This window comes from Panthera tigris, chromosome E1, assembly GCF_018350195.1.
Source record: "Panthera tigris isolate Pti1 chromosome E1, P.tigris_Pti1_mat1.1, whole genome shotgun sequence".
In the NCBI taxonomy this organism is placed as follows: Eukaryota; Metazoa; Chordata; class Mammalia; order Carnivora; family Felidae; genus Panthera; species Panthera tigris.
The window spans coordinates 40,304,166-40,417,215 of record NC_056673.1 but is presented as its reverse complement, the minus strand read 5'-3'; the positions used below and the strand labels follow the sequence as shown (position 1 = coordinate 40,417,215).

Sequence of the window (113,050 nt, the reverse complement as noted above, 5' to 3'; positions counted from 1 at the left end):
TTATCTCTGTCACACACACACACACTTCCTCACCCTCAGTCTCTCATTTCTGTGTCTCTAATTGTGAGACGTCTTTCAGGTTCATCTCTGCCTCTGAGTCGGGTTTGTGCCTCTGAGATCTCTGTCTTCCTCTCACGAGGCGTCCCAGAGGGACAGAACAGCCAAGTGTCTCTGAGTGTGTAGAAGAAGGTGACAAAGCATGGCGGGGGAGTGGGGGCGGGGGTGTGTGTGCTGCTATGGCTTCTGGGTTGCTCCTCTGCCAGGCGAGGAGCGGGGAGAGTAGGATCAGGTTCGGGAGAGGACGGACATCAGCCTACCTCCCCCACGTCTTCTGTCAAGAACTTCAGAACTTGGGGGGCTTTGGCTCCAGACTCCTTCTTCAGCCACCAGGCCCAGGGTCACGGACTGGGAACAGGGCTGGGGCTTCAGAGTGACAAAGAGGAGAACCCCTTGTCTGTCCGGTTGATCTGATTGACCCGGAGCCGAAGGAAGGGTGTTGGGGCTTTGGAGTCCCCGCTCCGCAGAGGCGCTGACCAGAGTGGGGCTGGACTTGATGCTTTTCTTTCCCTCGAAGCAGCCAAGCCCCACGCACCCACCCCAGGCCCCCCGCTTCCTGCTCCAAACCACCGGCTACTCCCCACCCTGTTCCAGAGGTTTCCGCTGACTGCCCCAGGGCGAGGGGCCTGCCCAAACAGCCTCCCTGCTCTCTCCTCGGGCATCCCCACCTCAGTGGGCCTCTCCTCGCCACTGCCCTGGCCTCTCGCACAGGAGCGGCTGTGTTGGCTGTTTGTTTATTTGACTAAGGTTTCCTTGGGTGGAGTGAGGGCCGAATCCACAGATACTTCTCCCCAGTTCAGATGCCGAGGCAAGAGGCCAGACTGCCCTCCCCCAGGTCCCACTCGCCTCTTCTCTATCCTCAGGCCCCAGACTTTTCTATCCTCCTGTCTCGGTCTGTGATTCCTCCATCCGAGGCTGGCTATCCCCCTCTCACTGGACGGGGAAGTTGGGGAGGTGTGAGCCACACCCCTCACCACCCCTATCCCTCACTGAGGGGAGGGTATTGGGAACTGGATCCCTTGGGTTCTCCGGGGGATTCCCAAAGAGGAGCACATGGGGTATGGTCTTCAGAGGGTGGGAGAAGGTCTTACCCCCCCCCCCCCCCCCCGCCTAGCCGCTCTCACAGCTGAGGCTTGAGCCAGAGCTAGCGTGAGTCTTCAGCAGAGAAATGATGCTCTAATGGGCTCAGGGCCTCCCAAGACCTGTCCCAGAATGACCTCCCTGGGATGCTGAGGTCCATTCCTGGATTGTGGTACCGACCCATACATAGAACTGCATCATCCTGCCCTCTGAGCACCTGGAGAGGTAACGAAATCCCCACTGAAGTGGAGTCTGGACTCGAACCCAGGACTCCTCACTCCCCAGCCTGCACCAGAGCTGCCCGTTGGGCAAAAAGAACCCACTTCTCCCTGCATTTGAGCCTCCCCCACATCTCCTCTGTCTTCACTGGCCTGCAATGGAGACTCCTGGTCTCCACCCGTGTCTCCTCTCCGGTTGGGAGGGGATTATAAGGGCAGGTAGCATTCTTGTGACCTCGTTCTGAGATCGGCTGCCCTAGTTAGCAGCTTCCTGAGGGGAGAGGGACAGGAGAAGCTTTTAGACATGGTTTCAACCATCTGGGTGCTAATTGGGAACGCGACTGTTCCTAGGTTGAGGCTGGGACAGCTATTCCGGGGCTTCAGGATGAGGGGTGGAGGTGGAAAGGCCAGAGGGGACATCAGGAAGTTTCCCCAAATAGCCCGGCCCACAGCCAAAAGTGGGAGCGGGGTTAGGGAGGGGGGCAGCTGGCCAGCTGGCACAGGGACCTGGGCCTTGGGAAGCTGAACAAGGAGCATGAATGAAGCAGGTCTGGTATTGTTTTCTTCTCTCTCCTGCTAACAGGCTCCTCTGGAATTTGGTGTCAGGAGTAAGAGGGCCAGGTGGGGGTGGGGGGGTGGGGGGGTGGGGGGGGAGGGGGGGTGGGGGGGGAGGGGGGTGGGGATAAAGGTAGAACGGAAGGATATGTCTCTGCCCTGCCCTTTTCCCTTCCAGGGGCCCTTGGAAGCTCCAACCCATTCCCCTGCCCCTCACCCTAGTGATACTGTTTTATCCATTCATTCAACAAATATTTACTGAGCGCCTACTATGTGTTAGACTTGCTAGGCTTGCCCTGGGGATTCCAAGGGGGAATAGGACAGGGCGAAGTTGCCCTGGGAATTCAAGGTGGGGGGATAAGACAGGGCGAAGAGTGAGTGCCAGGAGGCAGGAAGGAAATCTGACTTAAGGAGGGCAGTGAGGGAAGGCATCTCCAGGAGCTGTTATTTCAGCATCAGCCACAAGTAGGGGAGGTAGGAGCTGGGAGGAAAAGAGTGTTCCAGGCAGAAAGAATGGGTTTTGAGAATATGCTCTGCTCTGAAGGAGGACCTTGCTGTGCTCTGGGGAGAGAAAGAGCCCAGTGTGGCTGGAGTTCTCATGAGCGGTGTAGGGAGTGGTAAGAAAACATCGGAGGGGCACAGGATCTTTTGACCTGGACATTTTGACCCCAGGATGTTTTGAATGCAAACATTGTAAACCCAAACATACCAGCACTGAAGACGTTTTTAGCAAGTGGTTTCCAGTTTGAACTCTTCATCCGATTTAATTTCTTGATCAGATTTTTCAATTTTTCCTCTATGGTATACAGTTAAACACATTTCCATTTTTTTCCGTTCCATTTTAATTTTACTGGAATTATTTTCATTGGCATCAATGCTGTATAAATTTTGCTGCCGAGATTTGATCCATCAGTCGATGTGGCATCAGTCAAAGGCTCCTGACTTTAGTCTCAGCCATTGTGTGACTGGGTAAACTCATCCGATTTGGGAAGGTTGAAATTTTAAACAAGATTTGTGGTCAAGACTGGATTCTTCTGTCCCTTTTAGCCAATAAAGAGTGTTTTTGTATCTGATTCTAGCCACTATCGGTGTTAGCTCTACCGGTAATATTCTTAGGCAGAGACTTGTATTTATATCTCCATTAATCTGTGGGAGGAAGCCAGTGGAAAGGCAGGTTGGAAGAGGAAAAGGGTTTGGGGGAGGTGGGCGGAGGCCAGATCTTCCAGGCTACGATAGGAATTCTCTAAGGTGAGGGAGAAGCCTTTGGAGATTTGGGGCAGGAGAGGGATGTGATCGGATTTGCCTTTTTGCAAGGCTCCTTCTGGGACGTGGGGAACAAACTGGGAAGGTGAGAGATGGAGAAGTGGAGGCAGGGAGGCCAGTGAGGAGGTTGTCATGCCAGTCCAGGTGGTAAAGAGAAGCAAGCAGATTGAAGAAAGATTTAGGGAGATAGAAAGGGTAACCAGAGTAACCTCCATGTCATGCCCCACCCCCTCAGCTCCTGCCTGTCCCTTCCTCTGGGGCCCCAGACACCTTAGAGTCTGGTGACTTGGAATTTGCACAGGGTGGAGACCAAGAATGGGGGTGTTTTCCTTGGGGCTGCCTCCCAGTCTGCCTCCTGGCTGAATGCAGCCCACGGAGGGTCAGGGATGCCCTGCCGCGGTTGAGATGGGGGGCTGGAAGGGGTGGGGGATGACCCTCAGATCCGCCCAGCCAGAGCACGTGGCTGGAGCGGCCAGGGTGACCGCAGACCTGGCGGCGAAACAGACCAACACACAGAGCGCTTGTCTGGCTGTTGCTCTGAGCTCAGGGTGTGGCCCTGGGCAGGGGTACAAAGGGGCCTCTGTCAGTGCAGGGCACAGAGCCCACCTGGGCCAGGGCAGGCGCCTGAGGAGTGAGGGAGGTGGGCCCAGGGGTGCCGGGAGAGACCAGACTTGAAGTACCACGGTCCCGAGGCTTGGGTGTCATCTGCTACCGTCCCTTTCTCTCCTGGGCTTCAGTCTCCTCGCCTGTAAAATGGGATCTTAATCCCTGCCTTCCAGACCTGGTGCATTGTCAGGACCCACTTTGCTGACGGACGAAAGCATGGCCTTCAGAGAATCATGTATTTTTAAACATTATTTAACAAACACACACAGTGGTTACCATGTGCCTGTTTGCTGAACACTTTATGACCATTGGCTCATTTAATCCCATAATGACCCTCTAGGAGAGGTACTATTTATTCTTATTTTGCAGATGGGGAAACCAAGGCACAGACCGAGGTCACACAGGAAGTGGCAGAGGTGGGATTTAACCCAGGCATTATGGCTACACTATGTTGCTTCCCAAAAGGAAGGGGTGGGCATCATGCCAGGCGCCTGGAGTAGGGTGACCCTGATTCTTCAGCAGGGATAGGGGTATATTCTGGCACACCTTAGCCTTGGGGAGCACAACTGGGCCATGTCTCCCATCTCAGGGCCTGGCCCATAGGGCAGGCCTGAGGGTGAAATAGGAGAGAGAGAAGTCAGACTCCACAAGAGGAATCCGGGATCAGAGACCCAGGAGAAGGAGCGGAGCACGAATCTCTCAGGGCGGGTCACAACTTTCCCACCTGTGGCTCAGTTGTGGGGGCAAGTGCGCCCAGCAGAGGCTGGGGTAGATTTGGTACTCCTTCAGCTAAGACGAGGCATACCCTGTGGGATGCCAGGCTCAGCGCCATGTGGTTGGAGAAGCCAGCCCTACCCCTGAGAGCCCAGGGTCTGGCCGGGCATGAAGCATGGACAGAATGGCACAGGGGCTTGGGCCCAGGGGCCGAGCGAGGGTAGTAGGGAAACAGACCCCACGCCCATAGCGGTGGGGACCTTCAGGCTTCATGATAAGCCTAGGAACATGCCCGGGACTTGCCTGTTTGAGAAAGGAGGCACTTCTCAGGTTGAGGGCAGAGATGGGGCAGTGGGAACCAATGTGGCAGGTGGTCCTGTGTGGGCGTGGCTGGGGTCCGTGGTGGGGGGCGCTCCGTGCCAAGCTCTGACCTGAGACTTACTCTCCTAGACACCTCGCTAGACCTGTCTGCTCTTCACAATTACCTGGGTGCTTGTTAGAAAGGCAGATGCTGGGCCTTAGCCCGGCCCCTAAATCTGAACCCCTAAGGTTGTGGCCCAGCCCGCAATGCCGGACAAGCTCCCCAGGTGATACTCACATGGACAGGCACTTGGGGAAAGTGCAGGGCAAGGGGATCTCACTTTTGGCTGTACATCAGGATCACCTGGGCAGAAATTAAATCAAATCCTGTTGCCTCAGCGCCACCCCAGCCCCATCCGGTCAGAATCCCTGGGGAGGGGCCCAGCCATCCGAAGTTTTCAAAGCTGCCCAGGTGATTCCAGTGAGCAGCTACAGTCGCGGACCCTCAGGCAGGCCTGTCCCTCAAGTCAGCCAGGTCTAGGCTGAGCTGTCCCCTCCTGAGAGAGGCTTATTCCTGGCCACTCATCCTCCCTGACCTGTGTGGTTAGCTACTTAGTGGCTGTGACCATTGTCCCTGGCTGGCAAGCTCCATGAGGGCTCCTCAGGACTGTTGTTCCGTGCTGGGTCCCCTGGGCAAGGAATGGAGGGAGGGCCTGGCATATAGTAGGTGTCCGACAAATGTTTCCTTAGTGAGTTCATTGAGCCCCAACTCTGTGCTGGGCACAAAGGGAGGCGTTCTCCTTACATTATCTCTTAACTGTCCCAACAATCGCATGAGGTAGATACCGTTGGGCCCATTTTACAGATCAGAGAGGTGAAGCCACTTGCCCAAAGTCTGACGACTCCAGAGCCTGGTCTCTGTCCCGGGTCCCACGATGCCCCCTCCCCCTCCCCGGCTAAGGTCACTGAGCAGCCCTGCTATAGGAAGCGAGACAGAGGATCTGGAGGGGGGCATGGGGCATGTTGACAAAGCCCATCCCAGGAGCATTCTTGGAACCTCTCAGCTGGTTTTGAAAGGCCTCCTTCATGGCCTGCAACGGCCATGTGGTTCCACCCACCAACCAGCCAGTTTGAGAGGAGGACTCCTTGATGTGGTCGGGACTTCTCCCTGGCCAGCAAGGTGGACCGTGACCACCCCACCATCTCCCTCAGCCACAGTGGGCTTGGAGGCTCTCCCTCCCTCCTGCTCAGGGTGACCCTGGAATCTCAGGGCCATTTTCAGCTTCTCCCTGCCTCCATCCTTCTGGATTCGGCTTCTTATACTGAGGAAGGGGAAGGGCCCCAAGGTCTGGTGGGGTGGGCTGGGGTGGGAGGATTCTGTTGAACAAACTAACTAAATAAGAGCATCAGGAAATGAAGGGTGGGTCGGGAAAATCCAAAGATCTTAATTTCTGCAGGGTTGATCCTGGCTGGTAGTCAGGGCCTTTCCCGGCCTGCTCTGAATGCAGCTCTTTAAGTAAGAGGGAAGGTAGCCAAGGTCCCGGTGAGACCCCGGGGCCTTCAGCCTTTCCCTTCCCTCCCATGGGGCAGCATGGGGAAGTCCCCCCAGTAGGCTGACTGCCTTCTTGATTGCTGCTATCGAAGTTAATATTCTGGGGAGGGGGCCACCCTGCTGTGGGCACCCCAGTTCCCAGCTTCCTCTCCTCCAGCTCCAGCCTCTCCTATACAACCCAGGCAGCTTTGCCAAGCTGGGTGAGGAGGTTGAAATAATTTCCGTTGCGTTGGCAACAAACACAAGCTGGATACAGCTTTGGACTGGGAAAGACTGGGGATGGGCTGCCAGCCTTGCGAGGGAAGGTGATGGGCAGGAGGGGAGGGGGTCGGTCTGGACACGGGGATGGGCACCCTGGGTGGGAGGGGGCATCGTGGGTGACATTTTGGGGGTTCCCCCCAGGCCCATTTGTCTCCCCTCTCTTCTTGTCCCACTGGTTTCCAATGCACAGCCGTGAGGAAGTTCTTTCTGCAGCCTTGTCACCGTCCCTCCCGCGGTAACTAACAATGCCATCCTTCACAGCGCAATGGCTCTTTCCAGCTTGCAGGGAATTGTCCATATGTTATCTTATTTAATCTTCTCAGCTGTCAGCCTCGGGTCGGGGGAGTTAGTAGTAGTTACTGTTACTGCTGTCCCCATTTCACAGATGAGGATACTGAGGTGTGGAGCAAAGGGGCGTGTCCCCAGTCACAGGATAGTAAGTGGCAAAGTTGTAATAAGTGCTGATCCCAAGTCTCTTGGGCTCCCCTGAGGCCCTGCAAACGACTCCCACAGACAAGGCTCATCCCTTTCCCCTGGCTCCTCCCCCTGCCATCTCTCCACGACTCAGGAGCAGCCCAGGCCTGGAGAGGTCATTCTGTCCATCCCCCTGCCTCTAGCCCAGTGCAGTGGAGCCACCAAGTGGCCAGCATCTGCAGCCATGATCCAAGAGAGGATGATGGTGGCAGTTGGGGTAGTCAAGGGTGTCAGCTGCTGCTTCTTTTTGAGCAAAGACTTTTAAAGTTTAATGTGATAATCTCATCCTGATCACTGCAAACTGAGGCCCTCATGCTCGTCCAAGAATCCATCACCGGCCTCATCCCATGAGCAGGAAGGCTACACTGGGCCCTCCCGCCTCCCCACCCCCACCCTGATGCGTGCCGAGGTGGACTGAGGCTTTCGGCTTGGTTTTAGTGGAAAGAAGGTGGTTCTAGATCACGGTAAGGATAATTTGGGTCTCCCTACCTCAAGACCGGGACAAGTGGACCCCACTTCCTCCCTTTTACATGTGCGAAGTTAGTGTTCTAGGAAAGTAAGAAGGGCTGCTGGAGAATCTGGGTGGGAGACCCGTCAGAGGGCAGAGAAAACCCCGGCCAGGGACGCCGGAAGTCAACACTGCCCCCCACTCCATTTTACTGGCTGGGAAACCGAGGCCTGTTGCTACTGCCTCTACATCACGCCTGCCCAGAAGTAAACCAATTAACACCGTGTCTGGTTCTGTGTTCCCAGCGCCTGTCTCATTATTTGGGGATTTATGTCTCGGTCACCGTGAAGGACAACCGTCCCAGTTTCCACTGGGGGGAGCCTGGCCAGCCCTGGAGCTCAGCAGGGCTGGAGGTGGTGCCATCCTGCTTGGGGCAGGATGGGGATTTAATTTCAGGGGGATTTGCAACCAGTGGGGAGCCGCCCTGGGCACATGGTGGCTCTGGGCTATTTTAGGAGGCAAAAGGCTGGCCCCATTGGGGGAGGGATCATGGCGAACTTGTTCAAGCCATTAGTGATTCTGTCCTTTTGGTGGGCATAGAAAGGACCTGTGGTGGAGGAGACAGGCCCACCTGAGGGTAAGGCTTCTCTCACCCTCCTGGAACCCGGGGACCCAGAATTACTCTGCACACCCCAACCTAGTTGGGGCCATGATCAGAATAGAAGCCTGAGCCCTTTTGCTATGGGCTTTGCTTTAGCTGGAGCTCTGGATATTATTCACTAGTAGGAATGATTAGCATAGCCATCTCATAATTTACTGGTAGAGATTAAATTTATTGAGCACTCAGGGAAGGCCCCGTGGGGCTGGGAAAAAGACTCAGCCTTTAAGGCAGGCACAACCAGGCTCCTGTCCTATATAGGCTGCTTCCAAGCTGGTACCATGGGTTACGTAAGTCCCTTCCCCCTCTGAGCCCACTGCCCTGTCTCTCAAGCGGGGACCATAACACCTCATTAATGATACTCATATCATTAATTGGACACATATTACATCAGGCACTCTGCAGGGATGATCTCACATCACCCTGTGTGTTGTTATGTATTAATGGCCCTGTTTTACAGATAAGGAAACCGAAGCTCAGAGAGGGAAAGTAACTTGCCCAAGCCCACACAGCCAGAGTAAGGAACCCACTCCGTTTCTGGTGCTCACAGTGAGGGGCGGTTCTTTCCTCAAGTCCAGCAATAAGTATTGGTTGCCTTTGGTGGGCTAAGCATTGCTCTAGGGCTGGACATTCTTCACAGACAAGACAGAGGGAGAGGAGATAACAGGATGAGACTGGGCTGCCCTGAGAATTGAGTGGCCCAACTAGAGACTAAGCAGCTTTATTTAGACTAAGGGTCATTTTCTGGCCAGGGGAAGGCAATACCCAGGGCCTGAATCCCTCCTTGGATGAGTGGTAAGTGGGCAAGGGAGCACGGCCTGGCCCCTCCAGCCCTCATGAAAATGCTTTCCATGCTTCCTTCCTCCTCACCCCACAGGTGAGGTTACAGGAAAAGTCACCAGCATATTGAGATAAGGCCTTTAGAGCCACCACGACATGGAGCAAAGAGAGCCTAGACCTTGGAGTCAACCAGATGGGTTCCAACTCTACCCCTTTCTAGCTGTGTGACCTTGAGCAGGTGAACTAACCTCTCAGAGCCTCCCTGTCCTTATCTTCAAAGGGAGAAGAGGAACACTCCTCGGGGCTAGGGGAGGGATAAAGGTGTGGGAAGAATACAGAATACAGAAGGGCCTCAACTAATGGCAATGTTTTTGTCTGTGTGTGGGGTTGGAGTTTAGGGGCATGTTATTCCCAGGTGTCTAGGTGAAGCCACGTCTTTGCGGTGGCACTAAGCTGGCACCTGTGTTCCTGCTGAATGATTTCAACAGGCTGGGCAGAAACGGAGCGCCAGTAAGCCTAAGCATAAGGCCTGGTGCTCCCAGTTCAAGAAATCACTCTCTTGGTGACGAGATGGGGTGGCTGAACTTGCCAGCATATCATGTGAAATAGCCCTGGCGGGGGGGGAGTTCGTGGACCCTCAGTTCTGTATAGAGCTGACTCGAGAGTGCAGAAAAGTTAAGGACTGGGCAGCATTAGGAGAAAACAGGGTTGAGGATCAGGGGAGTGATTCTCTCTTTTTCTGTCCTAAAAGAGGACATCGAAAGCCTAAATTAGCTTAGAGGGATGTGACTAGGATAATAAAGCCCCTGGAAACAAATGTTTATTAAGTTGCTTAGTTCAGCTCAGTTGGTCACCATGCAAGGTATTGGGTGGAAGAAAATAAATAAAAGCCTGGAACTACCCCACTTGGTGCAGAGGGGTGGCTGGGGCAGGATTTGGGGAAGACACGTCAATACAGTGTGATAAACACCGTGTTAGGGACCAATACAAGGTGTCCAGGAAGAACATAGGAGGGGCTTCCTGGAGGAGGTGGCCATGTCAGGGGAAGAATAGTTGGAGAAGAGACCCCTTAGGATGAAGCTGCCAGCCATGTTGAGCTGGCTGTGGAAGGTGGTGTGCATTCCTTCGGCACCACCGAGGAGCAGATCTAGGGCCTGTGCATGAGCGTGAGCGTTACAGGGAAACAGCTTCCAGGCCTCCATACTTCTGTCACTGAGAACCCTCCAACAATGGAATAGGCCGTCTTGTAAGGCAGTGAGCTCCCTGCCATTGGCATGTGTGAGCAGAGGCCGGAGGGTAACTCTGGCAAGTTACAAAAGGGACAGGATGACCTCTCAGACCCCTTCCAAATCTGAGCAACTGTGATTCTCCGTGGACAGACACAGGATGTGGACTGGGACGGACAGAGGTGTGACTGGATCAAGTGAGAGGGCGGGTGTGCTGCCGGATGGGCTTTTTTTTTTATAATAGCCGCTTTATTAAGATATAATTCACACAGCATCCACTTCACCCAGCTGAGGTGTGCAACGCACTGCGGATTTGCTTGTAGAGTGGACATGAACTCATGCATAACTGTCTACCCGGCGTCTGTTTGCTAAGCATCCAACTTTGTGCTGGTGCCTCAGGCACCTGGGAAATAAAGACTGTGTCCTCACAGAGGAGACAGGTAAGTGTCCAAGCAAAAGAATGACATCTTGGGAGATGTGCCAAGAGGGAAATAAAGCAGGGGTTGGAGCAAAGAATAATGGCGCTAGGGCAACGGGGCCTGGGGAGGCGGCATTGGGGCTGAGGCCTGAGCGACAAGGAAACAACCCTGCGGAGGTCAGGGGAGAGTCCAGGCCGAGGGAGCAGCAGGAGCAAAGGCCTCAAGACAGGAGTGAGTTGGTGGGTGTGAGGCCCAGCAAGCAGTTCTGGGAAACTGAGTGGCTGCCAGGTGCCCTGCCCCAGTGGGCGGGGTATGGCCAGGGCTCCTCATGGTGGGACCTCCTCTCTCCAGGCCTGGTCCACAGGAGGCCTGCCCTACCCCAACCAAGGGTGAGCAACATTGACACCTCTTCTTTGGATACAAGAACCATTTCTGTCTCCTTCCTCTGAGACTAATTTTCTGACCCTGTTACTGCCTCCCCATTAACAGCACTCTCCAGAAGTCCTGCCTCCAGCCCCTGCCCTCCTCTGCTTGGCTTCATGCTCCTGCACTGTGCCCCCACTCTGGGCCAGACACCATGCACTGACTCCCTGGGAGAAATCAGAAAAGACCCCCAGGTGTGTGTGTGTGTGTGTGTGTGTGTGTGTGTGTGTACACACACACACACACACACACACACACACACACACACGGGTGAAATTTCCTCCCCCTGCCCCAGACCCCCAGAGGGGGATCCTAGGAGCAGTCTGGAGTCTCCCACTTGGTGCTCACTTCCTGTGTGACTTTGGGCCAGTTAACATCCCAATCTTTTCGGTTTCCTGGTCTGTAAAATGGGGATCAAACCAATTCAGGCAGAGTGGTTATGAGGATTGAATGCGATCCCTCCTGGCATCCAGTGGGTGCTCCCTGAATGTCAGCTTCCTCCTTCTCTCTGAGCTGTCCCCCAAAAGAGGGGCAATTTGCAGGGGGTGGGGAGATCACAGCAGAGCAGTGGGACGTGGCCACTTTGGGGTTCCCTTCCTGGAGCTCTAGGACCCCTCAGACGCTGAGGGGCATTCTGTGCCTAGCAGGCCAGGGGTAGTAGGGAGGATACTCACCAAAGGGCCCAGCCCTTTTGCAGGGAGCATCGCTTGGTCCCCCCTCGCCTTTCTTCCCGGGAAGAGCCGCCGCGCAACTCCTTTCCGGGGTCTCTCCTGCGCTCCGCTCGGAGCGGCGCGGCTCCTGGCACCTGCTCCGCACGGGCCGGCGGGGGGCGGGCTCGGGAGACCGGCGGCTGCCCCGGGACTCGCAGGCCGGGACTCCTCCGCCACGCACCTCCAGGAGCCGGGAATCCGGATCGCCCTGGGTGGCGGGTGGCCGTGGGCCGCTAGATGCAGCCCCGCTCGGGTCCGCAGCGCCCTTCAGGTAGGCGCCGGCGCTGGGCAGGGGCCCGCACTCCTGGCTCCGTCCCCATCCCGGACCGAGAGCCGCTGGGGCTGAGCGCCTGAGGGGGCCCGCGCGCGCCAAGGTGGGGGTGTAGGGCTGCGGGCAGCGGCAAGGACCCTGCCCCACCTTGGCGGGGGTGGGTGCAGCGGGGCGGGGGGGGGGGCAGGCAAAAAACGGCAGCTTAGCCAAACACGGACGCTGGGAGGGGGGCAAGAGTGATGGCAAGAAGGACTTCCAGTTTCCCCTAGGGGGAGGGAGGCTGGGAGCCACAGAGCAGAGAGGGTGAGACTCCCACCCTAAGGAGGGGACCATTGTCTGGAGACAGGGAGCTGGACAAAATCATTCCCCTTTTCCTAAGGAGTTTAGAGAGAACCCCAAAATCACCCCACCCTTATCAGCCCCTGGGATAGAATAGAATGGAGGGAGTAGGGGAGGGGAGGTCTCCTGCTATCTTCTGAGGGGTGCAGAGAGCACACTCACCACCCCTCTCCACTCTCATGATCCCCAGTCATTGGAGGCCTTTCTGTCCTCCCTTCCCCTCTCAAGCCCAATGCCTCATTTTCAGCAATGGGCATAGGTTGGGCCCTCCTGGCTGGCCTCCCACCCACAACTCTCAAACAGTCTGGGGACTCCCAGCCATCCTCCCTCCAGCTCCCTCTGGCTCCCAGGACAAACCCCCCAGCCCTAGTTTGGGAGTGCTGATGGTGGGGCCATCACCGGCAGGGAACGAGGTTTGGGGGAGCTACCGCTCGGCCTGGACGGGGAGAACAGGCTGTGGACAAGGAGGCCAGTGCACCAAGATCCTGGACGCTGGTGCTAAGAGAGGGGGGAGGGGGCATAGGGGATCTCCTGCACAACAAGTCAGGTTTCCCAGGCCTTGCCCGGCAGTGGAGGCTAGGAAAAGGGGTGCTGAGGCTAATATTCCCTTCCTTACCACCCCCACCATCACAATCTTAGAAGCAGCTGCTGTGTGGCCACTGTGGCCCCTGCAAAGAGAGATGCAGGTTAGATAGCAAGAAGAACTTCCTTCCTGAGGGTGGCTTGAGGGTCTTTTGAGGGAGTATCGCTGCCCAGAACAGGCAGCCCCTGCCTTTGGGGGTGTCAGGATGGCAGGAGGCCCCCCTGGGACACCCGGCCAATAGGGGGTGAGGACCGGGCAGACTGGGGGAGGGGAAGTGGTGGGAGACGGTGACCTCATCTCTGGACCATGGCTCTCCCTCTCCTCTCGTGCCCTCTCTCTCCTTTCCTTGGGGCTGAGTGTTGACTTTCAGCACCTCTTAGTCAGTTCACTCTTGAAATCCCCAGCACCCGGCACCCCCAGGAGAAGGTGATGGGCTTCCTCTGTCACCACTTTGAATGGGAAGACAGACATGGACACTTTGGTTTGCCTCATGGAAACCCCCCACCTGGCCCCTGACATCTGGAACAGCTGTTGCCCAATCCCAGGGCCTCCTGCGCCTCTCAGGCCACCCTACTCTTCTAGGTGTGGGCCTCTGGCTCCTCTGGGGTGTGACCCTGGGGTGACGCCAGCTCTCTGAGTCCACAGGATGGCTGGGGTGGTTGCCACCCTGTGGTGGCCATGCACTGAAGTGGCTTATTCCCCCTTGCTCACCCTAGACAGGTGTCAGCCTTGGGAGAGGGGAGGTAGGGTATTGAGGGGGGCAGCTGGGCCCAGGAAGGCTCACACTCTTCTAGGCCAAGAACAGACAAGACCTCTCTTCTTCCAGACACTTCTCTCTGCAGCTGGGTCGGTGGGTGGGGCAGGTTCCCCAACCCCTGCTGGTGATCCTGTGAGCGACTGGGATGGGGGCTGTTAGGGTACACCCCCTGCTCCCGCATTGTAAATGGGAGAGAACTCGTCCTACTCACCTGCCTCTCTCTTTGACTCTGAGCCTCAGCTTCCCCATTTGTAAAGCCTCACGGGGTTGTTGTGAGGGTTAACGGAGAGGGTGTTCGTACAGTGGCCCAGAGGGCAGTGGGCACTCACCGCGGGCAGTTCTTTCCCCGTACCCACCTGCCTTTCTCTGGTGACAGAAACAGATACAACCCGGCCTTCTCTTTACCCCCTGCTTCAGAGACAGCTGCTAGGTGCTTCAGTGGCGACACTGCCTGCAAAGGACCTAAGAGATTAGCCCAGCCCAATCCTCCCTCTCCAAAGACAGAAAACTGAAGCCCAGAGGGACGGGGACTAGCCTGAGCTTGGCCAGCCAGCCAGGCTCCCGCTCAGAGGCAGGGCCTGGGACCTGGCTGGGAAAGGTGGGAGGGCAGATGTTGGCAGACCCGGGGGGAAAATACCAGAGTGTAATTGGGCTCATTAAGGGTTTAGTGAGGGAGCCCTTCATGCCCTGCCAAAGGCTGGGGACAGGCCTAGAACCTTCCTCTCCCGTTAACCCTCTGGCAAAAGCAGCTCTTTCCTGAGGACCCCCTTCCCCAGGCTGCATCTGAAACAACTCCCTTCTCTGTACCTTATAGCTTCCAAGGTCCCTTTCCTTCCAGCCCTCTGTGGGTGGGCAGGCCAAGAGCTCTGCCTCACTGCAGTGCCTGAGGGCCCCACTGAAAGCCAAGTCCCAAGTCCATTCATCACTCAGCAAGAGAGTGGTGGAGAAGGAGCCCTGGGGTCCTGCCTGACTGTTCCCTCCACTCCCCACCCCCTCCAGCTCCGTATGGATGGACAGACACACAGACAGACAGACAGCAACCCTGGCCCCATCAGCTCTCCAGCTCTGGTGTGAGCCTGCCTTTAAGAGGGTGGCCCCCTCCACCGTCCAGCACCCCCGCCCCACCCCCCTGCATTAGCCCTTAACTATTTCTCAGGGAAGGTGGGAGCAGGGAGCTTTACCCCCTTCCTGTGCAAATCAGACAGACAGACACCTGAGTACATGCATACACTTTTTCTCTGCTTTCACTTGGTCTTTTTCAGAACTCTGTTCAGGTTCAGTTCTCCTCGTTTCTTCACATCCCCCTCTCCCAGCCTCTCTGACTCTGGCCCCTTCCTGCCAGGGTGTGGCACCTCCCTGTCTGGCCCTCCAGCCTGTTAGGGGCTGGGCACCCCCAGGTGTCCCCAGGAGTCCTTCCCAGAATTTGTAACCATCCCCTGCCCCACCCAGAAGTTCAAAAGAGGGCTTGGCAGGCCTTAAGGACAGGTGGGATAGGGCAGTGGCTGAGGACTTGGGCTCCACGGTCAGACAAGTGTAGGTTCTGGTCTGGCTGTGAAACTTCTCAATGCCTGTTCTCGAATCCATAAAGTGGGATAATAGGTTAATAATAGTGCCCAACTCATGGGGTTGTTGTGAAGCTTAAAAGAGATCCTATGTGTAAAGCACCTGGCACATAGTAAGCTCTCAATAAACAGGGCTGTAATTATAAAGAGGTGGCCTGGGTAGCTGGGTAAAGGGGGAGGCAAGGAAACTTCTAGAAACAGCTCTTCGCTGTCTTTTCATGTACTTTATTTTTTAATTATTATTTTTAAAATGTTTACTTATTTTTGAGAGAGAGAGCACGCGCGCGTGCGCGCGCAAGTGGGGGAGGGGCAGAGAAAGAAAGAGACACACAGAATCTGAAGCAGGCTCCAGGCTCTGAGCTGTCAGCACAAAGCCCAACGTGGGGCTTGAACCCACAAGCCGTGAGATCATGACCTGAGCCAAAGTCGGATGACTGAGACACCCAGATGCCCCTGTCTTTTCATGTACTTTAAAAAAAGTCCAGTCCCCTACCGTGGGACTCAGTTTTCCTCTTCTGTTAAAGAGAACGTGTGAACCAGGTCCTGTCCAAGTGTAGGTCCAGCTAGGGTGAGTCGTGCTGCTTCTTTATAGGGGCCAGGGCAGGGGGTGCTGGCCTGGGGTTAGACCGATGTGTACATGCCCTAAAAAATGCCCACCCCTCCACATTTTCTGGCTGGGAGTCAGAGCTTGGCTGGAGCAGGGTGGCTCCTGAAGGGACAGCTGGGAAGGCTGGGTCAAGCAGGGCAGGCCGCAGCAGGCCAGCAGCCTGGCCGGGGGAACACAATTAGCCCCGGAATCCAGGCAGGCCCTGTGAGCCCAGAGGCTGTATATCACAGGGGTTTAATCAGCCCCATGGCAGATATTTGTCTGCTCTCGTGGCCCGTGTCCTCGGCCCGCCTGTCATAAATTGCTCCGAGATTTCAAAAACCCCCTGTCTCCTCGCTGGTGGGTAGGCCGTGCTCCTAGGCGTGGCCAGGAAAATCTCATTCCCCTGAAGCCTCTTCCCCCCCTTGGCAGGTTGGACCCCCGCCCCCCCCCCCCCCACACCTGCAAAACACTTGCATCTTGTACTCTCTTCCTGCTCCTTCCTCCTGCTGGGAGGTGGGGGGAGAGACTTGGGCAGGCAGCCACATAACCCTGATGACCTCCACCTAGAGGTGAGAGAGAGCCGAATGTAGGTGGGGGCTCAGTGCTGCATAAGAGGGGGGTCAGTCACAGGGTGAGGGGAGTAACCTTCCAGTGTGCCCTCTGTGGGCAGAACTGTGCCCCGGACCCCAGACAGTGCACAGGAGGTTTGGTGTGGTTCAGGGTGGGGAGGCAGCCTGGTTCCCCTCAAAAGTGTGGAGGAGTGGGGTCCTCCCTGCGGGGAGGGGTATGGAGTTCCATCTCTTAGCTTCCAGCTAGATGTTCGCTGCGCCGCCTGGAGCCTGTCACCGGTACTGCACCCCAGCCACCCCACCAGGCTTCTGGGACGGCTGCCTTGAAACCACAAGGCACCTACCAAAGCCCAAGAGTCAGACCTTCCCTGGATTCGTTTTCTAGGGCTACTGCAACAAAGTACCACACACCAGGTGGCCCAAACAACAGCAATGCATGGCCTCACGGTCCTGGAAGCTAGAGGTCCAAAGTCACGAGGTCATCAGTGTTGGTTCCTTCCGAGGGCGGTGAGGAAGTCACAGGTCCCTGACCTCAGGGATTCTCTGGCCCCACGAGGAAGGCTCAGGCCCTGTCCTCAGGAAGCCCCCAGAATGCAGCACAGGCGGAGAGCACGCACACTGATCCAGGAAGGAAGTGAAAATTAACACAGCTCGGTGTGAGAAAGGGGGTCGACCACCCCAGAATAGAGCCAGTGAGAGGCTGAGGAGTCAGGCAAGAAAATTTCAGAGAAGTGAGCTGGAAAGGGAAGACTGTGGGTGACAGATGAGGGGCATGGAGGGGTAGGGTATGTGTCTGCAAGAGAGGGGGGAGGGAGGGAGGGAGGAGAAGCTGTGTTCAGCAGACGCAGGCAGTAGGGCCCAGGTCGCTACTGAAAATATCAACTGTTGCCACAGCCCTGGGTCGCCAACACAGCAAGGGACATCTGGAGCCACGTGGGGCCGGGGTGGGGATGGCTTCACACACTGTCAACGTTTGTGAATGTCACCCGGCCGGGCACTGGACACAGGGAGGTAGGGTTTCTGCAGTCACCCCTCTGGCTAGCGGCCGCAGCAAAAGCGCCACATGCCTGCCTGCATCAGGACTGTCAGCGCCTGCTGTGGGGCCCAGAATAGGGCCCTGGCTTCCACGAACGTGACTCCCCTAACCTCACTGCCGCCTGCCCCTCGGTGCCTGCCCAGTCTGGTCTCCAGTTCTTCCTCTCTGAGCTTTGCCCAGCGGCCGAGTCCCCAGCTGTCAGCCTCTTGGTGTGTAGGCATTTGTGACACTCTTCCAGACAGTCCTGTATTTTTTTTTTAATTTTTTTAATGTTTATTTTTTGAGACACACACACACACACACACACACACACACACACGGTATGAGTGGGGGAGGGGCAGAGAGACAGAGAGAGAGGGAGACAGGATCCGTAGCAGGCTCCAGGCTCCAAGCTGTCAGCACAGAGCCCCACGCGGGGCTCAAACTCACAAACCGTGAGATCGTGACCTGAGCCAAAGTTGGTCGCTTAACCAACTGAGCCGCCCAGGAGCCCCAATATTCCTGTATTTTAACGCCGCTTTGGTTGAAATGGACCCCGTTATGCTCCCTTTTGCCACCCTTGGGTTGGGGGTGCCCCAAAGCTGGGGAGTTTCATCTGGGACACGGGACTCAGGTATCTCCTGAGTCTTGAACCCCTCTTGCTCCTTCTCTGTATTCACAACACCCAGCCTTGGTTCACTTGTCTCCCTCTCTATCTGCTCAGGTATGAAGCGGCCACTGAGCCCATCTCCCCCGGGTGAGAAGGAGCCGCCCACATCTGGAGCTACTGAGTGCCCCCCTCGGCCCCCAGAACTGCCTAAGCCCAAGCGGGAAAGAAAACGGCCATCCTACACGCTCTGTGATGTCTGCAACATCCAGCTGAACTCAGCAGCCCAGGCCCAGGTGCACTGCGGGGGGCGCGCCCACCAGAGGCGGCTTCGGCAGCTCAGCTTGGGAAAGACCCCTGCCGGGCCAGGTCAGTGTCGAGGGGCGCCGCTCCCACAGGCTTGGTCTGGGCTCCATGAGCGGCACTGGGTCTGTGGCCTCTCTCTGTGGGGTCTTGGGTCTGGGATCCCCTCAAGGGGGTCTCAGGGTCTGAAGTCCCCCTGATACCGTAGAGTTTTATTTTGCATCTGGACAACCCTCTTTGGGGTCTTTCAGGATCTTGAGGGTCTTTAGGGCTGAAGACTTCTCTTGAGGTCTTTTTGGGATCTGGGAGCTCTCCCTGGGGAGACTTCTGGGGCAGGACCCCTAAGCAGCATTTCTCCAATCTGGAGCCCTCTGGCAGGGATAGGCTATCTGACAAGGGTCTCACCTGTGGGGTGTCCTGGGATCCTGAAGGCCGGGTTCAGCAAGCTGTGGAACACTCCAGCTGAGGGACAGGCAGGGGAAGCCTCTCTTCCTTTGGCCGCTGGACTCCTGGCCGGGATTTCTGCCTCTCCCTGGCTGGGGTGACTTTGCAGAGGTTTGGCTCTAAGCACTGAAGGGGCCGCTGGCTACAAGACAGATTTCTGGGGGAAATGGGTGAATGCATTCGTGAGGGTGATTCCAGCTGACAGGCACATAGGGGCCGTGGGGGAAGCAAGGAGAGGCAGGCTGCTGGCTGACAGGGAGAAAAGGTTCAGAACCAGGCCCAGTGTGGGAGGTCGGAAGGGCCAGAACTTCAGCCTGGTTCCTGGGGGCAGCACCAGAAACCTACTTTGCAGCCCAGGTAGGCAGCTTTGCCAGAGGGCTATAACAAGTCTGCCTGTTCTTATATTTTTATTTATTCCTTTTAATTTTAGAGAGAAAGAGCACAAGCTGGGGAGAGGGGCAGAGGGAGAGTGAGGGAGAATTTTAAGCAGACTCCACACTCATTGTGGAGCCTGACACGGGACTCGATCTCATGACCATGAGATCATGACCTAAGCGGAAATCAAGAGTCACCCAGGTGCCCCAAGGCCGCCCGTTCTTTTGGTGAATAGTCATGGGTCACCCATTGTGTTCCCTGCACTGTGCTGGGGACTGGAGACAAATCCTGGTCCTACCCCCTCACCATCCTGCGCCAGGATTGAGTCCGTCTTTTGGTCTGAGACAGACACAAAAAGAGCAGCTGAGTGTTGTGGGTGCCACATGTGGGTACAAAAGAGAGAGGGTAGTTATACCTGGGGACACCAGGAAAGGCCTCCTGAAGGAAGGGGGATGTGCTGAACTCTGGAATAGGCGCATGGGAAGAAGGGACATTGCAGGCGGAGGTCACTGCGTAAAGCAAAGGCAGGGAATGGTCTGATGGCTGGTAACTGCTGTCCACCTGAGCACTAGGGGCTGGACGCCAACGCTGTGACTCTGAGTAAGAGTGTATCTGACTGTATGGATGTTTCCGGAGTGTGTGTGTGTGTCTATATACGTCTGAGTTCAAAAGCCACTCACTGATTCATTAGGTTTTTATGGAAACCTATGTGCAACCTGCTGTTCAGAGGATTCATAGTTGTACTTCTTATCCAGCTGTACTGAAACATTATTGACACGGAACATATGTAAGCTTAAGGCGTACAATGTGATGACTTCATGCATATATATATATTATAAAACAATTACACATATACACGATAAGGTTAATACCTCCATCCCCTCGCATCTTTATGATTGTGCATGTGTTGATAACCTTTTTTAATGTTTATTTTTGCGAGAGAGAGTGTGTGAGCAGAGGAGGGACAGAGAGAGAGGGAGACAGAGGATACAAAGTGGGCTCCACACTGATAGCACAGAGTCCGATGTGGGGCTCGAACTCATGAACTGTGAGATCATGACCTGAGCCGAAGTTGGACATTTAACCAGCCGAGCCACCCAGGAGTCTCTGTGTTGATAATATTTAATATCTTCTCTCAACTTAAGTATCTAGTGCAGTGTTTTTAATTATAGTCACCATGCAGTGCATTAGATCCCCAGATCTTATCTGAAAGCTGGGAATTTGTACCCTTTGCCCAACATCTCCCCATTTTTCTGACCCACCAGCCCCTCGAAACCACCATTGTAATTTCTATTCTATGAGACTGGCTTTTTAATTTTTTTAAGTAATTTATTTATTTTGAGAGAGAGAGAGAGGGTGCACAGGGGAAGGGCAGAGAGAGAGAGAGAGAGAGAGAGAGCGCGCGCAAGAATCCCAAGCAGGCTTCATGCTATCAGCATGGAGCCCGATGCAGGGCTCGAACCCACGAACTGTGAGATCATGACCCGACCCGAGATCAAGATTCAGATGCTTAACTGACTGAGCCACCTGGATTCAGTCTAAAGACTCGCTTTTTTAGATTCTGCATGTAATTGAGGACATACAGTGTGTGTCTGGGAATTCATATTTTTCAAAGGTGGCATACCTACCTGTCAAAAAAGAGTTGTCTGAATACACACGCAGACAAGTTTGTCCAAGATAATAACAGTCTTCACAGAGGTGGGTATATGGTGCTTGGAGAAGTGAGTCACTGTCCCTCCAGTCATCTGTCTCTGCTAGCCCGTGCCGGGACTCTGCACAGAGACGTGCTTGGTGCCTGCCAACCCTTTGCATCTTTATGATTGCATATGTGTTGATAACATACACGGTCAGGCACACACACAGTCTAGAGGGGGAGACAGCCATGGGGCCAGACCTTTCTAACCGTCTTGTTGAGGGAGTGAGCAGCACTGTGGGAGCATGCGACAGGGATGGCCGTGCCTCGGGCAGGGATGAAGGGTCCTCAGATTTCCAGGAACCCTGGAATTTAGGGGCTCCAGCCAAGAACCTGCTCTCCATTGGCCTCATTGTTTCTGAGTCTACTCCAGGCCGTGACCCCCCAACACCCACCCACTCCTGTGGATCTCTCCTGTCTCCTCGTCTCTCTGAGGGCTGGGGTGGGAGAGGCAGGCCCCCGTAAAAGGATGCCAGCAACTGCCCTGCAGTGAGGGGTGGGGGTAAGAAGACCTCAGGCACGCGGAAGGCCTTTCCCAGCCCTTGGCGGGGACTGGGCCAGAGCAGAGAGCCCTTCGGGTGCAGCTCCGGAAAAACAGAGTCACACCTCAACTTTCAAGAGGCTCCAGGCAAAGTATAAGGAGCCTTTAACACACTGCTTTGTTCCTAGACACGTGAGGTCTCAGACCTGCGGCAGCCAGGAGGACCACGCTTCCCTGGCAGGATGCTGAAGGTGTGGGGGTGGGACAGCCGCTCTGGGAGGCCTCCTGGAGCTGTCACTTTGATTAGGGGTCTGTGGGGCTGGCGGCCTGCACAGCGACAGGCAGCGAGGCAGGGACCCTCTCCTGCTCATGTGCCCGAGGCCATCCTTGCAAAGGGGAGGCAGGGACTCTTCCCTCTCTGAGCCTCCTTCCCCATGCTTGGGTCAGAGGCCTCCTGACTCTGCCACACCTAGGTGAGCCAAGAACTCTTGGGAGAGGGCACAGGATGAGGAAGTGGCAGGTACCCCACACTCCCCCAATTCCCCTCTCCAGATACCTCTGCAACTTCCCCTGCCCATGCTCCGCCCCATCTGTCTCCCACACAGTGCGCCCTTTCATTCTTCAGGAATGTGTCTTGAGCCATCTCTCCCCAGCTCCTTGTGCTGCCTCCCACAGGGTGGGGAGTGTGGGCACCAGGCACCTCCACCCCAATAAGGCTGAACTCAGTGACCCTACTGACCATCTCACACACACACACACACACACGCGCACACACACACACACACACACACACACGCGCGCGCGCCTCTAAACAATGTTAGGTGGTTCCTGAACATCCACAGAAAGGGTTGCCGGCTCAATCCTCTTAGCTCCAACCTCTAGTGTGGATGTTGGACTGGCACAGGGAACACGTAAGCATCTACTTAGGACCTGAGCTGTTTGGAAAGCACTGCCACGTGCAGCAAGGCATTCCCTTCTCACCCAGCCAAGCCAGGAGTAGATGATGGCATTCAGCCCTCACTTTATTTATCTGTTTGTTTATTTGAGAGAGAGCACGAGTAGGGGATGGGCAGAGGAAGAGAGAATCTTAAGCAGGATCCACGCTCAGCACAGAGCCTGACACGGGGCTCGATCCTACAACCCTGGGATCATGACCTGAGCCAAAACCGAGGGTCAGACGCTCAACCAACTGAGCCACCCAGGTGCCCCAGTCCTCACTCTACATTGGATATTGGAGCTTAGGGTGTTTAAGCAACATACCCAGCTGGGTTCAGATCCTAGCCTGTCTGACCCACCCACCCCACCCACTTTGCTGCTGAGGAGAGCAGCACTTATTAAAAGATACTGGGCCTAGGGGCACCTGGGTGGCTCAGTCGGTTAAGCGTCCGACTTCAGCTCAGGTCATGATCTCAGTTCGTGGGTTTGAGCCCCGTGTCGGGCTCTGTGCTGACAGTTCAGAGCCTGGAGCCTGTTTCAGATTCTGTGTCTCCCTCTCTCTCTGCCCCTCCCCTGTTCACGCTCTTGTCTCTGTCTCAAAAATAAACAAACATTTAAAAAAAATTAGAAACAAGTAAAAACAAAAGATATTGGGCCTTAATATTTTAGGAATGAGGAGAAGGGATGTCCAGAGAAGGTGGACTGGCTCCCAGATGACTCCACGGTGCTTAAAACCCGTGGCCTCTCCTCTGCCCTGTGCCTTGGTATCCTCCACTGAAAAATGGGGAGATGCCAGCCAACTCCTCCTTGGCCTCGCCCAGCTGGGGAAGGGAGGGGAGCCTCCCAAGGCCAATCCATCCCTCCCTTCTCTTGGCAGGACTGACCCAGCCATACAATTCAGGGCCCACCCCCAGGTCCACCGTGAGGACTGCAATATGACACCAGAGCAGAGAGAAGGGGATTTCAGAAATCACTTAAGTTCCAGACAGGCCAGGGGGGCCTTGAGTGGGGAGTGCAGGGTAGACACTAAGGGGGACAGGAGAACAAGAGATGAACTCAGACTATAATGGATTTCAGGGCATAGACGTGTGTCTTTGGGGGCAGGGAGGGATCAGAGTGGCAGGCGGAGGCTGTCCCCTGCCCTGCACCCTGAGACCTCCCCCAGCTCCTGCTCTAATCAGACCTTCCATCTCTTCTCCGATTCTTTGCACAAGCATCTTGCTGCATTCGGAGTCTCAGAGATCAAAGACCTTGAACTCAGGTCACGCCTGAGTCGCCGGCTTGATGAGCTCCGCACCCCCCATTCCCCGCAGATGGATTAATTTCAGTCCCATCAGGAAGCCCCGGAAGCCCTCCAGCCTGTGCCCCCATCGCTTCAGTATCTCCCTGGGCTGCCGATTCCTCCTCAGTGCCCCCAACCCATCCCGAGGCCTTTGGGTACATGTTTCAGAGAAACTGTGCTCCCCCAAGGCCACTGGGAAGTTCTTCTTGCAGTCTAACCACTACCTCCTGCTGCTGTTCTTCTTAAATGGCAGGTGATAGAAGTGCCCCTTGCTGTCCCTGGACAGCCATCACATCCCCCTCCCCCAGGTGTGAACCTGACCATCGGACACTACCTCCCTCCCCCTCCCCCCCAGGGACCACCAGGAAATGCAAGGTTGTCTGGTTGGAGAATTAGGGGGCTTAGCTCAGATCCCTGCCCTCAAGAAGACAAAGATTCTGTCTGTGTCTGGGTGGGTTAATTAGCTCTGGGCTTGAGTTTCCTTCCGCTCCCCAAACAAGCAACTCCTTCCCCCTAGAGCCTCTTCCTAACAAACCTGTTTTCGGGAGCTGCTGCCGCCAACCCCTCCCCAGACCCTTTGCCGGCTGTACTGGCTGCTCCAGAGATTACAGGTTATTGTCTGGCGGAGACAGGACGCTGAGGGGGTGGGGGGCTAGTGCTGGGACTGGGCTTGGAATGCCAGACTGGATCCAGCTGTGGGGTTGGCTGCCTTCTCTCCCCCATTCCGCCCCCTCCCAGCCACCAGGTGCTCAGGTGAGTAGAGAGCTGGCCCTCAGTCAGGAAGAGGAGGGGGAGGAGGGAGCAAATGCAGAGACAGAGACTGAGGGGTAGGGAAGGGTATGGGCAGGGGAGGGGTGTCAGAAGTTCTAGCTGATCAGATGACCATGCCCCACCCCACCTGGCATTGCCCAGGGAGCAGGTCCAATGGTCCAGGTACTGGACTAAGAGGGGCAAGCCGCCTGCGCTCCCTTCCCCCACCTCCATGGCCAATGCTCTGGGATGAGATCGGGCCTCAGTTTCCCCTTCAGCAAAAGGAGGAGAATGTAAGGGGACGGTGGGGAGAGGATGAGTGAGGCTGGACAGGAGAATGGGGGCTCCTGTAGCAGCAAGCCCTGAGGCAAGGCTTCAAAGTCCAGCAAGAACTTTCTGGCAGGCTGAGAAGTGGCTGGCAGAATCTCCTGGGCTGTATGGGCAGGGTCAACTCTGTCCCTTGTCCCCACATTTGCCCCATATCCCACCGTGGGGGCAGGAAGTGTCCTGTGCTTTCCACCCTGGTCAGGATGGGAGAAACTAGGGAACAGGCAGCTCCTTCCAGGCAAAGGGAGAAAGGGCCCTGCACCCACTGCTTTCCAGCGGCAACAGGAGTCCCTCCCTCCGCCCTCCCCTCCTGTCCCGCACATCCCCACCCCTTCCCTCTGTCACTCTCTGGCTGGTTTCATTTGCTCCTCAGACGGCGCGCTCTGCGGTGCCTCCGAAGGCAGAAAATGCTCTTGGGTGAGTGCTGAGGATGCCGGAGCGTGGGGAGGGCCTCAGACAAGGGTGGGTCTCTCCTCTATCTGCCCTATCCTCTTCCTGCTACTGCTGGCCCCCAAAAGTTGACTGTCGAAAGATTCTGGGAGCCGGTTGACTCTTGGTACCTTTTCCCAGGTCCAGGGCTGGACCGGGGGTGGGGGGCATTCTGGCTGGGAACAAGGGCGGGGGGGGGGGGGTGGTGGGCAGGGCCAGCTCGGAAACTGGAGGTGCACCCTGCAGGAGGGAGGTGAGCGACACTTTGGGGCAGATGCATGTTCAGGGAGCCTGTGCCAGAGGTTTCTTGTATCAAATCATACCTTCTGCTGCCTCCAAGGGGCTGCCAGGGGCCTCCAAGGAGGGTTGTGTGTGTGCTGGGGGTGGGGAGGGGTGTTGAAAAGAGAGTTATTAATTCAGCAGAGAGAGAGAAGTGGACAGAGAGACAGGCAGAAATCTGAGTGGCTCCTAAATGAGGTCCAGCCACCATGCTGGGGTCACTGTGCTGCCCCCCACCTTTATCTATGGTCTCCTAGCTCACCTCTCCACACAGGGGTTGTCTGGCACACTGAGGGAGGCAGCCAGTATGTTTTAAGGGGTATTTTGGGGAACCCCTTCCACGGGGGCAAGGGCTGGAGGCTGTGGGGCTGGGGCAGAGCTCTTGTGACTGGTCTTGGGGTCTTCCTCCAGCCTGGGGAGAGGGGAAAGTCTGGAACATCAACACGTCCCATCCCAGGTGCTGGGTGACCCGGAAGTGGCTGGGGGCTCTAGAGAATGTGGCTGGGGTGGGAATCCTAAGCATACAGGGGAGTGGGCAGGCAGGAGATGTTGGATCAACCCTCCCTCCCCTCCCCCCCTTCCCTGCCTTTGACTCTCTCTCCCTCCCATTTTCTTCACAGAGTTTTTGGTTTCATCTATGATAGGAAGGGTAGCTTCACTATTTGAGGGTGTGTGTGTGTGTGTGTGTGTGTGTGTGTGTGTGTGTGTGTGTACCGCCTCAGGGAGGACCCTCTCATCTGCCCCTATGAATTGTGGTGAGGCGAGAGAGAGAGAATCTGAGTTTGGCTACATGAGCTTGTGTCCATGTCTGATGCATTTAATTTTGTAAGGGAGGGTGTGCGCCAGGCACCTACCTCTGGGTAAATGTGTCTGTATATGGATCTTCGTATATACGTATCTCTTTGTAATGATACCTGCCGCTGCCTGCCTGTGGTTTCGTAGTATGTGCATATCCCTTAGTAGGGGTCTGGGTGTCCTCGTATGTCTGTCTCTCTGGGTATATGCGGTCTGAGTGTGTCTTTGTTGATCTTGCCTGTCTGTGTACGTGCATGCTTGTGCGTGGCCTCTGGGTCCGCCTTTGCCCCCAGCCAGCATGGGTATCTGGCCATCTCTGCGTGGTGCCACCTCTGTACGGGCACACCTCAGTGTGCCAAGATGGACTCATCACGAGGAGATGTGTGTAAGTGTGTGCGTGGTGTTTGTGCCTATTGCCATCTCTGTGGGCGCCCACGGATCTCAGGGTGTGAGTCCCTGTGCTCTTCTGTGTATCTTTCCAAGTGATGGCAAAACAGCAGGATGTGGTTTGCCCAGACCTTCTCCCTTGGATGGCAGCCAGAATGATGTTATTTCATAAGACACCTGCTCTGTGCCTCTGCCTCGGCCTCAGGGGGACCCCTAGGGGTGGCCTCTTCTCTGCCACTCAGTTTGTTTGTATTTGACCAGAGCAATAACCCACCCTCTTGAGGCAGCCGTCCAATGAGCCGTGGGTCCCAGCCGTGGACCTCTGGCTAGGGTTGGGAGGAGAGGGGCTTAGCGAGGGTGTTCTGCTGCAAAAGACCATCACAGACGACCTCCCCTCCCCCTCGCACACACATATCTGACCCTATCGTGGGTGCCAGGCTGTGTGGTGCTATCCTGGGGCAGGCTTGGGGTCTGCAGTGTCTCCCTTCATTTGAGCGTACCCACAGCCAGGCGGTCACGTGTGTGTGCATGTGACATGACTCATGCATCATCCCAGCGGCCCTGGGGGCCAGGGTTCACTGTGAATGTCAGCAGCAGACGGTGGGTGGCACAGAGGAGCGATGTGGGAAGGGTGCTGGGGGAGTACCCAGACGCCACCGGAGAGGTCCTGACCTCAAATCAACGTGTGCCCTAGGCCTTGTGTGGGAGAAAAGTGTACCCAGTTGGGAGGAGGGGCTGGAAGGCATTTCTGGGTGACTGTGTTGACTGGAGGGAGAGACTAAATCACCAAGTGCCCTGGCACCCCTTCTTCAAATCGCCTCCACACCTAGTTCCTTTGTTCCTCAGACCCATTCCTGTCCTGCCCTTTCCTCCTCACCCAGCCATAATTCCCGCTTCACAGATGAGGAAACAGGCTCATAGACTAAGTGTACAGCCCAAGGCCTCAGAGTTCAATGTCTCTGGAACTCCAGTGCAGGCCTCTGGACTGCAGGTCTGGGAGGGGTGGTCTGCCACAATTCCACATTCCTCCACCTTCTCCTCCCCTCCCCTGGGAACCCACATAAGGGTGAGGGGCTTCTGTGCATCCGAGAATTCTAGGAAGAGGCCCCTCCTCTCTCCACCAGCCCTCCCCTTCTGGCATCCCCATTACAAATAACTCATTAGATTAAAGATTGAGCTCCCAGCTCCAACACCTCCGGAGGTTCCCCACGAGGCCTGAAGGTCAAAATCCCCAGTATTCACTGCAGAGCCTTGGAGCCTTCCAGCCGCAGGCACCGCCCCCTCCCCTCCATACCTCCACTCTGCCCTGACTTCGTGAACCTGCCCTGCACTTTCAGCTTGGGCCAGGCCCACCCACTGCCTGGGATGCCCCTGTCCTGGTGAAACTTCACTTTTCCTGCAGTGAAACCTGATAGACTCTCCCCCGCAGACCTACGGCTTTCCACGCGCTCCTGTGTGATCCCAAAGCATTTTGCTGGTGCCTCCCTAGCGCCCTGTTTGGCTCTCGCCTGTGAGCTCCTCTAAGAACTGACCGGTGCACGTGATGAATGAATGACTCTGTCCCTCCCGCTGGCGGGACACCTTTCCTGAGGTCTCGCCTCCGTCGCTCCGGCTGCAGCGCCCGCAGCGGAGGAGGTCGAGCGCGCGCTGGGCGACAGCCGGGGCAGGTGAGCCCCGGGGCGCCGCCACCCGGCCCGCCACCCCGGCCCTCGCCGGCTGCTGGCGCCTCTTCGCCCCGGTTACCGCTAGTGGCTGCTGTCGCTCAGTGGAGCCCAAGGAGACCGCGGCCAGAGCGTCCACCGCGCAAGATGGTGGCTCCCGAGTCTCCGTGAGTGTGTGCGGCGGGCACGGTGGCCGGGCCGGGCGGGGCGCCCCCTCCAGGAGCTTCGCGGCAGGGGGCGGGAGACGGGTGGGGGCCCTGCGGGCGGGGCAGCAGGAGAGGGAGGGGTGGGGGAGAGGCGGGGGGGGGGGGAGGGGAACTCCCCCACCACGCGCCCCCCAGAGGAAGTTCCCCAGCCCTCCGTGTCCGGCCCAGGGCGAGCAGAGAGCCCCTACCTCGCCTGTCCTCCGCCTTGAGCGTGGACCTTCCTAGGGGCTCCCGAAGGGAAGGGGCCCAGAGGGGACTAGGGAGGAGGCTGGGGACTGCCATCCTGGGGCCAGGTGAGCACCGTGTTTGAGGCTGACCTGTCAGGGTGGAATGGGGACTGCAGAACAACACACAGTCACCCCAGGGGCCCCACAAGTTGTGCCAGCTCACGTCCAGGTGGCCAGGGCGTGGAGAGAGAGGTGTGAGGGACCTGGGTCTGACAGGTGCACACCCCTGGTCAGCTTTGGTCATATAGTCACATTTGATTTACACTCCACCCCATCCAGCCTGGTTCCTTCAGGTTGAGGTAGGGAGGGGAATGCCAATGCTTTGGCTGGGTTGCTCTGGAGCAGCACTGTCCAGTAGAACTTTCTGGGATGAAGTAAATGTTCTCTGTCTGGGCCATTTAATACGATAGCCAGTAGCCACGTGTGGCTATTGAGAACTTGAAATGTGGCTAGTGAGAGTGAGGAATTGAATTCTAAAATGTTTATCTAATTCTGATGAACAGCCACATGTGACTATTGCTACCATATCTGACAGCAGTTTCGGAATCCATCTTCCCATGCTTCCTCCCTACCAATCTTTTGTTCCTTTATCAAAAACATCCCAGGTCCCCTAGTAACTTTATCCCTCTGCAGAATGGGACAGGATAGCCAGTTTCTAGGTATATGGAAGGGACTTGACAAACTTTGGAAGGGTACCACCTTGGACTTGCACCTCTTCCCCATTCTAAGATCCCTTGGGTGGTAGGCTGGATAGGGTCACACAGAATCATGGGATCTTAGGAGGAAGAGAGGTCAAAGGCAGCTGTTTTAGCCACCCAAGAGGTACCCAAGGCTTCACTCCATTGTTCTCTCTGCCCGAAAGCTGGTGCTTCCTTACTCATTCACTCCCGAAATTTTGTGGAGCACCTGCTGGGTGCCAGGCAGTGCTCCCTTCTCTGGGGTCCAGATGTGAACAAGTTGGTTATGTTTCCTGCCCTCAGGAAGCCTGCTTTCTTGAGAGAGAGGGAGACAGAGGGTGGGGGTGGGGGGAGGATGCCAAGCAACAGAAATGCAGAGAAAATAAGCAGATTTGTAAACTGTGGGGAGTACAATAGAGGAAACAAACAGGAAACAGCAACAGAAAAGAAGGGGACCTCCTGGGAAGGGATAGAGAAGTCTCCTGGGAAGAGGCGACAACTAAACTAAGACCAGAGAGGAAGTGAAACAGGCAAAGTATTGAGAAGGGAGGATAGAAACATTCTGGAAGAAGGTACAGCATGCGCAAAGGCCCTGGGGATGGGAACCTGGCACTCTGGAGGAACTGAGGGATGTAGCTGGAAGGGAAGAGAGGCACAAGTGGCCACCAGAGAGGTCAGCAATGCCTGGACATTTGGCAGACCTCGAAAGGGATCCTGGCATTGGCCTCAGAGAGCAAGAGGTCATAGAGGGGTTTTAGGCAGTATGTTTTAAAAAGCCCCCTCCAGCTGCTATAGGTCCAGGTGGCTCAGAGAGGGTTAAGAGTGGGTGGAAACCCAGAGTGCCGTCAGGAAGTGACTGCTGTAGTCCAGGCAGGAGATGCAGGTGCCCTGGATGAGGCTGGTGGCAGCGGAGAGAAGAGACAAGTGAGAAGCTGATTGTGGAGGTGGAAGTGACAGCACCTGTGGATAGACTGGGTCCAGGATGTGGAAGAGAGCAGGGGCTGGAGGGGCAGGTTTCTGGCCACAGCACCCGGGTAGGAGAGCAGGTATTTCCTGAGCTGGGCTGACTGGGAGAGGAGCATATTTGTAGGGACAGATCGACAATTCCATCTAGACGAGCCAGGAACGTGGTTTGATGGAGAGGTATGGCACCCAGAGGAATGGCTCAGGCTAGGCTTGTTTATTTCAGGGTGACTGGCAAGGGTGGTTCTGAACTTTTTGGATGGTTTTAGGTTAGGAAGAGGAGGAGGAAGTGTCATCAGAAGTGGAGGAGTGCCGATGGGGGAAAGGAAACCCAGGGGACATAGAGTCTTGGGAGCCAAGAGAAAAGCATGTTTCAAGGAGGGTAGGGTGAGCAGTCTAGGGGGAGAGAACTGATGAATTTCACCACACGTAGCAACAGAGAGCACCTTCCCTTGCACTGAACAGGCTACCCCTGGGATTCTGCTCATCTGCCCTTGTACTTACCCATGAAATGCTAGGTTCCATTGCAGGGTGCTGGGTATATCTGGAGGACAAGACAGTCACCGCTTTCTTGGAGCCCAGAATCATCTAACCCATAGCCTCAGACACATGAGGTTCCTTCATAGGGCCCAAGTAAATCCTTTTAGTCTTTTAAACAACAAACTTGTGCTGAAAGGCATCTGGATGCCCAGCCGTGCATGCCCAGGGACTTAGGAATCCCAAACTGAACAAATGTGATCTTAGCCTTCTGGGAACCAAGTGCAGAGATACACAGAGAGTCCCTGAGTTTACCATATTGTATCACCAAGACCCATGCGCAGAGAATTATGGGAAGCTACAGGATAGGCACCAGCCCCGGCTGGGGGCGGGGGAGGGCAGGGTGGCAGAGGGGATGCAGAACTGCTCTCCAGGAATGAATGGAGATTAGCCAGGGAATGGGGAGGGATAGGAAACTCCAGGCACAGAGGATGGAGGCAGGAGCAAAGTAACAGCTGGGTGTGTGGGGGGAATGGTAAGCCTTTGGAGCTGCTGGCCGAGCAGACGGGAGCGGAGGGAGGCTGGGGAGGGCCCCGCTGGCTCATGGTGAGGTGTGTAGACTCAGGCAACCATTTAGGACGCCACTGAAGAGGTGGAAGCGAGAGAGGGATCTGTGTCTGAGCTCGCCCTCTGGCTGCTGGGCAAGGGACGAATCTGGGGGCATGCCTGCAGAGGTGGAGGCAGATGACACCAGAGTCTCAGCATGGCCTTTGGGGTCAGGAGGACTTAGATTCTTTTTGTTTGTTTGTTTGCTTTTAGAGTTACTTTATTATTTTTTTTAATTTAATTTTTTATTTTTTAAAATGTACATCCAAATTAGCATCTAGTGCAACAGTGATTTCAGGAGTAGACTCCTTAGTGCCCCTGACCCATTTAGCCCATCCCCCCTCCCACCACCCCTCCAGTAACCCTCAGTTTGTTCTCCATATTTATGAGTCTCTTCTGTTTTGTCCCCCTCCCTGTTTTTATAAGGAGGGCTTAGATTCTAACTCTGCCTCAGCCTTACTCTAACTTACTGCTCGTGGAACCCTGGGCAAATCACCTGAAGTCCCCAGCCTCGGTTTCCTCCTCTTCAAAATGAGGATGATACCACCCTCAGAGTACTTCAAAGAGGAATCTTGGCTTTCTCATGGAGTCACTGTAAAGTCCTTAGCACAAGGCCCGATGAAGTTCACATTTGACAAATGGTAGTTACTGCTGTTGTTATTAGTAGGCATGGAGAGGTGGGGACAGGGTCGAAGGACAGTTAGGAAGTTGGCTGGTTTTGGCCGCTGGCTGGACGTGGCCTTCTGGTCCTGAACGGCTCACCTGTCATCGTGCCTGGGGCGGTGGAAGCATGAGCGAGGTACAGGCAAGCAGCTAGCTCCTTTGGTCTGGGGTCTGGCCCCCACTTCTGGGCTTCCCTTCCCAGAACCCCACTATCAGGGAGTGTGTGTAAGTGTGAGTGCGCCCATGTGAACGTTCAGGGAAGGGAGGTCCAGTGAAAACAAAGGACATTCCTTGGTGCTGTGACTCCGGGAGCTCAGCTTTGTGCTAACTTCATTCTGATGAAATAAGCGATGGTGGACCGGAGAGACTGGCCAGCCTCTTGAGTGAGGAGTCAAGGTCTGAGTTTGAGTTCTGGCTCAGTCACGAATTATTCATGGGCCCTGAGAACCGCTGTCACCTGGACTCAGTGCCCTCACCTATAAAATGTGGTTGCATAGATGATGCCAATCTTTTCAGAGCTGCGTTCTGACATGTTCCAGCAGTCAAAGTTAGTGCCTTGTCCTGGATGGAGGGAGACACTCAGAGTGGGCTGGGGACCCCCAAACCTCCCCCACTTTGGATAACATTCTATGGCCCTTTGCATGACCCCACCCATTCCCAATAGCCCTTCCCCACTAGGTGCAGTCCACCCGTCAGCTGGGGAGTGCTCTGTGGGCAGCATGAACCCACCGCGGACCCCCTAACGCCTCTCCCTTGTCTCTTTCATCTCCAGTCTCCCACCGGCAGAGCAGGAATAACCATTCCCAGCTAAGTTAGATGGATGGTCCCCATTAGCCTGGCGCGCTGCTCCCCTCCTCCCCCCACAATTTCCATTGTCAAGGGAGGTGCTGCCGTGTGTGGGGGGAGCCTGGGGGACCAGAGCATTTGGGTGGGGTCGGGGGTGCCCTGCCCCTTGAGCAGGAATGGTACCCCCGGGGAAGAAACCAGCCGGAGAGGCCTCCAACTCCAACAAAAAATGCAAGCGTTACTTTAATGAGCACTGGAAAGAGGAGTTCCCCTGGCTGGACTTCGACTACGAGCGGAAGCTGATGTTTTGTCTCGAGTGCCGCCAGGCCCTGGTGCGGAACAAGCACGGCAAAGCCGAGAACGCCTTCACCGTGGGCACCGACAACTTCCAGCGCCACGCCCTGCTGCGCCACGTGACCTCGGGGGCCCACCGCCAGGCTCTGGCTGTCAACCGGGGCCAGCCCACTTTTGAGGGCCAAGCTGAGGGAGGAGGGGCCTACCCAGACCTGGCCACCACCCCCACCTCCACGGGCGTCAAGGTGGAGGTGGACCCGGCCAAAGTGGCGGTGCTGACCACGGTGTACTGCATGGCCAAGGAGGACGTGCCCGATGACCGCTGCTCTGCCCTGCTTGAGCTGCAGAGGTTCAACCTGTGCCAGGCGCTGCTGGGCACGGAGCATGGCGATTACTACAGCCCCAGGAGGGTGAGGGACATGCAGGTGGGTGGCAGCCAGAGGTGTGGGGGAGGGCTCGAGGAGGGAGGACATGGAGCTGTCTGGGCACAGCGCCAGCATGCCAGGCCCCCGGGCAACAGCCAGAACGCTTCATTCATACCTTCACCCAGCAGAACCTTTCACTGAGGCGTATCATGTGCCAGGCCCTGGGCCAGCTGCTGGGGGCACAGCTTGGAAGAGGCCAGACCAGGCCCTGTCCTCAGGGGCACAGAGGTTTTCCCTCGCTGTCTAGGCCAGAGGTTGCAAGCCTGGAGCCTCGATCGGCCCACAGATACATTTTGTTGATTTTCACAGTGCTTTTGGAAAACCTAAGTTAATTTCCAAGTTAAAAAAAAAAAAAGAAAAAGTGAGAGATTACACATAAAAATGTGGATTTGTGACTTCTGAAAAGCTAGGTCCCTATGCTCTCAGGGCATGAAGAGCAGACCCGGGGCTTCTCCATTCCCTTTGGTGTATCCCTGGCCCACTTCAAGCCCAGTACCACCCATGTGGCCCCAGGGGGCATGCAAGCTGCAGCTCTGTCCTAGGTACCAGTTGTGTGAGTCCTAGGGGCTGGGGTGAGGGTGGGAGAGTTCGATCTCATCCTACAGAGTGATCGATGACAGACAGACAAACGGAGCACACAGTTGGGGTTCTATGTAACTGGGAGGGAACATCTCTATCAGTTAATCCCTGAGCAGCAGAGTGGAGGGAGACTCCCAGGAATAAGGTGGGCTAGGGCAATGCCATAAAAGCACACATAAAATGCTATGGAATCTTTATGGTTCCTAAAGCATTTTTACACTTACAAGCACAGCAACATTTGTAATTGCCGACAACCCTTTTTTTTTAATTATTCATTTTTGAGGGAAAGAGAGAGCATGAGCAGGGGAGGGGCGGAGAGAGTGGGAGACACAGAATCTGGAGTAGGCTCCAGGCTCTGAGCTATCAGCACAGAACCTGACGCGGGGTTCGAACTAGCAAACCAGGAGATCATGGCCTGAGCCAAAGTCGGACGCCTAACTGACTGAGCCACCCAGGTGCCCCAATTGATAGCAACCTTTTAAGAGCTTAGAGGCAGGCAGTGGCCTGATTTCAGAACTGAGGAAACTGAGGCTCAGAGAGGTGAAATAACTTGCCCAAGATCACACAGCCAGTAAGATGCAAAGCTAGGATTGGTCTGTCTGCCCCCAAGGTCTGTGCCCTTTCTTTCCCCAGTACTGCTGCCTCCCCCTTGCAGGAGGAGCCTAACTCTGTCCCTTCCTTTCTCTCCCTGGCTGTCCCAGGTGGCCATTGCCAGTGTCTTGCACACAGAGGCCTGCCAGCGCCTGAAGGCATCCCCATATGTGGGGCTGGTGTTGGACGAGACCAGGGACTGGCCCGAGTCCCACAGTCTGGCCTTGTTTGCCACTTCGGTGTCCCCCTGTGATGGCCAGCCTGCTACCACCTTCCTGGGCAGTGTGGAGCTACAGGAGGGTGAGGCCACCGCTGGCCAACTCCTGGACATCCTGCAGGCCTTCGGCGTGTCTGCAGCCAAGCTGGCCTGGCTCAGCTCGAGCCTCCCCAGTGACCGCCTTGGGCGTGTGGGCCCACAACTCCGGGCCGCCTGCCCGCTGCTCACCGAACTACACTGCCTCCCTGGCCGGACAGATCCCGAGCCCCCTGCCTACCTAAGCGAATATGAAAGTGTGCTGGATGCCCTATTCCGCCTCCACGGTGGCCCCAGTTCTCACATGGTCCCTGAGCTGCGGGCAGCACTGGACCTTGCAGCTATTGACTTGGCAGGACCGCGGCCAGTGCCCTGGGCCTCCTTGCTGCCTATCGTGGAAGCAGTGGCTGAGGCTTGGCCTTGCCTGGTGCCCACACTGGAGGCCTCTGCTCCAGCCTCCCCTACAGCCAGGGCACTGGCCCTCGCCCTGCGCCAGTTCACCTTCGTGGCCTTCACCCACCTGCTGCTGGACACTCTGCCATCCATGCAGAAGCTCACCCTTGTCCTGCAGCCTGAAGAGCCAGACTTGGCCTTGTTGCAACCCCTGGTGATGGCAGCCGCGGCCTCCCTCCAAGCCCTGCGCAGCTCGGGTGGGGCGCGCCTCCAGGGCTTCCTGCAGGAACTGGCGTCCTCCAGCTCTGACTTGGGCGGTGGGCGCTGCACCTACCGCGGCGTGGAGCTGGTCGGCTACTCCGAGGCTGCGGTGCGGGGCTTGCAGCGGCTGCGGGGGGCCTTCCTAGACTCCATGCGGCGGGGGCTGCGGGACTCCTACCCCGGGCCCTCGCTGGACGCCGTGGCCGCCTTCGCGGCGATCTTCGACTCGCGCGGCTACCCGCAGGCACCCGAGGAGCTGGGCGCGCACGGCGAGGGGGCACTGCGGGTGCTGCTGCGCGCCTTCGCCCCCGCCGTGGTGCGCCAGAGGGCGCTGGGCGACTTCGCGCTCTTCAAGCGCGTGGTGTGCAGCCTCGGGCGGCTGGGCCCGCGGGCCTTGTGCGCCAAGCTGGCCTGCGCGCGCTCCGAGCTGCACGAGCTCTTCCCGGACTTCGCCGCCCTTGCCGCCCTGGCCTTGGCGCTGCCCGCGGGCGCCGGCCTCCTGGACAAGGTGGGCCGCAGCCGGGAGCTGCGGTGGTGGGGGCAGAGCGGGGCAGGGGAAGGCCGGGGCGGCCCGGCGGTGAAGATCGCAGTGGATGGGCCCCCGCTGCACGAGTTTGACTTTGCACTGGCCGTGGAGTTCTTGGAGAGTGGGTGGGCGGAGGGGCTCCTGGGGTCACAGCTCACATGAGGGCGGCCCCCTTCCCTCCGCCCAGACAGCCTGGGGCCCTGAGCACTCTAGGGGCCAAGACAGACTCTAGGTGACGGTGCTGCACCCAAGCTGACCCCCTAACTGTGGCCTTCCAACCACCTGCCCCGTGCTTCCTCCGCTCCACGCTGAGTACTAACCCAGCCCCGTGGGCTGTGGAGGAAGGGCTGTGTGGAGGGGGTCCTGGGCAAGCCCACGGAGATGCTGGGTTTGGGGACACCCTCAGTATCACTCCTGCCCTTGCCAGAGTTTGGGGAGGAGTAGCTCACCATTTTCCCTCTGGACCCAGCCCAGGTTTGGGCCATAGAAAAGCTGAGGAGTCTTGGTTGGAGGGAGAAAGGAAGACTGGGTCTGAGGGATTGAGGGAAAGAGGAATGGGTCCTTGGCTGTTAGCTCCCCACCTGGCAGCATCTCTTCTCTTCAGATAGGACTAGACGGCAGATGACTTCCTTGGTGTCGACACAGCACAGCACCCTCTCTGTGCACAAGCTACCAGTTCAAGGGAGGTGGGGGTGGTGCCCTACCTCCCCCACCCACCGGTAGGCTGCCTGTATGTGGCTGTGTATATAGATATACACATCTACAAATGTAAAATAAATCTATCCTATCTTGCATATCGTTAACACACAAAAAATCGAAAAGGACTTCTTCCGGCTTTGCAATGACAGAGTCCAGAAAAGTTTCAACGGACTGCATTTATTTCTAATGTTTTTCTTCCTCAAAGTCTGGTTGCTCCCCAAAGTTCTGAGCCTTCCCCCGCCCTTGCCTCAGACCTTTAAGACCAAAGACTGTAAAACCACAGGGCTGGAAGGGCCAACTCTGAGGACCAGCCTCGGGCCACACCCAGGAGCTGGAGGGCTTTTTGCCTCCTGGGAGAAGGAGTTGGGGCCTCACCAGAGCTGGGGGGGGGGGGGAGGGGGAGGAGGACACATCCCTTCAGATTCCAATGGGTTTCCCATCCCCTCTGTCAGCCTTGCTGTGACTGTGTGGGCATTAGTGAGAGGGGTTTGGGTTTAACTTGCAATAAACTGGAAACCCAGTGCATCTCGCAGTCTCCATGGTGCTGTGTGTGTGTCAGGACTCCTCTGGCCTGGGATTCATTGGGGTACTTCTGCTACCTCTATAGGGGATGGGAGGGGCATCCTCCTGGACTGGGAACCACAAACTGTGGGCTTCTGCTCCCCCGGTTGTGGAGAGGAGAGGCACAGAAATGGGCGGTAATTGCCCTGGGGTTAGCCAGTGCTACTTTGTGAAGAGGGAGACAGGAGTTTCTGCCCCAGCTCCACACCCGAGAAGCCCATCAGCCTCTTTTTCTGGCTGTGGAGGTAGATGTGAGCCCCGTGGCTCCCCATTTCAGACCCTGCCCTTCTTCCTCCTGCAGCAGGCCCGGCCTCCAGCGCCCCCAGCCCCCTGCTGGCCTCCCTGCCCCTGCCTGCCAGGCCTCTGCAGCCCCCGCTGGACTTCAAGCACTTGCTCGCCTTCCACTTCAATGGCGCCACCCCGCTCAGTCTCACCCCCAACTTCAGCACGGTACGGGCTCGGCTGGCGGGTGGGGGCATGCGGCCAAGCTTGGGGTGGGCAGGGAAGGTGGGCTCAGAGGGGCTGGCTCTCAGAAGCTGGGTATAAGTAGAAACGACATCCCCAAGAGTGACTAGGTGCCCCCCAAACGGGGACCCCCGGCCCAGCTTTTCCTTAGGCCAGGGAATGAGGATGGTTCCAGTAACACCTGCTGGGCCTGTCGTCTGTAGGTTTTACTTGAATTTTTGTATAGGGACATCTATGGGTGATCTGTGTACGTCTGTGTGCATTTGGGGTATGCCCTTCTATTTTAGTTTATGTGTCTGTGGGTCTTTGTGTGTTCCTTGTGGTTGTGAGTGTGTGTGTGTGTGTGTGTGTGTTTGTAAACATCTCTTTGTGCCTGGGTCCTTGTATGTAATTAACGTGTATGCCTGTGTATCTGAGAGATATTTTTGTGTCTTTGTGTCAACTCTGTATGTGTTTGATATGTGTGACCTCTGAGTGTGTGTGTGTTTGTGTGGTTTGGGTAATTGTGTGTCTATGCAAGTGTGCCATTCGGTATGCATGTGAGTGTGTATCTTTCTGCATGGCTCTGTGATTTGTAACTGCCTGTAGGCTTATGTGCTATGTGTGTGTATACCAGTCTGTGTATTTCCATGTGTGCGTGTGTGTGAATGAAAGTGTAGGGAGCATGAATTTTACTTCACTCCATGAGTGATAAGGAGTAACTCCCTGCTTTCTTTAATTCTGGAAAATCAAATGTAATCATCAAGGAGCCCACCCTACCTGACAAGATGGCGGGAAATTCAGTCTCAGTCACCCTTTGGAGCCCCTTTCCAACCTCCAAGGTCACACAGAGATCTGAAGGAGCCTGAGTCCTTTGGGGAGGGTCCCCTGTTCTTCAGTCCCCTCTGTCACTTGCTGACACACTCACTGTTCATGCACACAGTCCCTTGGGAGTGGGTAAAGCTTCTGTCGCCCTTCTCGCTGGGGGCCCTGCTGGCCATTCTCCTGTCCTCTGCCTGCCCCCAGCCCTCGGTGCTGTTAGGTGAGGGTTAGAACCTCTTTCTGTTCCCAGGAAAGTTTCTGAAGGCATGCTTTTTTCTCAAAGCCTCTGTTCTCTTCTCTCAGGAAGGTTGAGAAAGTTCCTCTTGATAAGCAAGCTGAGACCACTTCTGCTGTTGGTCCAACAAGCCAGGCCCTGAGAAAAGGGAACAGGAAGGCTTGGTTTGATAGAAGAGAAAAAAAAATAGTTAAAATAAGGAAAAGGGAAAAAGAAACCACATAAATTAATGTTCCAAAGAAATGATCCTGCTGCTCGGGGAAACTTCTGGCCTCCATGTGCTGCCGCCTGTCCTTTCCCGGCCCCCCACCTGCCCCAGCCCTGCTCTCACTCCCCTTCTCAGGCCCTGTGACAGTGGCAGAGCTGATGAGATCAGCCTTCTCTGTCCCAGCCCATGGGCCCAGCGCAAAGCTGGGTTGTGGGACAGGATTTCCAACAGAAGACCCTTTGTCCCTTCCCTGCTTCTCCCTGCCTCTAACTCTGTCCCAATAGTTGTGATTCTTGTGAATGAGGAAAACAACAACAACAACAAACCAGAGACCAGAGGGGCTGCAAGAGATGCCAAGGTGATCACCAGGACATGGTTCTGTTTCTCCCGATCATGGAGGCCACCCTGGCCATCCCACTGCCTCCAAGCAGAAACCCGGGGAAGAGATTGTTTGTGTGTCTCCTATCCACAAGGATGGGAAAGTTCTTCCTACGGCCTGATTCCTGCCCTCCCCAATAGTCTCTAGTTTTTGGCATTTTGCACTGCCCCCTCCCCCCACCAATCCGACCCCAGAGTTATTGTGCCCTCCCACCCCCTTCACAGATGGACCCAATCCAGAAAGCTGTCATCAGCCACACGTTTGGGGTCCCCTCCCCTCTGAAGAAGAAGCTCTTCATTTCCTGTAACATCTGTCACCTGAGGTTCAACTCAGCGGTGAGAGGGAGTAGTGGAAACAGATTGGGGAGGAGGCTGGGCAGGGAGGGGGCTGGACAGTGGCTTCCGGGGTCTTTCCTGGAGGAATAAGGCCGGCAAAGGGACTGGGGTCCATATTTTCTGTCCCTGGGTGCAGAAAAGGCACTCCTGGTCCTTTACCCATCCCACCCTCTCCTCTCCCCAAATTCCTCTGCCTCTTCCCTCCCTCTCTAGTGGTCCTGGGACTCCATTTCCCTCCCGCTTCTCTCCTGTGTCCTGGATCCTTCTGCAAGAGAGAAGACTGACCTTTCCTGCTCTGGGTCCCAAGGGACACCATCAGCTCCTAGTCTGGAGCTGAGTTCTTAAAGCATCTGACAGTTAACGTGTTGAACGTTTTCATGCCCATCATCTTAATTAGTTCTCATGACACCTTGTTAGATGGATAGAGGCCCTGTTATCATCCCCACTTTTCAGATGAGGAAAATGAGCCTCAGAGACGTTAAGTGACTTGTCTGAGGTCACACAGCTGGTGAGTAGCAGAGCTGAGATTTGAGCCCAGGCCTGGCTGACCCCAAGGCCCACATACTTTCCACCACAGCCTCCCCTAGATAGTAGAGAAGCCTCATTCTGGCCTCCCAGGGAAGATTTACCTTCTATCTGGACAACTGTGGGGCTTGGAGAGATCTGCTCTGGTGAAAGGGTCTAGGGAGGGGCCATGGGGGCCTGTCTTTCCTATACTTGGGAGCAACAAGCAGGGACCCCTAGGTGAAGGGGGGAGGACACGAACAGGCCAGATTCAGGGGTTTCCTCCAGGCTTTCAGGTTATATGAACCTTATAAGAGATGGACAGAAAGACCTCGCTCTGAGGGAAGGACCATGTCTTCTCCATGCTGGGCTCCTGGCACAGAGCCTGGCAAAGAGCGAACGCTCAACAACTATTTGCTGAAAAACTGAACAAAGAGATGAATGTTCTGGGGTGCACATACCCGAAGCATGAGGACTGCTCTATTTTTTCCATTTGTGCATTTATGAACCTGGTAACTAACATCGTTGAGCACGTGCCATATGTACTAGGCCCCTGTCATTCATGTTCTCTTTTTAATTCTCACAACCCTTCAAGGTCAGTATTGTCATCACAAAGTTTACAAGTCAGCAAAATGAGGCTCAGAGAAGTGAGGCGATTTGCCCAGGGATGCACAGCTCATCAAGTGGCTGAGACAGAATTTGAAGCCAGAGGCTGCTTGCCTGGAGGCTCATGTATGAGAATGAGTTCTGTAAACCTCAAGGCCACACAAATGCTGTGATGACAAGGATTCACCTCTTGTCTGGCCAGAGCCCTGTCCCCTCTGACCTGCCCCCTGCCCCTCGCCAGCTCATGGATGGGGCATGTGGACTCAGCAAAAAATGGTGACCCCAAGTCCTCCCCTCCCCAGAACCAAGCTGAAGCACATTACAAAGGCCACAAACATGCCAGAAAACTCAAGGCTGTCGAAGCCGCCAAGAGCAAGCAGAGGCCACAAACCCTGGCCCGGGATGGGGTGCTGGTGTCCCCCACCCTGACTCCAGCCAGTGGATCCCCTGGAGAGCCGCACAGCAAAGGTCAGTCCTGAACTCTTCTCCCCTCTCCCCAATCAAATCTGGTTTCTGGTGAGGGGTTGGGAGATTTCTGCATATTATTATTACTTTTAAAACGTTTATTCATTTTTTTGAGACACATGTGCGCGCGCGCGCGCGCGCACACACACACACACACACACACACACACACACACAGAGTTGAGTGGGGGAGGGGCAGAAAGAGAAGGAGACACAGAACCTGAAGCAGGCTTCAGGCTCTGAGCTGTCAGCACAGAGCCCGATGTGGGGCTTGAAGTCACGAACTGTGAGATCATGGCCTGAGCCGAAGTCGAACACTTAACTGACTGAGCCACCCAGGCGCCTCTGCATATTGTTATTATTTTTGCGTGTGTTGGGGTATTCCATACATACAGAAAAAGGCACACATCACAAGTGTTGAGCTCGAGGAATTTTCCCAGTCTGACTATACCAAGATCAAGAAACAAGCACCCAGAAGCCCTCCTTGGTCCCCTCCGGGTTACCACCTTGTTGTAGTAGCTTCCTAGGCTACCATAATCAATGACTGCAAACTCAGTGGCTCAAGTCAGAAGTTTGAAATCCAAGTGTTGATGGAGTTGATTCCTTCATGGGGGCTCAGATGGAGAGTCTGTCCCATGCCTGTCTTCTAGCTTCTGGCACTTGCTGCCAAGCCGTGGCGTTCCTTGGCTTGTAGATGCATCCCTCCAATCTCTGCCTGTGTCTTCATGTCACATTCTCCCTGTGTCTCTGTGTCTCCATGTGGTCTTCTTTATAAGGACAACGGTCATTGGATTGGGGCACACCCCAGTCCACTGTGATCTCAACTACTTAACATCTGCACAGACCCTGGTTCCAAAGATCACATTCTGGGGTTTCATGCAGATGTGAATTTTGGGGTGATGCTATTCAACCACTTGAATTCAACCACCCTCCCCCAGGTGATCCTGACTTTTGTTGCCATCGATCCGTTGCACCTGGTTTTGGTGAATCCTATCGCATGGAACTTTTGTGCCTGGCCTCTTCCGTGTTGTTGCATACAGCTGTGGTTTGTCCTTTTTATTGCTGTGTAGTGCTCCATTTAATGACCGTACAACGCTGTCTTTTTTTTTTTTTTTTTAAGTTTTTTTGTTTTGAGGGGAGCCTGGCTGGCTCAGTCAGTTAAGCGTCTGACTTCGGCTCAGGTCACGATCTCAAGGTTCATGGGTTTGAGCCCTGCATTGGGCTTTGTGCTGACAGCTCAGAGCCTGGAGCCTGCTTCGGACTCTGTGTCTCCCTCTCTCTCTACCCCTCCCCCCACTCATGCTCTCTCTCTCTCTCTCTCTCTTTTTCAAAAATAAACATTAAAGAAATTTTATTTTATTTTTTTAATTTTTTTTAACATTTATTTATTTTTGAGACAGAGAGAGACAGAGCATGAATGGGGGAAGGTCAGAGAGAGAGGGAGACACAGAATCCGAAACAGGCTCCAGGCTCCGAGCGGTCAGCACAGAGCCCGACGCAGGGCTTGAATTCCTGGACCGTGAGATCATGACCTGAGCTGAAGTCGGACGCTTAACCGACTGAGCCACCCAGGCGCCCCTAAAGAAATTTTAAAACTATATATTTTTGTTTTTAAAGTAATCTCCATACCCAGCATGGGACTTGAACTCACAACCCCGAGATCAATAGTCGCCTGCTCTACTGACTGAGCCAGCCAGGTTCCCCTCTCTTTTTTTGTTTAAATCTATTCTCCTGTTGATGGATTTTTGGACAGTTTCCAGTTTTATGCTATTACGAATAGTGCTCTATGAATATAACAGCACATCTTATCGGCAACTTCTGCTTATTTAACAGTTAGCAAAGAACTGTAAAGTATCGGGGCTGTGAGGGCTATCTGAGACCACTCTGTCCAACTCTACATTTTCAGATGGGGAAGCTGAGGCCTAAAGAGGCCCAAATCTGCCCAGTGAGTTGGTGGGAGAGTGGAGTCTGGAACCCACTGCTGGTCATCCCGACACCAGGGATGCTTCCACTCTGCCATGCCACCCCCAATATGTCACTACTTAAAATCATGGCCTCCAGATGATTCTAACCCGATGCGTTCCATCTCCCCAGCCGTTCCTGCAGCCCCACCCCCTGGCCCCCAACTCCAGCCACCGCTGACTCTGGACCCCACGCCGAGGGAGCCGGCTCACTCAGATCTCTTGGATGCTGCCTCCCCTTCCTCTTCTTCCTCCTGCCCACCCTGCTCTCCAGAGCCTGGGAGAGAGGCACCAGGGCCTGAGCCTGCAGTGGCTGCTGTGGGAAACGGTGTGAACGGGGAGGGCAGGAGCGAGAAGGGACGCCTCTATTGCCCCACGTGCAAGGTGACAGTGAACTCCGCCTCCCAGCTTCAGGCTCACAACACAGGTCAGTGCCGTGCCCCTCTCCCTCCCCCACCACCCTCACCGCCCCCCCCCCCCCCAGTCCAGGGAGGAGTGGGGCAGGGAGACCCCCTCCACAGCTGCAGGCAGGCTGGAGTTTCTGGGCGCTTTGCCCAAGGGCTTCATGACAGAGCTGTTGTGTTCAGCTGTGATTGGGTGGTCATTTGGGGTCCTCCCACTAATGCTTGAGGCGGGAGAATTGGGAAGAGAAGTCTGTGGTAGCAGGAACTGAAGGGTCGCTGGGAGAAGGCAGGAAGCTCCTCCTCCATCTATCTTAGACCCAGAAGGAAAGCACTGAGATGGGAGCAAAGGGAAGCCACAAGGCTCCCCTGCAGGGAGGCGTTCTGGGGAGGCCGGGGGTGGGGGGGACAAGAGAAGCTGGGAGGCCCCGGCGGAGGTGGGGAAGAGAACGCTCAGGCGGCTGGAGGGGAGAGCGTGTGCAGGCGGCTTAAGGGGGCAGCCAGCCTGACCTGGTTCAGAGGCATCTCCCCTGCCCTGGAGCCCTTCTTGGGTGCTGACGGGCTGGGGCTGTTGTTCCTTCTCTCTCAGGAGCCAAGCACCGGTGGATGGTGGAAGGTCAGCGAGGTGCTCCTCGAAGGGGCCGGGGCCGCCCTGTGCCCCGGGGAGGTGGACACAAGGCCAAGAGAGTGGCAGGGGGCCAGGGCGGCCGACAGGGGCCCAGCCCCCCCTTTCACTGTGCCCTGTGTCAGCTCCAGGTCAATTCAGAGACCCAACTCAAGCAGGTGGGAGAAACCAGAGCAGGACTGAGGGGTGGGACCGGTCCCAGGTGACAGGAGGGAGCCAGGGAGGAAGAAGAGGGAGGCTGGAGGGGCAGTGGGCTCCTGGAGGGGCCAAGGCTGGGTCTCACCTCCCCTTCCCACGGTGATACCCAGTAGGTGTGCATCCGACGTGTGACTCATGGGTGAGGAAGGGTTAGCTAGTGGAGGATGATAGTCATCTAGGGGTCCTTGGGCTTCCTTATCCTGTTGCCAGTTTGTCTGTCTGTCCATTAGCACCTGAGCAGCAGGAGGCACAAAGACCGCCTGGCTGGGAAGCCCCCCAAGCCCTCCAGCCAGCACAGCAAGCTGCAGAAACATGCAGCGCTGGCTGTGAGTATCCTCAAGGTATCTGTCTCCCGGCGACAGGGCTGGGCCCTGGGTCAAGAGGGGAGAGGATGGGCCAGAAGGGCAAGCTGGGGGGGACTGGTGGGGTGGGGCAGGAAGGAAGCCACCCCCCCTTTAAGGCTGCCTGGGCAGAGAGTCGGGCTGGGGTTTTGGACCATCTTGGGATCTGCCCAGTGGAATTTCCGGGGAGGTGGGCCGAGGATAGTAATCTCTGGGTCAAGAGCGAGGAGTGGGCGTGCATCTCCTAGAGACCATCTCTGCCCCCACCCCCCATAGCCTCCTTCCTCTGGGCAGGAAGACAGGTGCTGGAGAAAGCCCTTTGAAATGATGTTTTGGGGGTGGGAAGGGTTTAGGTTTGGAACCCTAAAAGGCACGTCTTTCCTGCAACAGAACGCCCAAGGATGGGGCCCCGGGAGGGCTGGGATTTTCCTGGGTCAGACTGTGTCCATTCTCTCTCTCCTCTGCAGTCGAAGCTAGCCTTGCAGAAGCAACTCACCAAGACACTTGCAGCCCGCTTCCTGCCCAGCCCGATCCCCGCCGCTGCCGCAGCCATCTGTGCGCTGCCAGGGCCCCTGGCCCTCAGGCCTGCCCCCACAGCAGCCACCACCCTCTTCCCAGCTCCCATCCTGGGCCCGGCTCTGTTTCGCACCCCAGCAGGAGCCGTCCGCCCTGCCACAGGGCCCATCGTTTTTTGCCCCCTACTAGGCTTCCTGGGGAGGCCGGTGCTTGGCACCCAGCAGTCGCTGTCCTTGCCTCCTCTTCCCGAGATGCCTCAGTTTCCTCCATCCCCTAGGAGACTGCCATTTACAGCCAAAGCTTCCTGCCCAATCTAGGAAGAGCTGGGCTAGTTTTAAGGGCAGCTGCCCTTTGCCCAGTCTGGACTACGGATTCAACTACAACCCTCCTGGCCCAGGACCTTCCAACCCTCCTCTCCCCAGCCTCCTCAGGCTGGCACTGGGCTCCCCTGCATTGCCCAGCCTGATTTACGGGGAGCAAACTGAGAAATCCCAAAGATCTATGCAAAATCCTAGCCCCAGCCCCATGGTGCTCTCATTTCCCCCAGCTGAGACCTAGAACCCCATGGTCAGAGGTCCTAGGAATCTTAACTTTGAGCCTGGCAAGGAGTCTAGAGAAGAGGCCCTCTCCATTCACTGGACTCTCTGGAGAATCACTGGAGGTGGCAGATGGGGTCTCAAGCTGGACAGGGTTCAAGGCTATCTGGACAAGGTGACCCTGGGGGAGTGGAAGAAGACTGTGGAGGAGAAAGGGGGGGCAGGGAGCAAAGCCAGGGTGGGGCTGGGGCCGAGAGATTTTGGGGTTCCTCTGCTGTGATCAGACAGGGCTGGGAGAGGGGTAGGGGAGGGTGATTTTCTGGCTGGGCCCAGTTTTAACAGAGGTCATCAATCCCACACAAGCTCTCTCCTCAGCCTTTCATTGATTTCTCCTGAACCCCAGCTGGGGGTGGAGGGTGGTGGTGGGCATTGGATCTCTCCAGACTATGGACCCAGCTAACACCAACCCCCCCCCCCCAGGGCTCCCAAAAGAAGAGCTTTCCCCTCAGGCTCCTCACCCCAAACCGGTCCCCAGCACTAAATCCAGCTTCCCCTCCTCCCAAGCAGAATCCTGCCCCCTCACTGTGAAGCTGAGTGTTGGGATCCAGGCTGACACACTCAAGACCCATTTTCATGCTGTCAAAGTTAATGTCACAACCTCCATCCCACCCCCCAGCACTGCTCTGTCACCCCACAATATGGGACTTTGCCAGTATCCACCTGTATCTTTTCCTTTTTTAGATATTTCCAATGGGAGGACAAGAAGGGGGGAGGGGAGGGGAACCTTTTGATAACAGTTGTGGTTTTATTGTGTCCAATGCATCAATAAATGAATTCAAGCCCGAGCCTGTAGATGCCCTAATTCGACTCACCCAGCCCTGCCCTATTCACCTCTCCCATCCCGGGGAGAAGGGGTGTGGACTAGAGGTCACCTGGCTCTGGCTCTGGTGTCTCATCTCTGCTGGGTGTGCACATTAGAAGCATGAAGTGGACACGGGAAGTCGTGGGTTACAAGCTCACTTGATAGCATGTTGAAAGTGTAACCACCCTTCTGAGCCCCGACAGATCTGTCAGCTCCTGAGAAGCTGCTACTGGTTTGCCTTGTTCTATTCAGGCATCTGAGGTAAGGAAGGGCTAGAGGAGCACCTTGTCCAGCCTTCACCATGGCAGCAGGCATATAAACACAGGTAATTTATAAATAGGAGTCCAGCTATCAGCTGAAAACAACCACAGGAAGGGGTGAAGGCCAGGCCCCACCGGGTGTGAGGTGGGCTGATCGGGCACTGGGCGGGCGGCCGCTCTGGCAGCTAGAGGCAGTGCACGCCTGCCCCCTGGTGGTTGGGGGAGAGCAGTGTCTCAGCCTCCAGGGCCAGTGGGCATAGCACCTTGAAGAGGGAGAAGCAAAGGGTACAGTAAGAGCCAGCCCCAAGCCACAGGTATTATAAAATCAGAGGGCTGGAGAGGATCCAGAAGATCATCTAAGCAACTCCCGTCACCTTACAGATGAGAAAACTGAAACCCAGAGAGAGGAAAGGACTTGCAGGGTCCCAAAGCCAGCTGGTGAAGCCCAGCCATCCTTCCTTTCCACCTCAGCCAATAAGGGCCATGTGCTCCCTGAGCAGGAAGAAGAAGCAAAACAATTGGGGGGTGGGGTGGGGGGGGGGGGGGAGTTAAAGCAGAAAATTACACTTCCCAGGAGGCTGGCTTCTTCCAGCCAAGGAGAGGACAGGAGAAAGGTGAGGGGGTCAGAGTTGGACACCAGCATGCACACACATGCACTTGTGCACACGTCTACACGCACGTACATAATACCTGGACGCCCTTCCTCTGGAGTCCAGTCTGGTGCCATGAGTATGAGTGTGTGTGTGTGTGTGTGTGTGTGTCTGTCACTGGCAGAAAGCTCACAGGTGGGGGACCCCTGTGACAGGAACCAGAGCCTAGACTGGGCACTTGTGCATGGCAGCTCAGCTTCCCGTCCAGGGCAGGTGGAAGGGGACACTGACCACAACTGCCCCAGGTCATGGAGGGCAGGTATGATGAGAGCTGGTGGGGAGGGAGGCTTTGGGGGGCACTAACCTAGATTATCTCCACTTCCCAAGGCTGGGAGGGAGCAAAAGCAACCTGAGCCTGGGACAGCCCAGCTGCCTGGCCTGGGAAGGACAGCTTGTCTAACCCCACCCCTGGATATATCTCCCAGAGCCCCAGAAGCTGGAAGGAGGCTGGGAAAGTGGAGGAAGGATGACAGGTCTTCAGCCATCCAAGGAACCGCTGCCCTTGTTCTTGCGGCTGAGGGGGAAAGCAGACTTGCTCTGGGGCTGGGTCATCTTGCTGGCCAGGTAGACGAAGGGCTCCAGCAGAGAGCGGCGGTCAGCCACAGATACCTCCCACAGCTTCACCTTCTCGGACTTGGCCCAGTGCTGAGCCACGTCTGGGTCTACACGCCGCTGCTCCTGTAGGTCACACTTGTTGCCAAGGACCACGATGGTGACCTGGGGAAGAGGGACAGAGTAGAGGCCTGAGGATGTACCATGGGCCTCAGAGTTGGGTGTGAGGGTTGGCAATGACCTAGAAGTCCTAACAGAAGAAAAAGTCTCAATAGCTAACGTTTTGCCTCTTCTTATATAGGAAACAATGACTGGGGAGAGGGAGATGGTTGCTTTTTATTCTCCTTCCTCTGTTTAAGTTCTACTCTCCATCTGGCCCTCCCTCCAGGAGTTCTCTTATAAGCCCTGTGTCACCCGTGCCTGCTCATTACGAGCAATCAGTCTGTTTCTGGCTAAACAACTGGTGAGGGAACATTCCCCAAACACCTGCAGCTTAAAGGGGGATTTGGGAACAGAAGGATAAGAGCAAAGAACCATCATAAAGAAAGATCAGTGGGGGCTCCCAAAGTTAGGTCAGAAACCTCTAAAACTAAAGGAAAGCCTCTTTGGTTGAGCTGCCTCAACATACAGCCACCTGTAGGGGTGAAGACACCCTCCAGTGGCCTCTATCCCCCCTCTAGCTCCTACCCTACCTCCTGGGATAGGAATGAAAAATAGCCATGCCAGGCTCCCCAGAGCCAGCCCAGGGCCCACTCTTTCTCCTAACCCCACCCGTGGATATGTCTTTCAGAGCCCCAGAAGCTGGAATGAGGCTGGAAAGGTGGAGAAGGGATCCCCACACACACCTCCTTCTTGTCCTTGGATTTGTCGATCTCCTTCTTGAGCAGCTCTACACGCTGAAAGGACTCTCGGCTATCCGTGCTGTAGACCAGGACATAGCCGTCAGTGCAGGAGAAGCAGTGCCGGGGTAGCTCGGCCCCATCCCGGAGCCCCCGGGTGTCGTAGAAACGCACCTGCTCCCGCACCCCCCGGTCGGTCTCAATGGAGCCCACGTAGATGTCTTCCTGTGTCTCAATCATCTCAGAACCTGGGGCAAAATGAGGAAAAAACTTGTTTGTAGAAAGAAGGAAGATGGGAAACGTGGGTGACTGAGTATATCCTAACAGGCCAATCAGCCAGGGAAAGAAAGGAATGTGGGGCTGGGGACAGAGGGCCAGGGACTGACAGGCAAGACTAGATGACTTGGGGAACAGCATGGATCTCATGCTAACGCCATACTAAGCAAAAGCGTGACCTGAGAGCTTTTCCTTGCTATCTCAAATATTGGGTTTCCTCTTTCCAGATTTCAATATGCTGGGGTTAAGGTCGTTAAGTAGATTTCACTCTTTGGGGGTACAATAACCAGCAGCAGCAGCTTTTAGCCTTTTCATGTTATGATCACATCCTACTTATTCTTCCACCATGTCCCTACCCCCAACAACACTCACCTACTACATGGTTCCCATATAGAAGCTGCTCCAGGATTGAAGTTTTGCCCACAGATGCTTGACCACACACGACCACCTTGCAGCTCTTCCCCATGCTTAGCCTTCTGCCTTGAAGAACAGAAGCACACTGGGTGAGGTGGGATGAAAACAGAGGGCAGATCTCCTATAACTGAGAGCCAGGTTCTGAACCTCAGAACTTCAGGGATTCAGCACTGTCTGTCCCCTACTGTGGTCAGGGTGTATTGGAGTGATGTGTCTCTGTCCGCTACTGGACAGTGGGCTGTACTTTACTCATCTTTGTCATCCCAAGCACCTGATCAGTAACTGGCTCAGAGCAGGTTTTCAGTAATTGTTGCCATAAAGGGGGAAGAGAGTCTTTGGTTTAAAGGAACCACTGGCCGGGTTCCTTTCTGTGCACAGGATGTGGAAGACCAGTAGCTGGAGGGAGCTCCACTCAGCTTCCTGTCTTGAGCCATGCCTCCATGGAGAAATAAACAAGAATGCTATATTGTGTGGATTGGTCTTAAGCCGCTCTTCGTCTGTAGAGCGAGCTAATAAGAATGGGATTTTGCTTTCCTGTATGATTTATCTGGACAATTAATTCCCTCTAATTCCCAGTCAAGTCCATGGCTAAGATGAAGAACATCACACAAGAAAGAGTGAAAGAATCTAAGGGGAAAAGGAGAAAATCTGTGATGCCCTTGAACTCATAAGCCAAAATGAGGCTCAGACACAGAAACCTCCCGGACAGAGATCTCGTCGAAGGCATTCCAAACACAAGCTTCCCAGAAGAAACCCCAGACAAGGATTGCCATAGCAGATACAGAGGGCACTCCCAAGAGGTGTCTTAAACAGAGACCTCTCGAGTAAACTCCCGATACAGACCCCCTCCCCGCTCGGGGCCCAAATAGTGGGCCCCACAATGAAAGGATACCCCAAGTGAGACTGCTAGAGGGGCTTCCGCCACCGATTTACCCCCGAGGGGGCCCCTAGAGGGAATCGGAGGCAGAGACCCGCCACCTAAAGCGGCCCGGATGCGGTGACCGACCCTGGCCTGCCACCTCCGTACCTCCCGGAGCCCTCGCAGCACCCCGGCTGGGCCCCTCCAGGCGCGCCGGGACTAGGGGAGGGGCAGCACAGCCACAAGCACTCCGCTTTTCCTCCCGGGTCGTTCCAGGCTCCGTCTGGCCCCGCCCCCCAGCTTCCGTCCTTCAGGACCAATTCCGGCTGCAGCTTGCAGGAGCCGGGCACACAGCGCCCCCAGAGGCAGGAGGGGAGAATGACGGGGAGAAAGCCGGCACCAGGGCTGGCCGCACACGCGAGCACAAGGTTCTAGGCAACTTGGACACAGGGGGCTGGTGTCTCTAATGCCCAAATGTTCTTTCTCTAAAGGCTACCATAGTGCAGTAACGCTTCATTTATTCAATCGTTTATTAGTCAGATGTCTTCTGAGCAGCTACTCTGTGCCAGGTATAAAACCACATGCTGAGAAAAAATGTAATTAGACAAGGTAGCTGCTGCTCATGAGAACGTCACCGTCTAGAGGAGCTAGATATCTACAGGGCAGCATGGTAAAAACTATTTTGGAGGTGCTATGGGAGCATAGCAAAAAACATTGGACTTCAGGGACAGTGGGCATCACAGAAAACTTCCTGGAGGAGGTTATGCCTGTTTTGAGATTTTAAGGGTCTGGGAGGAAAGAGTGGAGGAAACATGGCAAAAGTCATGGCATTTTTCTGGAACTACAAGTGTTTTGGTTCAATGTTGTTGGTGGAAAGGAGGCAAATAATCGAAGACCTTGTGTGTTAGGTCAAAGAGTTCAAACTGTATCCTAACAGCAGTGGAAAGCCATTGATAGGTTTTATGCCAGTGAAGTGACATGATCATTTTTGCTTTTAGGAAGGTCATTGGCAGAAGAGTAAAGAATGGAGATGAGACAAGGGCCAGTTAGGAGACTATGGTAGTATTCCAAGTTTTAAAAATAAAAATGAGGAGAGCCTGATTTGGTATGGAATGGAGACAGATAGATTTGGAAGACATTTGGTAGGAAAATCAACAAGATTTGGTGATAAATTGGGAGTCAGGAGTGAGAAAGGGGGCGTTCATGATGTCTCCTATCTTTCTAATTCGGTGGCCAATTGGTGAACCCACTTGACAAGATAAGGAATTCAGGAAAAGAGAAATAAGTAAAGCATTTGTTGTTGTTGTTGAGGAATGAGAGAATGACAAATTTGACTTAAATATAAATGTCTCCAGGATTTGTGAAACATACAAGACATCCAGTAGATAATTGGATATATTGATCTAGAACTCACAAGTGAGAGGTCTAGGTTGGAAATACCGACAAAGTTGAGGGTCATCTACAGCTCAAATGAAAGCTATGGGAGCAAATGAATTGGCTTAGATGCAAAGAACACACAGTGGGAAGATGGTCCACAGACAGGTTGGCTTCCTGCATTAGACCATAGATTGTGACCCATTGGCAGGCAGGGCAGGTGGTCTGTGAGTATCCGCCCAATCTAGCACACTCCCCAAGTAGGCCATTTGGAGAGACTAGTGAATGATTGGCTGGCTGAATGACTTCTCTTCCCACCCACTGAGCCTCTCCCAACCTTCTCTAGCCAGTGGTGGGTGTGGTTTCTGCTCCCTTAGCACTGCCATAGGCAGAGGCCTTTCAAGAAGCCTACTGAGGATGACACTATTTTACTGGAGGAAAGGAGTAGATCCTTTCCAAATTCACTTGTCCCCTTCTTTAGTTCTCAATTAAAAAGTTTTAACCTCAAACTCCTCCAATTTAATTTAACCTCAGAAAACCCCGGTTTTATTCAAACCCACGAATACTATTGGTTCGAGTTCCCAGTCCAGACTGCATTCGGCAAAACAAGCGTGCTGAGCAGGGTGTTTCCATAAAGGATGAGTACTGGGGACACTATGGAGCAGGGACCTCACCCTGAGAGCTGCCTTATAAACTCCAGGGCAGGGTCTGGGGCGCCGTGCCACCCTTCCTAGGCTTAATGCTGAGATGGCACTCCCAGGCAGCTGACATGAAAGCAGCCTCATTAAAGGGTCAGCGTCATTAGGGTGATGAACCAGTTGTTGCTTGGAGATCCAGTGGGGATGAAAGGCGCGGGGTGAAGACGCCCTGCGTTCCCCTGGCTTGGTTGGGCAGGGCTTCCAAGGGCCGATGAAAGCTAGGGGAACTGGGCTCAAAGTGTCTCTTCTTGCCTTTCCCGGTAGGAAGCTGTGAACACACTCCAAGGTCAGGAAGGTAGTAGTGGGGCTCTTTCCCTCCAGAGTCCTGGGTCACCGAGTCCCCAACCCAACCCAGACTCTCCTGAACCTTACTGGAGACTCTCTAGGATTGGAAGTTGCTATGGCAACGAGGCTCTCAGAATACTGAGAAGAGCTCAGGCCTAGAGAGGCATCACCCTCTTGTAGCCCTCACTTCCGACGCACGGGTAAAGTGGCGCCTCCTACGCACAGGAACCGTCCCTGGGCCACCGGCCCAGCACGGAGACCACCGTGGACCTCCGGAGGCGGGAGGCCTCTCTGGCCCCAAGCGGAGCCTCTCGATGGTAGACGGGCCCGAGGGAGCCCCTCTGGGCGCAACGCCGCCGAGCTGCTCGATGCTCCAGCCGGAAGTGCTCTTCACCGCCTGCCTCCCACCCGCCTCTTTGGTCCCGGCGGTAAGATGGCGGCTGCCGCGGAGTGCGATGTGGTAATGGCGGCGACCGAGCCAGAGCTGCTCGACGACGAGGAAGCAAAGAGGTAACCGGGTAGCAGGGTAGTGGAAGGGGCGAGCTTCAGCTCCGTGGCCCCGGGAAACCCGTCCCTTCCGTGATGCAGCCCGTATTGAGGCGACGCCCCGCCCTCCGCGACCCCCCCCCCCCCCCATCTGAGATAAGTCCGGATGGACCCCCTGAAGGGGCGCTCCCGGAGGTCGGCCCTCCCCTCCTGCTTCCGCCTGGCTGGAGAGCTGAGGCACGGCCTGGTTCTCCAAGCAGGGAGGAATGTCGCCCTTAGTGTAGAGGCCGGGTCTCGGAGGGGACCTCAGAGGTCTGTTGTGGGGTGGGGGAGGCTGCGCGGCGACGATGACGACTTCCTTACATCGCCCCCGACCCCCGCCTGCTCTTGTTAACTTCTGTGCATTGTTGTCTGTCAGCATTTTGCATCTCCGAAGCCCGTGTTGTCCTCACCCCCTCTCCTCAGTAATGTATCCCAGCGACCACGAGCCTAGGTCCGAGCGTGTCTCCATTATTGACCTGGTGCCCCCTCCCCGTACCCCAGAAATCGGAGATGAGAGAGAAAGAAGGAAGAGTGAGGGGTTTGTCTCATGCTCTACACGTCAAACTCCGGCCCTTCCGTCCTTCCGGAGTAAGATCCTCATTCTTCCCAGGACTGTTCATTCTTAAGTTAAGCAGCAGAGAGGAAGGCAACTGCTTGGGCGCTGTTGGCACCGCTGGGCCGCCGCAGTGGCTCGAGATTGCCAGTCTGGACTAGCCAAGGGAGCTGCTGAGTGAGTGGTTTTCGAGAACACTCTGGATTCTGGCTACAGCTAAGGCAGGTTATTGGAACACAGTTGTGGGTAGTCATACTTGTCCTAATCCTGAAGGAGAATTAACGAAATGGTTCTGGAAGCGCGGGGCCCTTTCCTTATCAACTGCAGATTAATTGACTACAGTGCCCTCAGTCTCCTTCCCTTGCCTTTCTTATCTTTGTACCAAACCCTGTCTGTATGGCTTCATTCTGGCTGCATGAGATCTGAAACCAGGGTTCTGAGGATTTTTTATTATCCAAGTTAAAATACGGGGAGGTACTCAGGGTGGCAGAATGAATAGTTATCAAGCTTCAGGGTAGTTTACTGCAGCCTGTGTCTCAAGGTCTGTTGAGAACTGAGAGGCTTGACACAGTGTTGTAGTAAGTCCTTGGGACGATCAGAGAAGGCAGGACGCCAGAGTCTAGTCTCTTTCTCTTCTTGGTTTTGAGTTTTCACAGCGTACCTATTTCTCAGGTGTTGAGGATTAAGCATCATTAAGGAACTACACAACGGGAAACAACCGCCCCCTCCCCCTCCCCCTCCCGTACATACCGAGCTTACGTTAATTGCAAGGATTTACTTTACTTGGGATTATGAAGAATTCAGTGGGTTTTTTTTTTTTTTTTTTTTTTTTTTTTTTGGTGCTATAGAGACTTGGGCTATGTGTAGTAATTTGAAAAAAAACCTTCTCTTACATAATATAGATCTCTGATGTAGGGACTGTCCCTAATTTGGGTTTTACTTCACAGCCCTCTATCTGAAGCAGGTCCTTTTCCTTAAAAAACAGAAACAAAAACAAAACAAAAACAACACACAGCCTTAGAGGATATTCTAACATAAAATTATAGCAAATGAACCTGAAGATACATTAAGAAACACAAAATGGGTGATGCTGTAATGTGACCACATCACACAAAAACATGGTATTTGGTAGAAGAGGTGTCAATGTAGGTTAACTCTGCCTTATTACATGGAATTTAAGATGTCATCGATTGTAAAACGCACAGTTGTTTTATCTGCCACTAAGAAAAGATACATCCTTGCTAAATAGACTTCCATGTTACACATATTTATATAGCTCTCTTTTAGATACGGCTAAAAATGGATATTTATTATATATCACTTATGCGAGCCAATCAAAAGGAAAGTATAGTGAAATTAAAAAAAAATTACAGTTTGAATTTCTGCCATATAAGGCATCCTTGGAGAGTAAGTAAGCACTGGAATCTAAAGAAAAAACCATGTTATGTATGGTTTTCCAATGCTGAAAATGGAGTGATGATGTAGAAGTTTTGGAGGAAGGTGGTTTTACATTTTTCATGTGTCCTGGAATCCTGTGTACCCATAGCAGAAGGCAGGGATAGTAACATCCCTTACAGATGCCCTTTACTATCTGGCTTGGTTAGTCATTTGGCCAAGTTTGTGTCTCTTATTACAGTCCTACTACCAGTTCACTTGGGGACACCGGAGTTGATGGGTCTCTTGGGTTGTTTTTGTGAAGTCCAGCAAGGAATCCTTCCTTCTGTGCATCTTGGTTCAAGGGCTTGCTGCTGCTGCTAAATTGTTATGGTCCCACAGCGGCAAAACGAGAGGAACTTTCAAGACTTGGGGCCTCATGGTTGCAGCATTTTAAAGGGCTACATGTTTTATTTCATTAACTTTAGTGTCTCTAGAGAGAAAAGAAATGTACTTCAATTTTTTTTGCTTGTCACTCTGACAGAGTTCTTTTTCCTCCATAGCAGCTGAGAGGCTAAAATAAAAGATGTATTAGTTGGCATCCAAAATAGATCAGGGTTCTGAACATGAAGATTATTTATTTCTCTTGGCCCACCAAAACAGATAAAGCTACTTGGGGAGCCAGAGAGCTAAATTTCAGAGGTTTTACAATTCAGCTAATTTAATTTAATTTCAAGCCTTACATTTTCCTGGGAAGATGCTGATTACTTTATGTAATGTATGAATACCGGTCTTGAATGAAGGCTGTCTGGTCACATTTCCTGGGCTAGGGAGGTCACCGTAGGTAGTCTTTATTATGGTAATATCGAAGGATTTCAAGTCGTTCCTCCACAGAGGAAACACTTCTGTATCTCAGCGTATATCAGGCATGACTGGACAGTAGGGTCTAAAAGAAAACAGAAGCCATAGATTTAGAAGACAGAACATCCTTTTCTGATTCTTTGATAATCTTTTCCATATATGTGTGAATGCACGCAAGAACATTAGGTCCCTTCTTAGTATCCAGGTATTGTAAGCTCTGTAGAATTTGCTTTTTATTTCTCTTCCTATTGCTGCTGGGAAGCACTGAACCCTGAATCCATATCCCAGGGTCTGCAGTAGGTGCTATTTATTTTACTACAGATTCCTGGCACATTTTGGTGTTTGTGGCCATAGCCGAAGAGCTTGTAGCGTTCGTTGTCTTCCCCAGCTCTTCTTCCTCACTTTGTTTTAAATTCTTAGACATTTGTCTCTCTAAACTTTGTCTTCAAGGTCATGAAATGAAGCTAGACGTTTCAGTAAGCCTGCAAGCTGAATGGGATATTATCTTTGACCTTAAACCCAAATCAGTGAAAACACTGTTTGCAGCCTTCATTTTCATTTTGGTGTACTCTAAGTGCGGGGTCAGTGGTGAAGAAATGAGAGGTGGGACAAATAAGTCATGGTTAAGGAACGGATAAACCTAGGAATACAGAATCCCAAACCAGCAAATGAATTGAATCTGATTTTAACAAGTGGCAAAATTGTTAAATCAGGGGCACGTGGCTGGCTCAGTGTCACTTTTGATCTCAGGGTCGAGTTCAAGCCCCACATTGGGTATAGAGATTACTTAAAAATAAAATCTTTAAAAAAATTGTTAAGTCATAACTAGAGCAAAGGTAGAGCACAGAGGAAGAGTCTTTCTGTCCTTGTTGCTTTAATTCAGGTCCACGTACTAACCAGAACCAGATACCAACCAAATTGAGCCAAGTTGAATGGCAGTTGCTCTAGTGTCTAGTCCATTCCAACGACCAGAACTCTGATTGGCTTAAAACCCAGGCTTTTTGAACATTCTAGCCAATCAGGGATGAGTGTAACCATTGAAGCTAGTATTTTAAAAGTTTTTAAAAGCTGAGTACTGGGCACTTGCCTTTGCTTTTTTTCTCTAGGACTTTAGAAGATTGGAGAACAATGGTCAGCGGCTGCCTAGGTGCCTTGTGGTCTGATGCACAGTCCCTCTGAGAGCCCATTTCTCCCTTACTCCACTAATGTTTGTGGTCCCTTTTCTTCAGTGCTGAGTGATGTGGAAGTTACTTAGAGGTCGTTCCAGGTATTCTTTTAAACTGTCTGAATTTCAGCAGTAAGACCGGATTCATCGTGCAAATTATCTCAGTGTTTATTCATTTTATTGGATTGACAATTTGTTTTCTTCCCCATCCAGATCAAAATAACAGTTCCTCTGTTTTATCCCACCATTGGCAGGGGATGAATGTTTGAAGCTTTTGAGAATGAAAATATGAGGGGGAATATTCGACTTTCAAAGTCTAATTCTGACACCTAATATTCTGGTGTTGTGTGACTTAAAGTTTTTGTGGGGAAGCTAGATTGTCAGATCAACAAAGTGTTAACCATTTCTTCTGATTCTATTGTTAGCCTTTGGGGGAGGGGTGTATGAGGCAAGCAGCATTTTCTCTTGTTTTTGGTCTGTCCTGAGTTTTTCCTCTGGCAGTTGGAGATAGTCATCCTCCTGTTAAAATAAGGAACCAAGAGAACTCTGGAAGCAACATACCAGTTGACAACCTAGACTCCCCACTCTGGTTTTCATCTCTACCCACTCACTCCTCCCCTCCCCCCAAGAAAAAAACCTCAGCAGCTTTTTTCTTAATTATAGTTCCTAAGTTCTAGATTTTTGTTGTGTACTAATGTCCCCTTGAGGGAAATAGTGGGTCTCACAGAATGGGGAACCAAGGGATAGAAAATGGTGGGTTTGGGAGTGTGTTATGAAAACAAGCCTCTGGCTATTGCTGAAAGGCCAATGCCATGTGGACTCAAGAGTGGCTTCTGAGAAGCTTGTTTCCCCAGGTCTCCTCTTCCCCGGAGTAAAGAAGATTAGGTAGATGCCACAGATTGTGATACCTCCCATTTAAGGAACTAGCATAAATGCATTACGGTTGAGTCAGCTATTTCATATGACTATCTTTTCTGCCTGCATTAATGGGATTTCCGTCTGGATGGATCCATTAGTTGGTTGCCTTTCCCGCCCCCCCCCCCACTGAATAAGACATTGCCAACTCCATGGTGTTGCCTGGTGTCCTTCCCTGCTTGAGCAGTAGAGAGTGCTACTGCCTTGTGTAGCCTGTATCTGTGACTCCACTTGGTGCCTCTTGGTCCCTTCTGGTTCTGCCCCTGTTGAGGCTTCCCCCTGAATGTCCAGAAAGAGAACACTTTGAACTGGTATGTTGTTAATGAGTTTTCTTCATCTCGATCTCCTCTCTTTTAGGAGAAGGCTGGGTATTTTAATTGTGCTTTAAAGTGAAAGCAGAAGCTGTTTATTCTAAAGCAAATTGGGTAAAGGATGCTGGGTAGCCCACTTTTACCAACTGGTAGCCATTGGACTGCCCACCCTCTGTTTTCGCTGGACCATTATGAAGCCTTTATTCACACTCAGCATATAGCACTTGCATTTAGCAAGCACTGAATCTGTGGAATTGTTCCAAGTCATATGTGGCTTCCACCTATAAAACTTGTCGCTTCATCCCTAGACTAGTTACAAAAGAAAGAACAGTTTACTCATTTGGTGAGATGGAATAAAAGTAAGGCTCCTGGGCTCTTTTTACTTTATTGTCATGGAGGTCAGAGAGAGTACAGCATGAAACAGGCCCATGACATGTCTTCGGGGACAAGAGGTCTTGGTCTGTGGGAAGGAGGAAGGAATTTCTACTCTGAGACTGGCCAAGATCCCGTAAATTCTAAAGGGTGGAGGACATTTCTAGATCAACGGGCAACTAGTAAACTTGACTGAAAAAAAGAAATGGGTGCAACAATCACAGAGTGAAGGTGACATTTTGGAATTAGTAATTATAATAAGATTGCATAAAGGTTGATTTATGGGCAATATAAAGTATTGTTAGTAGATATCTTTTTTTTTTTTAATGTTTATTTATTTTGAAATAGAGTGCAAGTCGGGGAGTGGCAGAGACTGAGGGAGACAGAATCCGAAGCAGGTTCCAGGCTCCAAGCTGTTAACGCAGAGCCTGATACGGACTCAAACCCACCAACTGTGAGGTCATGACCTGAGCACAAGTCAGATGTTTAACCAGACTGAGCCACCCAGGCGCCCCTAGATATCTTTTTTTTAAGATTCTTTCTGCCAATAAAATAGTCTCCAAAATCAAAGGCCCTGAAACACTCCTTTGCTCTAACAAAAATCATCTTGTCCTGAGTTGTAATTTTAGCATTTAGATGTTTCTTCCACATTAAGAGTAGCAGAATATGTCAAGAAAATGCAAAAAAAAGAGGTGCAAAAAAAAAAAAAAAGATTCAAGCTTCTGCATTTCTTTTGATTTAAACTATTATAAATGGTTTTTGGAGAACTGAATGTTATTAAAAGTATATTATTGTAGCCAAATACTTGAAATAGATAAAAGCAGTCTGGTATGTTTTTGTCATACAAAAATCAGATTAGTGTTTCCTAGGTTGCAAATATTACAGAATAGTGACCTATGTTAGTCTGTATTTTTCATGCACTGAGGTAATTAAATCTTAAAATGATACGGTACAAGTGATGAAGCATCTCATTCCTCCTTTAATAATTCACAAATACTGAAACATGAAACAGTTCCAAAGAGAGCCAAGTCATTGAGGATGTTTTAAAAACTGCCACCCAGTGAATCCTGCATTAATGAAAGCGGATGAGTAAAATTCTCTGCATAACTCTTTCATTGCTAAAAGACAGACTAGTTTGCCTAAGGCAAAGATCTTGTTTAAGTGTTCAAGTTGGAATATTTAGAGAGAAAATGAAGATTTTTGTAGAGCATCTAATTGGGGTCATGTCGCAATGTCAGCTGCAGTGTTTTAAGGTATGTTTAATTTAGCTGAGCTGTAAATGTGCAAAGTTGACTGGTGATTGTAAGCCCTAGTTGTCTGACTTGATCACATAATGCTGAGCCCTACTAAGACCTGTGTGATACCAAATGAGTCCCTTGGCCTTTTGTTGGAGTAATTAGCATCTGTGATGCTAAATTGGGAGAGAGAGTATAACTGCATGATCAGAGGACACACAGATTTTTCACACATGTGTAGTGTAGAAGAGCAGGTTATGAGGCTGCAGTTTGCTGAAGTTTGATGAAGTTATTTCCAAAAAATAAATACATTTTAAAAAAGCAAAGCAGACTAAGAGCAGAATGTAGTCTGCTTATCTGTATGTTTGAGAGAAGGCCTGCCGGCCCTCTGGTGCGATCCTGTTGTTTGGGACCCTCCCTATAACCTCCAAAGAGGATAGAGAGTTTTGAAAATCTTTCAGTGGCTCTTTTCACAGGAATTTGTTGCTGGCTGTTAAAGAGAAAGGACTGGTTTGGTGGAGGCTAGAGTCTTTCTTTCCCTGTGTCTCCTGGTGAGTCAGAGTGGCGAAGCTTATTCTGCTTAGAGATTGGGTGGGAAACTAGATAAATTAGTTTTAATCTAAAAACCTTGATGCCAGCTGACAGGATCTAGTGGGCAAGAAACACCAGACTGTTGGAGTTAGGGAATGTGTGCAGCTGCCTTGGATGCCTCTCCGGCTCTTCCTCTGCCGAAGGACATGTGATAGTATCACCATAACCACTTCAGGAGGCCAGGATCTTCCTTGGAAATGCTTTGAAAATCTGAAAAAGCACTAGAGATACAGTGTGGCTATTAATAGCTCCATCAGGTCAGTTAGCGCCAAGTCTATATTTTGATGTGATATTATATTTCAAGGTTTGATCTGAATTTCGTTTTGTGGCCTTAGAAAATAATTGGTAGCTTAATTAGTCCCTTTTGGAATCCTTTCCTCTTTTTGGTTAGTCCAGGTGAGCCTAATTAATCCTAATTCTTCTTTCTCAGTGCCCATGTGTTTTGGTAGGTACGTGTTGTAACCTCACTTTGTTACCCATCGACTCTGGCAGCGAGCGGTGTGACAGATACCAGTGCCAGATTGCCCTCAATTCCGGTGTTAACCAGCTCTTCTCCTTCTTTTCCAGTCCCACGCCTTTGACATCTCATCCTTCAGTCCCTTTGCTGTAAGGGCAACTTGAACAAGCTTCAGCCCTTTCTCAGACTCCCAGGGCAGGACTTGAATGGATTTGACCCTGGAATTGTTCCTGATGCAGCCTTGTTCAGTTCTTGCTGCTGCCATGCTGGATTCCAAAGATCCACTTTTTCCTCGACTGGTCTCACAGGGTCAGGCCCATTGGTTAAAGCTTGTCGCGTACTTGGTGGGGAGGTTCAAAATGGAGGAGGGACTCCACTTTGGGAGTTGGACCTGGAGGCAAAAAATAAGCCTTCAGCCTAAAAGCACTAAGTGCCCATTGTTTAGGCAGCTGTTAATCAACCATGTTTCTATGAAAATAAGTCCTTTTCATGAGGCAATTGTGTGGGAATAGCTAATTCTGGCCTGATGCTGTGCAGTGTGAGGTTAAAAACATGGTAACTTGTCACAACACAATTCTTCTTGTTCTTTCTGCTGTGGGCTGACTCTACATTACTCGCTTTGTTTGCTCTAGAATGGAATCTACTCACCATTTACTAAAATGAAATGCATTTCTTGGGGGAGGCAAAGTCCAGTTCACTAGGTCTTGCATCTTAAAGAGAAAGGAGCCCTGCTCTCTGTGACTAATTGTTAGGAATGTCATTTAGCTTGTTTAGATCCAGATTGTAGTCCTGGAGTTGGATTTTACATGCTGTGGCTATTTTATGTCTTAGTTTGAAGAAATTCACGCTCGTTGCCCATGTCTTGTTCCTAGCAAGACAGATTAATTTTTAAAGTCTTAGTTAGGCAATAGATAGAGATGAGCATTAGAGAGAAAGCTAAGCGTAGTAGATAGCTCAGCGCACAGGCTTTGAAATCTGACAGGTGTGGCTCCACATCCTGACCTTGGGCCAGTTTTTAACCTCTACCCCTTATTTTACTCCTGTGAGAAATGGGAATAATGTGAAACACCTGATGGGAAGATAACATATGGAAAGTACCAGACTTCAGTAATTAATACTGACTTCCCACAGAAATCATCCTTTGCCTTTTTACTAAAAGCCAGTGCTGAACTTCCTTGTATCCATGGGTGTTAGTGTTTCAGGAAAGAAAGAGCACCTTTCTGTAGCTCTGCAGATTGCTTCACCTTTGACTAACAAGCTTTATACTGCTGATAGTGTCTGTTCACGTGCCTGGATGCCTTTGGCTTTCCTCTAGGATTTGCGTATTCTTAGCCACTAGCCTAAAAGAGGAGGCTAGATCTTTTCAGGTACATCTTCAGTGTTTGCTTTGAATTTACCACTTCACGTCTTCACAGTGGTTTGACTCAGCTTCTGGCATCCAGGGTTGGGGAAACCCTTTCTTCAGATCTCTTGGCATGTCTGCTCTTAAAAGATAGGCTCCTCATAGTTTTTATAGTGCTTTGCTTAATTTATAGAGTTACAGGATGGTGTCTGCCATGTAGAAAGGTTGCAGTTGGTCCTGTAAATCTTGCAGCTGGGGGATCTTTCTTGAGGACTTAATAACAGATGGCCTCTTTACAGCATTGTGACAGTTGGTGTAATAAAATTATTCAAACAGATTCATGTCCATCACAGTTTAAATCTGTCAGCATTTGTAGATCATTCCCATTTTGTTTCTCCTTTCTTCTGGCAGCCTTTTCATGTTAGTAGGGCTTGCCAGAACAGTGATGGAGAAGAATAGAAAGGGAGAGGGCCTCAGTCTAAAAGGAGAGCAGCTTTGCTACTTTGTAGTTTAAAATATGTAAATAAAAAAATCACAAATCTTCCCAATGCTGATGTCTGTAGAATCAAGCTGTAAACTCCCATACCATCACCAAAGTTAAGAACTAGGTACTTTTGTCCTTGCTTCCCTTGAACTGCGTTCTCTTGTGTGTGTGTGTGTAGAGGACAGAAAAAGAAACAGATTCTTCCTTATAGCAAAAATGCTCAGATATTTAGTTATATTGCAGTAATCATTTTGGTAAAGAATTATCTTTGTCACTCAAAGATAATTGAGTCATTAGAATGATTTGGGGTATCTTTGATAGAGGTTAGTAGTTCTTTTGAAACATTGTTGGTCATGTCCTAATTCTAGTTCCTTGGTCTGGAGTAGAATTCTCACATAACATTGTTCCTTTTGGAAAGAACAATTTGTCTAATGGTACAGCTTCAAAAAATGGATCTTGGAGTAGGGCAAAAATTCTGATACTACCCACTTGGTGGTTATACAAGGTACAGTAGGAACGGTATAGGGGGCAGTAAGAACCCACCCAGATGTGATAGGCAGAGTGTCAGTAGATGGGTACTTCTCAAAGCATATCCCCGGCAGGCTGTACCTCGTATGTCCCTGTTACCCACGTACTTGGTCTCTGCTGTCACTCAACTCCGTCCTCCATCTTAAACATCAATATGCTCTGCTTTTAACTCCTTTGCCACCTGCTTTTGCTCTGCTTGTCCTTTCAGTGACAAATGCATGAGCCGGTTTTCAAGAGAACAGATCATTAGAACTCTAAAGATGTGACCCATTTCACATTAAGAAGTCATTGCCCCAGAATGGAATGATCTGTAACTGATTTTTTATGGTTGCTAAAGAGGCAGAAGTTGTGGCACAGTGGAAAGGAAATAAATAGAAAAATTCTGGGGCTCCTGGCTGGCTCTGTTGGAGGAACATGCAACTCTTGATCTCGGGATCACGAATTCAGGCTCCATGTTGGGTGTAGAGATTACTTAGATAGATAGATAGATAGATAGATAGATAGATAGATAGATAGATAGATAAACTTTAAAAAATTTTTTAGTTTCTGTGAGAGGATGTCTAAATTTGCCTGTTGTATGGGGTGTGACTGTAGGCCAGAATAGTGAGGAAAGGCAGGCAACACAAGAGAGGTTTTCTTCATTTAGTTTAAACGTATCTGACCAAAAAAAGCCCCCCCAAAAAACAGCATCGAACAAATCTATAAATTCCTTCAAGTATCGCACTAACTTTCAGCTCAATATGCCCAGAGCTGTAGACCAAAGATTGCTCCCATGAGATTACAGAGGTTATTCCCTGTGTAAAATAACGTGCCCTTCTTTCTCTTTCCTTTTCAGGGAAGCAGAGTCTTTCAAGGAACAAGGAAATGCATACTATGCCAAGAAAGATTACAATGAAGCTTATAACTATTATACAAAAGCCATAGGTGAGAAGGACCTACTGCCTATGCTGAAAGATAAATTTGCTGAATACCATTATAAGTAGCCCCTCTCGAAGAAGTAGCCTTTGGCGTAGTGGGTTCATAACTGTTATGAACTCTTTTGGACTTAATGGCATGTGAACTCTTTTGGACTTAATGGCTTCATGAGGGATGACGCTTTCTAGCTCAAATGGGTAGTTTAAAGGCAATTCCAGAAATTCTAGATCTAATGGCAAAAAGATAACCGCCTAAATGCATCTCAGCCATTTCCAGTTCATTTAACTATCTTAGAAAATGGCCCTTGTAGATATTATCAAGCCTTAACTACTTCCGTGCTCAATTTGCCAGCATATTTTAATCCCATGTCAGCATGTTTCTCACCTAACTTGCTTACAGGTTCTCTACCCCTAATTCAACAAATGCAAATTCATTTTCATGTCTTATTACATAAAATACAATTCATTAAGAAGATGAATATGCTGACATCTCCCATCTTTATCCTGAAAAGATAGTCAGAGCACTTTAAAGCTAAGTGTAAATTATTTTTAAGCAACTTCCTTTTTCATTGGTTGCACCATTGCTGCTGTCCATTTGCACAAGTAGTCAAAAATTTGGCCATGGCCTTTTAAACAGAGTATGTCAGCATTCCTGTTAGAGTTTGATTGCCTTAATACAGTTCTGAGGGAGATGGCCCCGCAGTTTTTGAGGCAGTGACTTGGCTAAGCTGTATTTTACTTTCTTCTGCCCTTCCTGTAGATATGTGTCCTAAAAATGCTAGCTATTATGGGAATCGAGCAGCCACCTTGATGATGCTTGGAAAGTTCCGGGAAGCTCTTGGAGATGCACAGCAGTCCGTGAGGTTGGATGACAGTTTCGTCCGGGTACGTGATGTGACCACTTGGCTGGGGCAGTGGGGCAGCAGTTGGGGGGATTGACTGGGGAGAAATGGTTGGGGAAGGATCAGCTGGGGAGGACCGGTTGTTTCAATTAAATTCTCTGTCCTAGAGCTTCTCAGTCTAGACACTGTAGACATTTGGGACCAGATCATTCTTTGTCATGGGGGGCTATCCTGTGCATTATATGATGTTTAGCAACATCCCTGGCCCTTAACCACTGGGTATAAGTAGCACCCCCCCACCCCCACCCTGGCCCCAGTGGTGACAACCAAAAATGTCTCTAACATTGCTAACCATCTAACCATGCCATGGAGGGCAGAATCTCCCTTGGTAAGAACCACTGCTCTGGCCATTTTCATCCCATGTCGGTTTTCTGTGGGTGTTTCTTGCTGCTGTTGATTGCTTTTTGCTTGGCCAATCATGCTCCTTTTCTTCCCTCTTTCTGTTTCTTCTAGGGACATCTACGAGAGGGTAAATGCCACCTATCTCTAGGGAATGCCATGGCGGCATGTCGTAGTTTCCAGAGAGCCCTAGAACTGGATCACAAAAATGCTCAGGCACAACAGGAGGTATGGTTCTGATCTTGTGTGTATGGAAAAAGACAATGTGGTATAGTGACCTGAAAGTCAGAACTGAGAGCTGGAAAAAAAGAACTGAGCTAGTTTCACTCCTGCCATCGGCCACACCTGGCTAACTGTAGGCAGTCTCATAGTCAGTCTGAGGCTTGATTTTTGTGTATGTAGACAGTTTTGAGTATGATTTATAGGTTTAGGAATCTGTGAAAATTGGAGGGTTTCTGAGACTCCTGGGGGGTGGGCAGATGCTGTAAGGAACTGATGTGAATGAAGTTGAAGAATCTGAGTAAGTTCAAATCCTGATTAAATTGGTAGCAGCTAAAACATGTTTTAGTTCCGTTTCCATATATACCCTGTTTACCTCTGGTTGCATTTTAGTGAGAATCTGGAAACTTCTGCTCGACCTCTGACAATGCCTTGCCCTTGTTTTATATCTTTCAAGGCATGATTCTTGTATTCTTGACTTTAAGTTCAAACTGAGGGTGCAGGTTGGGCTTTACCCTTTTAGCTGCATCTTCACCAACTTGATTTGTAAAGTCTGTGGTTCTGATTTTCTTGAACTAATAATTCATCAAAGCCTTAATTTTTGTGTTTGTTGAACCTATAACTTCATTAAAACTTTCCTTATCTGATTTTCTGGTATAGTTCAAGAATGCTAATGCAGTCATAGAATATGAGAAAATAGCAGAAACGGATTTTGAGAAGCGGGATTTTCGGAAGGTAAAGTATAACTATGGGGAGATCTCACCTACCCTTTGTCACAAGGTTTCGTGTGTGCGTGCGTGTGTGTGTGTGTTTGTGTATGTGTGTGTGGTATAGTACACAAGATCCAGAATAATAAGTTACCACTTTATTTTGACTTTTTTTTCTTTTTTTTTTTCTCTCTCTTTTAAAGACTGTTTTTTTAAGAGCAGTTTTAGGTTCACGGCAAAATTGAGAGGAAGGTAAAAAGAGTTCTCCTATGCCCTCTACCCCCCCTCCCCACATACATAGCCTCCCCCATTATCAACATTCCCCCACCAGAGGTACGTTTGTTACAGTCACATTTTTGACAGTTGTGAATAGAGCTGCTCTGAACATCTGTGTGCAGGTTTTTGTGTGGGCATAAGTTTTCACCCCTTTTGGGTAAATACTAAGAAGTGCAGTTGCTGGATCGTATGGTAGAAGTATGTTAAGTTTGCAAGAAACCACCCAAATGGCTGTACCATTTTGTATTCCCGCCAGCAATGAGTGAGAGTTCCTGTTGCTCCACATCATCACCAGCATCTAAAAATTTTTTGGCCCAAGGTACTTATTTTCTTAATAATATTTGGCTTTATGATGAAAAGCAGTAATAGTTTACTTGAGTTTGTTCCTGATTTTGATATAAGATGGTAGCCTAAAAGTGTGCTGCTAATAGAGGAAACACTGGTTGGAATTAAATATTATGTTTGGATAATCCATTTTTATTTAAACAATGGGAGCTAGCTCTAACTCTTGCTTTATGTGAACTGGATGCAGCTGTAACTAAAAAGGAGAGGCTCCTTTTAGATTCTTGAACAGTGTATGTAACCTGTCATCAGTACCATTTTGATATTAGGCTTTTTTGCTTTTTAAGTTTTTATTTAGAGAGAAAGCGTGAGTGCGGGAGAGGCAGAGAGAAAGACTCCCTAGCAGGCTCCGCACTGTCAGCGCAGAGCCCAGTGTGGGGTTCAAACCCACGAATTGTGAGACCATGACCTGAGCCAAAGCTGGACGGTTCACCGACTGAGCCACCCAGGGGCCCCATTGCTGTTAGGCCTTTCTATGAAAACCCACTAGTCTCCTTTATGGGGCCGTGTGACAGTCCCATGAAAATTAACGTGCCAAAAAGATTGCCCTGTCTGAAAACATGCGAAGGGTATAAAAGTTTGAGATATCTTTCTAGATCTTGTGTATAGTGGTTATGCCTCACCTGTATAGTTCTGAATTCTCTTCTTTAGATGATATTTTGACGTAGCTTTCATTAGTTTCACAAGGGACGGTGAATGGCTCCCAAAAAAGTTAAAAACCACTGATCAGGATCAGTTTTCAGGATCACTTAAAAGAGGTTTGTATTGGATCGGTTGAGTGGTCGACCCTTGATTTTGGCTCAGGTCATGACCTCATGGTTGGTTTGAGCCCTGAGTCATCAGACTCTGTGCTGGCATTGTAGAGCTTGCTTAGGATTCTCTCTCTCCCTCTCTCTCTCTCCCTCCCCTGCTTGTGCTCATGCTCTTTCTCAAAAATATAAAATAAACTTTAAAAATTAAAAAAAAAAAGTTTGTATCATCCAGGGAACATGTGAGAATTTGCTCAGTGCTTTCTGTAAAAGGGACTCAATAAATGTTTGATAAAAGGATACAGTTAAGAATTATTCATAAGTCAAAAACTGTGCAGGTCTTTTATTTGGTAATAAGTATTTCTGATTAGCTTATGCAGAGTCCCAGCATTAACTTATCAGCATCCCTCTTCTGTCCATTGGTTTTAATAACCACAGTGTGTTTGTAATAACCACAGTGATTCATAAGTTTTTTTGTTGTGTGTGTGTGTGTAGTTGGAAAGCGATTCTGCCTTCTGTCATGTTTTCTGAGGTTTACATAGGCAAAAGCTTTGTCTCAAAAGGCAATCTTTTGAGTTTCTTTTCTCTCTTGCCCACTCTGGAGCCAGAATCCCCAGTTTGTGACAGAATCCTCTGTTTGTGACATCCCAGCCCCCCCACTGTAGCTCATGGTGATGTCACAAATGAAGAATTATGATCCTGGCAGGGGAAGCAGATGAACTTGGAAGAAACAAAGATCTTCTTTGCCTGCAGCTGTCCCTGGTCGTGGGGAGATGGGGGTGGGAAGTGAGGCACTGAGCTTCAGCTCACACTCCACTGACCCGATGGGCAGAACCATCTCCGCACAGAGCGTTGCGAAGGCAGCAGGGTGTGGCTGCTTACATTTGACTGCTTCACCTCCCCCCCAATTATTTTTCTGTCAAAGGGAGAAAAAGTCAGCACCATGACTCTACTCTACATCATATCTAAAACAGTCCTGGGACTTCCAGGATAGTAACCCGTGCCCTGAAAGAGAGGCGCCCCACCACTGCTCTGAACCCTGCAAGGAGTCTTCCCAGTGGAGCAGAGCAGCTCGTGGGGTTTCCCTATTTCCACATATTTTCAAATTAAAATTTTTGAATAGGTGCCATTCATTGTTAAAAGAAGTGGAAACAGATACTCAGTGATAGGTATTCCCCCCGAACTTGATTTCCATCTGCTTAGTTCTCACCCACTAAAGTAACCACTGTTCTTGTTTCTTCTGTTCCCTTCCAGTTCAGTTGTACACATATAAGCAAAGAGAAGCATAGATTTCTAATTTTTTTTTTTTTGCATGAGAGGAAGGAAATAATGCTGTATACTGTTCTATACCTTGTTTTGTTTCCCCCCTCCCCCACTTAGTAGACCTTGAAGTCTTTATTAATATATGGAGAATGTCTTTATTGTATTTTAGAGGCATGTAGTATCCCATTATATGAATGTCTAACCAGTTGCCTGTTTGCTGGAATTAGTCCTATTTCTGCTTCTGAGTTTTCAGACTTCATCTCTTCCTGATCCCCAGGGCCAGATTCTGAGAGGAAATGGGTGTCCCTTAATTCCACATTTCTCCTTTGGGTCATTTATTACTGGACAAGAAGGTGATTCAGCAAGGATCTCCCAGGAATAGCAGCTAACCCAAAACTGAAAGCTCAGAGAACAAACTTCTGAAAAGAGAAAAAGGGTGAGGGCGGGGGGCACCAATTTCTGCTCAGGTCATGATCTCACAGTCCGTGAGTTCGAGCCTCGCTTCGGGCTCTGTGCTGACAGCTCAGAACCTGGAGCCTGCTTCGGATTCTGTGTCTCCCCTCCCTGCGCCTCCCCTGCTTGCGCTCTCTCTCTGTCTCAGAAATAAACAAACATTGAAAAGAAAACGGGGAGGCACCTGGGTGGCTCAGTTGGTTGAGCGTCCAACTTTGGCTTGGGTCCTGATTTCTTGGTTTGTGACTTTGAGCCCCACGTTGGGCTCTGTGCTGACAGCTCAGAGCCTGGAGCCTGCTTCAGATTCTGTGTCTCCCTCTCTCTTTGTTCCTCCCCTGCTCATGCTCTGTCTCTCTCAAAAATAAAGTTTAAAAAAAATTTTTTAAGAGAAAATGGGAATACATGGAGAGTCTTTATCAAGCTGAAAGATTGAAGTAATCCCAGCCACGTGCGTGTGTGAGAGAGAAAGAAACTTGCCTTTTAGTTTGTGTAGCAACATGTTGGGTACAGTACTCTGATTAAGTCTATTAGGACCATTTAAAATGCGCCATTTTATTGGTATATTCTGTACTAAGATAGAAGTGGAAGGGTGGCCACCAGGGTACTTAGTGAGACATGAGGCTCATGGCACAGGGAGGAAGGAACTGTGAGCCATTCTGATCATACAAGGAGTAATGAGTCTACATCAGGTTATTTGGGGTATCCTTGTGTTACATAATAGGCTAAACATGGTGAGTTAGGCAGAGTAGCAAATGAGTCTACATTAGCAGAATGTGATTCTGACCACAGTCACTGGATATGATTCAGTGTGGAGGCAGCTTAGCATGGTGATTACAGTTACAGGCTCTGGAGTCTCAGTGTGAGACCCAATCCTGTTTCTGTCACTTACTAGCTTTGTTGACCTTGAACACATTACTTTATTTCTGCGTTTCATTTAGTTTCTCATTAACAAAATAAGGAATTTCATGAAATTACTGTATAAAATTGTTGTGAGCATTAAGTGGGTCAGTATATAAAGTACTTAATGTTTGCTGTCATCATTATCATTTGGATCACCTGCTCTCCTTGTTTCAGTGGTTTAATCAAATGACTTAGATATGTTCCTAAACTCTGATATCACTTTCCTTTGAATCTGTTTGTTGCCTGTGGCCAAACTAAAATGAAGATGTTTCTGTAGAGTCCAGAATGAAGAGAGTTATTTGCTTTCCTTCTCCCCATAGGTTGTTTTCTGCATGGACCGTGCCCTAGAATTTGCCCCTGCCTGCCATCGCTTCAAAATCCTCAAAGCAGAATGTTTAGCAATGCTAGGTCGTTATCCGGAAGCACAGTCTGTGGCCAGGTATGAAGTCGGGCCAGTTCGGCCTTGACGCACCAGATACCACTGGACAGGTGCCGTCTGGCAGCTCTCTACAGCAGGAGCTACCATATGTCCTGTAGGTAGGCCAGCTTGGGCTGATCAGTCCTTTGCAGGTCATATGGTCTCTGTTGCAACTGTTCACCTCTGCCACTATAGTGCAGATGTGGCCATCGATGATAGATAAGTGGATGATGTGGGTAGGTTTCAGTACAATTTTATTACATAAACAGTAGCAGGGAGGATTTGGTCCTGTGGGCTGTAATTTACCAACCACTGTTCTAATAAAGACTGAGATGCATGAAGTGTATTAGAGATAAATATAGGTGGTTTATTTGGGGAAGGTATTGGGATCTGTCTACCTTTGGATACTTCCATACTAGACACATGGTCAGGAGAAAAACTGGCTATAGTAATCACAAATGTTAGCGATGGTGGAGAGATCCAAACCACAGCTGAGCATGTCCCTTTACGGCTATTGCAGTGACATTCTACGAATGGATTCTACCAACGCAGATGCTCTGTACGTACGAGGTCTTTGCCTTTATTATGAAGATTGTATTGAGAAGGCGGTTCAGTTTTTTGTACAGGCTCTCAGGATGGCTCCTGACCATGAGAAGGCCTGCGTGGCTTGCAGAGTAAGTTCTAGGCCCCACATCTGAGTAGGAAAGAAAGCTTCCTTTTTGAGCCTTTAAGAAAGTCACAAATAGAAGATTCTAGGACCACGTGAAATGTGAGCATGCTGGACATGCTTTTTCCACCTTGCCAGTATGCTTGGTCCTTTCCTTAGAAATTATTTCAGAACTACTTTTATTTGCCTAAAGGCAGATGTGATCATATATGATCCTCCTAATACTAGGTGTGTGTGTTTTTTTTTTCTTCCCTCGGTAAAGAAAAAATAGTAATGCTTATTCTGGGAAGTGGAGGTAAACCCCGGGTGACACAGGTCTCATTGGTATTCTCTTGTAAATCTTGGTTTCCCCTGTCCACTCCGTAGGAAGCACCAGTGAACAGCAAATAGCCTAGGTGGTGGGGTTGGAGGGGAGGGGGATAAGGATCTGTAAGATGCTAAACAACAGGGATCTGAGAAATTGAAAATAGACTCGGGCCTCTCTGTACGGTGGTCTGAGATTTCCTGGATGTGAACTAACCTCCCTTTGCTTTTCCCTGTAGAATGCCAAAGCACTTAAAGCAAAGAAAGAAGATGGGAATAAAGCATTTAAAGAAGGAAATTACAAGCTAGCCTATGAACTGTACACAGAAGCCCTGGGGATAGACCCTAACAATATAAAAACAAATGCTAAACTCTACTGTAATCGGGGTACGGTTAATTCCAAGGTAAGCACTCGGTCTGGGTCTTGGGGCCTATGGAGATATGTTTAAGGGGCATCAGAGAGGTCTTGGGGAGTCTGCTTAATAAGGACAAGCCACACGAAAGGAGAATAGTGGTTTTGGTTGAGATCTCAGCTTGTTAGGAACTTCCTTTTGAGAAGCAAGCTTTTACCTTTTTCCTAGAATTTCAGGGCACTTGAGGGACAGCTGGGAAGGATATTCCTATCTGGTCTTCCTCAAGATCCCTTCCTTCCACTAAGGGAATGGCTAGAGGCTTTGGGATAATTTTTTAAGCAAATATTGTTGCTGCTTTTTGCCAAAGCGAGTGATTGTGGCTTCCTCGGGAGTGATTTGGAGGAAATTAGAGTATGAAGCAGGCTTAGTTTTTTTTGTCCAGCATGCTCAGCTGAAAATGGTCTGAGCGCCCACTGCAGTGCTGCATACCATGAGAAACCAGAGCAAGCTCTTGCTCTTGTAGCGTTCCAGTGGTCAGAAATCAGTGATTCTTACTCCTGTAGTTAGCCTTTTGGAGAGTGGAGGGCAGGAACCACCCTTAAGTATTTCCATGTCGTGTTTGGGCACCACCCTGGAATGGCAGAGGTGGCTTATCCTTGCCCATAAGTGTGCCTGGCTTCCATCCCTTAGAAGAGAAACCAGTTTTGAAGCCAGTGTCCGTAGCCCTCCGAGATACTGGAGGGCTTTCTCAGTGACCAGAAATGAGTGTGACAGGGGCCTGGTATGACTGATCCTCTTAGAATTGTGAAGCCGTGCTCACAGCTTCTGGGCTCCCTCGGTCACCGAAGGTGTGAAGTATGACTGCTCTCTCTCTCCTGAAGCTTAGGAAACTAGATGGTGCAATAGAAGACTGCACAAATGCAGTGAAGCTCGATGACACTTATATAAAAGCCTACTTGAGAAGAGCTCAGTGGTAAGTGGTGCTGGAGGGTGAGGGGAAGAGGGAGTTGCTGCCGGCCTGCCAGGGGGATTGCGTTATGGATGCTGAAGCAGCCCCAGGGATGTTGTGAGGTCATTTGGTCCTTCCCCCTGCCTCTAGGTGGGATTGTTCCAGCCCTAGACTCTCTTTATAGACCTCCAGCCGAGGAGATTGCACAGCTCCCTCAGTCTCCCATGCCTGTGTCTTACGCCCCTCACGGTCAGTAAGTTTCCTCTGATGCCTGACCCAAATTCCTTTTGTTAAAGTTTAAATCCATTTCCTTTGGAGATTGTATTTTGTATTGTACACTTTTGCTCTAACTTGGCACAGTGCTTGGCACACAGTAGGTGCTCACTCAATAAATGTTTTGTCGAATGAATGTATGTTGCTTCAAAGAGGAAGACAGAGACAGTTGAGAGTTCTGCTTCTCCTGTTTGTTCCGGGTTACAGAAGACAGAAAGGAGTTTAAGCTGGCTCAGCCTCCCAGCAGTATAAGGAAACCCTTTTTGAAATACCTCTGTGACTTGGAGACTTATGAGCCAGGATGTGCCTGCCTAGATCTAGTGCCCGGATTCACCTTCAGAATCGGGGTGCTCCCCAGCTTACATGTCCTTCTTACTCTTGGACCCACCAGACTCTTTTCTGCAGACAGGAACCTTAGCAAGGGCTAGGAGAGACCTCCCCCAAATCCATTTCTTCTTATTTCAGATTATTTCCCAGACAGAGAAGAACAATTCTATCTTAAAATTCCAGAAGGAAGACCTATTTGTTGTATACTAATTCTCCAGCATTCGTTCGTTCCGTTCCTTGTCCTGAAATGTCACATCCAAAGAAGTGGTGCTGCTACTGATGCCTGATGAGCCCTTCATTCTTCAAGCTCCTCAGTCTCATTGGTGCAGGGTGTGGCCTGCCTCCCTTTTAGTTTTCCCAAAATGATCCACTTTTTTTGAAAGCAGGAAAAGTGCTCCTGTATGTGGTGCTTTTTTTTTTTCCAAGTGGATTTCTAAGTAGATGAGTAAGTCTATCAAACAGAAACGTACACAGAGTTGTATTATAGATCCTGAAACTAGCTGTCTATCATCTCATGTTTGCAAACTGCTGGCAGGCAAACATGGAAGCTTTGGAAGACAGCAGGCACCCTATGATCCAGCTAAAGACTAATGTTAACAGATCCAGAATGCTATGTGCACGTTTACTGTGATGTTATCTGAAAGAGCAAACAAGGAGAATCCCCTAAGCGTCTAGTGGGGCGGGGGTGGCTATATATATGACACTGTGTCAACTCAGTGGATACTCTGCTGTGTTTGAACAGAGAATGGGGAGAGAATATTCTTGGTTTGTTAGCAAGATAAAGGGGTGGACAATTCTATCTTGATATGTGTTCAATGAAGAAAAATCAAATGGCTTTAATCAGACAACTGACAGCTTATCTTTGTGGTAGAAACAGAACTGTCCTCTGAGTGGCTCTGCCTTTGAGATCCCACCACGGGGCACAGCGTGCACTTTGGGGCACAGTTGGCCAAGAACTTGGCAAACAGTCCCCTCAAGCAGCTGGGACTGACATGAAGTAGTGGAGATTAGTTCAGGCCAAACCCTTACCAGAGTCCTGACTGCTACCTCAACTTATCCCTAAAGACGGGGAGATGCCAGATTTCTGCTACATCTCCCCTCATGCATTGCAGTTTCCCATTTTCCCTAAAGCTCTACTTCTCTGCATTTTTTCAACTTAAAAAAAATACTTTTTAAAAAATAGATGTATAGTTTTCATACAGTGTTGTAATGTTTCAGGTGTATGACAATAGAAAAAAAATTTAAATGGAAAGATGTCCTTGAATTTAAAAAACACATTAAGTAAAAATGTAAATCATTGTAATACAAGCTTGTTTAATACATTCCAAAAGGGCATTGAAAGTTCATTAAGGTTATTTATCTGACAGATCATTCTACACCTGGGACCATCAGCTTATATTACTCTTCATGCTGTAAATGGGTTCTCTGAGCTCCTGGTAACATTTGTGCCCAGTGTCCACAGGGCACTGGTTTTTGTCACCATTGTTTAATTAAAATTGTAAATCAAGATGTTGCCAGAAAATCAGAGATGCCTAAGAAGTTGGGCTCTGTCTTGCCAGCCACATCAGCAGCACCCCTCTGCTCTGGCCTCTAAGCCCACCGGGGCTCTGATGTTTGCAAAGATGGGATGTGTGGTGGCAGTGTAGTAAACTTGGTCTTTGTTGGGCAGCAGCTAGCTGTGCCGCACAGTCACTCCTGCTGCCCAGCCGATGGGGTCTGTCTCTGGAACTCCTACACAGTCTGTTTAATCGGTAGGCCAGTCTTGGCACCAGTGATCTCATCGGGACATGGAAAATGCCACTTTGCTTCTGTGGAAAAGAAGGTCTTAACAGGTCTGGCAACCAGCCTTTCAAGTTAGATTCCGCCCATCTTGGGGCAGCCCCCCCTCCCCTTTCTTCTACACTCCTGAAATAAAAGCAAGCCTGCGTTTAGAGTCTCCTTTTTCTCTCACTTACCTCCATCTCTCAGATTGATTAGTCTTAGTGGAGGCATTTGCCAGCAGCCACCATCTTGAACTTGATCCTTCTAGTGGCTCACTAATCCCACTTGTACTCTGGATTGGAGCTGGCCCTGCATGTTTATGGCACTGCAGGTTTCAAAGCTTTTCCATATTCACCGCTCTCACTTCATGATCTTTTTCTCTTGCATTTTAATCCCAAGTAATCAGTCAAGTAGGAGCCTTCACATTGCCTTGTCCTGTGGCAATCCAGATGCCTTTTGGTGGCTCTGAAATCAGAAGGAACTTTCTCCCCTTAGTTGCTTTCTGCTCAAAGCAGAGTATCACTTTGCTGGTTGGGTGCAAGTGGCATGAGACCTGTCTCTTTTTACTTGAGGAACTGGTAGTTAATTTTTTCTCACAGCTAGCTTAAGGATTCCTGTTTCATGAAGCATCTCAACCGAAAGTGTGTGTCTCTTGCTTGAGCCGTGCCTCTTCTCCCAGAGTGATACTGAAGGTGATTGCTGTTTATGTTGATGGACCGCCCTGTATTTCCTTTTCAGTTACATGGACACAGAACAGTATGAGGAAGCAGTGCGGGACTATGAAAAAGTGTATCAGACGGAGAAAACAAAAGGTAAAGGTGTTTGAGAGCCTGTTTCTCGGGGAAATGTGAGGTCTTACTCATAGGCCCTACAACTGGACATAGGAGTAGTTTGATTCACGGATCAGGGACATACCTGGGGCTTATTTGATCACCAGCCAGGAAGAAATTAACAGAGACCCCAAGTGCAGGACAAGGCACTTATTTTCTGGCCCTATATCCTGTCGCTTTTACTTCCTTTTATGTGTAATGAGGCTGATGTGCAGAACTGAAGTATGAGTAGATTTGTTTTTTAATCTTCAGAAAGAAAACACCATAAAAGCACCTGGTATGTATGGTTAACAAGGCTTCTGACTGCAAGGCATCTGGGTTAGTAAGGGAAACCAGAGTCACATTTGTCCATTGACTCTAGATGTCTCCTTCCAGAACACAAACAGCTCCTAAAAAATGCACAGCTGGAACTGAAGAAGAGTAAGAGGAAAGATTACTACAAAATTCTGGGAGTGGACAAGAATGCCTCTGAGGATGAGATCAAAAAAGCTTACCGGAAACGGGCCTTGATGCACCATCCAGGTAGAGTGGGTGTGGGGAGGGGACTTGGTGGGAAGAACGAACCAGGACTCAGTCCAGAAAGTTCCCAGCTCTTGGGGCGCCTGGGTGGCTTAGTTGATGGGGCATCTGACTCTTGATTTCGGCTTAGGTCGTGATCTTGCGGTTCATGGAATTGAGCCCCGCCTCAAGCTCCAGTCTGACAGCACGGAGCCTGCTTAGGATTCTCTCTCTCCCCCCTCTGCCTCTACCCTGTGCTCACCTGCTCTCTCTTTCCCCCTCTCCCTCCCTTTTTCTCTGAAAATAAGTAAACTTTTAAAAGGAAGAAAGTTTCTGGCCCTTCAGCGGATAGGTAATAAGGTGTTGCTAAGTTCCATACCCTCCAAATTTTGGAAGTACCACATTCTAAAATTGGACATAAAGTGGTCTTTCTCTTCAACTTTTATTTTCTTGTGACCCTGAGTTCTTCCTATACTCCTCCCTTTAGATCGGCACAGTGGAGCCAGTGCCGAAGTTCAGAAGGAGGAGGAGAAAAAGTTCAAGGAAGTTGGAGAAGCTTTTACCATCCTCTCTGATCCCAAAAAAAAGACTCGCTATGACAGTGGACAGGACCTGGATGAGGAGGGCATGAATATGGGTGGTGAGTTGGTTGGGGCAGCCTGGGACGAACCTGACCAGTGTGGATCTTTAGAATTTTTCTTAAGACACGCCAACGGAGAGTCTATCTAGTAGCTAGTGATGCATAGTGATTTGTAAGGCACACCCTAGATAAATACCTGTAACGTGTGAGGCACTGTGATGGGTGCTGGAAATAACAAAGGTGAATCAAACAGGTTCCCTGTGCTCTGAGAACCCAGTCTAGGGCTTTGCAAACTGGCCCACAAGCCACTTCTGACCTCTGACCCCTGGATGTGAAATCCCAACAAGTACAGTCAAATGTAGTGGGTGCCCAGGGCGCAGAGGACATAAGCACTAGCAAGGGAAGGCTTGGAAGTGCAGAAATAATACCGTTGGGGAGCTGTAAGGGGCTGAATGTAGAAGAATAGAGGGTGTTTGAGGCAGGGGGTGCTAAGGCATGAAGCCCCAGAGTAGCTGGATCCCCCTGCAGGGGCTAGAGTAGGCAATATGGGTTTTTTTCCTGTTGGTTAGAAGTTCCCCCCACTGTTGAAGGATCCTAAGTAGGGGAACTATGAACCAGAGTTAGGTGGCAGAATATTTGTGGTGGTGGTGAGGAGAGGCGCTTTGGTGCGGTGAAGGGGGAGAATCGGAGGGCACAGTGGGAGGGCAGGGCTTGATTCATGTCTGTGTTGGAAGAGGGGAAGGATGAACTTGAGTGGCTTTGGACGGCTGACTGGATGGAGCCATTACCTGAGCTAGGGGGCCCGAGATGAGCAGATACAGAGAGGCAAGGAAGAATTTGCATCTGGATACAATGTGCCTGCTGGATCAACTGATGGAGATGCGTCCTCTGTGGACTTTAGCAACGGAGGCGCGGGTAGGGGCAGCAGACCTGCTGTGGCCTGGTGATGAGGGCACAGTACTGGAGTCAGGCAGGAGTTGGAATGTTCAGTTCTATTGCCTTCACTGGCCACGTGATCTTGAGCAAGTTACTTGAGCTCCTGCCTGGTTTTGTTGAGTATAAACTGGGGATGATGTAAGGCATGCAGAGTACCGAGCACCACGACTGGCACCTAGTAGGTGCTTCATAAGCCATGGCGCTTTTTTTCTGGCATTTAGTCTAGACAGCATGGAATCAAATGAATACAATAAATCTTAGAACTTACTCTTCCATTTAGTGTTGTTAGCACTGAAGTGATAGATTTTAGCCTTTTCAGTAGCAGCCCAGCATTATAGAGAGACAGTGTGAGGAAAGTCTTATGTAAGTGCAAATGGCATCCCACTTGTTGTGAAGAAGATCCAGCAAAGTAGGTGGAGGTGAAGAAAGCTTTCCTTCAGGTTTGCACTGGGAAGAAGAAGGGAACATGTCCCAGGAGTGGGATTAGGCATGGGGGGTGGGGATACGTGTGCCCACCCCCATCAATGACTTTAGGGAAAGGAGGTGAGGGGTGTGTCTGGGAAAGCTTGGGGGCCCATCTGCCATGTCATCCTAAGTTCCTTTTCAGACAGGTCTAACTTGTTCACCTTTTGCCCCTTCCCTGTTTCTCATTTTGCTGCACAGATTTTGACGCCAACAATATCTTCAAGGCATTCTTTGGCGGTCCTGGGGGCTTCAGCTTTGAAGGTGGGTATGCCCGCTGCTCTTGGGAGCTTCCAGATCACAGGCCCATAATGTAGCTCCCCGCTATGGGAGAGTCAGGGGGGCCCTTAAGTAGAGGCGACAGAACCCCCATCCAGCAGGGTACCGATCCACACAGGTGCTGCTGAGGATGGTGGTAGGGAAGTTCCTGGGTGTATCATGCCTCGGGACCATTGGTGCCCCACCTCTGCAGGGCCAGGGAGGCGTTCACGCGGTCTAGTACCAGGGCCTCTCCAAGAGTGAAGGTTAGAAGCTGCACAGCTGCTCACCTGCTCCCCTTATACCCCCAGGCCCAGGCTTGTTGATTGACTTGGCAGCTTTTCTGTTTGAACTTGAAGCAGCCCTTGAAGACTTTCCCGTCATCAGAGCAAAGTGATCTTCCCACACAGAGCCAACTAACAAGCCCTTCTTTTCCCTTACAGCATCTGGTCCAGGGAATTTCTTTTTTCAATTTGGCTAAGGAGAGGAAACCATCCAGAACCCAGAAAGTGGAGACTTGCTCAGTGTAACCTTGAACGTGGGCACAGTTCACCTCCTCCCTTCATCTCATCTCCCCATCCTTAGAGCAGTTTCGTTTTCTTAGTTGGATGCCCTGTGTCTGTGTGAGTGGGGGGAAGGAGAGGGAGCCAGCGCCGAAGACTGCGGGGAGGGGAGGGAGGCGGGGGGTGGACAGGGAGGCAGCTTGTGAATTTTTGTTTTACTGTTTAACTTTATTAAAAAAGAAAAAAAAATTAAGAGAATAAAATGTTTTGACCCTTTCTGGCACTTTGCTCTGGCAGCTGCTTTGTGTCACTCCAGACCCGGTGGGCCAGAGCTGAGCCCCCAGCACGGAGCTGGTGCTGGCATGGATTTCAGGCTCAGCAAGCTGCCCCACAGGGGATGTGGGCACCTAGGGCCTGATGGCAAGGGGATGCTGGCCGCCTCTCCCAAACCTGTTGAGCCATGTGAGTACCCAGCAGGCCCTGAGTATGTTGTTGGGCCCAGCCTGATGTCAGTCATGGGGAAGTTGAGTTCAGAGAACGGGTTTATTTGATGTAAGGGCCACCACAAATCACCAGAGGCTGTGTGTGTCCAGAGCTCACATGGAATGTGGCTGGGCTGACCCAGACCCCCTTGCTGTCCTATTGCCAGTGTAGGCTAAGGGAGCTGGGGACCAGGACAAAATCCTGGCCTCCCTGACCCCCAGGCCCATTCCAGGTGGGACGTGCAGCTCCTGGGGCACAGACGTTAAACTCACACGCTTAGAGACAGCATTCTTAGCATGTACTCCTCACTTTCTCCACTGGTGTCCCTTTCTGTGTGGGAGGCAAACTGGGGAAGGAAATAGTGGTCAGGGTCCTGCTATCCGGGTCAAGTTTAGTGTTTGTTGCAAGTAATCTTTCTAGGAGTTCCAGGCAGAGACACTTGAGACTTTGGCTGAAGCTTAGACTTTTGGCGCTTCGGTAGTAGCGATGGCTGGGGAAAGACTGTGGACCAAACAGGTAACTTACATTTCTCTTCCTTCTGAGCCCCTGCCCCTTTCCAGTCTTCCCGCTTTGTCGCCGAGGCCATGGTGACAGGATGCCCGAGGTAGGCCTGAGAAGCTCCTACTGGCCTGTACAAAACTCCTCAGTGTCAGGTGTTGCCTTGTGTTTAAGGGTGGCCCGTCCCTAGAGGACTGAAGGACCCAGACTAGGGACCGTGGGTCTTGCTGGGAAGGCCCTCTCCTTGCTTTGGGCTGGCACACCTGTGGGCCCACTGCTGCAGTCAGTGGGGGAGACAGGCTCCGCTCCACGTCTCTCAGACCCAGGCAGCCCCCACTTTCTGTGCCCGTCTAAGATCAGCCTCTCTCCGTTCTGCCTCCTCATGAAAGCCAACACTGTTCAGCTGCCCAGCCTCACCACAGCTGTGCCCGGCCAGCAGAGGGGAGACAGGACCGATGGCCCCACGCTGCGGGACAAAGCCAGTCCTGATACGCCAACCCCGGCCCCAGGGAGGCCTGAGCTGGGCACAGAAGGGGTGAGAGAGACTGCACGCGGCCAGGATTAACACGGTTTATTTCATTGTCAGTCTTACAAGTCACTGAGGTTGGGCAAAGCCAGGATAGTAACTCGAGCACTTTCGTCCAGTAACAACTCAATGAGCAAGGCCCTATTACTGAGCAGGGGGCAGCAGAGGGCACCCCAGGAACCGCAGCACAGGCACCGATGTTCCAAACCCCTTCCCGGAGGCACCAGGCAGGGCTTGGCCCTTAACAGCCAGGCGTCCGCCCCACTGGCTCTTGGTCCCCACCAACTGACGCCCTTTGGAGGAGGCACACGGGCCTACAGAGGCATTAAGGGGGCAAGTTGGGCTGGGCAGACGGCAAGATAGGAGCTTCCCCACCGAGGTACTTTCTCTGGCTTTGATCTCCCCATCCCCATAGCAGAGCCACACCGCTGGAAAGGATGGCCAGCCCATCCCCATCCCAGGAAGGGGGAAGCCCTGTGGCCATCCGGGAGTGGCTGTTGCTTACTGTTCTCTTTTCTCCCCTACTTATCCACCTGTTCCCTAGTTACAGTGTGGAGGAGGAGAGGACAGGCACTTAGGGCCAAAGGTGGGACGTACACCCCTTTTTCTACTCTGGTAAAAAGCCCCAGACTTCCTGGGGCTGCAATGATTAAGATCCAGGGTCTAAGCCCAGGGATTCCCCCCCACCCCGAATCCATCGCCAGTTTCCCACAGCCGCAGTGACCACCCTGTGGGTACCTGCAGCTCTGAGGTGACCCCCTCCACCCCGCTGGCCAGCTCTGGGCAGGGGAACCAGTAACAGGCAGCTGGGCTCGGGGTTGTGGCTGCAGTTCCAGGCCCAGCTTGGCTCAGCCTGGGCAGCTTTGCTCTGGGTTCCTGAATGGTGCCTCCTACCCCACCTTGTGTTGAAAGCTTGGGCATTAGCGGGAGGAGGGTGGGCAGGAAAAGTTACAAGTTTTTAAAAAGTTACAAGAAGGTTAACTTTGAGTAAAAAAAAAAAAAAAAAAAAAGAAAAAATCTTAAAGATGAAGCAGAAGGCATGCTTCCCTCTCCCCGCTCTCCCTGTAAGGAGCAAGGGGCTGACCACGGCAAGGACACTCAGATGACGGTGCAGGACTGGAAGGCACCCCCCTTGCGGCTGCCGTGCGTGGGCACAGGTTTGCCCTTCCCGTAGTACCCCGTGAAGATGGCCCTGACCTCCATCTTCTTGGCCAGGCTCAGCAGCCAACGCCCGCTGCCCAAGGAGTAGAGTTTGCCCCGGTGTAGCTCACCCACCTCCTCGCCTCGGCTGCCCCCCTTCTCCTGCCGCACAATCTCCAGGAGGTCAATGCCCGTCTGCACGGCCTCCACGTCCCCCGCGCAGCCGAGGGTGATGTGAGCACGGCTGCCCCGGGGCAGGCTGTCAGAGGGGGACAGCTTGTCCACGTCATTTGGCCACAGCGGCAGCTCCTGCTCGCTCAGCTCCACCCGGGCTCCAGCAGTCTTGGGCGTCACGAAGAGGGCAGTGACAGTCAGCGTGAAGGCCTTGCCGTAGGATTTCTTCACCACCTGTGGGGAGAGGACGACAGCTAAGCTGGAGGTGGTGGCCCCTGCGGTGGACAGCTGACCAAGGATGGACCTGACAGAGGTGAGCATGAGGCAGCCGAGCCCTGGGGGGAAAGCCGCACGCAGCCCGTGTGTTCCAGGAGGACATCTTTCTACGGACACCGTTCAGGCTAATGTGACAAAGCCAAGGTGCCAGAGGTGCCAGACATGGGCAGAGTTGGAAGCCAGACTCCCTGAACTCAGCCATCCCCCTGCCCACCAGCTGCAGGGCTCCGAGCAAGCTGTTTAACCTTGCTGTGTTGGCTTATTCACCTGTAAAACAGGGATGATACTAGAACCTACCTCGGTGCCTGGATTAAAGGAGTATCTGGGTGAAGACTCTAGAAGAGTAACAGGCATGTGACAAGTGCCAATGCCATTGCTATTCGGTTCATCCTGGTAATAAGCCACCCTGGTACCCAGGCAATATCCCAGAGGACAGGGTGGGGCCAGAAGTCAATGCCTTCAACCAGAATCTACCCCGTACACCTTGGTTTACATCTGATTACATGTCTGGTTATATCTGATTCTCTGAAAAAGGCCATCTTTCCCGACTGACCATAAACACATCTCCACTTTTGCTCACAATCCCTTGTGTCTAGCGCAGAACAGGTGCTTAATAAATATTGTTACGCGCACGAGTGGTTGGGATGGTAGTGGACAATGTTACGTATTCGTTCATGCAGCTGTGCTAGGTGCCAAGAACACTACCACAAACCAAAGTAAAGAATGCAAGTTGGGGAGACCAATAAACAGGAAGATGGCTGCCGCGTCAACCTAGGCAGACGAGCAGGGGAGACACCGGGGAGGCTGGAGACAGCAGCGTGCGGCCGGGCGACACCTGCTGTGTAAGGACCACACGGCAGAGGCTAGGGCGGCAGCAGAGCGGGAGGGAGGGGTCTGGCGCCTCAAAGCCAACAAGCCTCACTATCCCTCCACGCGCCCTACTCCAGGGCAAGACCAGGCCTAGGACCCGGGGACAGGGATGTCAGAGCACCAGGCTCCCTGGGGGCAGGGGACACCTGGCCTTGGGACTCCACACAAGCTTAGGCCAGAGCACGAGTCTGCTGCCGGGCATCAAAAGTAAAATGCTCTGGTGGGCGGGCCTTCGGGGTGAATGCACAGGCCGGTGGCGTGCTGGGCAGGGGGGTGCTCCCCAGAAAGGGTAGGTGACATCTGTGTGACTAAGCCTGTGGAGGGATGAAGGGAGCAGGAGATGCCATTTCTTCTGAGAGGCTCTCTGGTTTCTGGTCCCTGCCTGGAGCTGGCACCCATCTCCAGGAGACCCTGCCCTCTCCCCACCTCAGCTGGGTGTCCCTGGGGGGCACTCACATCCTGCTGGGCATACTCTTCTGCCCCAGCAGCCTTCCCGTAGTCACAGAACTTGGTTGTGCAGTGCAGCACGCCTGGGGGTCTCTTCCCAAAGTAGGTGACCAGTTCAATCTTCTCCCTGGGCTCATCCCCAGAGACAACTGCAGGGAGAGAGAGTGGGGCAGTCAGGGCAGGAGAGCAGGGGCCATCCCAACATCTGTCACCACAACCATGGAGGCTCAAGAGGAAAAAAAAAAACAAAAAACTGGAGATCAAACAGAAGTTCCTCAGTAATCCACAATAATTCACTCATTTACTAGGTGGTCAAACAGCCACGCCAGAGCTACAAAAAGGTGTCTAAATTCCCTGACTTCACATTAGTTATGCAGATTTTTATAGCTCTTTTCCAGATTTGAAAACTAAGGCACCTATAACCCAGGGACAGGCAGCAGAGGCCAAGGGAATCGGCTTCAGCAGCTACACGTCTGAAAGAGGGAAGCAAGTCATGAAAAATAGGGTAGAAAGGCAAAGGAGTGTTGGAACTGTGCGGTACGATGGAAGGAGTCAGAGCATAATTAATATCCCAGCCCACTCATAAGCCCTTCGGCCTGGGGCAAGTGATCGACCCTTATCTGTCTTTATCAAGTACCATCAGGGTGACTATACACCCATTTCCCCAGGGTCACTCCGAGTCGTGCCCCACTGCACTCGGAGCTTCCTGGACAAGAAGTTACCTGGTCACCAGAGCATGTACCTTGCAGGCCTGTTTGGTGGAGGAGACCATGCTTGGGATATGAAGAGATATTACGTGGCGAGACTTGGAGTATCCGGGGTTTCAATTTCCAGACTCTAGGCCTGTGGCTAGCTTCCGAGTCACTAGGTCTGTCCTATTTACTCCCAGAGTCTAGTCCCTGCGAGGATGTCGCTTACCCTCCCCAGGGGAGGGAGACCCGAGAGCAGGCCCATTACATTTCTCCTGCTGTGTCGCAGGCAGAAAAGGATTGTAGTTTTTAACGGTAAAAGCAGTTTCAAGAGGCAGCCACTCTCCAAGGCAGAGCCACCAGCTCTAACCAGGAGCCCTGCCTGGCCAGTGCTTTTCTGCCAAGCCATTCCGGGCACAGGGGTCACACCTGGACGATGTCACCGTAGGCTCCACGGCTTCCTGGTTTCCCAGCATTCCAGCCTTAGGAGCCAAGAAGGGTCTCTGAGCAACGCGCAGGCACAAATCACCTGCCTCTGAGTGATAACACAGAAACATGGGTGGGGACACTGCAAGTAGAAAGATGGTCCAAAATGGGGGGAAACCAGTCTGAGACCTGGACCCATCCTCAGTGAGGTCACAATAGTCCTGTCAGTTTTGGGCAGCTTAGGATTCCATGGAATATTTTAAGTTTATATTTTTAGTAATCTCTACGCCCAACACGGGGCTCAAACGCATGACCCTGAGATCAAGAGCCAGGTGCTCTTCCCACTGAGCCAGCCAGGCGCCCCCTCCGTGGAATACTTTATCTCAAAAGATGGTTCTGCGGCTAAAAACAAGTTAGAAGACAACGGGACCAGATCCTCCCTCTAAGGTTATACGAAATGTTGATGCATTTCCTGTCTGTGTTTCCTGCCCCGAAGACAGGGTCAGTGGTCTCTATGGGGGGGGGGGGGGGGGGGGGGGGGGGTAGGAAGGGCGCAGTGAGAGGAGAGGTGCCCCGGGGAGCGCCTCCCCCCACAGCCCACCGTGCCTCACACCAGGTGAGCCTCCACCTGCCTGCCACAGCCGGCTCCCGACGCGGGGACACCACGCGGTCCCGGGCACACAGCACCCCGTGCCCAGCGAGGAAGGCTCGCGAATGAGGCTAACCGCCCGCACCCTGGCCAGCCTGCCACCTACAGTGTCGCAGCTCCTTCTTGAAGGCCTTGTGGTTCCCCAGCTCCTCCAGGAAGGCCTGGCTGGCTTTGCGGAGGCTCTCGGAACTCTTCTTGGTCAGGAACCAGCCGAAGTAGAGCGGCAGGAAGTCCTTCTCCAGCCCCGGCTTCAGCTTCTTCAGCTCGTCGGCCGACAGCTGCCACTGATTCTTCTCCTTGAGCTGGGCACAGTCCAGCCGCCACGCCGTCTTGGGCTCCACCAGCACCACCTGGTACTGGTACTGGTCGGCCATGTCAAAGAGCTGCTCCAGCCGCTCCCGCTCGTGGTTGGTGTCGTCCAGCACCAGGACGCGGATGTCCCGGCGGCAGTAGGCCGCCAGGTCCTCGTCCAGCCGCTTGTACTCCTCAGAGAAGTCTCCTCGAATGCCGGGGTTAATCTTGTACGCGTCGGCAGACACCATCTTGGTGCCGTCGCGGTACCTGTCCACAATGACCCGCGCCAGCGTGGACTTGCCGCTCCCCGGCAGGCCTCGCAGGATGAAGAGCGTCTTGCACTCTTGCAGTGTGGCCACCGTCTCCTCATCCTGCAGGAAAGGAAACTGCAGCTCAGGCTTGTCCTTGGCCCCTGAGGATGACATTTTGCGGAAGAAGATCTTGGGCAGGAACGCGTGGCTCTTTCGGGAGAAGCTTCTATTCTGTGTGAGGAGGGGAAGAGCAGAGTCAGCCAGCTCGCCTGGGGCCACCCCGCCAGTCTCTCGCCCCTTGTCTCTGGCCTCCTTCGAATCGGGGCTCCCAGCCCTGAGTTACAAGCAGCCCCGGGGTTGCGGGCACCCTGCCGGGCGGCAGCTCGGACCTTTCCCTTCTCTGTAGTATGTAGCGGTCAGCTTCTGGTTGTAGAGGAGGGAGGGGAGAGCTTGTCTGGGCGCTCCTCGACTCTTAATTCCCTCTGGCTGGAGCTATAGTTTCAAGGATCCCCCACTGCTGCCACCTCTCAAGGGAAAGTGTGAAGTGTGCGCCTGTGGTTCTAGGCGAGGACCCTAATTTTATATTCCTGGCACCTATTAAGGATGACCTCTTTGGAGGTGGGGCTGCTATGTCTGGGCAAAGCCACAGCTGCCCTGGCTCTGGGTGTGCAGAGGAGGGTGGGGGTGGAGAAGGGTTACCCAAAGACTGCCTCCCTCCCCCGAACAAGGGCAGCAACAGATAATACTCTCTTGTCTGGGATGGGGGGGGACAATGGTCCCACAGAAGGCCTGGTGGGGGGCAGGGCAGGAGAGCGCCGCACAAAGGGCCTCATTCACCACGCCTGCCACCTCCTCCTCTGCCCTTGCCCCCCCCCCCCCCCCCCCCGCAAAGTCGTGGTCTTTGTGCCTGCCCCAGGACCGCGCGGTCCAGGGCACCTGCGTCCAGGGTCCAGCTCTGTCCACCACTTTGTCAGCGGCACCTCCCTGAGCCACTTGTTTTCCGCCCCGCTAAAAGCCACAGGTGGTAACGCTTGTTGCGGTACGCGGTCTCCCACAGCGGCTCCGCCCCCAGGCAGCAGCACTCCGAGCGCTGCGCTGGCCCTGGCTTTTCGCAGACAAGGCCCGCGGGCCGGAGAAGGCGAGGAATGCCCACCCCGCGCTACCCCCGACCCAGACTCGGTCTGCCCGGCTCCCGCGGCGCCCGGCACCCGCCCTCCCGCGGCGGCCGTGCCGCCCTCCCACTCGGCTCGCGTCTCCCCTACCTCGGGCTGCACTCCACGGCCCAGAAAGCCAGAGCTCAACTCCGGAACTTCGAGTGCTCATTTGCATGGCACTTCCTCCCGAAAATCCCCCCACACTCCCGTTTTCCGTAAGGGTACTTCGCCGGCCCGGCCCGCTCCCTCCGCTCCCGCCTCCCCGCGCCCACTCACCATGATGAGGGGGGCGCCGCCGTCGCCGCCTAGGCAGGCACTAGCTCTCCGGGACCGCCCGCCTGCGCGGAGGGACACGGAGCCCAGCGGTGGCACGACCCCCGCGGGGCAGCCCTATATAGCCCGGGGGCGGAGCGCGCGGCGGGCCGGGGCGGGCCGGGGCGGGGCTCTCGGCGCAGGCGCGGCGAATCGAAACCCGAAACTGACTGCGCGCGGGAGGAAGCGGCCGCCCAGCGCCCAGCTGGGCCGCGGCGCACCTGTGTCCTCCAGAGTTCCAGCCGAGCTCTAGAAAGAGGGAGGCAGTCACCCTTCCCTGGTCCCACAGAGGGATTAGGGTGAAGCCAGGGAGGCAGGGTCGTGCAAGGGCAAAGGCAGATCCTGTCTTTATTTAAAATTTTGGTATTTTATTCATCGTGGGGTTTTGCGTTAATTTTTGTGTGTTTTACAATATTATGTTAAAATACTGTTATGTCGCTTACTGAGTTTCTTGGCACCTTATGAAAAATTGCATCTGAAATGCTTCACTCGCCCTCACCCTAGTCGGGGCCTGGTCCTAGCTAGCGTCACGTCAGCCCTAACGCCTACAAGGACTGCAGAAATGGAACAAGGATGGCAATAGCCAAGGGACAGATGGATAACGTAGTGAAATCCTAGCTTATCCCCTGAGGTAGCTGTTCAGCCACCACCACCTCTGGGAAGCCACTGAAAGCTCGGTTGGATTTTTGAGAGCTTCCCGTGCTGTTGCTAAGCACCCCTAGAAGCCTCACACCAACCCGGGAGACAGATACCCATTCTACAGAGGAGGAAACAAGCTTGCGGGAGCCTGATTTACCTGACCATGCCGCCCGGAAGTGGTGCAGGTGCAGGCAAGCTGCCACTCCTACTTGGGGCTGCTCCCTGCACTTGGGCAGGAACTTTCTCCAGCTGGGTTTCTAGAACACAGTGCCCCTGTCAGTGCCAGCATTCACTTCTTTCTGCCTTCCAGGCTTCAGGGTTTACAAGTAGGGCTTCCTCACTGTGACGGCTGAGGCTGTCCCATCATTATTTCTTCCATAAAGCCTCCCACAGTGCCCTGAACACAGTAGGCACTCAGCAAGATGAACAGATGGCCGGTGCCTGGGCAGACATACCTCTATTCCCGTCTTTAAGTTAGCCTGGTTCCTTGGAGCTTACTTGTTTCTTCACCCTCCTGAAACCCTTTCTTCTTAGCACCTCTCTCATTTCTTCCATGCGGTCCTTGGACAGGGCTTGGGGGAGAGGACCACCCGTCCCACCTTGAACACGCTCTGGGTCAGCCCTTGCTTGGGGTCTGTTTTGTCACCTGGTCAGGGTCAGGTCAGAGTTTCGCTTGGAATACGGTACCTTGAGCTGGGTTGAGCTGGGTTATTCGTTCTCTAAGGCTCTTGTGGGAGAGGAGGGAGGCTAAATGACAGACTCGGGGTTTGTAAGAATGAAAGGTATCTATTTAAAGGGAAAACAGTAACAGAATTAGGCAGAAGTGACCTGCGGAGCCTAGGCCCCATGTTCTCCCGTTAAAGACAAATCTCAGCTCGAAAGTCCAGTTTAAGATCCCCACAGCCCCTGGGAACACAAGCCCCCTGATTCTAATGCCAGCTGCTGACTGCTTCATTCATCTGCTTTTTTGTCTTTTTCCATTTCTTCAGCATCTTCTGCTGTGGTCATTTCTGCTGTTCCTCCCAGTTCCCTTTGCTCTACTTGTGACTCTTTTCTGCTGGCTTCTGAAACTTTCCTCTCCAGTCCCTCCGACTCCTTTCCGCTTAAGTCCCCTGAGAGTTTCTGGTCCAGCTCTGAAGGCCTCCTGTAAATTTCTCTCGATTCCCTTCTGCTCACATTTCCCGCTCTTTCTGCGCCTGCTTCTCCGGATGCTTTCTTGGCAACGTCTCTTGAATCTTGCCCCGTGGCACCCAGCCCTGTTCTCTGAAAGGAACGGGCTCCCCCTACTTCTCTCTGCCCGTTTTCTTCTTGTCCAGTTGCTGTGATCCTCAGAATCTCCTGAGACAACTTGTCTTCTGTCTCTTTCTCGTTCTCAATTGGCTCTCGTTCCCAATGCTTCATCACCTTCTCAGGCTCGTTTCTTTCTCTTCTCATTGTTTCCTTCTCCCTTACCATCATGATCTTATTTTCCAATGCAATGGCCTCTTCTGAAAAACAGGAAATAGGAGGGAAGAAAAGTAAAAGTTTGTTCATCTCTGGGCCTGGGTGAACCTCAACCTATAGGGGCCTGTGCTTCTGAGAGATAGCACGCCTTTCCAAAAGCAGAGAAAGGGGATCATTGTTTCCTGAGCGCCAGCCCTGTTCCAGACATCGTGTGAGCTGCAGAGGTGATACCATTCGGTTGTCATGGAATTGCATAGTGTCAGTGATTCAAGTTCGCAAAGGACCCGAGACTGATGACAGAAATCATAGCCAGTGGTCACACTGCAGATAAATAAATGGCAGGACCAGAATTTGAACCCAGGACGGTCTGCCCTCGGAGCACATTCTCTTTCCCTACTAAAAATAACATAGGAACTGGAAAATCACAGAGGGGTTCTTTTCTCCAGCACCCTTATTCTGCATTTCTCTTTGTCCCTGGGAAACACATTCATCATTTATTGGGAGGTTCCCTATCAAAATATGAGCAGACTGTTAGCAGGAAGTTCAGCTGGAGAGCTATGTTTACGACCAAAGTGATCCTTGCCCCATGTTTTTATGAGCTACAGAGAAAAGTCACAATCCCCTCCTGAGTTCCTCCATATTCTCTTTCTGGAAGCCCCTGGTCTCTAAGATGCCTACAAGCACACCCCCCCCCCCCCACCCCAATACCCAAAGTTCACAGCAGGGAAAAGGCCTTCATTTGGTGGTGAAGACATGTGCAATGCTGCCGCCTGCTGTTCCCGGAGGGAAGTGCCAAGCAGTACCCGGCCGCTGGCCCCAGGGCCTTCCCAATGGGTTTTCAGGATACCTTCCCCGGCACGTGGCCGTGGCCCGCCAAGGGGATGGGAAGCTGCAAGGTGCATCTCCCCTTTCCCTGCTGTATCTCTTCACATCGATTGCCCCTGCGGCTTCTGAGAGCAGCTCTAAGGGCCTGTGGGAGCAGGGGCAGATTCCCTCCCTGGGGAGATCCAGCCACCATATGGCAGGCTCTGGATAATAAAGGGTTGTGATCTGGCTGCTTGGGTGCCCAGAAACCTCACACCCAGCTTCCTGCTGCTGCTACTAGAGGATTTCAGCCTTGGTGTCTGGAGGGGGCTCTGTCCTCCTGGGGACACGGAGAGCAGACCTGGCTGCGTGTCACTGAGATGGAGCTGCAATGATACACCACCACAGAGGGGGAGGCAGAAAGTGGGTAGAAGTATGGGTTCTGGGCCAGGCTGCCTGAGACTGAAAGCCACGGTGGGACTTGAACCCTTCTGCCTCTGTGTCCTCATCCATAAAACCAGTAATGCTTATTTCATAGTGTTCTCGAAGGGATCAGGAGAGTCAGCTCACATCAAGCCCTTAGAGGACGGCCTGGCACACAGGAAGCACTGAATGGAGAACAGCCTCTTTCATCACCCCACCCCCCTGGGGCCCATCCCTGCTGACTACCGTGGGGCCTGGGGTTCCAGCCACCTCCTCTTCCCTCAATCCTTCCTAGAGCTGGGGGATGGGCGAGGGGGGGTTTCAAGGGGGGTTTTCGAGGCTTCCCTGGAGGCCAGACTCCTGCGTGCCCTCACCTGGCCCCTGCCTTAACATGCCAGCCAGGAGAGCAGTGTGATGCAGCAGGGGACAGTGTGGCTCCAAGTCAGACTGCTGTGTGACCCAGGCAGGTTACCCAACCTCACTCAGCCTCCACTGCCTCCCCAAAATAACCAGTAGCTACTCCTAAGGTGGTGAGGACTGAGCCAGATCCTTCCTGTCTGATGCTTAACCCTGTGCGGGAATGCAGGAAGAGCCCCCAAAGTGTAAGTGTGCTTACAGCGTAAGCTGCTGTCATTCTGCTGCTGTGTGTTCGCCCCTGCTATTTCCCACCAGAAGTGCCCTCCCCCTTCCTCCTCATGCCTAGAAAGCCCTTGGGCATCTTTTGGAGCCTAAAGCAGATGATTCTTCCTCTTTGGAACCTTCCCGCACTCCCCAGAGACAGCCGGAGTTCTCTGCTGGTGCCCACAGAAGAGCGATGCCTCCCAGTCAGTAGTGCTTGCCCCGCAGGAGCCCATTTGCTGACAACTCAAATCGCCTGACTTCGCCCCCGGGCTGTGGGCTCCTCTGGGGCAGGGGCTGAGCCTCTGTCTCCCCCAAATCCCACACCTTCCCAGTGCATGGCAAGTGTTTAACAAATATCTGATGAATCAACTGGAGAAATACAGGGCTGGGCTCTCGGGGAACACGGTGTGGGCTCTGACCCCCCCCCCCCAGATGGGCTGGACCGCCTGCCTCTCCTGCCTCAGGGAAGGCCTGGGGTTTGCAGAGGGAGGGGGGGCACCGCAGCCAGAACGCTCAGTGGGCCGTGCCAACCCGGCACTGGAGGAGCTGCTGGAAAGTGCGGCGGAGGACTGACAGAAAAGAAGGCAGAAGAGAATCCTGAAGCTACCTCCTGGCACTCACCTTTCTCCCTCTTTTCTTTCAGTGTCTCCCTGTAGTTCGTTTTCTTCAGCTCTTCAATGATACCCTTGTTGGCATCATCCAAGGCCTGTGGGTGGAGAGGAGCCGGTGAACTCTTTTTTTTTTTTAATGTTTATTTATTCTTGAGACAGAGACAGAGTGTGAGCAGGGGAGGGGCAGAGATAGAGGGAGACACAGAATCCGAAACAGGCTCCAGGCTCTGAGCTGTCAGCATAGAGCCCGACGCGGGGCTCGAACCCACGAACTGTGAGATCATGACCTGAGCTGAAGTCAGACGCTTAACCAACTGAGCCACCCAGGCGCCCCCCCGGTGAACTCTCTTAACCCCTGTTGGCACCAGCAGCTCCCTTTCTCCACCCAGGCCCCCTCCCCAGCAGGCAAGGCTCTGCACCAGCCTTGCCACCCTCCCTTGTCCCCTGGCTCCTCTGTAGACTCCTGCCCTGGGGCTAATTTAGACTTCCGGACTTGGAATTACCCACACTAAGTGGCAGGGGATACTTACTGCGGGGAACAGGGGATACAGGGGATACAACTGCGGGGAACTCGGACTTCACCTCCCTTGGGCTGAGCTGTGTATTTGGGAGCTGTCTCTGCTCATTCTGACCTCCTTACCAAAAGCTTCTTTTGGCTTCAGCCAGTGTAGAGTGGAAAGCCTCTAAGCACTCAGCAAGGCAGTGAGCCATGGAGAGGCCTCAGAAACACACCGGGGGTGGGGCTGGGGTGCTGGCCTGTCTTCAGAGGGGCTTCCGGGGCATCTGCAGCTCCCCCAGGGGCCTGGGCCTCAGCCTGTGTGCGTGTTGTTGCGGGCAGAGCAGCAGTAAGCACGTGGGAACCATCCACAGAAAGACCACGGGCCTGGATGCTCCTGTTCAGCGTTGGTCTGCCCACTAGTACACATTCCTGCCCAGGGCTGCCAGTCCAGGAAGGTGAGGCGGCAGGGACCTGGTCTCCTGAGGTGTCACCTAGGGCCGAGACTTCCCCGTGCCTCTCATTTTCAAAACACTACCCTGCCTTCAAGGCGACCCCAGACCCTCCAAGATGGGAAAGGCCAGCCCTGCCTCCCGCCCTGGGCTCTCTCACTCCAGATCCCCTGGTCCCTGCAGCACTGGTCAAGAATAGGGATTTTTGTCTTAACCTTCCCACTGACAGCAAGCTTCCCGAGGGCCAGGACCATAGCTGTCACCTTTGGGCTGGGCAGCTCAGAGCCAGCTAGTGGTCCGCAAACATTTACTGGACTGAACTGTCAAGCTCCATCTGCAGGGCAATCGCACAGAAGGACATCAAGTGGGAGAAATCATGAGTGTGACTGGAGAGCTCTTCCTCTGGAGGGCAAGGTGCACATTTGGGGAGTTGACCCCCCAACAGAGGAAGAAGACAGAGGTATGACGGGCCTGAGCTGCCCTGGGACAGGTGAAGGGAGGGCACAGACTGCCTCATGGTGGACTCTCTTGGGAGCAATTTCCCCCTGACAGGAAAGGGGTAGTCCCACCAGGGTCCTCACAAACCACAAGCTCACGTCCTAAAAAACCGAGTATATCAGGTCTCTCCTCTGCCATTCCCAGCCCTTCGAGTCAAAGCTCGTCCACTGACCGTCTAGGGTCCTCTGGCCCTACTCCTACCACAGTGAGCCACCCCGTGTACCCAGTCCCAGGACCTCTTCTCTGCCTCCCACAGACTCCTCAGTGCCCATGGCCTCCTGTGCCTTCAGAGCCCTCACCCCTTCTCAGCCCAGCCAAACCCTGCTGTCCTGGTCCTTCGAAGCCCAGAATGAGGCCTGCCTCCAACTGCAGCATCCTTGGCTGTCACTTCCCAGGGTCCCTGCTCCCTTTCGCGAGTGCCTGAACCTTCAATCTGGTCCCTAAGGCCACCCATGCCCTTCGTGGTACCCCTAGTTACCATGCCTGGCCTCTCCTGACCACGGGGGCAAGCTCCCCAAGGACAAAGCCCTGCTTTTTGTTGTTGTTGTTAAGTAAGCTCCATGCCCAGCATGGAGCCCAACTTGGGGCTTGAACTCACACCCTGAGATCAAGACCTGAGCTGAGATAGGAGTGCCTGGGTGGCTCAGTTAGTTGAGCGTCTGACTTCAGGTCATGATCTCGCGGCTTGTGAATTTGAGCCCTGCATCGAGGCTCTGTGCCGACAGCTCAGAGCCTGGAGCCTGCTTCAGATTCTGTGTCTCTGCCTCTCCCTGCCCCAACCCCAGTCACACTCTGTCTTTCTCTCTCTCTCTCTAGAGAATGAACGTACATACATACATACTTACATACATACATACATAAAAAACCTGAGCTCAGATCGAGAGTCAGACGTTCAACCAACTGGGCCACCTAGGTGCCCCGGGACAGTGGCCCTGCTTAATTCACACCAGCAGATGCTTACTGGGGTCCAGCCAGGTGCTTGCTGGTCGTAGCTTTGGAGTTTCAACACGGGGCAGCTTAGGCGGGCAGTGGGAGGTGGGGAGGCCAGGGGATTCATGCCAAACTGCCTGTGTTGTCGGTGCGCAGACCCTACTGAGGGTGTGTATTTGCCTGGAGTGGTTCTGGGAGCAGTGGCCAGCCTGATGCACCTGCAGGCTTCCCTGGATTCCCCTCTGGTCTCTGCGTCCTGAAGCTTGCAGTCTAGGCCGGCACTATCCAACAGAAATTTCCACCACCGTGAGAATCCTCTAGATCTGCGCTATGTGGTACCTGCAAGCCACATGTGGCTACTGAGCATTTGAAATGTGGCTCGTGTGACTGAGAAACTGAATTTTACATTTTAGTTACTCTTAATGTGTTTTAATCTAAATAGCATGTGGCAGGCGGCTGCCTTAATGAGAGTGAGCAGTGCGGGTCTAGGCGCGGGAGGCTGTCACACTGTATTTCTTGTTGTCTCCTGGAGGAGGCAGCATTTTACAAACTGTTAAGTCCCAAAATCAACTGAGAAGATTTCAACCAGCATTAAAGAAAAAATGAAAACTGTAAGAGAATATAATAGGAAATATCAACATACATAGTAATGGGAAATATGTTTTGTAAAACGTTCGTTTCTGTTATTTACTTCAATTAAAAAAAGTTTTTTTTAATGTTTATTTTTGAGAGAGAGAGCAGAGCAGGGAAGGGACAGAGAGGGAGAGAGAGAGAGAGAGACAGAGAGACAGAATCTGAAGCAGGCTCCAGGCTCTGAGCTGTCAGCACAGAGCCCAACACAGGGCTCAAATTCACGAGCTGTGAGATCATGTCCTGAGCCGAAGTCGGACGCTTAACCGACTGAGCCACCCAGGTGCCCCTCTATTGTTTATTTCAAATAGAAATAGGGGCGCTAAGCGTCTGCCTTCGGTTCAGGTCACAATCTCACGGTTCGTGAGTTTGAGCCCCACATCAGGCTCTCGGCTGTCAGCATGGAGCCTGCTTGAGATCCTCTGTCTCCCTCTCTCTCTGCCCCTGCCCCACTCATACTCTCTCTTAAAAATAAATAAACTTTAAAAAAAAGAAAGAAAGAAGAGTATCGGGGTTGCTGAATAAACTGACGTCAGTAGCAAGCATTCGAAAGCCACTATCCCTCCTAGAATGTGGCCTGCAGTTGGTGGGTAATAAATACCTGTGGACTGGCTAACTGAGGGGCTGAGGGGCTTAGGGGCTGAGACCCACCCACCCCTTCCCACAGCCAGGGCCCAGGGGGGTGGGCAGCTCACGCTGATGATGGCTTGCTGCGCCTCGTTGTTATGAACCAGCTTCGCTCTCTCCAGGGCCTTCTCAAAGTTGCTCACGGCCGACTCGAAGTCTCTCAGCTTGACTGGAAAGCAGGGAGGAGGCACGGCACAGGTAGATTGTGACACTGTGTGTTGCACAGTGCAGCTGCCTGGCTGCTTCCGGGGTCAGTGAGAAGCCCCAGGCCTCAGGCAGCATCACTGGCCAGCACCACCCTTTCCATCACCTTCCTGGGCCATCTCACCACTAAGGACCAGAACCTAGGAGCCTGAGTCTTGGACAGCAGGCCATTCAGAGAGGTCAGAGAGGAAACTCCAGGGCAGTGGGACAACCCCATCTTCTCCCAACTTAAGATTGTTCCAGAAGTGGAAATCCATATTTTAAAAATGTTCATTAAAATTGTGCAAAAACGCTGCGAAGGCCACGGAAATATCAAAAGGCTGAATGCGACCCACGGGCCAGCAGCTGGAGTCCAGCCCCTGCACCTGCACGATCTGAACCCAGAGAGGAAGTGGCGCTGTCTGAGCTCACTCACCCAGCTCGTTAGTGCTGGAGCTGGAACCCAGTCCCTGACTGACTGGCCAACTCCCCAAGGTTCTGAGCCTGGAATGCCCAAAGCCCAAGCTCTGCCCGCAGGGCTGCACGGCCTCTAGAACTCGGTGGCTCCCAGGTGGCTGCATCTGATTTTTTCCATCCCAGAGTGGGGAAGCTGAGAGGGGCCCAGCGGCCCTCGGGGGCAAGTGAGTCAAGAGTCGAGAGTCGAGAGTCGACTCAGGGCAATGTCAGCTCTGATGGGTACACTGCATTTCCCCTTGAGCTTATACCATGACCTCCTAAGAAAAGGAAAGAGTTCTAGGAAAAGCTCCAGTCATCACACCTTCCCCCAGTTTAAAGCTTCCACTGGAAGTTTCTACCTATATTTTTAGGGAAGAATCTGATTTGTAAATGAGGCCCATGAGGCCCTGTGGATCTGCCCCTCATCACCCCCACCCCCGGCCCCCAGGGGCTCCAGCTGGAACTGGTCTCCCCCAGCTTCTTAAATCAGCCGAACTCCTAAATGCTTCTAAATGCTGTCCCTTTGGCTGGAAAGCTCTGTCCTCAGCTCTCGGAGCAGCTGGTGCCTTCTCATCCTTCAGGTTTCTGCTTAAAAGTGACTTCCTTGGGCATGAAGGCAGGAAACGGTTACCAGTGGTCATCCCTACTGTATGTCCAACTTGGTGCCTAGAAGGTGCCAAGGAAGTATTTGCAGTACGAGTGAGTGAATGATGATGCCCTTGATTATAGCACCCGCTGCATTTCCCTCCTTACTGGGGATCAGCTGCTCACCTGGGGCAGGCACTGAGCTCTGGTCGCGGCTTCATTGCGTCCTAACCCGTGACCTGCAGCCATTTCTTTTTCAACTTTGTGTTATGAAATATTTCAAATATACACGAAGTAGATGGAGTAGTTTGATGAGCCCCCACTACTCACCCAGCTTCAACAATGATCAAGCTACCACCGATCTTGTTTCATCTATTCCTCCTCACCCCTGCCCCTTGCTGGCTTGCTTTTTACGACTTCATTGAGATGTGACTATCATATTATAAAGCGCACCATTTGTAAGTACACAGTTCAGTGATTCTTGGCAACTTTATGGAGGCGTGGGATGATCCCCATGACCCACTTTCAGAATACTTCCGTTACTCTGTAAAGGTCCCTCAGCAACCTGCTGAACCACTCAGTGCCTCGTTTACCCCTACCCCTCCCACCCACTGTCTGCAAAATGAGGAAGATAACACCTTCATCATTGGCTCACATGGTGAGTAAGTGCTAGAATGCATGTGCACAGAGCACCAAGGCTGGGGGAAGTGGCGCTCTTCTGACGATGGCACAGTGCTATGCTGGTCTGTGGCCGAGCTCTTCGACGGCAGGGCCAGCTTCCGGGGTGCCCCGAGCTCTATCTGAGCCTAGCTTAAAGAAGGCACTTACCACACGCTGGGCAAAACGGAGGGGTTTATCGTCCACCCTCCGAGTCAGAATTAACCTGGCCAGACTAAGGGGCACCTGGGTGGCTTAGTCGGTTGCGCATCTGACTTCGGCTCAGGTCATGATCTCACGGTATGTGAATTTAAGCCCCGTGTCGGGCTCTGTGCTGACAGCTCGGAGCCTGGAGCCTGCTTCGGATTCTGTGTCTCCCTCTCTCTGCCCCTTCCCCACTCGTGCTCTGTCTCTGTCTCTCAAAGATAAATAAACATTTAAAAAAAATTTTTTTAAACAAATAAACATTTAAAAAAATTAACCTGGCCAGGGATACATTGACGGTAAAGCTTCTGGCCATGGCATGGCAGTGGGCCCTGAGGGCTGGGAAAGGTAGGGCAGTCCTCTCTGTGCCCATACCTTGTGCCTGTGCCACCAGAACACTGGCGTTCAGCTGCCACTCGATGTCCCCTTCTTCCTCAGCACACTGCTGGGACTTCTCGCCGTAATGCTGGGCCTGCCAGGCCTGGTCCAGCTCCAAGTAGCAGCGGCCGATCTCGTGGAACAGCCAGGTCTTCTCCAGCGTGGTTTTTGCCAGAGGGATCTTCTCCTCCCACCTGGGAACACGAAGAACCAGGGTCGGCTCTTTCCACCCAAACCCTTTACTCGGCCACAGGAGGCCAGGGCTCCTTCCCGGGGCAGACCAGAACTTGTGCTCCAACTACCAGCTCTTTCAGACACGGGGATGGAGCCATAAGCGTTAAGATATTTTCAAACTAACAAAGCTATTTTGGTACATTTACGGAATCGAATCTGATACAATTGGAGATAATGTTTACAAACTTGGGTTTCAAATAACATAGGGGCACCCAGGTGGCTCAGTGGGTTAATTGTCCAACTTCGGCTCAGGTCATAATCTCAAGGCCCCACGTCGGGCTCTGTGCTCACAGCTCAGAGTCTGGAGCCTGCTTGGGATTCTGTGTCTTCCTCTTCTCTGCCCCTCCCCAGCTCATGCTCTCTCTCTCTCTCTCTCTCTCTCTCTCTCTCAAAAATGAATAACCATTTTTTAAAAATCTTAAGGGGTGCCTGGGTGGCTCAGTCACTTGGGCATCTGACTTCAGTTCAGGTCATGATCTCACAGTTCATGAGTTCGAGCCCCACATGGGGCTCTGTGCTGACAGCTTGGAGCCTGGAGCCTGCTTCACATTCTTTCTCCATCTCTGCACCTCCCCTGCTGGCTGTCTCTGTCTCTGTCTCTGTCTTTCTCAAATATAAAACATAAAAAAAAATTTTTTTATCTTTAAAAATAACATAAAAATAACATTGAAGAATCTCATTAAGTATACAGAAGACAAAATCAATACCGAGAAAAGATTAGAATTAAAAAAAACGCGAGACCTCAATAAAGTAAGAGCAAGGTTAGAGTTAATCATTGTCTTCGGGGGGTGAGATTGAGTAGTTTTTCTGCTACTTTTCCATATTTTCCAAATTAATATTTTAACAATAAGCACAGATTTACTAGAAAACATTTTCTTTCTTTCCTTTTTTTTTTAAAGTAGGCTTCACACCCGGTGTAGAGCCCAATGCAGGGTATGAACTCATGACCGTGAGATCATGACCTGAGCTGAGACCAAGAGTCTGATACTTAATGCACTGAGCCACCCAAGAGCTCCTAAAACATTTTCTTATAAAAAGATGCACATGGGTGGGTGAACTCTCAAACTCCTCCATCTTTTGGCACATAGACACCAGGGGCCATTCAGGAAACCAAGTTGCCTGGAGCACAGGGTCCTGGTGAACGAGTCTATTTCGATCCAGCACTGAGCACCAGTAGGACAGCTGCTCTCAGGGCTAAGCGAATGGGCCCGTGGAACCTCTCCATGCAGGCTGGTCGCCAGGCGGGCCAGGCTCTCTCCGGAATTTCCCCGGGGCTGAGCTGCCCCATTGGAGCAGATTGTTGGCCCAGGGTTGCACATCAACACTTCAGTGATTGGGCCACCTGGAGAACTCAGCCTCCCTTCCCAGCGAGTTGACTTCCCAGAGTCACAGAAGAGCCTCAGGAGAGATCCTCAAGGTCAGGCAGTTCCTGAACTTGCCCAAGGTGAGAACCATCTGGAGGGCTTTGTTAAAACCAGGTTCTTGGGCTCCAACCCAGACCAGTAGAATCAGAATTTCCAGTGCAGAGACAGGTATTCATATACCTGTACTGCAGGGGATTCTTGTCACTGGGAAATTTTGAGAAGATGCTGATTCCAGCCAATTAACAAATGAGCCTCAGAGCTTACAAAACGGCTTGCCCCTGGTCACCTAGCAGAGCCTGGAGCCAAACTTGGGTCTTCTGATGCCTCATTGCCTGGCATGCTGGCCCCCGGCTGGGAGTCTGGTGGGAAGTGGGGAATCCTGGCCCGAGGGTGGGGCAAGGACAGCCCTGAGCACTCACGTGTCGATGGCTTGCTGGAATTTCCCAACTCTGGCAAAAACCCTGCCGATGTTGTCAAGGGCTCTTGACTTAGCATCAGGAAGGTCACTGTGGGGAAGAAGCAGAATAAGTTGTTCACTAGAAGTTGGCCATTCTTCGAGCTGTAGGAATTGAAAAGAAGCAAAGACAGGGCCTCTGGCCTCCAGGACTCGGGCAGGGTGGGTTGGAGGGATGATATCCAGGAGGAGAGGCTGTGGCACACAGGCCCTCTCGTGCCCTGTGGCCATGAATGAACACCTTTGGAATCTTTCCAGAGAATAATCACTCAAGAGCTTACCACATGTCCTTTGATGCAGCAATTTCCCTTCTAGGAATTTACCTGGAGAAGGGCATTCTTTAAAGCACTCTTTATAATGGTAAACATCAGAAATAATCTAAACCAGTGCCCTAGTGCTGGCAATTTTTGTGTATATAAAAAAAAAAGTCCCTCACATATTAAGTTAAAAAGCCAGATTATAGGGGCACCCGGGTGGCTCAGTCGGTTAAGCATCTGACTCTTGATTTCGGCTCAGGTCATGAATCTCACAGTTTGTGAGTTCGAGCCCAGAATCAGGCTCCATGCTGCCAGCATGGAGCCTGCTTGGGATTCTCTCTCTTCTCTCTCTCTCTCTCTTTCTCTCTGCTCCTCCCCTGCTTGCTCTGTCTCGTTCTCAAACTAAATAAATAAACCTAAAAAAAAAGTCAGATTATAGGAGCATATACTAGGTCTATTGCCCTGTTTGTGCCAAAAATAAACATGCAGGCCTGAGGCACGATGCTGTGCCCCTGGCCTGACGATGGAGGAAGGAGCCATGGATGAGTTACGCTCAATGCACGGAGTACAAGTGTAGAAGGTGGAAAAGGCTGGAAACAGATTCTCCCTAGAGCCTGTAGAGGGAGCACAGCCCTGCCAACACATTGGTTCTGGCCCAGTGACAATGGCTTAGGACTCTACCCTTCAGATCTGTAAAAGAATGAGCGTGTGTTATTTTCACTCACCAAAAAAGAAGTGAATGAATAAAAAGTGGGCATTTTTTAAAAGATTTTCTCTCTCTTTTTTTTTAATAAGGTTTATTTATTTACTTTGAGAGAGAGAGAGAGAAAAACAAAGAGCACAAGCATGCGTGGGAGGGACAGAGACAGGGAGAGGGAGAGAATCCCAAGCAGGCTCCACACTGTCAGCACAGAGCCCGATGTGGGGGTCAAACTCATGAACTGTGAGATCAGGACCTGAGCTGAAATCCAGAGCCGGATACTTAACCGACTGAGTCACCCAGGCACCCCTAAAGATTTTATTTTCAAGCAATCTCTACACCCAACGTGGGACTTGAACTCAACCCAAAGATCAAGAGTTGCATGCTCCATGGACTGAGCCACCCAGGTGCCCATTTTTTGGCACCTAAAATGAGCACCTGGGTGGCTCAGTTGGTTAAGCGTCCGACTTCGGCTCAGGTCATGATCTCATGGTTCGTGGGTTCGAGCCCCACATCGGGCTCTGTGCTGACAGCTCAGAGCCTGGAGCTTGCTTTGGATTTTGTGTCTCCTTCTCTCTCTGCCCATCCTTTATTCTCTCTCTCTCTCTCTCTCTCTCAAAAATAAATAAACATTAAAAAAATTTTTTTAATGGGCATTTTTAAAAGAAGTTGAGAGGTGGGTGCCTGGGTGGCTCAGTCGGTTAAGGGTCTGACTTCGGCTCAGGTCGTGATCTCTCGGTGCATGAGTTTGAGCCCCACGTCGGGCTCTGTGCCGACAGCTCAGAACCTGGAGCCTGCTTCTGATTCTGTGTCTCCCTCTCTCTCTGACCCTCCCCCCATTCATGCTCTGTCTCTCTCTGTCTCAAAAATAAATAAACGTTAAAAAAAATTATTTTTTAAATAAAAAAAAAGAAGTTGAGAGTATGTAAGTCTAACTATTAACAGTGATTACCCAGGGGAAATGAGAGTATGAGGAAAACTATTTATTTATCCATATTGTTTAAATTGTGTACAGTATTCCTGTAACAACAGAAAAGAGAGTAAGATATTTCCATAAAGAAAAACACAATTGTTCCCCTTACATTGGTTCTTTACCATCACCACCATAAGAACACTCTGATCTGTCAAAAACTTCCTCCCCAACAAAGAAAATAAGAAAACCCTCCTCCAATGCTCCCGTCACCCCCAGCATCTCCTCCCACTCTTTCCCTCATCCTCACCCAAGGCCCTGCCATCCAGCGGGCTCCTGTGTCCCCCATGAAACTTGGCACCTTGGACTCATTCTCCCCAGTGTGAACAGAGCCTGCCTTTCAAACATGCACATCTCATCAGGCCATTGCTCTCCCCGCAGAAACATGCACACAAAAGCACCGAGTTGCACTGTATTGCTGTGCATGATGACAAAAATGGAACATCCTGCATGTCTGCCCACAGGGACACAGTGCAAGAAAGTACGTTGTGTGCTGAAATTCCTTTCTCTGGAGCCATTTAAAGGACGAGACCCTTTCCAAGGCACATGCTTTTTAAAAACCATAAAAACTACTTGCTTTTGTTTTGAGAATCCTAGGTATGTGCTTATGTACAGAAATACACAGGTAAAGATATCGCAAAGGGGCCAGAAGGCCACATGTCTAGATGACCCCAGGGAAGTGAGGGGGGTGTGGTCCTGGGAGTGGGGGAGGAGGGGGGGACTTCCAAGTTCTCCTCTCCGTGCCACAGAGCTCTAGACCAAGTACCACACTCCCACTAGTACTTGTGTAAAAACAGACTCGGCCCTCAGTCCTCTTCAGCATGGGATCTAGACTGCCACTCCCCATAGGTCCTGCCCCATCCCCCACAGCTTCCACCCCTGCTGCTTCTCTCTCTCCACCTAGGGTGCCCTCCTCCCTCTCCGCTGGTCCACTTGGCTGACCTGTCCTCTCCGAGGCCCCCTCAGCTCCCGCCAGTGCTCCCACCTGCCTCTCCTTGGACCTTCACCCACATTGTGCACCTGCTGCTCTGATGGCACCCCCGATGGCAGCCTCCCCCTTCTAGAGAGGGTGCTCTGCTATGGTGTGATGAATGAATGAATGAATGAATGCTAACTTATTCATAATACCGTGTAACAAGAAATAATAGCAATGATAAAGCATGCAATCTAGAGTGTCTGAAGGGAGAAATGAGGGCTGGCAGGCTCTGGAGGTGGGAGGCACATGTGGGGCATTGCTGATTACAACGAGGGATGACCTGAACTCACAACTGGAGGCCCCTTCATGGGTGTTAAAAAGGGCCTAACATTATCAGAAGAACACCTCTATTTGTTTAGCCACTTGGCGTGCATTTATCACATGCCCACTAAGTGGCAGCTGCTGGAAAGGGAAAGGGATATATGATAGTCCCTTCCAAAGTCCAAGGGGAGCCAAGATCCACATGGAGTGTGGAGAGGGAACATTAAAGGGGGATTTCTATATCACCCAGGGGGCACACATTTAAAATTTGAAGGGGGTGGTGGTGCCTGGGCCTGAGTGGCTCAGTTGGTTAAGCAGTGGACTCCTGATTTCAGCTCAGGTCACGATCTCGCGCTTCAGGATCAAGCCCCACATTGGGCTCCACAGTGACAGTGCATGAAGCCTGCCTCTGATTCTCTCTCTCCCTCCCTCACTCATGCTCGCTGTCTCTCAAAACAAATAAACTTGAAAAAATTGTCTTAAATAAACAAAATTTTGTTTTGGGAAGGAGGGAGCTGATAAAGAAAGTGCTGGCTAGAGAGAAGGAAGTCCTCTTTAGGGGCTGCAGGAACAGAGCCACAAGGTGCTGGCTGAGGCCCAAGATGCCCAGGGGCCTGGAGAGAACTAGGTCAATTGGGGCCAGGACAAGTCAGGTCAGGAAGGGCAGACCAAGCTGAGCAGAACTAGGAGCTGGAACTTCATCCCGACCCACGACTGGACTTGTTTTGCACAGAAGGGCCAGGTGGGCTCCAGGAAATCCAGGATGGAGGAATCAGTCTAGAAATGAGGAGGGTCTGGACTGAGCTGTGGGAGGGAAATGGAAAAATACCGAGGAGACAGGAAGAAGGAGGCCCAGACAAGACGTAGGCTGGCTGGGCATGAGCACGGAAGGGAGGGAGGAATCTGAGAGGCTGCCTGGGCTCCTTCTTGGGGACTGAGTGGCCAAGAGAGCCATCCCTGCAGACAGAGAACCCTGGAGCAAGAGGTTGGGGAGGAAGATAAGGGGTTCCACTTTGGACATGTTAAATTTGGGATTCCTGTGGGACACCCAAGTGAAAATGCCTGGGATTCGGATGGCTATGCGGGCCTGGGGCTTGGGAGGGAGGGGTGGTGAGAAGCAAAGGTAATAAGTAAGTCCTCAGGGCCTGGGAGACAGCTGGATTCACGGCACTGTCAATACATATCTCATTTCATCCTCATAGTCCCTGAGTCGGTATTATTATGCCTTCATCAGAGATGAGCAAACCGAGGAGATGAGCAACTTAATCAAATCCACACAGCCTCGGAGTGCCAGAGCCGGGAATCAAACCTGGGAATCAAACCCGGCCCTGTCTCCAAAGCTGCTGGGTTGTTTTCTACTTCCAGAACAGCCGCTATGGGATACTTCTGCTCAGCACGCAAAGGCCAGTGAGAGATGAACTGGGAATGAATAGCACATGGGGCTCCGGTGAGTGAGGAGAGGGTGGGAGGCAGGAGCCTTCAAGGAATATGGTTTGACCCAGGGGCGCCGGGGTGGCTCAGTCGGTTGAGCATCCAACTACGGTTCAGGTCATGGTCTCATGGTTTGTGGGCCCCGCGTCGGGCTCTGTTCTGACAGCTCAGAGCCTGGAGCCTGCGTCAGATTCTGGGTCTCCCTCTTTCTCTGCCCCTCCCCCACTTGCACTCTGTCTTTCTCTCTCTTTCTCTCTCTCTCTCTTTCAAAAATAAATAAACATTAAAAGATTTTTGAAGAAGAAGAAGAAGAAGAAGAAGAAGAAGAAGAAGAAGAAGAAGAAATAGGGTTTGACCCAAATGGAGGAGTGACAGGGAGCGCTATGCAGAAGTGGGTTCACAAGAGGCCTTGGGTGCCAAGTGAAGGCAGGTGGTTTGAACCTGCAGACAACAAGGGGCCAAGGCCAGTGTGTCAACAGGGTTAGAAGGGTTGGGGGATGAAATGCAGGTCGCTGGAGGTGAGGTGTGGAAGCAGCTGGAGGCAGAGACAGCCGAGCCCCTGACCTGTGACCGGAAATGGATAATGGGAGGTGGGAGAGAGTCTCAGACTGTGGGCAAATGGGAACTGAGCAGGGGAACGTCATGGAGGGCTCTACAGGTTAGATTCAGGATGACTGGAAACTGATGGCACCTTGAGAGGGACCCTCAAGTCTTGGGAAGAGCTGATAGCTGGTATTCGTACTATTATGGATACCTGGCATTGTCCTGAGATCTTTACATGGACTTCTGCATGGTTTCTTCCTTCCCCCCTATCAGGAAGGGGCTACTGTTATGCCCATTGACAGAGGACACCCGGCTGGGACAGGGGAAGTCCCTTGCCTAAGGCCCCACGGCTGCGGTTTTGGCTGCGAGGTACAATTCCAAAGCCCAGGTGAGGTGGACTCTAGAGCCCCGTGCTCTTGGTCAGCACCATAGTTTCCAAGACCCTGCTCGATCTGACCTCTGCCATTTGGCCTGGCTTCCTCTTGGTCACTCTTCCCCTGGCAATACTCTGTGCTCTCCAGCATCAAGCTTCCATTGGCCTCCTTCAGGGTCCTCCCACAGACCAAGTGTGCTCCCCAGGGCCCAGTCCTATCCTCCTGGAATATACTCCTCATAGCACTGGGTCCTGTACTTCTCCTTTGTGACACGTCCCACAATTACCATTTATTAGCTATGTCATTTTTTTGTTTTACATCTGTAGGGAGATGACCCTTATTTTGGGTCACTGCTGTGTTCTTAATGCTAGCAACATGTGGCAAGTCTGGGGTTCATATATGCTTGTTGAGATGATTTAAGAACAGAAATACCCTTGGGGCACCTGGGTGGCTCAGTCGGTTAAGCCACCCACTCTTGATTTCGGCTCAGGTCATGATCTTGCAGTTCGTGAGATAGAGCCCCGAGTCTGGCTCTGCACTGACAGTGTGGGGCCTGCTTGGGATTCTCTCTCTCTCTCTCTCTCTCTCTCTCTCTCTCTCTCTCTCTCTCTGTCAAAATAAATAAATAAAAACTTAAAAAAATAAAGAATAGAAATACCCCTCAGAGCCAAACCTCTGGGAGCTTTCTGGCATCTGGGGCCACTTCCTTCCTCTTTGTGGCGAAAAAGCTGACAGTCTAGGTCCGCCTCTTAGCCTCGGTCCTAGGAGCTCACCCTCCAGCAGTCCTGGCAAAAGGCCAGGCACGGCCCCTGTCCCCCTCGTCTTCAGGCCCACGGGCCTCAGCCGCTCAGCTTTTCCTGGACACTCACTGTTCCTTGGCGATCTCCAGGTCCTTCCGGTGGCTCTGCAGGGCTGCGACCATCTGCCCCAGCTCAATCTGGGCGTTCCCTATGCAGCTGTACAAGTTTCCAAGCAGCTCATCCTTGTTGGGCACCTCCTCTTTGTTCCATTCCAGCACCTTCTTCAGCACCTTCTCAGCCTTCTGAAGGCTCCCTTCAGCATTGCCGCTGCTCAGCACTAGGAAGGGGAACAGGGGACATGGAGGCGGGAGCAGCCTCCTCAGGCTGAGGGGAGAACCCACCTCCCCACAGGGGATACCATCCACAGGCCAGCAAAACCAGGGTCTCAGCCCACAGTGCTGCATTCCACCGCCTGGCAAAGGCCTCACCCTTCCAAGAACACTACCCACACATGTCAATGTCCTCGAGGCTTTTGAGGATGTAGCGGGCTGTCTGTGAGGGCTGCCATTTGCGGTCTCGCAGCCATTTCTCTTGCATCAGCTTCCGGTCCCGCTCCCTGGCATAGATGGGCTTCTGCTGTCTCCAGAAGTTACTGCGGGTGTCCAGGTAGTTGATGCCTGTCATGATGAGGTCCTCCACGGTCAGGCCGTGCTTGATGGTGCCTTTGATCAGGTCTGGGGAGAAGGGTGTGAGGAGAAATCAACTAGAACAGGCATGTAAGGGAGCTACCTCCTCTTGGCTGGGGATCCTTGCTGCGGGGGCCCCTGTGGGGCTCTCTGTTTTGAGTTGGAGAAAGCAAGGGCACATAGGTGACAGAGTAGCTCTATGTGGACCCAGGTGAGGCCAGAGCCCCCTTTCCAGGCACTCCCAGGGTGCCGAATTCAGTGCACAGGCCTCTTATGGCAAGATAGAAGGAGCTAGCAGAGGGCGCAGCTGGCGGATAGCTTTCTGAAAGGACCCCAACCCGCAGGGCTCCCTTATTTCAGGTTGTGTCCTCTGAGAAGACTAAGTATGAATGCACAACCTGGTCCAGGTTACCAGTGCCAAGTGATTCCCCAGGTGCCAGTGGGTCAGTGCAAGCTGGGAGCCGGGGTGGGGGAGTGGGGGTGTGCCCAGGCTCTGCCCGCCTGCCTGATCCGAGGTTAGAGCTGGTAGCAAAACTGCAGGGCTTCTTGGGGATAACTTTCAGGCTACCCCTTCCTCCACAGAAGATCCTCTGGAGGGAAGGAAGTTTTCAGGCCTCTTTCAGAGATGGGCCAGCAGCGAAGCTGCTCGAGACACAGACCTGCAGGGCGTTCTGCAGATGCCCTCAGGAAGTCAGTTCTGGAGAAAAGGCATTTGACTCAAGGATGAATCCTGCTTAGGCTTATCAGCTAACGGCAAGACTCCCACCCTCCCATTTCATTTCAAGGCTCTGCCCTATTTTCTGCCACCGCCAGCACAGTAAGGTGGAAAGAGCGCTGGACCTGAGGTTAGGAGGCCAGCCTCTGGTGCCAACTTTGCCATGAACTTGCTTGTCACCTTGGACAAGTTACTCCATTCAGGGTCTCTCTTTCCTTATCTATAAAAGGGGGGATTAGACCAGATGAGGTTTCAGAACACTCGAGTACTAGTATTGGAGGATTCCCCCCAGCAAGTCCCAGCTAGATTCCTTTGCCCGTTGTACAAATTGAAGGCTCAGAGGATGCCCCTCCAAGGACCCACATCTCTGGTGTTCCCTTGCAGGGCACCATAATGCCAAGAGCACTGGTTCTGCAATTGGACGTCTTAAGGTTCAAGTCCACTGTTTACCTATGCGCCACCTTAGGTGAGTTACTTAACCTTTCTGCACCTGAGTTTCCTCATCTGTAAATGAGAACGCTAGGAAAACCTGTCCATAGGAGCATATCGGCTCATGTTACACGACAGGCTCTGTCTCCCGCTCGTGCATTAAGCACCCGTCCCAGATTTCTTCTGCCCCAAGTTCCCTGTCGCAAACAAAGTGTCTGAAACCTTCATCCAAAAGGAGCTTCTCCAGATACTCCTTGTCCACGTAGAGCTCGCCCAGGAGCTGGCGGACAATCTTCTCACTCTTCAACGAGCCCTTCCGCTTGGACTCTATCTTGGGGTGGTGTACGAGGTGTCTCATGGGATGAGGCTTCTGCTGGGCTTTCATACTCTGGGAAGATGGAGTGACACCCGACAGAGCCTCAACAGGGATCACAGAGTACCCAGTCATGGCCCCAGAGTCTATGATCCCAGACATCTCCTCCAGGGCCCTCTCTGTGCACCCAGAACCACGGAGTGTGTCTAGTCTGGGAACAAGACCGCTCTGGGGCCGGGGCAGAATCCCATGGCCGCCCGTGATGGGCAGGAGCTGACCGTCCCCAGGTAAGAAGGCCACCGAGACCTGTGCTGCTCAGGCCCATGTGGGCTTCTCCTTGGGCAGGCTGTGGTGTCAGAACCAAGGCCCTCACCTCAGCCTGCTTGCTCAAGAAGGAGACGTCCCCTTTGTTCTTCAGCTTAATTGAAGAAGGACCTGCAAGGAGAGAAGTCTGGCTCAGGTCTGCCAGGCCCTCAGGCATGATCTATCCCCTACTTTTATGTAGAAATGGCTGCCTTTGGCAGGGGGTGGTGGAGGTTGTGGCAAAGCTGGCTCTGAGTGAGCCCAGCAGGTTAATGGTACCCGGGTGCTTGGAAGGAATTACAGCCTCCTAAGAGCTGGGCACCCCCCTCTAGCCCAAGGCCAAGGCCGCCAAATTTCCAAAGGAAGGCAGTCCCTAAGCACTGGAGGAGCTCTCTATCCCCAGGCATTTCCACACTCTGCCGCCCACCCAAGGAGGCAAACTCGTGCTCTCCTCCTGCCACCAACCTGCCACCAACCTGCCACCAACCTGCCACCAACCTGACAGGTAAGTCCAGTCCTTGGTGCAGATGTGGTAAGAGAGGAGGCCAGGTCCTAGGGCAGGCTATGCTCAGAACCCCAACCTACCCTATGAAACCAGGCCAAAGACAGGCCTAATGTGAACAGCCTTCTCATCTGGCTTGGAGGAGAACCAGAAGTTGCAGAGCTGAGCACAGTGGCTCAGGAGCTGGTCCTCTGGGTAGACAGTTCCTAATCTCCAACAAAATCAGCAGCAGCTAAATCCAAGCATGCTCCCTGCAGGCCTGGTGGTGGCTGCTCACTCGTATCTCCAAGCCTAAGGATTCCAAGAGCCTCCCTGGATAAGGGCACAGGTCCAATGGTCACTCACTTCCCACTGAGTTGTTGATGGCTTCCTGGGCTTTCTGAATTCCAACTTTGAATTCTCGGTCAGGCCGCAGCTTGTAGCCTCGATGATAGAACACCAGCGCAAACTCAAAGTCCCCCATGGTGTACAAGGTCTCAGCCTTTTGTAAAATCCCCTGAAATGAGAGAAGTCAAACTGAGGTGGACAGACAAGGCTTTATGGGACTTAGGCGTGGTGGAACAGGGAGGGTCCTGGGTTGAGGATCCAGGTTGGGATGCAGGGGCAGGTAACTAGATAAGTGACCTAAGGCGAGAAAACGGCACCAAACCCTAGGGAATCTGGTTAGCCTAAGTCCTCCCACCCATACGTAAAGTCACCTTACAGAAAGTCGGGTCACCCTGGAGCGAAGCCTCAGCATCCTGCAGGGATTTCTCCAACTCTCCCATCTTCAGGAAGCATCTGGACCGGGCAACCAGACAGTTCTTATCTCCATTCTGAAGGTGAAGAGCCTAAGAAATGAACCACCCAGGTCGACAGGCACCAGGCAGCACGAGGTAGAAGCGGGACCGGAAAGGGCCTCCCAAACCCTCCTGCCAGGGCTTCCAGGGGATTCCTCAGGCCAGCAAACATGTCTCTGGATCTGATCAGACCAGAAGCAGCATAACACTGATCTTCGCTCCGCCAACTTGACTGTCTGCACGTAGCTCCTCTCGGACAAGGTCAAATCACTAGCTGTTGTGGAAGCGACTGGCTGAGAGAGATGCAGATACCACTCTGTGGATATATGGAATTTCCCCCAAAACATCTCGGATTCCTCCGGTCCACTCAGGTGACAGAAGCTTAGGAATTTTTTGCACCTACTGAGTTCACCTACAAACCTCAAAAGGATGCACTACACTCAAAATACATTTGTGAGGCTAAGCACTCTGAAGGCTAATGAAATGGGTTTTAGGACACCTGCCACTTGAGGCATCCATTCCCCAACTCTCTCTTCTTTACTCCCTTATTGAGAAGGAATCACTATTTCAGGAGATCAAGATGAAAATGCCAGCAAAACTGAAACTGTGATTTGGGGAGTAAGGCGAGAATGGAACACTTCCCCCCATGTCCTCTCTTCTGTCTGAAATCATCATAGGTGCTTTGACGTACTGTCCTTCCTGAGGCATCAGACTGTACTCACACCTTTCTAAGACCTACTTTTTACAGGAAGCAACTACTGGCTTTTCCGGAAGAAGGCTACTTCTCAACCAAAGCTATTTTCCCTCAGGGTGTTCTTTTCACTCTGCCTGAGCTTCTCTAGGATGGAATGCGATCCTGAAAGAGGAGACTGGGTGGAGGCAGGGATCCTGAACTCAACCCTTCACCCATCTGGCCTACCAGTTCTGGTTTTAGGGTGTGGTTGGTGAGCCAAAGGGACAAAAGACTTTGGGTAGCAGTGGAGAAGCTTGACTTTAGGGGGAGTCTTGGGACTGGTTAGAGGGCTATCCTGCCACTCCCTTTGGAATAAGAAGGATTGGTTGTAAAAGAAATTGTGGTAAGAACATCTAACAGCTTACTTGTGAGGGAGTATGTATGGTGGTTAGTATCTAGCCCTGGAATCTGACTGCCTGGGTTTGAATCCTTTCTCTTGCCAGTTCAATGAATCTCGGACATGTAATCCACTTCTACATCAGTTTCCTCGTCCATAAAATGGATTCATAACAGAACCTCCCTCATAGGGTCATACTGTGCTTAGCACCGTAGGACAGGGTGGATCGAGTCATACTAAGGTTATGTATAATGCTAGTGATATACTGACCATCTGTGAGCAACTGTGTGCCAGAGATTGCACCACTCGTACATGCAGCCTCCAAGGGTAATAAAGGCTGCTCTGTGGAAAGAGGCCAGTGAGTCACAAAACATTCAGCAAAAAGTAGAAGTCCCTGTTAATGCAGAGAATGGTTATTAACAGCAGAAGGCAAGTGAGAATTGGTAGAAAATGGCCAAGCGGTGCCAGTAGTGCGTCAATTAGGCACAAATGAATCATAGAAACAATAGGGTCCTCCAGCACCACGGGAACCTCAGTGTCACCGGGAATTAGAAGGGGTGATGGGTAATTGGTACGTTCAGAGCGCGACTCACGTTGCTGAAGCTCTGGGCAGCTTTAGAGAACTCCCCGCACAGATACAACCGCTCGCCTTCCGCCATGTAAGAGGGAAAGGTGCTTCGCAAGGTGTCAGCTTCTGGGTCCGACATGGTGACCGCATGCGGTGACGCTGAAGCAGGAAAAGGGAGGAAAAGAAGCCGGAGAACCTGTGTGTGGCGTGTAGAAGCCCCGTCTCCTAGCAACCGGGAAGCGTAGAGGTGCTTCCGGCCCCTCCCCTCACTCCTTAGGGGCGGGAGTCCCCGGGACAACCGCTTCCAGCGTGCGCATGCGCCGGCCCAGCAGCGCACAGGGTGAGGGCGTGACCCGCGCGTGGCTGGTGACTGCAAGGTGGCTGCAAGGCGGCTGCGCTAGGCCGTGTTTACTGTTGCCTGCTCCGTCGGTTTTCTCCCAAGTTGCATCGTGTCCAGAATTTACAGCCAGCAAAGTGGGAAGAGGATTGGAGGCAGAATTCCAAGTAGGGATAAGGCATACGTGGCAAGGATGTGTGCACCATGTACGGCCACATTCAGGATGTGAGGATTTGCAAAAGACAGCGGAAGATACTGTTGGGTTGAACCTTACTTTAACCCATTTATTGAGCACCTGCTAGGGGCAGGGT

General features: G+C 52.3%; 6 protein-coding genes across 12 annotated transcripts; 3 read left to right on the top strand and 3 right to left on the bottom strand.

The window, feature by feature from the left end:
* The first annotated feature begins 25,009 nt into the window (after positions 1-25,009).
* ZNF385C (zinc finger protein 385C) lies at positions 25,010-46,643 on the top strand. Its single transcript, XM_042966567.1, has 8 exons — positions 25,010-25,044; positions 37,667-37,815; positions 39,678-39,788; positions 41,201-41,366; positions 43,457-43,750; positions 44,314-44,507; positions 44,778-44,888; positions 45,356-46,643. The coding sequence occupies exons 1-8, from the start codon at positions 25,035-25,037 to the stop codon at positions 45,719-45,721; spliced, it is 1,401 nt and encodes a 466-aa protein (XP_042822501.1). The 5' UTR covers positions 25,010-25,034; the 3' UTR covers positions 45,722-46,643.
* On the top strand, positions 28,198-37,174 carry CE1H17orf113 (chromosome E1 C17orf113 homolog). The gene is made up of 3 exons (XM_042966566.1): positions 28,198-28,345; positions 32,770-33,502; positions 34,783-37,174. Exons 2-3 carry the CDS (start codon positions 32,960-32,962, stop codon positions 36,265-36,267), a joined length of 2,028 nt encoding a protein of 675 aa, XP_042822500.1. The 5' UTR covers positions 28,198-28,345; positions 32,770-32,959; the 3' UTR covers positions 36,268-37,174.
* An 82-nt stretch (positions 46,644-46,725) lies between the features above and the next one.
* On the bottom strand, positions 46,726-50,943 carry NKIRAS2 (NFKB inhibitor interacting Ras like 2). 2 transcript variants are annotated; one of them, XM_007087654.3, is made up of 4 exons: positions 50,821-50,943; positions 49,752-49,859; positions 49,110-49,351; positions 46,726-48,429 (listed from the first exon to the last, which is right to left on the bottom strand). In XM_007087654.3, exons 2-4 carry the CDS (start codon positions 49,843-49,845, stop codon positions 48,190-48,192), a joined length of 576 nt encoding a protein of 191 aa, XP_007087716.1. In that variant the 5' UTR covers positions 49,846-49,859; positions 50,821-50,943; the 3' UTR covers positions 46,726-48,189. The 2 variants fall into 2 exon arrangements, with proteins under 2 accessions (XP_007087716.1, XP_015395519.1); XM_015540033.2 differs by having other exon boundaries at positions 49,752-49,855.
* Positions 50,944-53,248: 2,305 nt separating this feature from the next.
* DNAJC7 (DnaJ heat shock protein family (Hsp40) member C7) lies at positions 53,249-80,090 on the top strand. 3 transcript variants are annotated; one of them, XM_007087651.3, is made up of 14 exons: positions 53,249-53,519; positions 64,561-64,649; positions 65,400-65,524; positions 65,995-66,108; positions 66,760-66,834; positions 71,110-71,228; positions 71,728-71,881; positions 72,417-72,581; positions 73,412-73,503; positions 76,579-76,652; positions 77,046-77,192; positions 77,656-77,808; positions 79,348-79,410; positions 79,848-80,090. In XM_007087651.3, the coding sequence occupies exons 1-14, from the start codon at positions 53,443-53,445 to the stop codon at positions 79,883-79,885; spliced, it is 1,485 nt and encodes a 494-aa protein (XP_007087713.1). In that variant the 5' UTR covers positions 53,249-53,442; the 3' UTR covers positions 79,886-80,090. The 3 variants fall into 3 exon arrangements, with proteins under 3 accessions (XP_007087713.1, XP_007087714.1, XP_007087715.1); XM_007087652.3 differs by lacking the exon at positions 53,249-53,519 and adding an exon at positions 57,432-57,592; XM_007087653.3 differs by lacking the exon at positions 53,249-53,519 and adding an exon at positions 61,538-61,680.
* Positions 80,091-81,405: 1,315 nt separating this feature from the next.
* LOC102971900 (2',3'-cyclic nucleotide 3' phosphodiesterase) lies at positions 81,406-88,181 on the bottom strand. Of its 2 annotated transcripts, none has more exons than XM_042967021.1 (4): positions 88,061-88,181; positions 86,192-86,861; positions 84,331-84,470; positions 81,406-82,962 (listed from the first exon to the last, which is right to left on the bottom strand). In XM_042967021.1, exons 1-4 carry the CDS (start codon positions 88,061-88,063, stop codon positions 82,513-82,515), a joined length of 1,263 nt encoding a protein of 420 aa, XP_042822955.1. In that variant the 5' UTR covers positions 88,064-88,181; the 3' UTR covers positions 81,406-82,512. The 2 variants fall into 2 exon arrangements, with proteins under 2 accessions (XP_042822955.1, XP_042822956.1); XM_042967022.1 differs by lacking the exon at positions 88,061-88,181 and adding an exon at positions 87,893-87,938.
* A 1,281-nt stretch (positions 88,182-89,462) lies between these two features.
* ODAD4 (outer dynein arm docking complex subunit 4) lies at positions 89,463-112,708 on the bottom strand. Of its 3 annotated transcripts, XM_042967017.1 has the most exons (13): positions 112,428-112,708; positions 112,105-112,176; positions 110,684-110,815; positions 110,331-110,481; positions 109,554-109,615; positions 109,090-109,255; positions 107,547-107,771; positions 107,167-107,374; positions 100,751-100,837; positions 98,731-98,927; positions 96,339-96,439; positions 92,648-92,732; positions 89,463-90,222 (listed from the first exon to the last, which is right to left on the bottom strand). In XM_042967017.1, exons 1-13 carry the CDS (start codon positions 112,539-112,541, stop codon positions 89,687-89,689), a joined length of 2,136 nt encoding a protein of 711 aa, XP_042822951.1. In that variant the 5' UTR covers positions 112,542-112,708; the 3' UTR covers positions 89,463-89,686. The 3 variants fall into 3 exon arrangements, with proteins under 3 accessions (XP_042822951.1, XP_007087712.2, XP_042822953.1); XM_007087650.3 differs by lacking the exon at positions 112,105-112,176 and having other exon boundaries at positions 89,467-90,222; positions 112,428-112,704; XM_042967019.1 differs by lacking the exons at positions 89,463-90,222; positions 96,339-96,439; positions 112,105-112,176 and having other exon boundaries at positions 92,649-92,732; positions 112,428-112,617.
* Positions 112,709-113,050: the final 342 nt, after the last annotated feature.

What these genes read in the sequence shown, in the direction of transcription:
- ZNF385C (XM_042966567.1), top strand. An exon ending in CAGAGACCCAACTCAAGCAG is followed by an intron (nt 44,508 to 44,777) that starts GTGGGAGAAACC and finishes TCTGTCCATTAG; the next exon opens with CACCTGAGCAGCAGGAGGCA. An exon ending in TGGCTGTGAGTATCCTCAAG is followed by an intron (nt 44,889 to 45,355) that starts GTATCTGTCTCC and finishes TCTCCTCTGCAG; the next exon opens with TCGAAGCTAGCCTTGCAGAA.
- CE1H17orf113 (XM_042966566.1), top strand. Translation starts at nt 32,960, where the DNA reads ATGGTACCCCCGGGGAAGAAACCAGCCGGAGAGGCCTCCAACTCCAAC. An exon ending in GGAGGGTGAGGGACATGCAG is followed by an intron (nt 33,503 to 34,782) that starts GTGGGTGGCAGC and finishes TGGCTGTCCCAG; the next exon opens with GTGGCCATTGCCAGTGTCTT.
- NKIRAS2 (XM_007087654.3), bottom strand. Translation starts at nt 49,845, where the DNA reads ATGGGGAAGAGCTGCAAGGTGGTCGTGTGTGGTCAAGCATCTGTGGGC. An exon ending in ATATGGGAACCATGTAGTAG is followed by an intron (nt 49,352 to 49,751) that starts GTGAGTGTTGTT and finishes ATTTTGCCCCAG; the next exon opens with GTTCTGAGATGATTGAGACA. An exon ending in AATCCAAGGACAAGAAGGAG is followed by an intron (nt 48,430 to 49,109) that starts GTGTGTGTGGGG and finishes CCTCTTCCCCAG; the next exon opens with GTCACCATCGTGGTCCTTGG.
- DNAJC7 (XM_007087651.3), top strand. Translation starts at nt 53,443, where the DNA reads ATGGCGGCTGCCGCGGAGTGCGATGTGGTAATGGCGGCGACCGAGCCA. An exon ending in TACTTGAGAAGAGCTCAGTG is followed by an intron (nt 73,504 to 76,578) that starts GTAAGTGGTGCT and finishes TTTCCTTTTCAG; the next exon opens with TTACATGGACACAGAACAGT. An exon ending in GGCCTTGATGCACCATCCAG is followed by an intron (nt 77,193 to 77,655) that starts GTAGAGTGGGTG and finishes TCCTCCCTTTAG; the next exon opens with ATCGGCACAGTGGAGCCAGT.
- LOC102971900 (XM_042967021.1), bottom strand. An exon ending in CAAGAAGGAGCTGCGACACT is followed by an intron (nt 84,471 to 86,191) that starts GTAGGTGGCAGG and finishes CTCTCCCTGCAG; the next exon opens with TTGTCTCTGGGGATGAGCCC. An exon ending in AAGAGTATGCCCAGCAGGAT is followed by an intron (nt 82,963 to 84,330) that starts GTGAGTGCCCCC and finishes CTCTCCCCACAG; the next exon opens with GTGGTGAAGAAATCCTACGG.
- ODAD4 (XM_042967017.1), bottom strand. Translation starts at nt 112,541, where the DNA reads ATGTCGGACCCAGAAGCTGACACCTTGCGAAGCACCTTTCCCTCTTAC. An exon ending in TCTGGTGGCACAGGCACAAG is followed by an intron (nt 96,440 to 98,730) that starts GTATGGGCACAG and finishes CCTGCTTTCCAG; the next exon opens with TCAAGCTGAGAGACTTCGAG. An exon ending in CGCAGCAAGCCATCATCAGC is followed by an intron (nt 92,733 to 96,338) that starts GTGAGCTGCCCA and finishes CTCCACCCACAG; the next exon opens with GCCTTGGATGATGCCAACAA.